We start from the raw sequence: 135,214 nt of genomic DNA, 5'->3' as shown, positions 1-135,214 counted from the left end.
GCTGCGCGCACAGCCGGGGCGGGGCTGGAACCAGCTTGGTCTCAAACCTCACAAGGTTGGCTGCCCTCCAGGAAGCTGCTGGGGATGAGAGTCGTGGAGCTGAGAGCCGAGGGCTGTCGTGTTGGGACTGAAGATGATCAGGGTGTAAGTCTGGTAGCCAAAACATAATGCAGCAGAAACTACTTTACTCCAATATCAAACGCCTTAAACACTTGCGTCTCAGCTGTTACTCTGTCATATATAACCTGTTTGTTATATCTTCTTTTTGTCTTTGCTTTAGCCACCACATGGAAGAACTAGTTGGAACTTGGGAAGAACAGACATCGTCACAAGGCCCAGGGTTATCATCCGTACCATCACTTGGTGACTGGGTGAGTTTGGACACATACTCCACCTCTCCGATCTTCACTGCTCAGCCTATAAAAGGCGGAGGGGTTGTTGGTCCCTGATCCTTCCCCACGCTAAAACTCTTTGACTCTTTCAATGAGATTTGTTAATAGAGAGAAATGCATAGGACCCTTTCCTAACCTGTGGCTTCTCTATAGTTTGGAATATTCATAACAACCCACTGTCAGGAATATTTCATTTAACTTGGCCGAGCTAAAGTGAAGGACAAGATGAACTGCCAGGGGGTGGAGGCTTGGCTGCACGTAATTGTAGACCTCAGTGGACTTGTTAAAGTATAAAGTGCCAAAATGAGTTTGCAAAGCGTAGACCTCCTCCGTAACATTTAGTTTCTCCATGTCAAATTCACCCAATTTACATTTCTTAAGCTAGGAAAGCTGTAGAAGAAGAAAGAAAGAGCATTTTAAAATCAAATTTCTGTCTCTACCCCATCCTTCCCTTTTCTGTCCCTCCTCCCTCACTCACCCTTTTCTTCCCTTGACCATGAATCCAAAATATACTTGGTCACCAGTATGAAGTCACTAACAGGACCAATGTTCAAGTATTTCTCCATTTTGCAGGCGTCTACCATAAATTTTCTGAGGCTATAAGTACAGCAAACACGGTTGGACCAACCACCGTTCTCCCCTCTTGCTTGCTAACAAACCCCAGTGTGTTAAGCTGTCCACGTCCTCCACTGATCGGTGCTCCCGGAAGCCTGGCCACTGCCCACCCGCATCCGGGTCTCAGCCACCGGTTCTCACAGTGGATCCCAGGCCAGCCACAGCAGCACCTGGGAATTGTTAGAAACACATTCTTAGCCTCCACCTCAAACTTTCTGATGGAAACCCTCATGTTGGGGGCTGAGCATCCTGTGTTTTAACACACTCCACAGGTGATTCTGACCCACACGGAAGAATCACTGGTATAAACCAATCTTGACAATTCTATTCTCTTTTCTTAGAAATAGGCAAGTGATCCTGTTCTGGTCAATTAAACCTGAGTGATAGTCTGCAAGGGAAGCCTTTTGAAAACAGCTTTTTAGCTCCTAAAAAAAATATGAGGACATTTTCCCGGGAAAGTTGTGGGACTGATTTCTTAAAAATACTAAGATGTCATTTGCATTTTCACTCGCATTCTCTCATGAATGTACATTAGTCTTATCCAGAGGTTACATGCTGTGCAATATCACAACAGATTGGGTGCAGAAGTAGATATGAGAACCCACTTGTTCTCTATTAAGAAAGACATTACAGGGCTTCCCTGGTGGTGCAGTGGTTAAGAATCCCCCTGCCAATGCAGGGGACACGGGTTCGAGCCCTGGTCTGGAAAGATTCCACATGCCATGGAACAGCTAAGCCTGTGCACCACAACTACTGAGCCTGCGCTCCAGAGCCCGCGAGCCACAACTACTGAAGCCCATGCCATGGAGCCCATGCTCCTCAACAAGAGAAGCCACCACAATGAGAAGCCCGCACACCACAATGAAGAGAGTAGCTGCCCACTCACCGCAACTAGAGAAAGCCTGCGCGCAGCAACGAAGACCCAACGCAGCCATAAATAAATAAATAAATAAAATTTTTAAAAAGCCATTACAGAGATTTGTAAAAAAAAGTAAAACAATGCCACTCTTCCCACTAGATTTCTTTGTTTTGGAAAACATAGTTGTTTTTTCATTTAAAAATGTGTAATTTATATTAACATAAAGATGTACTATTGTTATAAACTAATATTTTTTTAAGTTTCTCAGTTTTAATTTATAAAATGGTAAACATCGATAGATATAACCCATATAATTATATTTTAAAAGCTCTTTGGGGCCCTTAATTCTTAAGAACGTAAAGGATGAAGTCCTGAGAAAGTCCGAAGGCTGCTCCTCTGGGCGAAGATGCAGTGTCTGGGGCTGCTGCTGCCATCTTGTGGCCACCAGAGGCATCAGCTCACGCAGCCAGGACAGCATGGTAGCGAGAACCGGTCTGTGAGGCCACTCTGACCCTCTGAAGACCCAACCCTGTATGTATTCTACAGTCTTTCACTATCTTGAACTTCCTGTTCTCTGAGATGATAAATCCCCTTCTTGCTTAAGCAGTTTTAGGTCGGGTTTCCTCTTACTAGCTGAAAAATCTCCCCAACCGTTGTAATTTACATTTAGCTCTGAGGACCTCAGTGACGTTTACATCCATTTTGCTTATGTTTCCATAAACAAATCAGTGACATTACTTACAAAATGAAGACAGTGAAGCCCCGAGACAAAAATTGAATAGAGAATAAAATGTGATAAAGTTGTCATTCATGAAAGTTAACAGAAATGATCAGCACTAAATAGCCAAATCAGTGAAAATATACTAGAACCCACACACATTTAGGAAAATAAATCTCTGGTTAAGACTATGTACTTAAACCATTACAGTCTCTGTTTTGTAAAATCGATAACTTATATGTAAATGCTAGCCATTTTCAGTTTAGCTCCGTAAAAAGCTTAGATTCTGTAACTGATAATTCTGAGAATCAGAGACTCTGATGAAAGTGATGTTTACCAATAAGACCAATGAATACAAATATGAAGTCATACCTATATAATTAAGCATTGCTCCAAAGAGAATCACTTATTTAGATACTCAATAACTTTTGTTAGATAAAAAAAATTAGAAGGAGAGAAGCTCTGAAAGATTTAAGTATTTATGTACTGTTTAAGTACCAGGCTACAAAAGAGATGCATCCCAGCAACATTACATTGAAATAGTCAAGTGATCCCCATTGCTTACATTGAAGTAACCTTACTCACACCTGCAAAATAATGCAAGAATTTGGGATAGCATCGCAGAGGTGGCTAGTTGTCTGCCCTAAGATAAGGCTGTAACTAGGAAGTCTCTGCCTGGCCAGGGACAACATTTCCCAGCACCCCTCTCTACCTAATTGGGGCCATATGACTGCTGCTTGCCAATGCAATGTGAGAAGAAGTAACATGTGTCACTTCTGGCCACAGCAGTTAAGAAATGGGTGTGCTTCTCCACCCTAACTCTTCCCCTGGCTGCCAGCTCAACACAAAGAACTTGAGGCCCCAGGGAACAAAGCCACCAGATGGAAAGGGCCTGGATTTCTGAATCTCTCACGATGGAGAGCTGACTGCCAACAAGAAATACCTACGTGGGACTGCTAAAGGAGTACAGAATAAATTGCATTTTGTTAAGCTTCTGAAAACTGCAGCTAATATTAACATAGATGCTCGGCTATCTTGAACTGTTGAAGCTCTAAGTAGACATCAGGACATTTTTTTACTTTAGGAGGAAAAAGAGCAAGTCTCATAGTTTACTATTGTATCCCCATCTCCAGTGCCTAGAACGGTAGCAGGTAGTGATTAAATATGTGATAACTAAATGAATGAATGAATGAACAAATTGATGGGTGGATGATGCATGAATAAGTTGTGTTCATGTGGAAACTGTAATAGTTTGGAAAAAAATAACACTAAGTATTTGTGGGAAATGTTCACATTAACTAGTATTTATTTCTGGATATTTTGAGTAAAGGAATAACTGGAGGTATTAAAGAATAAATAGACTGGGCAACCACTTGGCAGGGGTGTGAGACGTGAAAGAGAAAGTTCAGCTTGGAAAGGTGATTGGACGATGAGGTTTATCTTGCTATTCTCTGATCTTTTAAATGAGTGATTAGATGTATTAGGTAAAGATTCTGTATTTATCTATTTTAATATGAGTACTATTTTAAGTCTTTTAATTATTATTTTAAGAAGTAAAAGTATACGAGATGAGAAATCATTATAAATTAAGTACATATAATTATAGGCAAGCTACCCTACAGGAAATCATCAGCTTCTGGAGTTCTGGCCTTGCAACCCTAAACACATACAGTGACAATTATGAATATCAACTGGTATGACAGTAAGAAAATATTTGGTTTTGATATTAGTTTTAAGAAAAACTTAAACCTTTTTTTGGTTTTTGGCTGTGTTGCACAGCTTGCAGGATCTCAGTTCCCGGACCAGGGGTTGAACCCTGGCCACGGACAGTGAAAGCCTGGAATCCTACTCACTAGGTCACCAGGGGACCCCCGAAAAATTTAAATCTTATATGAAAATTTTTAAAGGATGAGAGAAAAAAATATACATTAAAAAATATATTTATTTAGGCTGTGAAGGGTCTTAGTTGCAGCACACTGGATCTTCATTGCAGCATGTGGGATCTTTAGTTGCGGCATGTGGGCTTCTTAGTTGCGGCATGTGGACTCTTAGTTGCAGCATGCATGCAGGATCTAGTTCCCCGACCAGGGATCGAACCCAGGCCCCCTGCATTGGGAGCGTGGAGGCTTACCCACTGGACCACCAGGGAAGTCCTGAGAAAATATGCATTGATATTCATTTCTCTAAAGAAGAATTCTAAATATTAATTTTATTTGTCTTAATAAGGTTGAAAGATGGAATAGGTAGTTGGCTTGGAGAAATAAGAGAACACAAAGTCCACAGATTGGATAGTTTTCCTAGAAATTATTCTATTAAAATATATATATTTGTGATATATAAATACGATCAATATAATATATATTCAATATAATTATAATAATTTAATATTATATATAGACACACACATATATACATATATATATTTGTCTTAAATGGTACATACTTTCTGCTAACCTTCCAGAATCTCCTGAACAAAAGAAGAGATGCTGTGGAGTAGACTTGTTGCTTAGCAACCTGAGATTATGAGACATGTCCTCTTTCATTGACTTGATTTTATTTTATTTTATTTATTTATTTTTTTTTGCGGTACACGGGCCTCTCACTGTTGTGACCTCTCCCGTTGCAGAGCACAAGCTCCGGACGCACAGGCTCAGTGGCCATGGCTCACGGGCCCAGCCGCTCCGTGGCACGTGGGATCTGCCTGGACCGGGGCACGAACCCGTGTCCCCTGCAGCGGCAGGCAGACTCTCAACCACTGCGCCACCAGGGAAGCCCCATTGACTTGATTTTAAATCAGGCTCTTCAAGGGCAACTATGAGATAAATGACAAAAATGTAAGAACTCATAATGCTAGCATAATGCGATGATCGTTAGGAACAAACTACATATGTTGTCCCCATATTAGGATATTGAGGTTAGTTTGGAAAATACTAATTTTACTCTGGAATATTCTCTCTTTTCCCTGTAGTGATTATACTTATTTAAAACGGCTCTTGCTAAAGTGGAACTATCTGAAGAGTTAGTTGAATATGTTAATTAGCTCGAATGTGTTGATTATTTCAGTGTATAGCTATATCAAATCATCAAATTGTACACCATAAATACATACAACTTAATTATCAAATATACCTCAATAAAAACAAAAATATCACACTTCTAAAGACTACATAGGTTAAGAAGTCAAAATAAAATAGGAAAAATATTTTGAATTTAATAAAAATTAAAACACAACTACAAAAAATGGCTCTTGCTGATGAAGGCGTGTTTCTCCAGAATCTTTGTGTGGGGCTTTGTTTATTGTTTTTGTTTTTTTTTTAATAGTAAAAGGAGTGTGGAAACATAAGGATAAATTTGAGGTCTGAGGCCAAGAAAGCATCTGTAAAGTTTTCTATACAGTGGTCTTAAAGGAAGGAAATATATATAAGTATATATATATATATATATACATATATATATATATACTGTTTGAAATCCTCAAATATGGATGTTTATAAAGTAGGAAATTACGCTTTTTTGGCAAAACAAGATAATTTCATTATTTCTCTGGTAGAAATTAAATCTGAAATCCAAATCGAGTTCATTTATTCCAATGTACTGCCTCTAAGAAGAAAAAAATATGGTTTGCAGCAGTATTTTATTTCACTGACGTGACACAGGGAGCAAGGAAGGACAAACTCTAGGCCATGGAAGGTCTGGATCCTCAAAGCAGAGATAATACATGTCTGTGCTTTTAAAACTCTTGGTCAGGGCTCCTCCTACTGGAATAACTTATTCAGTACCATGATATCAGACTCCTGGTCAAGATTCAAATTTTTGTTTATTTATTTATGTATTATTTATTTTTGGCTGCACTGGGTCTTTGTTGCTGCGTGCGGGCTTTCTCAAGTTGCGTCAGGCAGGAGCTACTCTTCGTTGAGGTGCGCAGGCTTCTCATTGCGGTGGCTTCTCTTGTTGCAGAGCACGGGCTCTAGGCGCTCGGGCTTCAGTAGTTGTGGCACGTGGGCTCAGTAGTTGTGGTGCACAGGCTTAGTTGCTCCACAGCATGTGGGATCTTCCTGGACCAGGGCTCGAACCCATGACCACTGCATTGGCAGGCGGATTCTTAACCACTGTGCTACCAGGGAAGTCCTAAGATTCAAATTTTTAACAAACCTAACACAGTGTTGCATATTCAATAAGTCACAAATTCTTTTTTTTGTGGCAGGGAGAAAAATTTCATATTAAGTGCTGATTTAAAAGGTCCATATCACATCTTCCATTTACCCCATAGTTGATGTTTACATTGAGACTTTGGTTAACATTTACATGGGACTTATGACCTGTCTGGCAGTATTCTAAGTACTTAAATATAGCTATTCATTTAATTCTCACAACAACTATATGAGAGAGGACTGCTATCATCTTCATTTCATGGGTGAGGAAACTGAGATACATGGATGGCTCTATTTCCTAGGTAACTGATATTTTTCATGCTATTGGAAATGGCATTTCTAAAATTTCATTTTTCAATTTTTCATTGCTAGTACGTAGAAAAAATGTTTTCTGTTTATTGATCTAGCATCCTATGACTTTGCTAAATTGTCTTTTTTAAAGATTTCATAAGGTTTTCAACTTACATAATCATGTTGTCTGTTAATACAACAGTTGTACTTATTCCTTTACAACTTGCATGCCTGTTATTTCTTTTTCTTACTAATTGCACCAGCTAGGATTTCCAGTATAATGTTGAGTAGGAATGGTAAAAGTGGATATTCTTGCTTGTTCCCAATTTTAGAATGGAAGCATGCAGTCTTTGCTATTACATGTCAATTGTAGTTAAGTCAATAGATGCATTTATCAGATTGAGGATATTCCCATATTTTCCTGGTTTGTAGAGAGTTTTTATCATGAATAAGTGTTAACTTTTATCAAATACTTTTTGCATATATTTGATGATCATATGGTTTTTCCTCTGCATTCTGCTAATGTAGTGAGTTATGAGTTACACTGATTGTTTTTCTTAGGTCCCCGGCCAGGGATCAAACCTGGGCCCCAGCCATGAAAGCACTGAGTCCTAGCCACTGGACCACCAGAGAATTTCCAACACTGATAAATTTTCAAATGTTGTTCAATTGGTCATGATGTATTATTCTCATTATATATTACTGGTTATATATTTATTTATTTATTTTATACATATATCATATGTATAAATATGCTTGTTTTATATTGCTAGATTCCACTGAGTAATATTTTTAAAGGATTTTTGTGTCTATTCTCATGAAAGATTTTAATTGATCATTTTTATTGTAATATTTGTCCTGGTTTGGTGTCAGGGTTATGTTAGCCTCATAAAATGAGATGGGAAGTGTTCTCTACTATTTTCTCAAAGAGTGTGTGTAAGAAGGGTGTTATTTATTCCTTAAATGTTTAATAGAACTTCAACTGGGCCTAGAGTTTTATCTGTGGAATCATTTTGATTAAACATTCAATTTTCTCAATAGTATTGGGCTGTTTAGCTTTCATATTTTATCTGGTGTTGGTTTTGATACATCACATTTTTTTCAAGAAATTTGCATATTTCACCTACATTTTCAAATTGATTGGCATAATGTTCTTTGTAATTTTCTTTATTAAGCTTTCAATGTCTGTAGGATCTGTAATGATATTCCCTCTTTCACTCCTGATATTTCTCATTTGTTTCCTCTCTTTTTTTATCCATTGAAGTTTATTAAAACTTGTTTTATGAGCCAGCATATGCTCTATCATGGTGAATGTTGTGTACATACTTAAAAAGAATGTGTATTCTGCTTTTGTTGGGTGAAGTGTTCTGTAAATAACAAACAGATTGAGAGTATTATTCAAATCTTCTGTATCCTTTCTTCTTTTTAAATATTTATTTATTTTATTTATTTACTTTTGGCTGCATTGGGTCTTTGTTGCTGCGTGCAGGCTTTCTCTAGTTGTAGTGAGTGGGACCTACTCTTCATTGCGGTGTGCGGGCTTCTCGTGGTGGCTTCTGTTGTTGCAGAGCACAGGCTCTAGGCATGCAGCCTTCAGTAGTTGTGGTGCGTGGGCTCGGTAGTTGTGGTGCGTGGGCTTAGTTGCTCTGCAGCATGTGGGATCTTTCTGGACCAGGGCTCAAACCCGTGTCCCCTGCATTAGCAGGTGGATTCTTAACCACTGTGCCACCAGGGAAGCCCCCTTACTCATCTTATACTTTCTTTACTTCAACTCTAGAATCAGCCATTTCTCCAAGGAACTTTTTAGTATAGGATAGCATTTAGAAACCAAGATCTGGTGCTTTTGCTATAAGGATGTCATTGCTTCTAGGCTGTTTCCGGAGACAGAGATAGGAAATTCTCTACATACATCTGTAACTATTTCTAGAACTATGTGGATGTATATAATATATACATATCATGAGTTTATATCCTATTTCCAATTCCAATCCAACATTCCTGTCCTCTGGTTTCCATTGTTTCTGAAGATGTATATAATAAATATTTTTTTCCCCTCTGGCTACTTAAATTATTTTCCTTTATCTTTGGTTTCAGCATTTTGACTATATTGTGCATATGTATGACTTTTCTTTGCACCTATCCTGCTTGGAGTTCCTTGAAACTCTTAGATCTGTGAGTTGATGTCCTCCATCAATTTTTGAAAATTCTCAGCCCTTCTGTGCTCGAATATTTCTTCTGCACAATTTTCCCCTTCCTCTCCTTCTCATTCTCCTTTACACATCTGTTAAACCAGTTGATGTTGTTTTGCAGATCTTACGGGCTCTGTTCCTTTTTTCTTTAATTCTTTTTCTCTTAGTATCTCAGCCTAGAAACATCCTATTAACCTGTATTCATGTTAATGAATCCTTTCCTCTGTTGTATTCAGTTTTCTGTTAACCCATTGAATTTTAGTTTCTGATATTAAAAAAATTTTTTTAGCATTTCCACTTTTGTAGTTACCATCTCTTTGCTGTATATCCCCATTTGTCCATGCATGTTGTCCATTTTTTTACTTGATCTTTTAACATATTTATGATAATATATTTAAGTTCTCTATCTGATAATTCTAACATTCAGGCATTTCTATGTCTATTTCTATTAATCATTTCTTCTCTTGACAATGAGCCACATGTCCTTGCTTCTTTACATGTGTTGTAACATCTGTCACATTTTCATTTACATGTGTCATATTGTATGATTGATAGTATGAGCAAAAGAACAACAGAGACTGAAATAAAAAATATTCAGTCCCAGAAAGGGATATGCCCTTCTCCTGTCATGCCACTAATGAGGGAGGAGACTGAGTGAAAATAATCTGTAGCTGAGCTAGGTCTGGGCTTTGTTGCAGCTTTGGTTAGATTTTCCATTATCTTCAATGTTTTGAGATCAGAATTAGGACTTTCCTTTTGATAGGGTTTGTAATCCGAGCACGAGTGAGACTCTAGAGATCTGTTCATGCTTTGCAACTCAGCCAGTGGCTCCCTGAACTGCAGATCTGTGTGCTTTATAGTTAAATAATAGCCTGGCTGCTAGCTTTGCGGCTGCTAGAGGGTTCTCTTTTTTCTCAAGTCCTGTTCCTGGCTCTCTGTGTTTGGGAGGTCTCTTTTCATCCTGCTGCCCTAAGCCCAATTTTTCACAAGGCCACTATACTGTACCTGGTGAAGCCCAGAGAGGGATTGCTTTCTGCTCTCCTGCTTGCCCCCAGACTTTGGAGGATCACAGGAGTTCACTAGGCACAGGCCCAGATGCTTCAGCAGGATCTTTCTCAGGTCTCCTGCCCTGCCCCCAGCCTCCAACATACTACCCTTGTGCACTTTGGTGAAGGCCTGTGGAAGACAGCTGGCAAATGGGTGCAGACTTGCTGGATGACTGGAGCTCAATCCATCATGCCAGCCCCCACATGGCCATCAAGTTTATGAAAAGTTAGGCTGATTTCTCCATACCTCCATCCATAGCAGGTTCCTCCTGCTCATGTCACTACGCAGAGAGTGAAAGTGGTTGTAGATCTCTTCTGTCCTAGGAAGGGCTCATCACTTTCCGGAATTTAGTTCATTTAGGTTTCTTTGTTACCTCAGCTGCCTGATGAGTTTATGAAATAAATGATTCTTTTTACCTTAGCTATAGCTTCTCCTCATTGTTCGAGTGAGAGTGAGGTTGTCTTACAACTTTTACTAAGTGGAACTAGAAGTTAAAATATGTTTTTAATCTTGAAATTTTGTTTGATCTGAAAAGTTTATGATACAAATTTTTACTTTGAATTAATATATGTGTGTATATAATATATAATATTCAGATTAAAACTTTGCCCATAAAAGAATCTTTTGTTAAAATACAAGAAGTCCTTGTTCCTATGTCCTTATTGTCCAAACCTTTCACATGATTAGAGAAGCAAAGGGATGCACCCACTGGAGCAGGGGAATAAAAATGAGGCAAAGGTCCAAAGCTCCCGGCTGTGTGGAGCCAGTGATACCATAAGAGAAGGAGTGGGGTCAGGGGAGCAAGCTGTGGGTTGTTGTGTTGTCTAGGACTTTGCTCCATAAACCCCTGTCTTCATATGCTACCCCTTGATTAAGAACACAGGATCCAACTTGCTGACAGACAACACCTATCGTTCTGTGCCCTGAACTGGTATCATTCCACGTTGCTTTTTTCTCTTTTGTGGCTGAATGTCAAGATGTGTACTATAAATCTTCATCTCTCATGTTTTTGGCTAAAATATTTTAATAGCTATTTCCTATCTCTGTCTCTGTATTTGCAGCTCACACTACTTAATGTCCCCATAGACAACATTAATTTATCATATCTTTATTTTCGCTCAACATGAAAGGATTAAAATAGAAATGAAAGGTTTAAAGGGACATCTAGTTTTGGGCCAGTATGGGAGACAATATTATAAAATAAGTTCACCCAAATTTATAAGAAAAATATCAAGACCCCCCAAAAGATAAATAAGCAAAGAACATGCCAATTAATTCATAAGAGGGAGTAGTCAAAGCTATAGCTATGTCCCATACAAATGTCCAAATTTCTATTGCCACCCCATGTTTTCCCTCCTGAATAGTAAACCATGTAACCTAGTGCCCTTGGATTTCTCCACCTGCATGGACTCAACTTCTACATTCCAAAGTCAAACACATCTCCCTCCCTAACCCTCTTCTCTTGCTTCTCTTGGTGAATGGGTTAACAAATCCTCTTTCTCTCCTCCCAACCACAACCACTTACTAGCTCCTGTCAACTCAACCTGCTAGATGCCTTTTTCTCTTTTCCATCTCCATTGCAACCTCAATAGTTAAGACCCCCTCATTTTTCACTTGGTATGTTGAGACAACTTCTTACCCAGATCTTCTGCCTTTGGTCCACTCCCGCTCCAGTTCACACTCCTGCCAACTGTTCCTTTAGGCCTTCTAAACAGATCCCAGATATTCATTTATCAAAATAAATGAAGGTAAATCATGAAATTATTTTGAGTAAAACTTTTCTGGGGCTTCCCATTGCCTCCAGGATGAAATGCAGATACTCCATCAGAAAACTACAAAGTTCTACGTGATCTGTTCTCCTGCCATTCTCCCAAACACACCCTGTCTGTACTCTAGCCTTATTAAATAGCTTGTGGCTCTTCGAATGTGGCACACTGTTGCACACCTCCATTGCTTTGCCCGTGTTGTTGTTTCTGCCTGAAATCCCTCTCCTGTCCCATTTCCTGATGAACTACTCATCCTTAAGTTTCAGTATGAATGTCACCTCCTCTGTGAAGTTTCAGGCAGAATTAGATGTTCCCACCTCTTTCACATGGCATGCTATAATTACTTACGTTTTCTGTATTTATCACGTTGACCTCTCTTTCCTGCACTGGAATCTGAGCTCTGTGGCAGCAAGGATATTGTGTCTATCTCCCCACACCCTAACCAGCACCTAATGCATTACTTGGTTGAATAATGAAATGAAGACATTCTGGTCAGGGTACTGTGGAACTGGTACACTTAGACACTGCTGATGGCACTTTCAGTTGGTACCATCATTTTAGAAAGCAATTTTAGAAACATATATGAAGGACCATAAAAATATTGATATTCTTTAACCCAGTGAATCTACATCTAGAAATCTTTCTTAAGGAACTAATCCAAAACTTTTGGTACAAGTTATTCATCACTGTATTACTTAGATACTCAAAATACTGGAAACCACCTAAATTCCAGCAATAGGAAGATGGCTAAGTAAATTATGACATATTAAGACAAAGTGCGGTCATTAAAATTTGTGATTTTTAGGGAAATACTGGGCAGCATAGAAAACTGCTTATATTACACCACCACTGGACACTACAATTACAGTTGCCCCAGGACCTAGCTAAGCCTTAGGTCTGCTTCCAGGATTGTCTGCAACAGGCAGAACTAATCAACTTGAGTAACTTGAGTCCAAACCGAAATCCTTCAAAGGGAGCTGAAAGTCAGAATCCAGAGAAACTAGGCACAATTGCTAAGTTCAAAAAGAACAATGCAATCTTTTTTCTTTTTTAAAAAAGGCATTTAAAAAACTTAATTAATTTATTTATATTTTATTTTTGGCTGCGTTAGGCCTTCATTGACGTGCGCAGGCTTTCTCTAGTTGCGGTGAACGGAGGCTACTCTTCGTTGCGGTGCACGGGCCTCTCATTGTGGTGGCTTCTTTTGTTGCGGAGCATGGGCTCTAGGCGCACAGGCTTCAGTAGTTGTGGCACGTGGGCTCTAGAGTGCAGGCTCAGTAGTTGTGGCACACGGGCTTAGTTGCTCCGCGGCATGTGGGATCTTCCCGGACCAGGACTCCAACCTGTGACCCCTGCGTGGCAGGCGGATTCTTAACCACTGTGCCATCAGGGAAGTCCCAGAACAAAGCAATCTTGAAAAAGAGAACCAGTGGTTGCAATGAAGGCAGAGTGGGTAAAAACAGGAGAGTCTGGGTACTTGCTGTGAAAGCTGTTGGTCTTCTGAGGCCCTGAAGTTGAAATGAGTTAAAGCACAGGGTCAAGGCAAACAGCAATTATGTAAGACAATATATGCATAAGGGAAAAAGGACCCAAATTCCACCCTCTGGGTTCAAGGCACGGAGGGAATGGTTCTGGATTATACCATTTAAAGAAAGTAGAGTTCATGGTGAGCTGGGTTCTGGATTGAACCAAATGGTAATTCTCTGCAGGTCTCCAGGTCTGAAGAAGCACTGGGCTATGTGGGAGAAAGCAAGTTGGCAACCAGGAGGTGGAGGGTGTGTGTCACAAGCTGGGATGGGAGCCTAAGTTGTTGACTGCCTGGGCTGTCAACTGAGCCAGGGGACATCCACAGAGCTGTAGAGCACACCTGAGATTTGCCTGAGATACACCAAAAGGCTAATTTTGGGGTGGGGATGGTGAGGTGTTGGCTAATATTTTAAAATTTTTTCTGTAATACGATATACAGCTTTTAAAAGGACAAAATTAACATTTAAAAAGAAGAAGTGGACAGCTAATGATTCTAGATGCAGTAGCAGGCTAAATCCTGTCCCAGTGTAGTGTAAGATCAGCAAATGAAGCGGTTTACTTGACTGGCATAGCCTGCGGGAGCTCGAGTGATCTGGTAGGCAGGAGCCAGCTGCCCTGCCACCCTGTCACAGCGTCATTTCTTTTCTGTGCTGTGGGTTTCCAGGTCACTGCTTACTGTGACATCCTGCTGACAGGGTAAGCGAGGGCTGAAGTCCTGTGGAAGGAGAGGTGTCTTTTTCTTCACCCAAAGGCCCTGACCAGTAGCAAAGCCAGTACCTGCCACCTTTTTCTGAGTTGCACAAAGGCACTGGACAGGGCAGTTCTGTGCTTCCCATCTGCAAAGTGGGGCATCTCAGAATCCGTATTTCTTTTACTAATAGAAATTTGACCCTATTTCTTGTGAAGTAATGACAGTAACACAGTACAAGTAACACAGCTTGTATCATACTAAGATGATTAACAGCCACACAATGCGTGCTGGGAAGACCCTCATCTGATCCCTTATCTGCTGCCCCTCTGACTGCCCAAGTGGGTGTTCGAATCCTCTCTCCCTGGCCCCAGTCTGGCTCCTTCAGGGTAGTTCTTCTCCACCTTCAATGTGTGTAAGAATCATCTGGGAAACTCATTAGAGTGTGATTCTGATTCAGCAAGTTTGGAGTGCATTGCCAGGTGTGGCCGATGCTGCTCGTCTGTGCACCACCGTGGTTTATCGGGGCTCCAGACATCTGGGGCAGAGGCTGGAAAGGAACTGGGGGCTCCCCAAAGTCTGGTTGCTGGAGGAAGAGGGTACTTCCCCCGTGGGGGCCTCTGCTTCTCAGAGCAGACTACGGACTCGTATTTGGGGCATCACAGAACACTAGTGTAGCAGCCACCCAAACTTGGCTTTCCAGGGAGGAAGAGGCCCCTGCGGTGGTGAATCTGAGGCTCCTGGCTTTACAAGGAGGGAGGGAGGAAGGTGCACAGGGGGAGGGGGAGAGAAAGCGTTCTGCTCATCAGATTAAGGTTGCAGAGTTTGGGGGCTTTGGAAGTGCTGAGGATTCCTAGGAAGGGGTGCTCGCCTGGAGACCACAAGAGAGAAGAAGACCAGACACTTCCTGTCCCTGAGGAATAATTATTTAAAAATAACCCCACTGCCTAACTGCTTGTGCATTTGGAAGCCCTTCTCCAGGGCCTGTCAACCTGGCAATGTGTGGACCTCAAGGTCAGCTGTCAGAGCTAATATCGAGCTTGTTGTACGAGCTAACGTGCTGAGCTGCTGTTGTTCTTCCCAAACAGAAGTGTCATGGGAGAAATAACACGCTATATTTTGGGGGACGGCAGAATAATCACCAAACAGAATAAACTTCTATTTTTCTTACAAACTTTATTAAGTACCTAATTGGACCTAATCTGGGTTTTAAGGAAAAAAAACATTAAGATGTACAAAGGCGTTATATTTTCCCACATTATGCCTTCATTGTATTATTCCCTCTGCATTAATCCTTCCTAAGGATACTACTTAGAAAATGTGACCTGTTCACTTCATCAGAATTAGAATCCTAAGCCTGTGTTAATATTTTTGGCTGGACCTGCTTCATATTGAATACTCTTCCTTTCCGGCTTCTGCTAGCCTTCTATTTTCATTTTAGAATTTCCAATACTGATATATAAACCAAAATATCAACTTTAACAGGCATTCTGAATGGACAGATAGGATATGGGACACAACATTCCCTCTTGAAGTCAAGAGTAAGAAGCAGAGAAAGTTGGTCCTCGGCTAGAAGGAAGATGTGCTTGGAGAGGGGCTGGAAGGTCTCTGGTTCTAGCTTATTTGTGAAGCTCAGCTCCATCCCTGTCCTTGGGTTTTGTGAGTCACCTTGATAATAAATTCCGCTTTTTTTTTTTTTAAAGAAGATGTTGGGGGTAGGAGTTTATTAATTAATTTATTTATTTTTGCTGTGTTGGGTCTTCGTTTCTGTGCGAGGGCTTTCTCTAGTTGTGGCAAGCGGGGGCCACTCTTCATCGCGGTGCATGGGCCTCTCACTATCTTGGCCTCTCTTGTTGCGGAGCACAGGTTCCAGACGCACAGAGCTCAGTAGTTGTGGCTCACGGGCCTAGTTGCTCCGCAGCATGTGGGATCCTCCCAGACCAGGGCTCGAACTCGTGGCCCCTGCATTAGCAGGCAGATTCTCAACCACTGCGCCACCAGGAAAGCCCATAAATTCCGCTTTTTTTGCTTAATCTAACTGAATTGTATTTCTGTTAATTAGAACTAAAAGAGACTAAATTTATATGCTGGTGAGGAAACTTTCAAGTTGTTCAGTGCTCACTATGTGTCATGTGCTGTAGCAATGCATGCTTTATCTTATTTAATCCTTAAAAATAACCCCATTAGGGAGGTATTATCATGATTATTATTACCTGCATTTTATGGATAAAACCACCAAGATTTAGAAATACTTAGTAATTTGTCCCGAATCACCATCTATTAAATGGCAAAACTGAGATTCAAACAGAATTTTTGATACAAAAACCTATGCTATTAACCACTATGCTATACTTTATAGTTTATTGAAACAAATATAGGCATATTATGTACTAGAACAAAATATTCACATTGTAAAACTTCAAGGATGGAAATCTTCAAGGATATACAAAAGCAGACAAAACAGTGTAAGTCCCACTGATCCATGGCCCAGCTTCAACGTTTACCAACATTTTGCCAATCTTGGCTCATCCACCCCACCCCACTCTCACCTTCTAACTATGGTTAATGTCTTACAATCTCACACTAACAGGGTTTACTTGTCACAACTGAAAAATCAAGATTGGTACATTTTATTAACTAAACTGCAGGCTTTACACAGATTTTCTTAGGTTTTACCTAATGTCCCTTTCCTGTTTCCTGATCCCATCAGGGATACTGCTTCACATTTAGTCATGGTGTCTCCTTAGTCTCTCCTGGTCTCTAAGTTTCTCAGTCTCGCCTCGTTTTTCTTGGCCTTGATGGTTTTGAAGAGTGCTGATCAGGTATTTTGTAGCATTTCCTTAAATTTGTGTTTGTCTGATGCTCTTCTCATGGTAAGCCTGGGGTTATAGTTTTTAAGGAAGAAAACCACAGAGGTGATGTGCCCGTCTCATCACATATAGGGGGTACATGGTGTTAATATGACTTAATTTCTGATGTTAATCCTGACTACCTGGCTAAGGCAATATTTTCCAGGTTTCTCAATATTTTCCAGGTTACTTTTTCAGCCTGTCCAAATCTGTTCTTTGGAATCAAGTCACCAAGTACAACCCACACTCATGATAGGGAATCAGCTCCACCTGGACTGGGCAGTACCTATATAAATTTTGATTTCTTCTGTAAGAAAGGCCCCAAGTGATTTTAAAAGCTGAGAATCACCCATCTAAGCCAGTTATGATTATTCCGTTCTTCTTTGCCAGTAAGTGGTCTAGGGATGGACATGCGTGACAATTCTAGGAAAGATTTTTCTCCATGATAAAAAAAAAAATAATTATACCAGGAGGAAGCTCTTCCTTGTTTCTGCAGGCAAGTGGAGCCTTCCTTTCCTTGTGTGGGTTGCTGCTATGAGCATGCAATCCTTGGAGTGGCAGCCACCATCTTGTGGCCATGAGGCAATAAGCCAGGGACAGAAAGCCAGTTATTGGGATGGCAGAGTTAGAAGGCTGAAACCCTTGAAACTACCTCCAGCTTTCTTGTTATATGGACGATTACTTCTTTACTGTTTATGTCACTTAGTTGCTGTTCTGTTACTTGAAGTCAAATGCATTTCCAATTGATGCAGGTGCCTCATCCTTCTTTTACAACTGTAGCTATCCTCCACATCTAGGACTTGTATCCTCCACATCTTACTCATTTTAAATGAGTAAGCGAAGGACTAAATGAAGAAGCTATTATAATAACCATAAGGGGCTTCCCTGGTGGCGCAGTGGTTGGGGGTCCGCCTGCTGATGCAGGGGACACGGGTTCGTGCCCCGGTCCGGGAGGATCCCACGTGCCGCGGAGCGGCTGGGCCCATGAGCCATGGCCGCTGAGCCTGTGTGTCCGGAGCCTGTGCTCCGCAACGGGAGAGGCCACAACAGTGAGAGGCCCGCGTACCGCAAAAAAAAAAAAAAAAAATGTTTAATAACCATAAAATATCAATGTCTTTAATGCCAGTATACTTGGCAATTAGATTCTATACTTCTATTTCTTCTCTCAAACAAATACAATAGAGTTGTAAGCATTCTGCCACTGGGGGGAAAATTTATTAGTATGACTAGTTGACAGCGGTAAAATTTTTTGATATTTATCAAGTTCAAATTGAAGTTTAATACACATGTATTTATTAATTTTTAGGATTTATTAACCAAAATATTGCTAGTATGATTGAGGCAAATAATGGAATGCCTACCATATAGCAATGAGAATGAAAAAACTATTATATTATGCAATAGCATGGGCGAATCTCACAAGTATAATGTTGAGTAATAGATGCCAGACACACACATACATGTTTCATGATTATGTTGATATAAAATTTAAAAATAAGCAAAACTAATCACTGGTCAAAGTCAGGACAGTGTTTACCCTTGAGTGGGTAGTGACAGAAAGGCATTTCTATGAAAGGGCTTCTAGGATGGTGATAATTTCCTTCTTCCTGATCGTGGTGCTGGTTATAGAGGTATATTCAATTTGTGGCAGTTCAGAGATTTGTACATTTATGACATGCACTTTTCTGTATGTATGTTATACTTCAATAAAGTTTGCTTTAAAAATTCATCCTGGGCTTCCCTGGTGGCGCAGTGGTTGAGAATCTGCCTGCTAATGCAGAGCCCTGGTCTGGGAAGATCCCACATGCCATGGAGCAACTAGGCCCGTGAGCCACAACTACTGAGCCTGCGCGTCTGGAGCCTGTGCTCTGCAACAAGAGAGGCCACGATAGTGAATGGCTCGCGCACCACGATGAAGAGTGGCCCCTGCTTGCCGCAGCTAGAGAAAATCCTCACACAGAAACAAATACCCAACACAGCCAAAAATAAATAAATAAATAAATAAATAAAATAAAATAAAAATTCACCTTGAAAATGTCTATCTCTAGCATCTTATTGATAAACTTTGGGAGCAGATAAACCTCTTCAGCAACGCTTATTTACAAACAGCACAAAATGGTTCACTATTTGTAGTAAAATTTAGACTGGGGTGGAAGGGACTAGCTTATTGCAGGAAGTCCCCAATTTATGAATATCTTTGTGTGTATAATAGCTCACTTGTAATTCAGTTGTTACAAACAATATTTTCCCATAGGTTCAGTGTTAGAATAACGGTTAGGGTAAATGCCGACTGATCAGAATAATGAAGTGGAAATGCTATATATTTCCCATTAAATACAAGCATATAATTACCCCTGTTACACATACACAAGACTGAAACAACTTTCAAAAATAAATATAAAAAGATAAAAACATAATTGTGATTAAATTCCATTTTAAATCCATCAGATTAGTAAAAGTAAAGTGTTAGCAAGGATGTAGAGAAATAGGAATTTTCACATATTGTTGGTCAGTGCTAACTGATTCAACTATTTTGGAGAATAATCTGGCAAAATTTCCTGAAGTTGAAAATGTGCCTAACCTATGACTCGATAACTCCATTTCTGGGAAATAATGTAAAAGAACACTTGTACAGGTGCAGGAGGACAGATATATTATATATGTGTGTATGCATATATAAAAAAAGATGTTTACTGCAGCATTGTTCCTAACATTTGGAAACACCTAAATGTCCATCAAAAAAGGAAGAGACATGTAAATTGTATGTATTCATAACTGAACAGTAAATAATAGCTATAATGAATGAACTGAAACCACATGTATAATGTGGATCTCAAAATTAGTGTGAAAAGAATTATAGAATGATGGTTTTCATCATACCATTTATGTATCATGTGTGTATAAAAACGATAGTAGATATCTTTTATGGATACTTACTAAGTAACAAATTAAAGAAATGTAAATGATGATACATCAGCTTCCTGTTGTACTCGTATTGGGGGAGTAAAAAAGAGGACTGTGACTGAGGAAGAGCACACAAGGGGATTCAATTCTGTACTGTTTTATTTCTTTAAAAAAATCAGAATCAAATATGAATGTTAACACTTACTAGGACATATATTGTTATATGATTCAATATATTTGTGTGTGTTTGGATGCTTTCATACAAAGAATAAAAGAAATGAGGAATTTGGAATGAAGGAAAAGTCAGGATATGAAATTAAAAGCCTCAGCTAAAGTAACGCACTGAGATGCATATTATAAGACCTATATAGTTTCCAGGGACAGTTAGCTAATTAGTTCTTTAGCAGTATCTGCAAGATTAAAAAACAAAATAAAGCAATAAAATAGTTTAGGAGGAATGCACCTTTGCTCTTGCACAGTATTGAGAGGTTTCTCCTCTTCTGGGTCTTCAGTTATCGTGGGATAGAGCTTTGGCACTCAAAAGTGCAAACTGCCAAAGAGTAGCATTGACACCACCTGGGAGCTTGTTAGAAACGCAGAATGTCAGGCCCCAGCCCAGACCTGCTCAATGAGAATTTGCATTTTAACAAGACTGCCAGATGGCACACTGAGGTCTGAAAAGCCCTCATACAGAAGCAGCAGCTCTCAATAGCATATCTGTCTAGATCATGACCAAAATAATTTTATTCTGGAAAATTTTCAGAGTAGCTTTTGAACCAATCACCTAGGACAGCCATAGTTAAAGCTTTAAACACTCAAAGAACATTTACTTTTAGACAAAGGTAGCTTCTACTAAAATTTCCAAGATGTATTAATTGCAAATTGTAGCTGTAAATACCATATGATGTAATGGTTTTATAAGACTGAAACATCTCCTATGGGAAGTTCATCAAGATTTCTGTGATTTCTTCATGTCACTAAACCAATTTTGTTTACACATCTTTCATGGTCCTGCCTCTGCTCTCCCTGCTTTTCTGAATGAGAAACTCAACTCCTCTTCTTAATTTAACAAAATATATATTATATACATCCAGAGACCTTGTGGTAAGTGCAGATGTTATTGAGGGTTTTGGGGAGACAGAAGAGTGACTATTATAATTACATAAACAGGTTAAAGTTGAATATTGGAGTTCCCCCTCAGCAAGACGCTTCCTGAGAACTGATATACTGACATAGCTTAATAGTTTGTTTCACTAAAAAAATTCTGCCACATGTAAATGTAAATAATGACTAAAATATCTTGCAGTGAATTTATACTTAACCAATTAAGAATGCTGCCTTTACTTTCCTCAATCCAACCAAAGGATCTAAACCAAAGGAACTACCATCAATAAGTAAGATTCTGCAACTACTCTGGGAATCTAATTAGTGGATTTTAACAAAAGCTGGTTCCTTGTTGGATAGGCCCAGCCATTTCCTTGGCAGTAAAAGGAAACAGCTGTGCTGGGTGATTAGCCTACTGAAAACCAAATGAGACATAAAAACAAAACCTCCTACCCAAAGTCTCTTTCATACACACTGGCCAGGGGCTCTCAGCTCTGACTGCATTAGACACACCACGGAAGGGAGCCTTTAAAAAATGCTGAACTTGGGTCCCATGCCAGAACAATTACATCTGAATAAGGGAGGAGGGGGGCACAAAGGACGGGTATCGGTATTTTTTGAAAGCTCCCCATGTAGTTCTATTCTGCTCAAGAAAGCAGAAGAAAAACCTTCCTCTGAAATAGAAGTTCTGCTTCAAGTTTTTAACAAACAAAAGGTCGTGAAAGATTAAGTGAAAAAGCCATACAGACTGAAAGTGAGGGGATGGAAAAAGATGTTCCATGCAAATGGAAATCAAAAGAAAGCTGGAGTAGCAATTCTCATATCAGACAAAATAGACTTTAAAATAAAGACTATTACAAGAGACAAAGAAGGACACTACACTACATAATGTTCAAGGGATCAATCCAAAAAGAAGATATAACAATTGTAAATATTTATTCACCCAACATAGGAGCACCTCAATACATAAGGCAAATGCTAACAGCCATAAAAGGGGAAATCAACAGTAACACAACCATAGTAGGGGACTTTTAACACCCCACTTTCACCAATGGACAGATCATCCAAAATGAAAATAAATAAATAAACACAAGCTTTAAATGATACATTAAACAAGATGGACTTAATTGATATTTATAGGACATTCCATCCAAAAACAACAGAATACACTCTCTTCTCAAGCACTCATGGAACATTCTCCAAGATAGATCATATCCTGGGTCACAAATCAAGCCTTGGTAAATTGAAGAAAACTGAAAACATATCAAGTATCATTTCTGACCACAACCCTATGAGACTAGATCAATAAAGGAAAAAAAACTGTAAAAAACACAAACATATGGAGGCTAAACAATACACTACTAAATAACCAAGAGATCACTGAAGAAGTCAAAGAGGAAATCAAAAAATACCTAGAAACAAATGACAATGAAAACACAATGACCTGAAACCTACAGGATTCAGCAAAAGCAGTTCTAAGAGGGAAGCTTATAGCAATACAATCCTAGCTCAAGAAACAAGAAACATCTCAAATAAACAACCTAACCTTACACCTAAAGCAATTAGAGAAAGAAGAACAAAAAGCCCCCAAAGTTAGCAGAAGGAAAGAAATCATAAAGATCAGATCAGAAATAAATGAAAAAGAAAAGAAGGAAACAATAGCAAAGATCAATAAAACTAAAAGCTGGTTCTTTGAGAAGATAAACTAAATTGATAAACCATTAGCCAGACTCATCAAGAAAAAAAGGGAGAAGACTCAAATCAACAGAATTAGAAATGAAAAAGGAGCAGTAACAACTGACACTGCAGAAATACAAAGGATCATGAGAGATTACTACAAGCAACTCTATGCCAATAAAATGGACAATCTGGAAGAAATGGACAAATTCTTAGAAAAGCACAACCTTCTGAGACTAAACCAGGAAGAAACAAAAATATAAACAGACCAATCACAAGCACTGAAATTGAGACTGTGATTAAAAACCCTCCAACAAACAAAAGCCCAGGACCAGATGGCTTCACAGGCAAATTCTATCAAACATTTAGAGAAGAGCTAACACCTATCCTTCTCAAATTCTTCCAAAATATACCAGAGGGAGGAACACTCCCAAACTCATTCTATGAGGCCACCGTCACCCTGATACCAAAACCAGACAAAGATGTCACAAAGAAAGAAAACTACAGGCCAAAATCACTGATGAACATAGAAGCAAAAATCCTCAACAAAATACTAGCAAACAGAATCCAACAACACATTAAAAGGATCATACACCATGATCCAGTGGCGTTTATCCCAGGAATGCAAGGATTTTTCAATATATGCAAATCAATCAATGTGATAAACCATATTAACAAACTGAAGGAGAAAAACCATATGATCATCTCAATAGATACAGAAAAAGCTTTCAACAAAATTCAACACCCATTAATGATAAAAACTCTCCAGAAAGTAGGCACAGAGGGAACTTACCTCAACATATAATAAAGGTCATATATGACAAACCCACAGCAAACATCTTTCGCAAAGGTGAAAAACTGAAAGCATTTCCTCTAAGATCAGGAACAAGACAAGGTTGTCCACTCTCACCACTATTATTCAACATAGTTTTGACAGTTTTAGCCACAGCAGTCAGAGAAGAAAAAGAAATAAAAGGAATACATATTGGAAAAGAAGAAGTAAAGCTGTCACTGTTTGCAGATGACACAATACTATACATACAGAATCCTAAAGATGCTACCAGAAAACTACTAGAGCCAATCAATGAATTTGGTAAAGTAGCAAAATACAAAATTAATGCACAGAAATCTCTTGCATTCCTGTACACTAATGATGAAAAATCTGAAAGAGAAACTAAGGAAACACTCCCATTTACCACTGCAACAAAAAAAATAAAATACCTAGGAATAAACCTACCTAAGGAGACAAAAGACCTGTATGCAGAAAACTATAAGACACTGATGAAAGAAATTAAAGATGATACAAACAGATGGAGAGATATACCATGTTCTTGGACTGGAAGAATCAATATTGTGAAAAGGACTATACTACCCAAAGCAATCTACAGATTCAATGCAATCCCTATCAAACTACCACTGGCATTTTTCACAGAACTAGAACAAAAAATTTCACAATTTGTATGGAAACACAAAAGACCCCGAATAGCCAAGGCAATCTTGAGAATGAAAAACGGACATGGAGGAATAAGGCTCCCAGACTTCAGACTATACTACAAAGCTACAGTAATCAAGACAATATGGTATTGGCACAAAAACAGAAATGTAGATCAATGGAACAGGATGAAAGCCCAGAGATAAACCCATGCACATATGGTCACCTTATTTTTGATAAAGGAGGCAAGAATATACAATGGAGAAAAGACAGTCTGTCCAATAAGTGGTGCTGGGAAAACTGGACAGGGACATGTAAAAGTATGAGATTAGATCACTCCCTAACACCATACACAAAAATAAGCTCAAAATGGATTAACGACCTAAATATAAGGCCAGACAATATAAAACTCTTAGAGGAAAACATAGGCAGAACACTCTATGACATAAATCACAGCAAGATCCTTTTTGACCCACCTCCTAGAGAAAGGGAAATAAAAACAAAAATAAACAAATGGGACCTAATGAAACTTAAAAGCTTTTGCACAGCAAAGGAAACCATAAACAAGACCAAAAGACAACCCTCAGAATCGGAGAAAATATTTGCAAACGAAGCAACTGACAAAGGATTAATCTCCAAAATATAGAAGCAGCTCATGCAGCTCAATATCAAAAAAACAAACAACCCAATCCAAAAATGGGCAGAAGATTTAAATAGACATTTCTCCCAAGAAGATATACAGACTGCCAACAAACACATGAAAGAATGCTCAACATCATTAATTAGAGAAATGCAAATCAAAACTACAATGAGATATCATCCCACACCAGTCAGAATGGCCATCATCAAAAAGTCTAGAAACAATAAATGCTGGAGAGGGTGTGGAGAAAAGGGAACCCTCTTGCATTGTTGGTGGGAATGTAAATTGATATAGCCACTATGGAGAACAGTATGGAGGTTCCTTAAAAAACTCAAAATAGAACTAACATAGACCCAGCAATCCCACTACTGGGCATATACCCTGAGAAAACCATAATTCAAAGAGTCATGTACCACAGTGTTCATTGCAGCTGTATTTATAATAGCCAGGACATGGAAGCAACCTAAGTGTCCGTCGACAGATGAATGGATAAAGGAGATGTGGCACATATATACAATGGAATATTACTCAGCCATAAAAAGAAATGAAATTGAGTTATGTGTAGTGAGGTGGATGGAACTTGAGTGTGTCATACAGAGTGAAGTAAGTCAGAAAGAGAAAAACAAATACGTATGCTAACACATATATATGGAAATTAAAAAAAAATGGTTCTGAAGAAACTAGGGGAAGGACAGGAATGAAGATGCAGACGTAGAGAATAGACTTGAGGACACGGGGAGGGGGAAGGGTAAGCTGGGACAAAGTGAGAGAGTGGCATGGACATATATACACTACCAACTGTAAAACAGCTAGTGGGAAGCAGCCGCATAGCACAGGGAGATCAGCTCGGTGCTTTGTGACCACCTGGGGGTGGGATAGGGAGGGTGGGAGGGAGACTCAAGAGGGAGGAGATATGGGGATATGTGTATATGTATAGCTTATTCACTTTATTATAAAGCAGAAACTAACACACCATAGTAAAGCAATTATACTCCAATAAAGATGTTAAAAAAAAAAGATTAAGTGAAAAAGCAAGTGTAAAAGCAGTGTGATCTCACTGGGATGGGAGAGTGGAGACCATTTTTTATACTCTCAGAAAAAGGTTTGAAGATTGTCATCAAAATTTTAATTGTGGTTATTCCTGAATGGTGGGATTGTGGACGAGTTCTATTTTTCTTCTTTTGCTTCCCTTTTCCAGTCTACCTGCAATGAAAGTGTATTGCTCATAAAAAAGGTAACTTCAGTTAAAAATAAAGATACCAGTGGACCTTATCTTCATTAAACAGGCTATGACAAGGAATAGTTTAAAAAGTATAAGTAACCAAAAATGCAGCAGCCAAGATAAAGTATAAGTTGGAAGCTGTAGGAAATAGGTTTTCCATAAAGTAAAATCGAGTTTAGGTTTTCATTAAAGTAAAATCAAGTTTAGTGACAAATTTGAAAAGCATTCTTGGAACAGAGAATAAAAGCAATGAAAATGATGAGAAAACAACAAGTATTAATCATGGAGAATCAATTAATAAATAGGTGTTTCTAAAGAAAACAAACAATACAGGTATGAAAGTTGTAACAGAAAATCTGTTCATTTAAAAACTTAGAGAATCCTCCACAACGTAAATAAACAAACCACCTGAATTTTGAGAGCTCAGGAAGACACACATATTCGAGGCAAAATTAACAAGGGATATACACCTTAGTTAACTTTTAAAATTTCTAAGAAATAATAAAACACTATAGAGGAACAAAACAAAACCAAACAAACAAACAAAAAGGATGGAGGGAGGGATTGGTTAAGAATGAAAGCCAACTAGAAAAAGGACATTGGGTAAGAAAGAGAGGAGTTCAAAGAAACTCCTGCAAACCAAGTGGAAAAAGTTATTCAAAAGAATAAAATCCAAACTGGACTCAGTAAATGCCTGAGGATGATGAGAAAAATGGCTCAGTTTTAATAGAAATGGATTGTGACCCAGGAATTCTATTAAGACTAATCATCGTTTAAGAATGGAGAGAGGAATGGTCTCAGAAAAGCTAACTATTCAGGTATTTCCTGACAATGTTGCTCAGAGACAGTTTTGAGATCAGTGAAGGTAGGGGGTCCCTGTTAAAGTACCTAATATTCTTTTACAAGGTATTCCCCTCCTCCTCCAGCTGCTTGTTCTCACTGGACTGTGATCATGCAAAACAAAACAAAATATGTGTGTGTGTGCTGAAATGTCTTTTTTCTCCCTTTTTCATTGTGCTCTTCTAGATTCAAGGTAACTAAATTTCAGAACCATCTGCTTTACATATTTTAACTTACAATCCACACAATTTTTGAGGATAACTATTCCTGTTTTCACAGATCAAGGCTCAGAGGCACAGAAAAACTGAATGACGTGTACAAGATCCCAGAGCTAGCAAGCAGGGAGCTGACATTTGGACCCAGGCAGTCTGGACTCAGTCAGGCTCTTAATCACTTTTCTATAATGAGAACAGTGTTTTTCAAAAGCTTATCCAATAATCTTACCAACAGATCTTTTCGTGATCTCTGCTACAAATGAAGCAGAGTTATGCACACTTGAGCATATTTATTGACTAGATTTGCAAGCTGCACCATTTCTTCATCTTTAAAACATACCCTTTTCCTATCTGTTAAGATGGTTAAGAGATAGAATGATCCCAGGATACTAGTTAAATCAGAAGGCATTATATCAAAGGTTTCATTTAGTTTCTTTAGAGCTAAGTGAGGTTTAATGTGTAACTACAAAATAGAGTAAGCACATTATTTACCATCTTTCCAGCAAAGAAGTACAATTATGTCAAATCACCTCTATTATACATAATGTTAAGAGCAATATAATCGTTAATAATTTTGACTGCCACCTATAGTGTTTATCAGAAATAAAAGCGAGTAGCCTTTGTTGCTTATTATCAGTAATGTTTAGTTAGTGTTCATCAAAACTGATGTCTCAATAAACATTTTTACATTAACTCTTATTCATACTTAGGATGCCAGGAATTTTAAAATTATCACATTAAATTTCACAAGGAAATTGGGGTTCAAAGAATACAGAAGTCTTTGACCTTATATGGTATTAAAAATAAAAACCTTTCTCAAGAAGTTAGTATAATTCTAAATATCACAATTTTAGTACATGGATATTTGTGACTGGTCAACTATCTCTCATAAATTAAAATATGACTCTTTTATGCAATTAGGAAAATTTAAGTTAATACTACCTTTTCATAGTATTAAGGACTTTGTTAAAAATAAAAAGACAGTAGTAACTTTCTCCAGTACCCAGCAGCCAACATATCTTGTTCTAGACATCTGAAGTGTGCTAAATCGAATAATGTCAAGCAGATTCCAAGCAGCAGAGCCTGGAGAAAATGTCACTTGGATATTTCCTGTTCTCTCCTAGCTTCTCTCATAGTTGGATGAGCCAACTCAGTGGCTCCAAGTGCGGCTCCCAGCACCACACTGTCCCATCTTTCTAATGTACTTCCAGAGAAAGATATCGAACATTTGCCCTAACTCAACTTTTAAACAATAAGGGCTAATGAAATAAAGGTTTTCCTTCACTTAACACTCTTTGTACTCACTGTCCAGTGGTCTTTCCAGTACCTTTTAAACTCTGAGATTATAAGAAAAATTTTCTCTAAGTTTAATGTTAAAAGGTTATTAGGTGACAAACGCCTAAGGCATGTTAGAAATTGATTTAGACATACCTGAAATACAAGAGTTAGTAACATTTCAGTACAGCTGGAAATCCTAAAGAAGTGTACTGTATTCAGCAAGTTTTAGTACCAGATGTACCAATAACTCATCAAAATTGTTTGCATTGTTATGTGAAAATCAAAATTGGGTGGTTTGAGTTACATGGGTGGGAACCATGATAAATATACCTATGGACATTTCCAGCTTTAGGGAACGCATGTGTAAGTAAGTGACTATGGTACACAGATGCTCTGAATAAACACACCATAAGGAGGCAGGTAAAGTGGGTTTGATATGCTTCCACCTAACATCATGAAAGTTATCTTTTCTCTTGGAAAATTCCCACCATAAGAACCCATCCTGTACCACTATCTTCAGGAAGAGAAGCAAAGCCCCCATCAGTGTTATTGTTTCTGCCTCGATCAACCATAGAACCAGATGCGACACATCTTAACCTCCCCCACGATTGACTTTGCTTCTATCTGTTCCTACCTTTCTTTTTTAGACAAATTTAAACAGGGATTCTCATAGGGAATAAGGCCCAAGGAAAACTGACTTCTTAATAAAAGAGCACTTGCCTTGATGGGAAAATGTGAGCAACAAAGTCTAAACAAGGAAAGATGAAAGCTGCAAAGCAGCATGTACCTTTCCCATTTGGTTGTTTCTAACCCTCTGTGCTTTTAAAAAACTGTATTTTTAGGGAAATGTAAACTGCAGTTTACGTTAATGCTAAAGGGTTCTCTTCCACACCTTCTTCACCAACAGAGCTGGCTGGCATGCAGATACTATTTGTAAGGTATAAATATTACTAAAGTTCGCACCTTGGCCTATTTATCTAAACGGTCCGTCTGTGAAGTTTCTAGTTGAAACAAAACAAACCATACCTACACTACCAAACCCCCAATTACTAATACGAATAAGCAAAGATAAATATCTAGGTGGTATGTAGGTTAGACTGATGATTTAAAAGCATATTCCATTATATTCTTAATGTATTAAATTGGCATTAAGAGGTAGGAAAACCAATTACATTTATATTTTAATAAAGGTTAATAAAAGCCAAATTACAGCCAACTGTTAAAGCTTTTTTTCTTTTTTTTAATTCTAGGGTACACACACTGAAAAAAACAGAACAAGAAAGTCAGTTCAGGGGCTTTCTTATGAACAAATGATATCACAGTCTTCCCTGTCACATGCTTCCGAGCAATTCTGTAAATCTAATCAGTCACACAAGACATCGAATGGTGAGTCTCTCACATTTGTTACTTTTAATTCCTAAGTGGTTATTATCTAATATTTTCACTTCTGGGTAAGAGAAAAGGCATTTTGGTCCATTAATTCACCTACTCGCTCCTGGAGGACATTAACCAACTCTGCTATTACGAAGATGTGAGTGTCATCAATGTCTTGAATGATGAACTTCTTCCCTAGGGCATTTGACTCATCCAAGTACAGCAGAAATTGCTTCATGGCAGGGTCACTGTCGAGATAAACACATGATGATGAGACACCTTACTGTCAAGTTACCAGAGACCTGAACAATTAGAATTGAGCATGGAGAGTTTTAGGATAAGTTTAAAAGTTCTAAACTGTTAACCAATTCTTCACTCCTTCTCTGCCTCAAGTGTTGATGATTAACAGACAGTGTTGATGATTAACAGACACAGCTACATTTCAGAACTGTTAGTGCAAGTTTAGAAGAGGCCAATGATGAGATTTTAAAAGAATAATTTGTCACCGACAAGTGAAAAAGTAAAGCAGTGTTCACAGCTTTGTAATTAATAGGGACTCGAAGCACAGCCCTGTTAACTGATTTTAAAAATGCCAACGATAGTCTTTGGCTTGCAGTAAATATTCAACTTTTTCCCCCTTCCTTAAAATTCTGAACCTCCTAACATTCAGAATCTTTAAAGGAAATTCTAACCAAATCTCTTTGAGAACAGTGAGTTCAAAAAGAGATCTAGGGCTTCCCTGGTGGCGCAGTGGTTGAGAGTCTGCCTGCCGATGCAGGGGACGCGGGTTCGTGCCCCGGGCCGGGAGGATCCCACATGCCGCGGAGCGGCTGGGCCCGTGAGCCATGGCCACTGAGCCTGCGCGTCCGGAGCCTGTGCTCCACAATGGGAGAGGCCGCAGCGGTGAGAGGCCCGCGTACCGCAAAAAAAAAAAAAAAAAAAAAAAAAAAAAAAAAAAAAAGAGATCTAAATTCAATTCTATTTATTTGTGGGTTTTAGTTTGGAATGAATAGGACAGCCATAAGGGAAAGAGATAAAATTTCCTAGATTTATAGAAATGAGTCTTTTTTATAAAAACCTGAATTACAACAAAGGCACACTTTAGATCTAATATAATATACAATACAGTGTTCAGCAAAAGATGAATATAAAAATGTCAAGTTGCATACAGATATTTTTAATTCTTAGAGAAAACATAATCTTACACAATCTTTTGCTTTCTTGAGGGATGCCAACATCAATTACAAAGATAACAATTTAATTCAAAAGAGGTCAGTGTAATTTACTGAAAACCATATACATTTTATTTCTTTCAAGTACAAACATAGGTACAAGTGAAGCTAACAAAGTAAAGGATTTATTTCAATAGCTAAATGAGTATGGTTCATGGTATATATTAACTATGAATAAAGTCAAGCCTTCCTGAAAAAATTATTGTCTTAATTACTTTCAACAGCTTACCTTTAAAATAATTTTATTAACAATTTACGATGCTATAAAATAATGTGAATAAATAACTAGGTCTGCCCGTGTCAGAAATGACACATTTTTTTTTTTGCGGTACGCGGGCCTCTCACTGTTGTGGCCTCTCCCGTTGCGGAGCACAGGCTCCGGATGCGCAGGCTCAGCGGCCATGGCTCACGGGCCCAGCCGCTCCGTGGCATGTGGGATCTTCCCGAACCAGGGCACGAACCCGTGTCCCCTGCATCGGCAGGCGGACTCTCAACCACTGAGCCACCAGGGAAGCCCAGAAATGACACATTTTAAATTTAGTTTCTAGTATGTTTGTTATCTTAGGTTCAGAAAAGTTAGGTTCTATTGATCCACTTGTTTGGCAAAATTCAGTTAAATTCTATAGTTGCAGTATTAGAATGACCATACTAATGTGGGAAATTGATTTGTTCAGAAGTGGTAAACTTGCTCTTTTAAGTTTTATTCCCTTGTTCAATAAATTGAATATCCATCATGTGCCTGGTGCTACTCTGGTCTGGGGGATTCAGCAGTGAAGAAAATTTACATTCTAGTGGTAACACTATGACAAACACACAGAAAAACAAAGGAAGCGAATGAGAAATGGCAGTGACGACAGTGATATGATCTTGCAAGTTTAAGCAGGGGACTCAGGGGAGGCCTTACTGAGCAGGTGATATCTGAATACACATCAGAAGGAGGTAGTGAGCAAACCATGAAGTGACGTGGGGTAGAACATCCTACGCAGAGTGAACGGCAAGGCCACAGAGCTGGAGAGGGGAAAGTGGAGGGGAGAGCAGTGGGATATGGGTTAGAACTCCATCTTGATTTAACTTACAAAATGACTCTAATTTTAAATGTAAGGATCATACTGGCTGCTGGGTTGAGAAGAGGCTGGTGGGTGGTGGAGGCAATGGTGGAAACAGGGAGACCAGTTAGAAGGTGACTGCAGTAATCTTGACAAGACATAATGATTTGGACCTAGGTGGTACCAGGGAAGTTGAGCAGTGGCTGAACTCTAGACATACACCAAATGTAAAGCCCACATAACTTGCTGAGACTGGACTTGAGCTTTGAGAGGAATTAAGGAGACGCCAAGATTTCTGGTCTGAGCAAATGAAGGGATGGAGTTGTCTTTCACTGAGATGAGGAGGAACACAGAAGAACAGGTGTGTAGTTAAGATCGAGAGTCTGGTTTTAGGCAAGTTACATGTGAGATGCCACCCAAGTGCAGAAGTTGAGCAGGAAGCTGGATATACAATTCTGGATTTCAGCAGTGAAGTCCAGAATGAGGAGTGAGTCAGTCGTCAATGTATAGATGGCATTTAAAGCCATGACAAAGGAGTGAGCACAGCTACAGAGGAGAGTCCAAGGACCAAGCCCTGGATACCCCAATGTCAAAAGGTTAGGAAGAAAAGGATGAACCAGCAAAGCAGCCTAAAAAATGACCACTGAGGTCGGAAGAAAACTTGAAGAGTACTGGAAGCTAAGTAAATGAAGGATCTCCAGGAAGAGGAAGAGATCAGCTGGGCCAAATGTTGTTAAGAGGAATAGCAAGAGAAGGACTGAGAACTGACTACTGGGTTCAGAAAGTTACTGGATCTTCCCAAGAGCAGCTTCAGGACGATGACTACAGAGGACAGGGCCTGACTGGAGTGGTTTTCAGACTGAGAGGAGTGAAATTGGAGAAAGTGAATACGTACATATTTTCTGAGAAATCCTGCTACAAAGAGCAGGAAAAGCAAGTGGGAGCTGGAGAGGGATGTGGAAGCAAGAGTTTCTGCCCCACAGGGCCGCCCACCTGGGGAGGGGTAGTGTTACAGCATGGTTGTAGTTCTGCTGGGAATGATCTAGTAGAGAAAGAAAAGTGAATAAAGCGGGAGAAAAAGAGGAAAACTGCTTAAAAGGTGTCTTTAAATAGGCCAGGGAGGCTGGGATCCGGTTCCCAAGGAGGGAGGCTGGCTTGAGACAAAAGAATAGACAAGTCACTCACAGTAAGTGTGAGGAAGGGAAGAGTATATGGGCCCAGGTCCATGTGATAAAGACTTGTGGACGTTCTCTTCTGATTGCTTCCATTTTCCCAGTGAAACGACGAACAAAGAAATCAGCTGAAGTGAGGACAGGGACGTTTTCTGAGCTAAGAGAAGGTGAAGGTATGGAATACCATATTCCACCCATTCTAAGAAGCACATTCCCCCCACATCTTAACATCTCCAAAACTGGGATGGGTCTTACATTTAATGGCTTGTTACAGTACAACCAGCAGTGATTTTTCTTATAGGTACATAAAATATTGCTAAGTTTTAAAACTGATGAAATCTAACAGCTTTATTAGGAAAGTGGGACAATAAATGGACTAGGAAATTTAGCTGGTTTGCAGGCTAGCATTAAGGCTCACATGAATTTAATAGTCATGAATTTAAAGTGAGACCAATCAGTATGTTTGTATGTTTTTCTCCAGCCATTAGAGTTGTGGAGGTAAAGGTTCAGAATAGGTAGACAGCCGGATTGAACCCGACCTGGTTGGTGTGACTGAGAGGGGCAGGGAGTTGAGTGTCTTTAAGAGAACAAGTATACTGATGGACTGGGTACGGAGGAAAGCGAGGATGCTGGGGTGAGTCAGGATGGAAATGCTGGGAGAATCAACAGACTGCAGGTCTGGTAGAATCAAAGGAATTATAGAGCTAGGGTATTAGAGGGAGTGAACTGGAAAGAGGAGGTAGTGGTCAGAGTTAGATGCCTAAAACGGAGATTCTGAAGAGATGGCAGCGTTGGTAGGGATGCGGGTAGGTGTGACAATGTGAATGAATGACTGTGACAGGACAGAGAAAAGCTCATTGGAAGAAGAGGTCAGGGAACTGAGAGGCCAGAGTACTGAAAGGACTATACGTACGAAATCGTTAAGAATTTGTGGAGAACTCTTAAAGAGTGACAAGTAGCCTTCAAAGAATAACTTTCAAGGAAAGACTCAGATGTTTGTAGCTGGTTACAAAGAGGAGGATTAGTGGGTGGTCTTGTCAGATTCAGAACTGGGGGGTTTCTGTGGAAGACGGAGAGAGGATTTCTGGAAGTGGCAATGAGGAACAAGGTAGATACCCATCCCATTTCTTGGCCCAGTGGTACAAGGGGTATTAGAGAAAAGTCAGCATAGCAGGCTCAGGGGAAAACTAGGTTTTTATTATGACAACAACAAAAAAGGGGTATTGGGGGAAGATAGAGGGAAAGTTCTGAGAAGAGGCTGAGGATATAAGGGATTCTGCTGCTATCTTACTAGGTTCTAAGGGCAAAGCGGGACATGATGGGGTAGGGGTGAATTTAAAAATTGATGGAGGGACTTCCCTGGTGGCACAGCGGTTAAGAATCCACCTGCCAGGGACTGCCCTGGTAGTCCACCTTCCAAAGAAGGGAACATGGGTTCAATCCCTGGTCGGGGAACTAAGATCCCACATGCCTCGGGGCAACTAAGCCCAAGTGCTACAACTAGAGAGCCCATGTACTGTGGAGCCCGCGTGCCGCAACTAAGACTCGACGCAGCCAAAAATAAATAAATAAATACTTAAATACTTAAAAAAAAAAAAAAGAATCCACCTGCCAATGCAGGTGACACGGGTTCAAGCCCTGGTCTGGGAGGATCCCACATGCCATGGAGCAACTAAGCCCGTGTGCCACAACTACTGAGCCTGCACTCTAGAGCCTGCAACCTACAACTACTGAGCCCGTGTGTTGCAACTACTGAAGCCCACATGCCTAGAGCCTGGGTTCCACAACAAGAGAAGCCACTGCAAGGAGAAGCCCACACACCGCAATGAAGAGTAGCCCCCGCTCACAGCAACTAGAGAAAGTCCATGTGCAGTAACGAAGACCCAACGCAGCCAAGAATAAATAAAAATTAAAAAAAAAAGTTTAAAGTTGATGGATAGAGACATAAGGTAATACGTGTCAAAGGAATGAGGGATGACCTGGAAGTCTGTAGCTTTTTGGGTGACTGAAAACAAGAAAAGTAGGAATACAGGGCCTGGGAACGAGAGTCTAAAGGCTGATAATGACATGAAAGGCAACAACTGCCAGTGAAGAATGGGAGAGACAATAGGGGTCTTTTTTCAAAAAATACATTTATTTATTTATTTATTTTTGGCTGTGTTGGGTCTTTGTTGCTGCGTGTGGGCTTTCTCTAGTTGTGGCGAGCAGGGGCTACTCTTTGTTGCGGTGCATGGGCTTCTCATTGCAGTGGCTTCTCTTGTTGCGGAGCACAGGCTTCTAGGCACACAGGCTTCAGTAATTGTGACACATGGGCTCTATAGAGCGCAGGCTTAGTAGCTGTGGCATGTGGGCTCAGTAGTTGTGGCTCACGGGCTCTAGGCATGCAGGCTTCAGTAGTTGTGGCGCACGGGTCTAGATGTTCCACGGCATGTGGGATCTTCCCAGACCAGGGCTCGAACCCGTGTCCCCTGCATTAGCAGGCGGATTCTTCACCACTGCGCCACCAGGGAAGTCCCAGGGGTCTTTTACAGAGCAAGATAATATGGGACTTCCCTGGTGGTCCAGTGGGTAAGACTCTGTGCTCCCAATGCAGGGGGCCGGGGTTCGATCAGGGAACTAGATCCCACATGCATGCCACAACTAAGACCCGGTGCAGCCAAAATTAAAAAACAAACAAAACAAAAATACAACCAAGAAAGATAATGTAATGGTCACAGATTTAAGCAGATACTGAGGATGTTAAAATTTACATTTGCAGTAACTCCCTAATTTTGGCAAGTACACAATAAAAATTTATGTAAGAAATTTTTGTAAAGCAACAACACCCTGTACATTGAGAAATTTCACTGAGGTAAACAATTTTATCAGTCATTAATATGCAGGCTGTGAAACATAAAAAGAGTTTAAAGAGCAATTCTAGAAAGAATCTGGGGGTAATGAAGCAGGCTGAACGGGGTTCTTTCAGATATTACAGAACTGAAAATGGGGAGGCCCATAGGACAGGGAAACAAAGCTTCAGCTTCTTTAAAACTATCGTTTTCCTGCTCAAACAGGTTCTTTTGAACAGGTTCCTGCTCTCAAAGGTTTCTTTTTGAAACTTCAGTTGTTTCCCTATATTGCTCCGTGTCTATACAAATAAAAGGGGGTTGGGTGGGACAGGAGTGGAGAATAAAAGGAGAGCAATTTAAGGGTAGACAGGTGTGGCGGACAGAAAAATACCCTCTGCCTTAGTGCTTTACAACCACCCTGCTTGCTCCCTTCCCTGCAAGGAGGGACTTGCCTTTGTCTCTCGTGTGGTGCCCACTTTACCCTCACAACCTTTATTGTGCTGAACTGTCTTAGACCCCACAAGAATTTCAATACTTTCTACAAAAATCACACACTCAAAGAGGTTGCTTAGAAAGATATATTAACCCTTTAATATAAATTTTGGGTTTAAGTGGAACAATAATGACAAAAAACAAGGACATTATAAAATCTGCTGTCCAAATGTGCTACATTATCTTGTTACTGTTTGAGCGCAGTGTGTTCACAGATGACACCAATTTACTCTAGTAATTGGCTGCTACTAGGAGGTATTAGAGATAGCAAGGGTTAAGTGGTTATGAGAACTTTTATCTCCAGAAACTCTCTAAATAAAGTTACATACTTTCAATTAAGTAAAAGCTGAATAACTGAAACCAAGAAGTGCCAGGGGACTCACACCTGTGCTTTTAACCAACAGGTCAGTGATTTCAAAATTTTTACCATTTGCATACTACCCTTGCCATTTTAGCCATCTCTTGTAACATCTGCACTACATATTATTCAATTTTTTTCTTTAAATTGCCTTTAAATCAACTAACTTTTCACCTTAACTTCATCTGGTACAAAATTACCAGTCATCTTGATGTTAGTTTTATTTTTTTCTCAGATAAATTAAGATGGCCATAGAAAAAGTATTTCTGGGGCTTCCCTGGTGGCGCAGTGGTTCAGAGTCCGCCTGCCGATGCAGGGGACATGGGTTCGTGCCCCGGTCTGGGAAGATCCCACATGCTGCGGAGCCGCTGGGCCCGTGAGCCATGGCTGCTGAGCCTACGCGTCTGGAGCCTGTGCTCCGCAACGGGAGAGGCCACAACAGTGAGAGGCCCGCGTACCACAAAAAAAAAAAAAAAAAAAAAAAGCTACTCTGGTTGGGGGTGGGGAAGGATAAATTAGAAGGCTGGGATTAACATATACACACTACTATATACAAAATATTGACTAGATAATCAACAAGGACCTACTGTATAGCACAGGGAACTCTACTCAATACTCTGTAATAACCTATATGGGAAAAGAATCTGAAAAATAGATACATGTGTAACTACATGTATCTATCACTATGTATCTAATCACTTTACTGTACCCCTGAAACTAATACAACATTGTAAATCAATTATTTTATATACAATAAAATTTAAAAAGTAAAAAATAGGGCTTCCCTGGTGGCGCAGTGGTTGGGAGTCCGCCTGCCGATGCAGGGGACGTGGGTTCGTGCCCCGGTCTGGGAGGATCCCACATGCCGTGGAGCGGCTGGGCCCGTGAGCCATGGCCGCTGGGCCTGCGCGTCCGGAGCCTGTGCTCCGCGGCGGGAGAGGCCGCAACGGTGAGAGGCCCGCGTACCGCAAAAAAAAAAAAAAAAAAAAAAAAAAAAAAAAAGTAAAAAATAAAAGCTACTCTGATGTAACTTGCCAAAAAGGAGGCCTAGTGTATGAACCTTTTCTGTACTGAAACTTGAATTCAATTTATCAAGAACCTCTTCTTATCCACTGATTCTCACTGTGGTAGTAGAGCTCTAAAGGAACACTAATGAACTGGAATTTAGGGTGAGGTTACACTCCTTGGTTCAATTTTATTAACAGAATTCTTTCAGTAAACAAACATTTACTAAGCACCTCTATATGTATCTCAGGCACTGTTCTGGGTGCCCAAGAAACTTCAGTGAATGCAGCCCTGCAAAGAATAAGAAGCAAAGGCTCACAAAAGATATATAAATGCTGTGAAAGAACAGGACAGCAGTTAGACTGGTTTTGCCTTAGTTCTTACTTGCTTTTCATATATAATAGAGGTTTGGAAGCCAAACCCATAAGGACAAGACTGGTCTAATAATACCTATTTCTCCAGATTCTTTGCTGTTGTGCTATAAACTGGCTGGAATTTGCAGCTGTACAACAAATCTTCCTTGCTGAAGCACTTGCCAAACCAACTGTGATAAATGTCACACCAGAGGTCTGCTCTAGCACCTGGAATTGGACGCAGGCATTTGTTGAGCATATGCTGCTTGCTTCAGTGACTGCTACGGTTGGCTAGATTCGGTAAAACTCTTGGTGTGAGGCTGGCAGTCGATAGTGGTGGATCCCAACAAAGAGGAAGTTTTCACCAATCTCATTTTGACATAAAAATACAAAAAACTTTAGATTGTGGTATTTGATAAGCCTTGGGAGGAGAGAACCTTATTATATCCAAGTACTTTGATTTTTCAATTCACTGATAGTTGAGCCTAAATGGCCAACATTATACTCTGGTTTATTTGCTTTTTTAATGTAGATCTGTATTCCAATACACCTAAATGCTGCATATAATCTATGGATATTATGTGATAAGAAACTGACTTATACTGATACTGTATTATTAACAATCTTCTCTTTGGAATCAAATATAGACATGAGGGAAACTGAAGGACTTTAGTTACCAACATCCCAACATGTGCACCTACACATGAAGGAGGACCCACAGGCCCTGGCCATGCCCTTTATGAATCTATTACTGCTTAGGCCTGGAGTCTTCTTGGAAGATCTGTATCTTTGGGAAGACAGTTACCATTTTGAAAAATTGTGCAGGCTACACTTTAGACTTCACTTTGAAGGGAAAAATTAGTTTTGCAAGGATAGTATCCATCTGCAAAATAAAATTTAAGTACACTGTAGTCTTGCTGCAAAACCATTCTCCATAGGGGAACTGATTATCAAACTTAAGCTGATTAAGTGTTTCTCAAACTTAAAATGCACTGTGTCAAGATCCTTTTTTATGTACAATTCTGATTTAGTAGATATGGGGTGAGGTCTGAAAACTTTCATTTCTAACAAGCTCCAGATGCTGTTGCTGCTAGTCTGGAGAATACATGGAAAAGCAAGGTGTTTAGCACCCAGGCAGAATTCAGAGGCTGGTAACAAGCAAACTAGCAGAGAGCTTGCCGGATCAGGAAAGAAAACTAAACCTCAGTTCCACTTACGAATCTGTACTCTTTGTTCTTACGGCTAAACTGAAAGTCTACCACCAAAATTTTGAGTTTCCCAAAGTTTTGCTCCTTAAAATGCAGCCTAGTATTATTTTAAAAAAATAAAATATAGGTGTAATAAATCCCAACCATCATTCCAAAAGGATTATTTTGGAACTAGACTAAATTATTCCAAGGATATTCTCAAATAGGTAACAATGACAAAGAAAAAAATGGATGTGGGATGGGATTAGGGAGAGTAGCAAGGGGAGTGAAACTCTGTGATAAAGGAGTCATCACACATCATTAGGGAAGGAAATAAATGGTGTTGGACAATTATTCAGCTACTTGACCAAAAAAAAAGGCAGCTAATTTAGATCTTCACCTCATAATATGCCCCTCCTCTCAATAAATTCTAGATGAATGAAACTCAAAATATCAATGAAAATAAAAATATGAAAACCCTAGGACAGAGTTGAATATTGATCAAATCCAGAATGAAGATTAACTTTAGAAAAATCATAAGAAACAAAAGGGAAAAAATTGATAGCCGACACTGTGTGTGTGTATCCTCTGTGTTAAAAATAACGTTAAAAGACCAACCGGGGGATTCCCTGGTGGCGCAATGGTTAAGAATCCGCCTGCTAATGCAGGGGACACGTGTTTGAGCCCTGGTCCGGGAAGATCCCACATGCGGCAGAGCAGCTAAGTCCGTGCGCCACAACTACTGAGCCTGCGCTCTAGGGCCCGCGAGCCACACCTACTGAAGCCCACACGCCTAGAGCCCATGCTCCACAACAAGAGAAGCCACCGCAACGAAGAGTAGCCCTGGCTTGCTGCAACTAGAGAAAGCCCGCGTGCAGCAACAAAGACCCAACTCGGCAATCAATCAATCAATCAATAAAATTTAAAAAAAAAAGACCAACCAGGAAAATGTTTCTATTAATTATGACAAAGTAATAAGAAAAATAAAATACAAAAATTAGCTTAGAAGTGTTTTCCAAAAGACAACAGCATAGCATGCTTAGAATTTCTGGGATCTCAATCCGCCTCTTGGCTTTCCCAAGTGAACACCTCTCTCCTCTCTAGCGGTTTATTTTTATCAACACACATTCTAGTCTCTCACTTTAAAACAATGAAAATAACAAGAACCAGAGTTCCGTAACATATCCTTCTTCAGCTACCGACCCATTTCTTTATTCCTTTGCTCATTATCACAACAAAACTCCTCCACATGGTCTCTACTTCCTTGCCCCCCTTTCCCTTTCCAAAGTACTCTAATCTGGCATCTATCCCACCTCTCCATTAAAAAGCTCTCATAAAAAACCGATGACCTCCAGTGTGTCTTCATCTTACCCCACCTCTCATCAGCACTTGACACAGCCCACTCGCTTTCATCAACCATTCCCTTAGTTTCCCTCCTACTTCACTGGCTTCACTGACAATACAATTTATTGTTTTGTCTTTTTTCATACTAGAGCTTCAAAATCCAATGTGTATTTTAGTACCTGGCGAAATGCTTTGGGTATAGAGTTAAGAAATTAATTTCACCTGTTTCACTTTACTTTTTAGTGTGGCTACTAGAAAATTTAAGACTACATCTGTGGCTCACAGTATATTTCTACTGGACAGTGCTGCTCTAAATGCCAGATTCCTAGGGTTTGGTCTTGCTCCTCCCCCAGCCTTGCCATCACAGAAACAGTACGGTCATCCACATAATGGCTCACATTAGAAGCAGAGAAATGTAGACAGTAGTGATTTCAAACAATGGGAGTGTCTACTGGGCAGGATTCCCAGATGAGACAGAATTGTTTGGTGGGGCAAACAAACAAGTGGAGACTGAGTAAGACTGGTCCAACAGTTCAGATTTTCAGACTAGGGATAATTAAGCCCTACATTAGCTTTGAGGAGCTCAGCTCTGCCCATAGTTTCTAGTTTCTCCTTTGGAATGTGTGCCTAGTTTAAGAAACCTTCAACTCGCTCTCTTGTTTTTTTCTCTTTTTTGGACCAAACTTTGTGTGACTTAGGCAGACCCTAAAATTCTAGTCAATCCCTGACGATTTGAGAATACAAGCACTGTTCCCTTAAAGAGGGTTAATGTAACAAACACGCTGCCGCTGACCAAAACTTCTTGGAAATAATGCCAATTACATCTATTCAACAGAAACATTGAAATCTGGCACCCGGAAGAAATTTAGCAACAAAATCTGTCCCACTTGATGAACTGGGAAACTGGGAGATTAGGATTGACATATATACGCTAATATATATAAAATGGATAACTAATAAGAACCTGCTGTATAAAAAAATAAATAAAATTCTAAAAATCCAAAAAAACCCACCATCTGTCCCACTTGTTATTAAGTAAGAAAAATGCAGTTGAGAAAGCTAAAAAACTTGATTCATTCAAATCTTAAGAACAAAAGAAAAAAATGGACTTTGGAAGGGATACACATACAAATCAAGATTCAATGTGCAGATTTACAATTTGTTAAGTATCAAAACTACTAACCATTCTATAAGCACTCCTTTCAAGACGTTGACCATCTTTTCCCAGTCAGAAGGTGCAGGTGACCTTAAAAATGCTAATAAAAGGATAAGGTGACAAAATACAAAAGCATCAACTTCAATATCCTTTGGTGATTTACTTCTGAAAAGAGGCAAAAAATTAAATGCCAAGACTAAACATATAAGTCTATGAAAGACGTAAAGCTAACATTAGGAAAACATACAGATATTCTGATCTTTTAGCAAAATTAAAGTGAGTCTATTTGGAATATCATCAATGCATAAATCTTACTTGCCAACAAATTCTGCCCGCTGTCAATCCTAATGAAAGCATGGGCCCTAACTCCACAGCAGTGTGCCCAATCCAGGTTTAAAACATGTCCACTAATCAAAAGATTTCTTTTCCTACTCAGGAGTATGATAAAAGGTAATATCCTTGGAGACAGGAATCACAGGATGGTAGCTCTGAAAGGGGAGCTTAAAAACTACATGGTGAGTCCGACCACCTCGTTTTACAGATGAAATGGAGCGAAGAGATTAAGCCGCAGCTCCCGGCCAAAAAAAAAAAAAAAGTATAATCCGTGTCTCCAGATCTTGTGTTCCTCTGCCAAATAAAATATGTTCCCCAATGATGTGCGCCTGAAGGAAAAGAAACCACTCAGCGCATGCGAAGTTAACCCTTCTTAAATTTCTACACGTGGGTACCGGGCAATGCCTCCCCGAAGGAAATCCACCGTTCAATTCCCGCGGGGCAGCCGCCCGGCCTCGTCAGAAAGGGCCCAGAAAGGGGGCAGAACACCGCCCTATACCCCCGCACCTGAAAGACAGGCTTCTGAGACTTTCCCCCTCCTCCTCTTTTTCTTCGAGACCCCTCGACCTTCCAGGCACTCCACTCTCCCCTCCTGCGCCAAGAGCCAACGCCACGAACCTCGGCCCACAGATCCAGCAGCACTTGAGCGTCACCGACAGAGTGCGCTTGCGCCGGTTACGTCATCGCGACAGCGACGGTCTCGTGGGTGGAGCGCGCCGGCGGGAGGCGGGGCGCGGGCTGGGCTGAGGGGGCGGGGCGGCGTGCGGTGAGGGCGGGGTCACGTGCAGCCCGCGGCTGGTCGGGGACGCGCGCGGGCTGGGAGCGGCGGAGAGTGGTGGTCTCCCTGCTGACCTCGTCCCGGGTGAACAGCTCGGGGCTTGCTGAGTCTGCGTGCCGGCAGGTAGGAAGGGAAGGCTGGGCTCGTGGGGGCGGGCTGGGGCCCTGGCGAAGCCCGGCACGGCGGGGAGTGGGGAGGGCGGCGACGGGGCGCGGCCCCTGACTGACCCGCTGACCCGCCGCTGGGCGTGAGGTGAGGGCCTCTCTCGCAGCCTCGGCAGCCCTACTCTTCTTTCCCGGTTGCCGCTCTTCTCTATTTACAATCCAAGGCCTAAAGAGCACCTGCCGGTACCATTAGCCCGGCGCGGTGGTCACGGCAAGACGATGAAAATGAGGAGGAAACAGTCTCCTCGTTTAAATCCGAACCTTTCAGACGGCAGCGTCTAGCTGTGACCCGAGAGGTTGAATAGATTGAATGCTGATAGGTCCTCCAAACCCGGTAATTGTCATATTAAAGTGAAAGACCCAGAGTAAAGTAAAATTACTCTCTTCCCCAAATTCGGATCTGTGGTCTAATGGAGCTGTCTCTTTCTCCAATTGGTTTTACCAATGGAGAAATGAGGTTCTTGCTTTCTGTTCCTTAGATGAAATTGTACTTCTCTAATTGTGTGTTCATGTAATTTACAAACCTAGCTCTTCCATTTATTTCCCTCTTCCTGTGCTTCAAATCTTTCCCGTCCGGTTGGTTTCCATGTTGTTGTGCAAGCTCGCTCCCTCTCTCTTTAATCTGACCCAGGTGTAGTTCTTCCCAAGTATATTTTCTTGTTTTTCCTTCTTGAATGCATTCTCCTCCTTGACGGTCTCATCACTTCCATCACATCAAACCTCCATTCTTGTGCTCCAGGTGCTGGCCTGATGCCTGCACATAAATGACCTGTGAGAACTCTAAACACCACCTCTCAAACTGAACTAGTTTTCACTCCACCCTCACTTCAAAATCTGCTTTTCTTCCTGTATTTTTCCAAATCATCCAGATTTAAGACCTCATTTATTTATTCAGCAGACATTTTGCGCAATTATGTGTTGCACAGACCCTATTCTAGAGACTGGGGATACAATGGTGAACAAGCAACTAATTATAGTGGGGGAGAGGAGCACTAAAAATCAGTTAACAAGAAGGTTAACTGATGTGAAGTTATAAAGAATGACTGGGAGGGCTTCTTTGGTTAGGAGGTCATCAGAAATGGCCTTCAGTTCAAGCAGATTTCTGAGTAAAACAGTAACTTCTACACAACAGCAATAACTAACTAGGAATTTTAATAATAAAAAAGATGCTATTCATAACTATTAAAAACTGAAGGTATCTGGAAATAAATCAGACGAAAGCTGCATAGTCCTTTAAGGAGAAAATTATAATGCTCTCCTGAAACACATAAAAGAAGACCCAGGTAAATGGAGAGATATACCATATTCATGGATAGGAAGACTCAGTATCATAAAGATGTCAGTTTTCTCCAATTCTACAGATTCACTGCAATTCCAATTAAAATTGCTGTATAGTTTTTCATGGAACTTGACATGCTGAACCTAACATGTATATGAAAAGGCAAAGCACCCAGAATTCCTAACTCAATTTTGAAGAAAAATAAAGTCTCTTCCTCCCAGATATCAAAACAATATAAAGCCATGATAATTGAGACTACTGTCTTAATTACTGGTATTGGTTTAGGGACAGGAAAGTAGACTCATGGAACAGAATAGAGAGCTTAGAAACACGTCCGCATACATATGGAAGCTAAGTATAAGGTTAGCTTTGGTAAGCTTTGGTATTACAAAAGCACAAAGTATTCAATAAATGATGCTGAGATATGTGATCTCCACATAGATTGAAGACAAAATTAGATTCCTACTTCACACCATTCACAATAGTAATTTCCAAGTGGATTGAAGACCTAAGTGTGAAAGACACACATGAAAAATATTTAGAAAAAAAGTAGGAAATATAGGAGGCTATGTTGTCTCTAGGAAAGATTTCTTTTTTGTTTGTTTTATTTGGGTTAAATACATGTAACATAAAATTTACCATTTTAACCACTTTTAGGTGTACAGTTCAGTGATATTCATGTTATCATGCAACCATTACTACTACCTATCTGCAGAACTTTTTCATCTCTGGGAAGGATTTTTTAAGCTACAAAAGCACCATTGAGGATGCCATTGCAAATGAGAGATGATGGTGACTTGCACTAGAGTAGTAACAGTGAGGATGGACAATGTGGCAGGATTTGGGATATATTTTGATGGCAGAGAACAAGAATTGTGCGTGGTTTGGATACGAGGTGAGGGGAAAACAAGGAATCAGGGGCACCATATGTGTTTTTTGCTTGAGCTCTGAGGTAGATCATTCACCATTTATCATAAAAAAACATTTACTGTTGGTTTGGTGCTGATGAGGAGAATGAGAGGAGGAAGAGTTCAGGGAGAAAAAATAAAGAATTCTGTTTTGGACAGTTAAGTTTGAAAGGCCTGTTTTACCTCCAAGTGGAAATGTTCCAGTAGCTGTTGGATACATGAGTCTGGAAAGATTGTGGCTGGAGGTACCACTTTGGGATCACTAGCATATAGATATTTAAAACTGTGATGTGTTAGAATTGGATTTGGCTTCATTACATAGAAAATATAATAATGGCTTAAATATGCATATGATTCTATAGGTAGGCAGGCCGTGGATGGTCTGGCAGCAGCTCTGTGACCATCAGGGATTCAGACTCCTCTTTTTTGCTGTTCTGCCATCCTTAGCATGCTACCTCATGATTGAGATGACTGCTTTAATTCCAAATGCCACCTGCTCATAGCAAGAGGGAAGCTTGATGAAAGGCACATACTTTTCTCTTTAAGGACACTTCTCAGGTGTTGCCTATGACACATCCACTTACAACCCATTAACCAGTTCTTAATCAGTGACACACTAACAAGAAGGAAAGATAGGTGATGTAGTCTTTATTCAGCTGTGTGCCCAGTGTTTTATAGAGTTAAACATATATCTGCACTGTGACCCAGCAATTCCACTCCTAGATATTTACCCAAGAGAAATGAAAATATACGTCTACAAAATGACTTGTATCAGACCGCTTGTGGTAGGCAGAATACCGGCGCCCCAAAGACGTCCATGCCCAAATCCCTGGAACCTGTGAATATGTTACATTACAAGGAAAAGGGGACTTTGCAGATGGAATTAAGGTTACAGATTTTAGGGTAGGGAGATTATTTTAGATGTTCTGGGAGAGCCTAATGTAATCACACAGACCCTTTAAAGTGGAAGAGGAAAGCAGAAGAGTCAGAGATGTGGCAGTGTGAGAAGGATAAGCTGTTGCTTGTTCTCAGATGTAAGGGGCTACCTGCAAAGACTAGAGGGAGGGCTCTGAGAGTGAAGGGTGGCACTCAGACAACAACTAGCAAGGAAAGAAGGACCTCAGTCCTGCAGCTGCATAGAATTGAATTCTGCCAACAGCCTGAATGAGCGTGGCAGTGCAGTCTCCCTCAGAGCTTTCAATAAGTGATACAGCCCAGCTAACACCTTGGTTTCAGCCTATGAGACTTAGGTAAATTTAATCTAAAATGGTGTCTAGGAATCTGCATTTTAATAATCTGCAGATAATGTTAGGGTGACATTTAGAGAAACACTGGTTTATATGCTGATCTTCAATAACTTCATCCAAAATTATGGTTTCAGTTAATAATATGTGTTGATGACATAAATCTATATCTATAGTGTAGACCTCTCTGCCGAGCCCACGTAGCTTAATGGACATCTTTCATGAATATTCTACAAGAACCTTCATCTCAGCATGTTGAAATTGGGAATTCATCCTTTCCCTCAAATCCATTTCTCTTCTTGTATTTTTCTATTTTGGTAAATGTTATCCCTTATATACTCAGTAATCCAAACCAGAAACTGAGAATCATAATTGCCTCTTCCCTTTTACCCATTCCTCTCCATCTCTCACCCAGTTGTTTATCAGATTCTTTTCTCTTATTATCTCCTTAAGTCTGTTTTTTCTTGATTATTCTCAGAGCCACTGCCTTAATTCAAGTACATGTTTCTCCTTGATTATTGTTAAAAGCCTCCCTATTGGTTCTCCCCATCTCTACTTTAGCTCTCCTCCAACCTATTTTCAATCTTGTCAAGTCTTCTAAAAAAATTTTTTAATCTTATTATTCTATTTCTTAAAGTTAATCTCCTGTTAGCTTCCATAACTCAGGGTAAGCTTCATACTCCTTAATTTAGCTAAGAAGGACTTTCGTGATTGACTGGCCCCTGCCTTCAAACACTCCTCTGTTAGTAATCAACAAAATGACTTCACATAACATCAGTAAGGAAGAAAACACCTGAAAAGTACCATCAACTCGCTTGACCTAATAGTCATTTGTAGGTCCCTCTACCCAGCAACAACAGAATATACATTCTTTTCAAGTGAGTATGGAATATTCATCAAGAGAGACCATATTCTGTGTCATAAAGCAAGCCAAGATTTAAAAGAATTGAAAGTATACAAAGCCTGTTCTCCAACCACAATGGAATTAAACTAAAAATCAATAACAAAGATACCTGGAAATTCCCAAATATTTGGACATTAAATAAGATACTTCTAAATATCCCATGGGTCAAAGAGAAAGTCACAGTGCAATTAGAAAATAGTTTTAATTGAATGAAAGAAAAAAACCCAGCATATCAAAATGTGAAGGATGCAGTCAAATCAATACTTGGAAATTTTTAGCATTAAATATTTACATTAGCAAAAAGGAAATTTTAGATTAGTGATCTAAGCTTCAATTTTAAGAAACTTGAGAAAAAAGAGCTATTTGAAATCAAAATAAGCACAATGCAGAGACTATTAAAAGCACAAAGTAATGAAATTGATCATGGAAAAACAGGAGAGTAATTCAATGAAACTAAAACCTGTGTCTTTGAAAATATCAATGAAATTGAGAAACCTCTAGCTAGACTGGCTGAAAAAAGAAGAGAGAAGAGACACGGATATAGAGAACAAATATATGCATACCAAGGGGGTGAAAGCAGAGGGGTAGGGGAGGTGGTGGGATGAATTGGGAGATATTGGGATTGATATATATACAGTAATATGTATAAAATAGATGACTAATAAGAACCTGCTGTATAGCACAGGGAATTCTACTCCGCTGTACAGTAGAAACTAATACAACATTGTAAAACAACTATACCCCAATAAAAAACAAGAAAATGGTGAGAAAAAAAAGAAGACACAAATCGTCAAAACTCAGGAATGAAAGAGAGCATGTCACTTTATACCCTAAGACCTTAAAAAGATAATGTGGGAATCCTACTGAAAACTTTTTAAGGAAGAAAGAATACAGTTCTACATAAACTCTTCCAGAACATAAAAGAAGATGGGACACTTGCCTACTTATTTTCTGAGACCAGCAATACCTTGATATGAAAACCAAAGACATCACAAGAAAACTAGATATTAGTATCTCTTGTGAACATAGACACAAAAATATTAACAAAATACTAGCAGGGGCTTCCCTAGTGGCACAGTGGTTAAGAATCCACCTGCCAATGCAGGGGACATGGGTTTGAGCCCTGGTCCGGGAAGATTCCACATGCCGTGGAGCAACTAAGCCTGTGTGCCCCAACTACTGAGCCTGTGCTCTGGAGCCTGTGAACCACAACTACTGAAGCCTGCGTGCCACAGCTACTGAGCCCACGTGCCACAGCTACTGAGCCCACGTGCCACAACTACTAAAGCCCACGTGCTCTAGGGCCTGCGTGCCGCAACTGCTGAGCCTGCATGCCTAGAGCCTGTGCTCTGCAACAAGAGAAGCCACCACAATGAGAAACCTGCACACCGCAACAAAGAGTAACCCCTACTCGCTGCAACCAGAGAAAGCACATGCACAGCAGCAAAGACCCAATGCAGCCAAAAAATATATATATATTTTATCACTTTTTCCTCTGAAACTGAGAGGCAAACCTGTAGCACTCTTGATAGACAACTTAGGACCACTAATTTTCTAGAGATCAGTATATTAACAAACACTGATGTGGGCAATGGGGAATTATTGAAAGATTTGAAGCAGGGGAATAATGTGCTCAGATTTAAGAAGTTACTTTTACTTCCAGGCAGCATCCTCTGCTGCTTCCATACACATGAAACTTTTAGTTAGGATGCAGTGAAAGAACTTGGAATTGTGAGAAGGAAGAGGAGAGGAAACTCAGGAAAAGTTGTAGCACTGAGAGAAAGCTTGAAGCAAGTTATTGGATTATCAGAAACTGATAAGAGACCTTAATTACTTGGACCTTATGTGCAACAGAGTTAAAGTCAGCCTAGCTTAAAGGTGATTGTCTTGAAGGTGTACACATTCAAGGAAATAGGGACTAGCAGATTTCTTCCATTAGACTATAGAAACAGCATGAAAACTTTCTTTTACCATGAGCATTACAGAGTGGAAGTTGGAACTCTGATTAAAACCACTTATGGTTGTGGGGTTTGAATTCACACTGTCCTCATAGTGCTGGGAGCCCAGGTTGAGAAATCCAGAAATTTGTAATACCTGTCATACTTTGACCAAGAAAGTTTAAAACTGCTGTGTGGACAGTTGGCCCAGAGCACATAGGACTCCCACAGAAAATATTCCCACTGAAGATGAGCTCTCAATCAAAGATTACAAAGCATATAGAGAAACCACTGTGAAGGATAGCCAGCCCTCATTATTAGAAATAGTGGTCCAACAGAGAAACTTTAAAATAAGTATGTTTCAAGTGTAAAAGGAAGGTTTAGAAATCACATGTACCAGTTAGCTTTTTGCTGCACTGTAAACTATTCCAAAGCTCAGTTACTAAAACAACCATTTTATTATTGCTTATAAGTCTAAGGGTTGAATATGGGTTTTGTAGGGTCAGCTAGGGGCTAGTTAGCTAGAGATTACCTCATATGCCTGTCAGTTGGTGCTGGCTGTCAGTTTGTACTGGTGTTTGGGCAAATGGGGATATTCGGCAGCATTTCTCTTTTCATTCAGCAGAGTAAGCTGGACATCTTTTCATGGTGGTGGTCACACAGTTCCCAAGAGCAGCAAAGACAGAAGCCTCAGTGTGCAAGTGCTTCTCAAGTCTCTGACTGCATCATGTTTCTGTTGGCTTATGGCCAAAGTCAGTTGTAAGGCCAGTCCCTAGTCAGTATGGGAAGGCACTAGCAAGGAACATTCACACAGGAAAAGGAATAACTTATGGCCATTTTTACAATCTGTCATAATTTAAGACAGAAACAGAATAGTGTGTAAAAAGAGCAGGCAAGTGTGAAAGTAAGCCAAATAGAAGTTTTAGAAATAAAAGAAAGTAACTGAAATAATCAGTAGATAGATTGAATGGCAAGCTAAATACAACTAAATAAAGGATGAATTGGAAGATAGATTTGAGGAAACAATCCATAATGCATGTCAGGGACAGAAAAAGGTAGAAAATATGGAAGAAACTGATATTTGGAGTATAGAGTAAGAAAGTCTAACATACATCTAATAGGAGTACCAGAAGGAAAAAATAGAATGGAGCACACCAAATCCTGAGCAGTATATGTAAAAACAAACCCATACACAGACATAAAATAGGGACATTTAAGAAAATCAGAAACAAAAGATCTTAAAACTGGTGGATGAAATAAAATAATCATTATAATGATAAATAATATTTATTGAGCACTTAACTTGGAATAGGCACTATTTTGTGTGTTTTACATGTATCAACTCATATAATATTTATAATAACCCTTTAAAGTAGTCCTATTGCTACTGCCATTTTGTAGATGAGGAAAGTGAGGCACAGAGAGGTTAGTTAGCCATAATCATATGTCTAGTTGTGTTTTAAAATGTACTCAGGATTTCTTTTTAATCATGGATGGTAAGGTGACACAAAGACAGCTGCCTTGAAAGAAGAGTTTAGTGTTGTTTCCAAGAGGAGGGGATGTGCCATGCCATGCACAGCCACATAGGGAAACATTAGGGTTCCTCGGTGTAGAAGGAGTTAGAAGGAAACCATGGTCCAGAGCCTTTGTTGTGATTTTCATGGGAAGGAATGGATAAGACAGGATAGGCAAGCTGAACAAGTTTAGGGTTGGATAGATTGAATAATTTTGGCAGCCTCTGGGCTGTAGGGGAGGTCCCTAGTTGTCTGATACCTGGCCCTGGGTTGATTCAGGGTAAGGGGAATATTGGCATGGTGTATGATAAATAAAGGAGGCATTGCAGAGTAGAGACTAAGGATTGGTTGCATGTGAAAGGTGTGCTCAGAAGCAAACTTCTTCACAGTTGCTAAGAATTAGCTAACCCTGGAAGGGGAAGTCACCTCCTGGGTCCTCAAGGCCCCAAGATGTCAGAGCATCATAAAAGACACAACTAATATAGGTTGTTGGTGGAACTGGATTTGAAACTAGGCAGTGTGGTTCTACAGAGAATATTATAAAGCTCTTTATACTTTGCCTGCAAAGAAACAAAAAGTAGACATACAACAGATTTCTTATGAGCATCAATAAATATCAGATGAAATGTCACTAGAAGTAGCATGAATATGCTTAAGGAAACCTACTGTTAATTTAGAATTTTAAACCCAGCTAACTATATTTTAGGACAGAGTGAAATATAAAATATTAATTTATTTATTTTTATTGAGGTACAGTTGATTTACAATAAATATTATATTTGTTTCAGGTGTACAAGATAATGATTCAATTTTTTGAATTTTACTTTATTTTTTTATACAGCAGGTTCTTATTAGTTATCCATTTTATACGTATTAGTTTATATATGTCAATCCCAATCTCCCAATTCATCACACCACCACCGTAACCCCACCACTTTCCCCCCTTGGTGTCCATATGTTTGTTCTCTACATCTTTGTCTCTATTTCTGCCCTGCAAACTGGTTCATCTATACCATTTTTCTAGGTTCCACATATATGCATTAATATACAATATTTGTTTTTCTCTTTCTGACTTACTTCACTCTGTATGACAGTCTCTAGATTCATCCACATCTCTACAAATGACCCAATATCGTTCCTTTTTATGGCTGAGTACTATTCCATTGTATATATGTACCACATCTTCTTTACCCATTCGTCTGTCGATGGGCATTTAGGTTGCTTCCATGACCTGGCTATTGTAAATAGTGCTGCAGTGAACATGGAGTACATGTGTCATTTTGAACTATGGTTTTATCTGGGTACATGCCCAGTAGTGGGATTGCTGGGTCACATGGTAATTCTATTTTTAGTTTTTTAAGGAACCTCCATACTGTTCTCCATAGTGGCTGTATCAATTTATATTCCCACCAACAGTGCAAGAGGCTTCCCTTTTCTCCACACCCTCTCCAGCATTTATTGTGTGTAGATTTTCTGATGATGCCCATTCTAACTGGTATGAGGTGATACCTCATTGTAGTTTTGATTTGCATTTCTCTGATAATTAGTCATGTTGAGCAGCTTTTCATGTGCTTCTTGGCCATCTGTATGTCTTCTTTGGAGAAGTGTTACATTTAGGTCTCTAATACATTTTGAGTGTATTTTTGTGTGTGGTGTTAGGGAGTGTTCTAATTTCATTCTTTTACATGTAGCTGTCCAGTTTTCCCAGCACCACTTATTGAAGAGACTGTCTTTTCTCCATTGTATATCCTTGCCTACTTTGTCATAGATTACTTGACCATAAGTGTGTGGGTTTATCTCTGGGCTTTCTATCCTGTTCCGTTGATCTATATTTCTGTTTTTGGGCCAGTACTATATTGTCTTGATTGCTGTAGCTTTGTAGTATAGTCAGAAGTCAAGGAGTCTGATTCCTCCAGCTCTGTTTTTTTCCCTCAAGACCGCTTTGGCTATTCAGGGTCTTTTGTGTCTTCCCTCCCTGTTGGTTGTTTGGCCTGAGGCGACCCAGTATTGGAGCCTACCTGGCTCTTTGATGTGGCTAATGGCAGGCTTTGGGAGGGCTCACGCCAAGGAGTACTTCCCAGAACTTCTGCTGCCAGTTTCTTTGTCCCCATGGTGAGCCACAGCCACTCCCTACCTCTGCAGGAGACCCTCCAGCACTAGCAGGTAGGTCTGGTTCAGTCTTCTATGGGGTCACTGCTCCTTCCCCCTGGGTCCCGATGCACATACTACTTTGTGTGTGCCCTCCAAGAGTGGAGTCTGTTTCCCCCAGTCCTGTCGAAGTCCTGCAATGAAATCCCACTAGTCTTCAAAGTCTGATTCTCTAGGAATTCCTCCTCCTGTTACCTGACCCCCAGGTTGGGAAGCCTGACGTGGGGCTCAGAACCTTCACTTCAGTGGGTGGACTTCTGTGGTATAACTGTTCTCCAGTTTGTGAGTCACCCACCCAGCAGTTTTGGGATTTGATTTTATTGTGGTTGTGCCCCTCCTACAGTCTCATTGTGGCTTCTTCTTTGTCTGTGGATGTGGGGGTCTCTTTTTTGGTGCGTTCCAGTGTCTTCCTGTCGATGATTGTTCAGCGGTTAGTTGTGATTCTGTGCTCTCGCAAGAGGGAGTGAGCACACGTCCTTCTACTCCGCTAACTTGAACCAGTCTCAATGATTCAAAAAATTTTAGAGGATATTGCACTTATAGTTATAAAATATTGGCTATAATCATAATCCCTGTACTGCACTGTATATACTTGTAGCTTATTTATTTTATATGTGGTAGTTTGTACCTCTTAATCCCCTACCCCTACATTGCCTCTCCATATTCCCTCTCCCCACTGGTAACCACTAGTGTATTTTCTATATCTGTAAGTCTCTTTTTTTATTACATTCACTAGTTTGTTTTATTTTTTAGATTCTACATATAAGTGAGAACATGCAGTATTTGTCTTTCTGTGTCTGATTTATTTCACTAAGCATAATACCCTCCAGGTCCATCCATGTTGTTGCAAATGGCAAAATTTCATTCTTTTTTAAGGCTGAATGTTATTCCATTGTATATATATACCACATCTTCTTTATCCATTCATCTGTTGATGGACGCTTAGGTTGCTTCTGTATCTTGGCTATTGTAAACAGTGCTGCTATGAACATTGGGGTGCATGTATCTTTTTGAATTAGCATTTTAGTTTTATTTGGATATATACCCAGGAGTGTAATTGATGGATCATATGATAGTTCTGTTCTTAGGTTTTTTTTAAAAATTTTTATTTATTTATATATTTATTTGATTGCACCAGGTCTTAGTTGCAGCAGGCAGGCTCCTTAGTTGCTGCTCACCGGCTCCTTAGGTGCAGCCCGTGTGCTCCTTAGTTGAGGCAGGTGGGCTTCTTAATTGTGGCATGCATGTGGGATCTAGTTCCCTGACCAGGGATCGAACCCGACCCCCCTGTATTGGGAGCATGGAGTCTTAATCACTGCACCACCAGGGAAGCCCCTATTTTAGTTTTTGAGCAACCTCCTGACTGTTTCGACAGTAGCTGCACCAATCTACATTCTCACCAACAGTGTATGAGGGTTCCCTTTTCTCCACTTCCTTGCCAGCATTTATTATTTGTGTTCTTTTTGATGATAGCCATTCTGACAGGTGTGAGATGATATCTCATTGTGGTTTTTATTTACATTTCTCTCATAATTAATGATGTTGAGAATTTTTTTACATGCCTGTTGGCCATCTGTGTGTCTCCTATGGAAGAAATGTCTATTCATGTATTCTGCATTCTTTAATTGGGTGTTTTAAAATGTTGAGCTGTGTATATAGTTTGGATATTAACCCCTTATAGGTCATATGATTTGCAAATATTTTCTTCCATTCAGTAGGTTGTCTTTTCATTTTGTTGATGTTTTCCTTTGCCGTGCAAAAGCTTTTATGTTTAATCAGGTCCCAATTGTTTGTTTTTGCTTTTGTTTCCTTTGCCTTAGGGGACAGATTCAAAAAAAATATTGCTACAATTTATGTCAAAGAGTATTCCGTCAGTGTTTTCTTGTACGGGTTTTATGGTTTCAAGTCTTACATTTAGGTCTTTAATCCATTTTGGGTTTATTTTTGTATATGATGTTAGAAAATGTTCAAATTTAATTCATTTAGAGGTAGTTGTCCAGTTTTCTCAGTGCCAATTATTGAAGAGACTGTCTTTTTCCCATTGTATATTCTTGCCTCTTTTGCCATAGATTAATTGACCATAAGTGTGTGGGTTTATTTCTGGGCCCTGTATTCTCTTCCGTTGATCTATATGTCTCTTTTGTGCCAGTACCATACTGCTTTGATTACTGTAGCTTTGTAGTATAGTCTGAAGTCAGGGATATGATTCCTCCAGGTCTGTTTTTCTTTCTCCAGATTGTTTTGGCTATTTGGGTTCTTTTTTGTTTCCATACAATTTTTAAATTATTTGATCTAGTTCTGTGAATAATGCCATTTGTATTTTGATAGGGATTTGATTGAATTTGTAGATTGCCTTGGGTAGTATGATCATTTTAACAATATTAATTCTTCCAGTCCATGAATATGGTATATCTTTCCATCTGTTTGTGTAATCTTATGTTTCTTTCATTAGTGTCTTATAGTTTTCTAAGTACAGGTCTTTTACCTCCTAGGTTTATTCCTAGGTTTTGAATTCTTTTTGATGCTGTTGTAAATGGGATTGTCTCCGTAATATCTCTTTCTGACAGTTCCTTGTTAGTGGATAGAAATGCAACAGATTTCTGTATATTAATTTTGTATCCTGCAGCTTTATTGAATTCATTAATGAGCTCTAGTAGGCATCTTAGGAATTTCTATGTCTGAAGTGTCATTTTATCTGTAAACAGTGACAGTTTTGCTTCTTCCCTTTTAATTTCGATTCCCTTTATTTCTTTTTCTTATCTCTTTCTGTGGCTAGGACTTCCAAAACTATGTTGAATAAAAGTGGAGAAAGCAGGCATCCTTGTCTTGTTCCTGATCTTAGAGGAGATATTGAGATATGTTCCCTCTATACCCAGTTTCTGGAGAGTTTTTTTTTTTTAAATCATAAATAGATGTTGAATTTTGTCAGAAGCTTTTTCTGCATCTATTGAGATGATCATATCGTTTTTATTCTTCAGTTTGTTAATGTGATGTATCACATTGATTGATTTGTGGGTATTGAAAAATCCTTGCCTCCCTGGGATAAATGCCACTTGATCATGGTGTATGACCTTTTTAATGTACTGTTGGATTTGGTTTCCTAATATTTTGTTGAGAATTTTTGCATCTGTGTTCATTGGTGTTATTGGTCTGTAACATTATTGTTTTGTGATATCTTTGTTTGGTTTTGGTATCAGGGTGATGCTGGCCTTGTAGCATGAGTTGGGAAACATTCCTTCCTCTGCAGTTTTTTGCAATAGTTTGAAAGGGTAGGTGTTAACTCTTCTCTAAATTTTTGGTAGAATTCACCTGTGAAGCTACCTGGTCCTGGACTTTCGTTCATTGAGAGTTTTTTTGAAAAAATTACTGATTATGTTTCATTACTGGTAATTGGTCTGTCCATATTTTCTATTTCTTCCTGGTTCAATCTTGGGAGATTGTACATTACTAGGAATTTGTCTGTTTCTTCTAGGTTGTCCATTTTATTGACATACAGTTGTTCATAGTAGTCTCTTATGATCCTTTGTATTTCTGCGGTGTCAGTTGTAGCGTCTAACTTCTGATTTTATTGATTTGGACCCTCTTTTTTTCTGGATGAGTCTAGCTAAAAGTTTATTGATTTTGTTTAGCTTTTCTAAGAACCAGCTCTTAGTTTCATTGATCTTTTCTATTGTTTTCTTAGTCTGTATTTCACTTAAATCTGCTCTGATCTTTATGATTTCTTTCCTTCTACTAAGTTTGGGTTTTGTTTGTTCTTCTTTTTCTAGTTCCTTTAGGTGTAAGGTTAGGTTGTTCATTTGTTTTCTTTCTTGTTTCCTGTGGTAATCTTGTATTGCTATAAACTGCCCTCTTAGAATTGCTTTTGCTGCATTTCATGGATTTTGGATCATTGTGTTTTTGTTTTCATTAGTCTCCAGGTTTTTTCTGGTTTCCTCTTTGATTCCTTCAGTGATCCATTGGTTGTTTAGTAGCATATTGTTTAGCCTCCACACATTTGTGGAGGTTTTATGCAGTTTTTTTCTTGTAGTTGACTTTTTTTCTTTTAATAAATTTATTTAGTTATTTATTTTTGGCTGTGTTGGGTCTTTGTTGCTGCACGTGGGATTTTTCTAGTTGTGGCGAGTGGGGGCTACTTTTCATTGAGGTGCGTGGGCTTTTTCTAATTGTGGCGAGCAGGGGCTGCTCTTCATTGAGGTGCACGGGCTTCTGATTCCAGTGGCTTTTCTTGTTGTGGAGCATGGGCTCTAGGCACACGGGCTTCAGTAGTTGTAGCTTGTGTGGGCTCTAGAGTGCAGGCTCAGTAGTTGTGGCGCACGGGCTTAGTTGCTCTGTGGCATGTGGGATCTTCCCGGACCAGGGCTTGAACCCGTGTTCTCTGCATTGGCGGGCGTATTCTTAACCACTGCACCACCAGGGAAGTCCCTTGTAGTTGATTTCTAGTCTCATAGAGTTGTGGTCAGAAAAGATGCTTGATCTTTTTAAAAATTCACTGAAGCTTGTTTTCTGGCCTGGCATGTGATCTATCCTGGTGAATGTTCCATGTATACTTGGAAAGAATGTGCATTCTTCTGCTTTTGGATGGAATGTTTTATATATGTATACATAGTCCGTCTGGTGTAATGTGTCATTTAAGGCCAGTATTTCCTTATTGATCTTCTGTCTGGATGATCTCTCTATTGATGGAAGTGGGGTGTTGAAGTCCCTCACTATTATTACTGTTGATTTCTCCCTTTATGTCTGTTAATATTTGCTTTGTGTATGTAAATGCTCCTATGTTGGGTGCATATATATTTATAATTGTTAAATGTTCTTGATTGATTCCCTTATTCACTATGTAATGTCCTTCTTTGTCTCCTGTAACAATCTTTGTTTTAAAGTCTATTTTGTCTCATATAAATATTGTTACCCTGGCTTTCTTTCTTTTCTTTCCATTTTCATGGAATACCTTTTTCTATCCCCTCAGTCTTTGCATGTCTTTAGATATGCCATGAGTCTCTTGTAGGCAACATATATACAGGTCTTGTTTTTGAATCCACTCATCCGCTCTGTGTCTTTTGATGGGACCACATAGTTCATTTACAGTTCAAGTAATTATTGATATGTATGTCTTTATTGCCATTTTGGTAATTGTTTTTAGCTTGTTTTTTGTAGTTGTTTTTTGTTCCTTTCTTATTCTCTTCTTGTTATTTGATGACTGTCTTTAGTGTTTTGCTTGGATTCCTTTCTCTTTTTTTGTGTGTGTATTATAGATTTTTGGTTTGTTATCATGTGGTTTATGTATAACAATCTATATATAAGGTGTGATTGTTTCAAGTTGCTGATCTCTTCAAGAGATGTGCCTCTGATTAAGCACAGGGCTCGAACCTATGTCCCCTGCATTGGCAGGCAGATTCTTAACCACTGCGCCACCAGGGAAGTCCAGGGAAGGGGTTTTAAAGGCAAGGTGAGGGAGGGGGCCCTGGGGAATGTGATCAGCTTGTGCACAATTTTCTGTTTGGTAGGTGGTGAGATAACCAGGTGACGCCCCAGGGCTTAATCATAGGCTCTTGTGCCTATGATTACTGTTTTTTTGTTTGTTTGTTTTTTTGCGGTACGGGGGCCTCTCACTGCCGCGGCCTGTCCTGCTGTGGAGCACAGGCTCCGGACGCGCAGGCTCAGTGGCCGTGGCTCATGGGCCCAGCTGCTCCGCGGCATGCGGGATCCTCCTGGACCAGGGCACAAACCCGTGTCCCCTGCATCGGCAGGTGGACTCCCAACCACTGCGCCACCAGGGAAGCCCTGATTACTGTTTTTGACATCATATTTTACATCCAATTGTTTTGTGTATCCCTTAACTGCTTATTGTGGATACAGAGGATTTTACTACTTTTGTTTTTTAACCTTCCTATAGCTTTGTGTGTGGATGATCTGCTGCCTTTACTGTATATTTGTCTATACCAATGAGCTTTTTCCTTTCGTAATTTTAATGTTTCTAGTTGTGGAGTTTTCTTTTTCGCTTAGAGAAGTCACTTTAACATTTTTTGTAAAGCTGGTTTATATTTTCTGGTTATTATATTATATTATATTTCTCCTGCCTCTGTGGGAGATTCTCCAAGATCAGCAGGTAGGTCTGACCCAGGCTCCCTTCAAATTACTGCTTCTGCCCTGGGTCCCAGAGGGCATGAGATTTTGTGTGTGCTGTTTAAGTGTGTGTTACTGAACCAAACTTGGGTCCACTCGCCTCACATACAGTGAACCTAGTCTGCTGGCCCAGGTTGTGGTGAAGGAAAGTACAGCATTTATTGCGAGATACCAAGAAAGTAGTACAGGCGCCCCTAATGGTCAGAAGACCCTAACTCTGTGATGGCTTTCAGGGAAGGTTTTTGGGGTTTGTTTGTTTTTTAAATTAATTAATTAACTGATTAATTAATTAATTAATTTCTGGCTGTGTTGAGTCTTTGTTGCTGTGCACAGGCTTTCTCTAGTTGCGGCGAGCGGGGGCTACTCTTCATTGTAATGCGTGGGCTTCTCATTGCAGTGCTTTCTCTTACTGTGGAGCGCAGGCTCTAGGCATGTGGGCTTCAGTAGTTGTGGCACGTGGGCTCAGTAGTTGTGGTGCACAGGCTTAGTTGCTCCATGGCATGTGGGATCTTCCTGTACCAGGGCTTGAACCTGTGTCGCCTGCATTGGCAGGCAGATTTTTAACCACTGCGCCACAAGTGAAGTCCAGGGAAGGGGTTTTAAAGGCAAGGTGAGGGAGATGGCCCTGGGGAATGTGATCAGCTTGTGCACAATTTTCTGTTTGGTAGGTGGTGAGGTGAGCAGGTGATGCCCCAGGGCTTAACATTAAAATTTCTTTTTCTTAGCTTGCTATATCCTTCTCTTACAGTAACACTTCTGTAAGAAAAATGAGAGAATGACTGTCAGAAAGAGAGCAGCCTTCTCTTTAATGTAATAAAAATTTCCCACAGACTGGAAAAGAAGAAAACCAACCGATGATTCCTGAACAGTGTTTGCATAGTCTCTTGTTCGTTGCACTATTCTCTTTTCTCCCTTGTCTACCATTATCTGTACTCAGTGGAATTCTTTAGCACTCTCTTGCAAGACCTGATGGACTAGTTCAGATTTTCCCTCCAATCTGTCCTCAGGCCAGCTGTCCTCAACTTACACAGTAGAGTCGGGGGTGGGGGGGTTAGTTCCAGTTCCTGTACATATAGTCACCTACATCAGTGTTACCATACATTTATTTTTTTACATTACAGTTTCCAGACTGTACCATAATTGCACCAAATTCCTGTGTCATTCATACTAAAGGTATTATTGTTACAATACCCATCAGATAGAACGCCTGTCTCGTTACTGACTCTTTCTCAGCGGAACATTCCTTTTCCAATATACCATATGTTATCTTTTTTTTTTTTTTTTCGGTACGCGGGCCTCTCACTGTTGTGGCCTCTCCCGTCGCGGAGCATAGGCTCTGGACACGCAGGCTCAGCAGCCATGGCTCACGGGCCCAGCCGCTCCGCGGCATGTGGGATCTTCCCGGACAGGGGCACGAACCTGTGCCCCCTGCATTGGCAGGCGGACTCTCAACCACTGCACCACCAGGGAAGCCCACCATATGTTGTATGGGGGGCCTTTTTTGTAGGCCAAGTCAGAGTGGTCTCTGAGTCCCACTGGTTTTGAGGGCAGAACCAAATGTTGCTTTTCAAAGTGCAGCTCAACGTGGAGACTGGCGTCCAAATGTGGGGCACAGCTTCTTTATTCACCAGGGCCCAGTGGCTTCCCATAGGCAGTATGTGCTGTCTCTGGAAAATGTTCCTGTCCCCTTTGCCTACCAGTTGTACTACCTGATATAGCCCCTTTTTATTAATCCAGGGAGCTGAGGCCGTCAAGGCGCAGTGGTGTAACTTACAGTTACTGCTCAAAATATCCCATCGCCCAGGGTGGGGCCATAGGTTTTCCAAAGCTTGGCTTTCTGGCTTTCTGCACCCCAGTATAGTGGACCATTGCTTACCTGCCACTTTGGCTTCCAATTGGATCAGCATGCTCAACAAGCTTTGCTGGGTGTTTACATAGGCCTGTTCCCAGAGGTGGTACTTGGCCTTTTTGCCATTATTTTCTAGGTCTAAATGAGAGTGTGAAAGAAATGGGTACTTCAGTTCCAGAGTAGTGTAATTATAGTGAAGGAGTAAAGTAACTTTATCTTGAGAAGGAGTCAGAACTAGCCTCCAGATCAAACAAAGGCAGGGTTTTGGTACACAGATAATATGACTTTCCTCCAGCAACAGAAAAATTACAGTCCATACCTTAATGTAAGGAGCCATCCACTTTGTTTCTTACTGTTTCTTCTAAAGAGGACTTCCAGATCTGTTAATGGCTTTCAGCAGCAGTTTTCTCCTTTATTGTGGTGATGGGCAAGAGAGATTGCCCCTTCACTTGGGAGTGTATCCAAAGCTTAATTAACATCTTCAAGTTTAACAGAAGAGTTAGTTACTAGCAAAACCTGATAAGGCCCCATCCACTGGGGTTGTGGTTGGTTTTCTGGGAGTACTTCTTTCCAGGTTTTTCAAAGCTCCCTGTTCCCCAGGTTTTATCTGATGATGGGGGAAATCTGTAGGGTACTTCATCCTGTTATTGGCAAATCTATGAATAGCATTCAAAACTAATTCCAGTGTTTGTACATACCTCATAGTATCTAATTCTTTTACTTCTGATCAGAAATTTGTCTGCCTAGCAACTCAGAATAGAGGAATGGTCTCTCGTACAGTATCTCATAAGGACTCAATTGGAGTCTGCTTCTGGGGGCCACCCTCATTCTAAACAGTGCAAATGACAATATTTTGTCCCACGTTAAATCAGTTTTTTGACAGATTTTGTCTGTAGTCCTTTCAAAGTATAATTCCTGTTCTCCATTTTCCCAGTTGACTAGGATCTCCAGGATGCATGTCAATTCCATTTTATTCCAGGCTGCTCTGAAACCCCTTGTGTACTACTGTGAACAAAAGCTCATCTGTTGTCACTCTGAATTGAGCTGGAGAGTCCAAACCTGGGAATTATTTCTTTAAGTAAGGACTTCATTCCCTCAGAAGCCCTTTCTGTCTGACACAGGAGTGCTTTCACTCGGCCTGTAAAAGTGTCTACCATTACCAGTAGATAATGAAAGTTTCCTTTAGTCTTGGGCATAACCGTGAAATCCACCTGCCAGTCTTTCCCTGGGCTTCCCCCCTCACCACCACCCACCTCCTGAATTCCATATGAGGGAGAGGGGGCCTATTTCTGGTGTTATTTTTAACACAAGTCAAGTACTTCTGTGTAACCCTTTGAACAGTCCTGGACATAATAGGTCCTTGAATAAAATCTTGTATCCATTATAGGGTGGCATCCCTCCCATAGTGGGTGTTCTGATGGAAAGAGCTAAGCACTTCTTCCGTTAAGCTTTCAGGAATCAAAACCTTTACTTGGTTATTAACCAGCCGCATTCTGGCTTCCAAATGGGTAGGGTTGAATCCCTTTTTATACAACATAGTTAACAAGCTTGATATAATGGATTTACTAAATTTTGCCCATAACGAAGAGTAAGTTTATATGATACATTTTTTTTTTTTTTTTTTTTTTTTTGCGGTACGTGGGCCTCTCACTGCTGTGGCCTCTCCCGCTGCAGAGCACAGGCTCCGGATGTGCAGGCTCAGCGGCCATGGCTCACGGGCCCAGCCGCTCCGCGGCACGTGGGATCCTCCCGGGCCGGGGCACGAACCCGCGTCCCCTGCATCGGCAGGCGGACTCTCAACCACTGCGCCACCAGGGAAGCCCTATGATACATTTATAAATATTGATTGCAACTAGGTAACAAAACAAGTCTCCGTAATTCCAAAGAATACAACATAGTTAACAAGCTTGATATAATGGATTTACTAAATTTTGCCCATAACGAAGAGTAAGTTTATATGATACATTTATAAATATTGATTGCAACTAGGTAACAAAGCAAGTCTCCATAATTCCAAAAAATCTATGTCATATAGCACAATAAAAAGATAATCTTTAGAAATTTTGTATGTTTAGAGACTAAAAACAAACTAATCCGTGGATTAGAGAAAATCACAGTGGAAGTATCAGGACTTGTGAAATTGAAGTAAAGCAAAACTTAGAGGGGAATTTATGGTCTTAAATGCATTTATGAAACGGCAGGAAATGTTCATAATTTGTTAAATATTACTGAAGAAGTTGCAAAAAGAACAGAGTGAATCCAAAGAAAAAAAGAAGAAAATAGTGAAGAGCAGAAATAGAAAACAAAACAAAATAAGATAGAGATGCTGAGCAAAAGCACTAGATGATAAAAATTAATAAATGATTTTTTTCTATTAATAAGCTTTAAGAAGACTGCTCAAAAGTAAAAAAGAAGAGGCACAAATAATGCTAGGAACAAAAAACGTAGGCAATTTTGGGATAAAGAGATCATAGGAATAGCATGAACAGCTTTATGCTAATGATTTTGAAAACTTAAATGCCCATTTTCTTGAAAAATAGATATTATCAAGACTAATTAAAGAAAAAAGAAAATCTAAACTAGTAATTTTAAAAACAAGTGACTCTGGGACTTCCCTGGTAGTGCAGTGGTTAAGAAACTGCCTGCTAATGCAAGGGAGACGGGTTCGAACCCTGGTCCAGCAAGATCCCACATGCTGCAGAGCAACTAAACCCGTGCACCACAGCTACCGAGCCTGTGTTCTAGAGCCACAAGCCACAACTACTGAGCCCACGCACCTAGAGCCCGTACTCCACAACAAGAGAAGCCACCACAATGAGAAGCCTGCACACCACAAGGAAGAGTAGCACCAGCTCGCCACAACTAGAGAAAGGCTGCACACAGCAACGAAGACCCAATGCAGCCATAAACAAACAAACAAATAAATAAATAAAAGTAAAAATAAGTGACTCTAAAAAAGAGGCACATTAGCAACCAAATGCAATATGTGGACCTTGTTTAGATCCTAATTCTAACAGACCATTAGTGCAAAACAAAAGTTTATGAAATAATTGAAACATTTGTTGGATATTTGATGATACTAAGGAATTTTTTTTCAAGGGGGACATAATGATGGTTACTTTTTTTTTAACCATCAATAACATTCTACAGTGTTTACAGGTTATATATTACATGACATTATGGATTTGCTTCAAAATAATTGAGTGTTATGGTGGTGGAAAAGTGAATGTGGCTTACAGTATAGATTTCACTATTCAGCCACTAACCATGTGGGTATTTAAATTAAAAATAATTGAAATTTCAGTTCCTCAGTCACGTTAGCATATTTTCACACTAGTGGTGCAGATATAGGAAATGTCTATCATGCAGAAGTTCTATTGGATAGAGCAGGTATAGATGAAACAAGATTGACCATGTGTTGACAATTTTTGAAGCTGAGTGATGGGGTTGAGTTTATTATTCTGTCTCTATTTGTATACATTTGAAATTTTCCATGAAAGGAAGAAACAAAGAAAAACCATGCATGACCTTTGTGGAGAAAATTACAAAAGATCTAAAAGAAGAATTGAAGATACACTTTTCATGAATGAAGGCACTCCACATGATACCAGTTCTCCCCAAATTAATCTGTAAATTCAATTCAGTTCCAATAAAAAACCCAATAGTGAGGGCAAACAGCAGAAGCAAGAAGAACTACAATCCTGCAGCCTGTGGGACAAACACCACATTCACAAAAAGATAGATAAGATGAAAAGGCAGAGAGCTGTGTACCAGATGAAGGAACAAGATGAAACCCCAGAAAAACAACTAAATGAAGTGGAGATAGGCAACCTTTCAGAAAAAGAATTCAGAAAAATGATCGTGATCATGATCCAGGACCTCGGGAAAAGATGGAGGCAAAGATCGAGAAGATGCAAGAAATGTTTGACAGAGACCTAGAAGAATTAAAAAACAAACAGAGATGAACAATACAAAAACTGAAATGAAAAATACACTAGATGGAATCAATAGCAGAATAACTGAGGCAGAAGAACGGGAAAGTGACCTGGAAGACAGAACAGTGGAATTCACTGCCACGGAACAAAATAAAGAAAAAAGAATGAAAAGAAATGAAGACAACCTAAGAGACCTCTGGGACAACATTAAACGCAACAACATTTGCATTATAGGGGTCCCAGAATGAGAAGAGAGAGAGAAAGGAACCAAGAAAATATTTGAAAAGATTATAGTTGAAAAATTCCCTAACATGGCAAAGGAAATAGCCACCCAAGTCCAGGAAGCGCAGAGAGTCCCATACAGGATAAACCCAAAGAGAAACACGCCGAGACACATAGTAATCAAATTGGCAAAAATTAAAGACAAAGAAAAATTATTGAAAGCAGCAAGGGAAAACCAACAAATAACATAAAAGGGAACTCCCATAAGGTTAACAGCTGATTTCTCAGCAGAAACTCTACAAGCCAGAAGGGAGTGGCATGACATATTTAAAGTGATGGAAGGGAAGAACCTACAACCAAGATTACTCTACCCAGCAAGGATATCATTCAGATTCGATGGAGAAATCAAAAGCTTTCCAGACAATCAAAAGCTAAGAGAATTTAGCACCACCAAACCAGCTCTACAACAAGTGCTAAAGGAACTTCTCAAAGTGGTAAACACAAGAGAAGAAAACGACCTACAAAAGCAAACCCATAACAATTAAGAAAATGGTAATAGGAACATACATATCGATAATTACTTTAAAAGTGAATGGATTAAATGCTCCAACCAAAAGACAGCCTCGCTGAATGGATACACAAACAAGACCCTCTATATGCTGTTTACAAGAGACCCACTTCAGATCTAGGGACACATACAGACTGAAAGTGAGGGGATGGAAAAAGATATTCCATGCAGAAGGAGATCAAAAGAAAGCTGGAGTAGCAATACTCATATCAGGTAAAATAGACTTTAAAATAAAGAATGTTACAAGAGGCAAGGAAGGACGCTACATAATGATCAAGGGATCAATCCAAGAAGAAGACATAACAATTATATATGCACCCAACATAGGAGCACCTCAGTACATAAGGCAACTGCCAAGAGCTATAAAAGAGAAAATTGACAGTAACACAGTAATAGTGGGGGACTTTAACACCTCACTTACACCAACGGGCAGATCATCCAAACAGAAAATTAATAAGGAAACACAAGCTTTAAATGACACAATAGATGAGATAGATTTAATTGATATTTATAGGACATTCCATCCAAAAACAGCAGATTACACTTTCTTCTCAAATGCACATGGAACATTCTCCAGGATAGATTACATCTTGGGTCACAAATCAAGCCTCAGTGAATTTCAGAAAATTGAAATCGTATCAAGCATCTTTTCTGAACACAATGCTATGAGATTAGAAATCAATTACAGGGAAAACAACGTAAAAAACACAAACACATGGAGGCTAAACAGTACATTACTAAATAACCAAGAGATCACTGAAGAAATCAAAGAGGAAATCAAAAAATACCTAGAGACAAATGACAATGAAAATATGATGATCCAAAACCTATAGGATGCAGCAAAAGCAGTTCTAAGAGGGAAGTTTATAGCAATACAAGCCTACCTCAAGAAACAAGTAAAATCTCAAATAAACAATCTAATCTTACACCTAAAGGAATTAGAGAAAAAAGAACAAACAAAACCCAAAGTTAGCAGAAGGAAAGAAATCATAAAGATCAGAGCAGAAATAAATAGAAGCAAAGTAAAAAATAACAAAGATCAATAAAACTAAAGGCTGGTTCTCTGAGAAGATAAACAAAGTTGATAAACCATTAGCCAAACTCATCAAGAAAAATAGGGAGAAGATTCAAATCAATAAAATTAGAAATGAAAAAGGAGAAGTCACAACAGGCACCACAGAAATACAAAGCATCCTAAGAGACAATCACAAGCAACTCTATGCCAATAAAGTGGACAAACTGGAAGAAATGAACAAATTCTTAGAAAGGTATAACCTTCCAAGACTGAAGCAGGAAGAAATAGAAAATATGACCAGACCAATCACAGGTAATGAAATTGAAACTGTGATTAAATATCTTCCAACAAACAGAAGTCCAGGACCAGATGGCTTCAGAGGTGAATTTTGTCAAACATTTAGAGAAGAGCTAACACCCATCCTTCTCAAACTCTTCCAAACAATTGCAGAGGAAGGAACACTCCCAAACTCATTCTATGAGGCTACCATCACCCTGATACCAAAACCAGACAAAGATACTACAAAAAGAGAAAATTGCAGACCAATATCACTGATGAATATGGATGCAAAAATTCTCAACAAAATACCAGCAAACAAAATCCAACAACACATTAAAAGGATCACACACCCTGATCAAGTGGGATTTATCCCAGGGATGCAAGGATTCTTCGATATACGCAAATCAATCAATGTGATACACCATATTAACAAATTCAAGGATAAAAACCATATGATCATCTCAATAGATGCAGAAAAGGCTTTTGACAAAATTCAAAACCCATGGGCCTCCCTGGTGGCGCAGTGGTTGAGAGTCCGCCTGCCAATGCAGGGGATACGGGTTCGTGCCCCGGTCTGGGAGGATCCCATATGCCGCGGAGCGGCTGGGCCCGTGAGCCATGGCCGCTGGGCCTGCGCATCCGGAGCCTGTGCTCCGCAACGGGAGAGGCCACAAGAGTGAGAGGCCCGCATACCGCAAAAAGAAAAAAAAAAAAAAAAAAAAAAAAAATTCAAAACCCATTTATCATAAAAACTCTCCAGAATGTGGGCATAGAGATAACCTACCTCAACATAATAAAGGCCATATATGACAAACCGACAGCAAACATCATTCTCAATGGTGAAAAACTGAAAGCATTTCCTCTCAGATCAGGAACAAGACAAGGATGTCCACTCTCACCACTGTTATTCAACGTAGTTTTGGAAGTCCTAGCCATGGCAATCATAGAAGAAAAAGAAATAAAAAGAATACAAATTGGAAAAGAAGAAGTAAAACTGTTACTGTTTGCACATGACATGATACTATACATAGAGAATCCTAAAGATGCCACCGGAAAACTACTAGAGCTAATCAGTGAATTTGGTAAAGTTGCCGGATACAAAATAAATGCACAGAAATCTCTTGCACTCCTATACACTAATGATGGAATATCTGAAAGGGAAATTAAGGAAACACTCCCATTTACCACTGCAACAAAAAGAATAAAATACCTAGGAATAAACCTACGTAGAGAGACAAAAGACCTGTATGCAGAAAACTATAAGACACTGATGAAAGAAATTAAAGATGATACAAACAGATGGAGAGATATTCCATGTTCTTGGATTGGAACAATCAATACTGTGAAAATGACTATACTACCCAAAGCAATCTACAGATTGAATGCAATCCCTATCAAATTACCAATGGCATTTTTTACAGAACTAGAACAAAAAATCTTAAAATTTGTATGGCAACACAAAAGACCCTGAATAGCCAAAGCGATCTTGAGGGGGGAAAAAAACAGAGCTGGAGGAATCAGACTCCCTGACTTCAGACTATACTACAAAGCTACAGCAATCAAGACAATATGGTACTGGCACAAAAACAAATATAGATCAATGGAACAGGATAGAAAGCCCAGAGATAAACCCACGCACCTGTGCTCAACTAATCTACGACAAAGGATGCAAGGATATAGGATGGAGAAAAGACAGTCTCTTCAATAAGTGGTGCTGGGAAAACTGGACAGCTACATGTAAAAGAATGAAGTTAGAACTCTCCCTAACACCATACACAAAAATACACTCAAAATGGATTAGAGACCTAAATGTAAGACCGGACACTATAAAATTCTTAGAGGAAAACATAGGAAGAACACTCTCTGACATAAATCACAGCAAGATCTTTTTTGATCCACCTCCTAGAGTAATGGAAATAAAAACAAAAATAAACAAATGGGACCTAATGAAACTTAAAAGCTTTTGCAAAGCAAAGGAAACTACAAACAAGACGAAAAGACAACCCTCAGAATGGGAGAAAATGTTTGCAAACCAGTCAACGGACAAAGGATTAATCTCCAAAATATATAAACAGCTCATGCAGCTCAATATTAAAAAAAGCAAACAACCCAATCAAAAAATGGGCAGGGGCTTCCCTGGTGGTGCAGTGGTTGAGAGTCCGCCTGCTGATGCAGGGGACACGGGTTCGTGCCCCGGTCCAGGAAGATCCCACATGCCGCGGAGTGTCTGGGCCCGTGAGCCATGGCCGCTGAGCCTGCGCATCTGGAGCCTGTGCTCTGCAATGGGAGAGGCCACAACAGTGAGAGGCCCGCGTACCGCAAAAAAAAAAAAAAAAAAAAAATGGGCAGAAGACTTAGACATTTCTCCAAAGAAGACATACAGATGGCCAAGAAGCACATGAAAAGGTGCTTAACATCACTAATCATTAGAGAAATGCAAATCAAAACTACAATGAGGTATCACCTCACACCAGTTAGAATGTCCCTCATCAGAAAATCTACACACAACTGCTGGAGAGGGTGTGGAGAAAGGGGAACCCTCTTGCACTGTTGGAGGGAATGTAAATGGATACAGCCACTATGGAGAACAGTATGGAGGTTCCTTAAAAAACTAAAAAAAAAATTACTATATGACCCAGCAATCCCACTACTGGGCATATACCCAGAGAAAACCACAATTCAAAAAGACACATGCACCCTGATGTTCATTGCAGCGCTGTTTACAATAACCAGGTCATTGAAGCAACCTAAATGCCTATCGACAGACGAATGGATAAAGAAGATGTGGTACATATATACAATGGAATAGTACTCAACCATCAAAAGGAACAAAATTGGGTCATTTATAAAGTCGTGGATGAATCTAGAGACTGTCATACAGAGTGAAGTAAGTCAGAAAGAGAAAAACAACTATCGTATATTAATGCATATATGTGGAACCTAGAAAAATGGTACAGATGAACCAGTTTGCAGGGCAGAAATTGATACACAGACATAGAGAACAAACGTTTGGACACCAAGGGGCAAAGCGGCGGGGGGGTGTTGGTGTTGGTGTGATGAATTGGGAGATTGCGATTGACATATAAACACTAATATGTATAAAATGGATAACTAATGAGAACCTGCTGTATAAAAAAATAAGTAAAATAAAATTTAAAAATTTAAAAAAATTAAAAATGTAAAAGATTGCCAAAAAAAAATTTCCCAATAGCCAAGATAATCAGGCCAAGAATGGGGGCAGGGGTACTCACTCTAAAACCTATCAAGGCTTATTTTAAAGGTATAATAGTTAAGAAAGGTGTTACATTATTGATGCAGGGTTAGACAAATGTGTTAGCGGAACAAAATTCTCCAGAAATGGACCCTAGGTAGATTAGACCTTGGTGTAGGGGAAAGTCATTTCTAATCAATGGGGAAACTATGGTTTAGTAATAAATGGTCTTGGGATATTTGATTTCTAGAGTATGATGATTTGACTTTAGACATCCTGGGTTTTAGGTGTTTGTGGTGCTTCAAGGTGCAAATATGCATTAGGCAGTTGAATATATGTGCTTAGCAGAGAGACTTGAATTAGTTATAGAGACTTGGGAATCAAAAGCTTACAGGTAAAGCTTTGTGATGAAAACACTGAAATTACTTAGCACGAGAATATAACATGAGGAAAAAAGAAGAGCACAGATGGAACCCACTGAAACACTAATATTTAAGGGCTGGGTAGAGGCAGCAGAGACAACTGTAAGCTCAGTAAGAGCAGGGAGCTGTGCTGCTTTATTCACATCTCAGGTTTCCATCCCTGACAGGTGGTAGGTGCTCAATAACTGAATAACTGTTTGTTGAATGAGTAATGGGATGGAGCAGCCAGTAAATAGGGGGATCAAACTAGAAAACCAGGTGTCATAGTAGCTAGAGGAGACAAGGAGGGAGTAGTCAAATGCTTTAGACAAAGACAGTAAGATGGTGACTGAAAAGTGGATTTAGCAGCAAAGATGTCACTGACTGGTGACCTTGGGGAGGGCTGTTTCAGGGCTGGAGGAAGACACACTGGCAAAAGAATCTTGGGAAAGGGAGGTGAGAGAAGTGGCAATACTGGAGGGCACTTGGGTAGACTGAGGGTTTCCTTTTTTTTTTTTCCAATTGTTCATTTTTGTTTTGTTTTTGTGTTTTGATGGGAGAACATTGGACATCCAGTATTTAGGCGAGAAGAGTAGAAAGAGCTGATAGAGAGGGAGTGTGTGAGGATTAAGAAGAGAAAGACAGATAATGAATCAGGGTCCACATGGAAGGGAAAAAAATGATATCTAGAACATAGGTGGTACATTTCCCTTTGAAAAAGGGATGAGACCTTTTCCTCAGAAACAGGAAAGAACAGTGCAGATAAAAATATATTTGGAATCTGGAAAAGGCGATGCAGATAAAGATATGAAAGCCGGCCAGTGTGGATTTCCTGTTATATTAGGAAGCTTAGGCTTGAGGGTGCCTTACTTGCATGGGCCCCTGCGAGTGCTAGGAGTTACTAGGAGTTGTAATGTCTTAGGGAGGGAGGAACACCAGAGTGTAATCCTGAAGTATTTCTATGTAAGCATTTCTGACAAATTAGCTAATGAAATCCCAGAAGAAAGGTATCAAAATTTCTAAGGCTCCAGTAATTTATTGTGATATCTTTTCTCATTCTAAATCACTTTCATTTTAGTATGTAATTTGATATTTGTGGATTTGTGGTGTTTTTTTTTTTAAAGGAACCTCCCCTCTCCCCACTATTTGAATAAATGTTGATTCCTTCAATACCTGGATCAATCCCTGCTTGTAGGTATGGGGGCAGAAGTTAAGGGACTTAAGAGTTGTAATTTTCTGAGTGAAATAAGAGACAAGATCATTTGAAAAGGATGCAGGTAGGGTAGGACGCTTGGCAGAGTATGTGGATGTTTAGAGCAGTCATCATGGGGGTGAGAAGAGAACTGATTAAGGACAGCCCAGGTCATTCTGAGAACACACTCCCAGTGTGCCTTTTGTCCCCCTGCCCCCGGTTTTGGCTGTCCAAGTGTGAGAACAGAGAAAATACATGTTTCAGGTTGGGGCTGCAGAATAGTAGAAGGAGGAGGGGTCTGGTATGTTGAGGAAGCAGGTAGAGAGGTTGAAGTGATGCACCCTGGAGTCGAGGCTGGGTGGGGAAGGAAGTACAACCATGGGACGGATGCTCCCCGCCGGAAAGCAAGGATGGATGGTGTGTTGAGGCTGGAGAGCAGTGAGCTGGAAATAGTCAAGACGCTGAGAGAGTTGAAAGAGAGTTAGAGTTAGTTTATTCTGGAAAAAGCTGGAAGAGCCAGTGATGTCATTTGAGGAAATCTAGAGGGAAATAAGATGAGGAAGTATATTTCCACTATACTCATTCATATCCAGGACTTGGTGGGAGGGGAACCTGCTGGCGGGTGGTTTGTTTAAGTTAATACCGTGAAGGTTTTTAGGCCAGAGAAGTAATAGTAAACAATATTCATATAATGTTTTATAGTTGACCACTTTCATAGTAGATGTTGGGATGAAGGAAGCAGTAGATTTTTGCTCTGCATTTTTGTTTTAGTCAAAAGTTTTCATGTAGTCACTAAAATGAAAATCTATACGTAAACTCTTAGTTTACATTGCATTCTGCCTTGGTTTTATAAGCACCTACTTCGTTGCTGTCTTTGTATCATTTTTACCATTATCCTGTGTCTCATAGAGAAGTAGCAGCAACCCTTTAAACAGTGAGAAAATAAGATACAATGACCTTTAAAACAGTGACCTTTACAAGCTTCTGTTGCCTAAACTAGTTTGCTTAGTCATCAACTGAGGTACTAGACTTACAAGAAAAAATGTTTAAGCGTTTTATTGTGTGTTATTGCTAACAGATTTTCTTACACATGTACACCAAGCAATTTTCCCCTTAATCCCTGTAAAGCTACCAGAAGTTTTTAATGTATTAGACCAAAGACCATTTCTCACATGAGTTCCTCAAGGCATCTTCTTTCTTTTCTCTTATTGCAAAAGCAAGAAGAAAGAAACGTCTCATCCAAAGACAATCTACGATTCTAGAATCCTGAGTTGTTCTAGAAAGCATCACATCATATTTAGATCGTCTTTACTCAGTTGATGAAACAGTTGAGCAAAAGGATAGTGATTAAATAGTTGGGCAGCATCTCCTTCTTTGACAGGATGCCAACAGGTAACGATTAAATTTCAAGGATTTTAAACAATGTTGGGTACCCTCTGGAAGGCCTTGGAGAAAAGCTAAACACTTCTATGGGTCCTAAGTATATCTTCCATTCAGAGCTACTTTTCATTTCTGTAGGGACTTCAGTCACTAAAGACAAATGTATCTATCTATATGCATATATATATTTTTAGAAGGCATGAAAAATTTTTTGATTCCTATATTGATATTCTGATTAATAATCTCTTTTCCTGTTTCCTACTAATCATTGTTCACAGTTGGACACATTGAAGAATAATCATTGAGGTACTAGCAAAATACTATTCTAATAGTATTTTAAATTTTTAAGGGAGAAATTTTTTTCTTTAATTGAAAACTTTTTTTCCAGGTCTTGGAAAAATCTAACTGTGGGCAGTCTACTGTGATTGTGACATGTTCTTATAGTTAAGAGAAATGTTTTTAATTACATGCTAAATTAAACGTGTTATCATTGTTTTAAGTACACAGAATGTCCCTGGCTGCTTATTGCGTCATCTGTTGCAGAAGAATGGGAACCTCAACTCCTCCACCAAAAAGCAACACATACTGGAGAGATGTCAGTGAGTACAGTTTAAACAACAATATCTTATTGTAGAAACAGTGATAGAATTGTGGTTAAGTTTCCAGGGTTGTCCACAAAAACTTATTTAATCCATGATAAATCTCAAAGTTGTTTATGTCTTTTCTGTACTAAAGGTTCACCCCAAATTTGTATGCCCAGAGCCATGCATACTCCTTTTTCTTGGGAATGTTTTCCCCTCCCCTATGTTTCCTGTCAGATTCATACTCATCCTTTTACACTCAAGTGTCACTGCATTCTTATTCAGCAGCCATTTATTCAGCTTCTGTAAAACATGGTGCCAGGCACATGTATTAGGTTCTGGGAATTCAGTGGTGAACCAGGAAGATGTTTTGCTTGCCCTACAGGAACTTAGGATCTAGCACTAATCTACTGTCTTTATTTGTAAATCTTTATTTACATTACTTTTACTAATCTTTATTTGTAAAATGAGAATATTGGCCTAGGCCATCTTTCACTCATTCTACTGTGTGCCAAGTACTATTACTAGGCCCTGAGGATACAGCATTGAATAAGATGAAGTCTCTGTCCTCATGGAGCTTCCTTTTGATCAGTAAGAAAGATCAGTTTTTAGGATAGATCCTTATCATCTAGAAGATTCTGTGATTTTGTATTTTAAAAATAAAAAGAGGAGTGGGACAGAGAAGGGAGCTTCTCTTCTCTCATCATTTCTAGCAAAACACACTCAAGAGTAGTCAATAGACTTTGGGGTAGGAGAAAAGGCTGTGAGTCTGTATTCTGTTTCCAGGGCTTAGTGAAAAAGAAACATCCTATAAACAAATGGGACCTAATGAAACTTCAAAGCTTTTGCACAGCAAAGGAAACCATAAAGAAGACCAAAAGACAACCCTCAGAATGGGAGAAAATATTTGCAAATGAAGCAACTGACAAAGGATTAATCTCCAAAATTTATAAACAGCTCATGCAGCTCAATAGCAAAAAAACAGACAACCCAATCCAAAAATGGGCAGAAGACTTAAATAGGCATTTCTCCAAAGAAGATATACAGACTGCCAACAAACACATGAAAGAATGCTCAACATCATTAATCATTAGAGAAATGCAAATCAAAACTACAATGAGATATCATCTCACACCAGTCAGAATGGCCATCATCAAGAAATCTAGAAACAATAAATGCTGGAGAGGGTGTGGAGAAAAGGGAACACTCTTGCACTGCTGGTGGGAATGTGAATTGGTACAGCCACTATGGAGAACGGTATGGAGGTTCCTTAAAAAACTACAAATAGAACTACCATATGACCCAGCAATCCCACTACTGGGCATATACCCTGAGAAAACCATAATTCAGAAAGAGACATGTACCAAAATGTTCATTGCAGCTCTATTCACAATAGCCCGGAGCTGGAAACAACCTAAGTGTCCATCATCGGATGAATGGATAAAGAAGATGTGGCACATATATACAATGGAATATTACTCAGCCATAAAAAGAAACGAAACTGAGCTATTTGTAATGAGGTGGATAGACCTAGAGTCTGTCATACAGAGTGAAGTTAGTCAGAAAGAGAAAGACAAATACCGTATGCTAACACATATATACGGAATTTAAAAAAAAAAATGTCATGAAGAACCTAGGGGCAAAACGGGAATAAAGACACAGACCTACTTGAGAATGGACTTGAGGATATGGGGAGGGGGAAGGGTAAGCTGTGACAAAGCGAAAGAGAGGCATGGACATATATACACTACCAAACGTAAGGTAGATAGATAGTGGGAAGCAGCCGCAGAGCACAGGGAGATCAGCTCGGTGCTTTGTGACCGCCTGGAGGGGTGGGATGGGGAGGGTGGGAGGGAGGGAGATGCATGAGGGAAGGGATGTGGGAACAGATGTATATGTATGACTGATTCACTTTGTTATAAAGCAGAAACTAATTAAAAAAATAAATAAATAAACTTTACTTTAAAAAAAATAAAAATAAAAATAAAAAAAAAAAAAAAAAAAAGAAACATCCTAGTAAGAAGAAACAGATGGCAGCACTGTAGGAGGAAATAAACTGGCTGTTCCCGGGGAAGTCCAGGAAGCCATCTTGGAATGAAGAAGGTCCCAGAGGGGTTGCACAGTCAAGAAGCTCTGTGTGTCACAACTCTCGATCTCATCCCTGCAGATTTTCTGGAACTGTCCTCTTTCCTGTTCTGGAACCACTGGGTCCTAGAGTTTGGGAGGCATTTCCATCTCCCTTGGCTGATGCATACGGAAGTTGATGGAGGAAAGTTCCTTATCCCTCAGTAGGGAGGAGAAATGTGTTCTTGGCAGCATAAGCTGAAGGTCTGAACAAAGGGCTACCTACCTCTATACATCCAACAAATTATAGGTTGCATAGATATTCATGAGCTGCCTGCAATCCCTAACCATCATGGGTAATATATTAGTTAACATGGTGTTCAGTACATACAACAGAAACTAGACTATAATGGCTTAAATTAATAAGCTTTTCATGTTTCTTACATAACAGGAAGTCAAGATGGAGACAATTTAGGGCAGGAACCACAGTTTAGCAATTCTCTCATCTTCCTGCTCTATTATCTTATTGTCCTCATGGTAACAAGTTGTTGCTGAATCCCAGGACATCAAGAAGGCAGAAAGACCAAAAGCCATGTTATGAGGCTTTGTCTTTTTATTTGGGGAGGGATCTCTCCCTATAGACTTCCATCTATATGTTTATATAGATGTATTATATCTCTCTCTATATATGTGTATATATATATTGGCTACAGCTGTGTTGCACAGCCTGCAGAGGAGTCTTTAGGTAGTAATCAGGTATCTTTGAATATCTTTAGCTAGTAAAGAAATTTGAATATCTTTAGGTAGTAATCAGGTTGTGTTAGTAAGAATTAAGGGGCTTATGTGTATTGGATAGACAGCTAGCTGTGTCTACCACTAGGACTTTTTTTTTAATATTAAAAAAAATGTTTGCCAAGTTCCAAACAAAAAATTTTAAATAAACCTGTAGAAAGTAACCTATATATATATACATATATATATATATATATATATATATATATATATATATTTTTTTTTTTTTTTTTTTTGCGGTACACGGTCCTCTCACTGCTGTGGCCTCTCCCGTTGCGGAGCACAGGCTCCGGACACGCAGGCTCAGCGGCCATGGCTCACGGGCCCAGCCACTCCGCGGCACGTGGGATCTTCCCGGACCGGGGCACGAACCCGTGTCCCCTGCATCGGCAGGCGGACTCTCAACCACTGCGCCACCAGGGAAGTCCTAACCTATATTTTTTTTAAAGATTTTTTTGATGTGGACCATTTTTAAAGTCTTTATTGAATTTGTTACAATATTGCTTCTGTTTTATGTTTTGGTTTTTTGGCTGTGAGGCATGTGGGATCTTAGCTCCCTGAACAGGTATCAAACCCGCACCCCCTGCATTGGAAGGAGAAGCCTTAACCACTGGACCACCAGGGAAGTCCCTAACCTATATTTTAAACAGGACTACCTATATATGGCACTTAACCACCAATTATAACATAATTTCTTTGGGAAGAATCATTTTGTGTCCCACTTCACAAACATAATCCCTTAATATAGTCTTAGGTAGTGATATGGAGAATTCTTCCCATTCCTTTATTTAAGTGGTTGTGAACTAAAAAAAAGTCAGGACAGTTAGCTCCTTGGACATTGCATTCAGTGAAAGCACTTTAGGCCTGGCAGTATCAGTAGTGCAGCAAAACTAGGGTTTCTTACTGATTTAGTGTGGAGGATGGCAGAATAAGAAGAGGTGGAGGAAGGGGAGAATTAGTATGAAATACAGATTATATTTTGGACTCAGTGCCTATTGGTTCATTTTTTGTATCTGGGAATAGGAAGCCATGTGTTGATAGTAAATGATTATATAATGGAAAGATAGCAATTTTTCCAATTGATATTCATCACATTGACTTTTTTTTTCCCTTTCTTTTTGAAGGAAATATAATAAAGTTTACTGGATCACTTATTTTAGGGTAAGTGTCAACTGTGAAATATTAACTGGCTTTATGATACTACTGTTTGAAATCTCAGTGGAAGTGATTTACAGGTAGCATGGGGCAGTGAAAGGGTATAGATTTTGGAATCTATAAACATGTGGATTCATCACTGGTTAATCACAGGTTCTACCACTTCAGTGTTGTCTTGATCCAGTTACTCTAACTCCTGAGGAGTGTTTTGTCTTGGATCGAGGTATACGATGGGGTTTCTACCCACGTGGCACTGTTTCTCTGAGGAAAGCACTTGGCATGTACAGAGCAGGCACTCACTAATTAGCTTTCGCACACCTAAAATCACATCTTGTGTTAGGTTATAAAGAGGGTGAAGAAGGTAAAAATAAACTATAGTCAGAATTACTTTTGAACATCCTTTAAGTCACCATAGAGCTCTTATGAAAAGAAATTGAGGTTGACTGAGAAAACCAATAGATTGACACTCTCATCTCATGCTGTTTCAGAGACACATGCTTAATGAATGGAGTGACTCTCTTTCCCAAAATTATTGTTTTTCATTCTCTTTTCTTTCCTTTTTTTGGGGGTGGGGCGGAGGATATATATGTTAAGTTTATGTCTAATACTGTTCTAGTGCTTTTGTTAATAATATTCTTTTTCATTAGTATAAATATAAAATCAACTCTTAGATGCTAAAATGATAAAGGAGATATATTTGGCATTTTATCCAAATACGTACATTTCTCCATGACATTGTAAGACAAAACATATTTAGATGATTTTTTCTTTTGATTCATTCCAGGCAAAAGATAAATGTATATTCTTTTCTATAATGCAATTTCTTTGTTTATATCACAGTTATATTCAGGAATATAGTGAAAATCAAAATTTCTGGTACAGAATTTTGTCTTTCATGGAAAGCATGATAAAAATACTGAATCGATTTGTTCTTTTTGGCTGCTTGGATAGATTCCCCAGGAGAGGTGATGATTCTTGAGAGCTTTCTCTCTATTCTTCTGGTACTGGCCAGTGTCTGGCCTTTCTGTCTTACTTGCTTTTGCTTTAGGGTTGGAAGCTCAGAAAAAGACTTCATAAAAGTGTTGTTTCTAAGTTGTGAATCTAGACAGAGTGCAGCCTTTGTGTCTGGATTTACTGTAGGTCAATCCGATTAGGGGAGAAGTCCTTCATTTTAGGATACACAACATTGTATTCCACTTTTTTTTTTCTTTCCAGTTTTCTTTTTATTTTTTTGGCTGCACCGTGCAGCTAACAGGATTTTAATTCCCCAAACAGGGTTGAACCCAGGCCCTTGGCAGTGAAAGTGCGGAGTCCTAACCACTGCACAGAATTACAGTGCAGTAATACAGGAATTCCCTGTATTCCACTTAAAAAAAAAAAAACATTTATTTATTTATTTTTGGTTGCATTGGGTCTTCTTTGCTGCGCGTGGGCTTTCTCTAGTTGCGGCGAGCGGGGGCTACTCTTCCTTGCAGTGCGCGGGGCTTCGTATTGCAGTGGCTTCTCCTGTTGTGGAGCACGGGCTCTAGGCACTCGGCCTTCAGTAGCTGTGGCTCGCAGGCTCTAGAGCACAGGCTCAGTAGTTGTGGCGCACGGGCTTACTTGCCCTGCAGTATGTGGGATTTTCCCAGACCAGCGTTCGAACCCATGTCCCCTGCATTGGCAGATGGATTCTTAACCACTGCGACACCACTGCGTCCCCTGTATTTCAGTTTTAACATTTGATTTTAGGTATAACTCTCAGGAGAAATTTTCATATGCTGGTGATAAGGAGTACAAATTGGCTAATCTTTAAAAAAAACAGTTTGGCATTATTTAGTAAAGTTGAACAATATATATATTTTCAGAAAGTCTGTAATTTTACTTCTAGATATGAATGCTACAGGAACAGATACACTTGCATACAGTGTAGATGTATATATACAATGTGTAACAGTATTATTTGTAATAGACTCAAGCTATCGATAGAAATTCCCTAAATTGCCTGTCTGTGGTAGAACGGATAAATAAGTTGTAGTATAGCTATACAATGGATGAATCACATACCATGTGAAAATATAAATGCATGAACTCCAGATACATGTAACAACATGGATGAATCTCACAAACAGAAGGTGAACTAAAGAATACCTACAGTGTGGTTTCATTCCTGTGAAGTTCACAGACAGACAAAACTAAGCCCCATTGTTTAAAGGTTCATGTTTAGGTGGTGAACTATAAAGAATAGCAAGGATATTACTATAATAAGACCCAGAATAATAGCTATAGAGATGAGAGAGTGGGTCAGGATCAGAAAGGGATGCACTGTGGGCTTCTGGGTACTGTTAATGTTTTGGTTTTTTTGCCTGGGTATGGTATTGCAGCTATTTATTATTATTTGTAAGCTGAAATGTGTGTATACATTTATACATATATATGTATAATGTATGTTATATGCACATTACTGTATATACGTTATGTTTCCCAATAAAAAAGAAAAAGTTCTACAAGAAGCTTAATTTTAAAAAGTGGCTCCTGTGTTATATTTAGATCATATATTTATGATGAATTTTTTGTTTCTTTTTAAGAGGTTCTTTATTTATTACATATGAAGTTCTGGCCTTGAAGAAGTCTTTGACATTAGATACTCAAGTGGTAGAAAGAGAAAAAATGAAGTCATATATATATGTGCACACAGTTTCTTTAGATAAAAGAGAAAATCACGGTAAGTTTATGGTAAAGTAATCCCATCTTCATGAAAAATGGAAGCTACTTATTGAATTTAAAAATGAGTATTTAGGAATGTAAATTGGTACAAACACTACGGAAAACAGTATTGAGATTCCTTAAAAATTTAAAAATAGAACTACAATAGAACCAACAATGCCACTCCTGGGTATTTATCCAAAAAAAATTCTAAAAGATTATGCACCCCTCTATTCACAGCAGCATTATTTACAATAGTCAAGGTATGAAAGCAACCTAAGTGCCCATCAGTAGATGAATGGATAAAGAGGATGTGGTACATATATACAATGGAATATTACTCAGCCATAAAAAGGAATGAAACCTTGCCATTTGTAACAACATGGATAAACCCAGAGGATATTATGCTAAGTGAAATAAGTCAGAGAAGGACAAATGCTGTATTATTTCACATATATGTGGAATCTAAAAATAAAACATGAATAAACATAACAAAACAGAAACAGAATCGTTTCTACAGAGAACAAACAGGTGGTTGCCAGAGGGGTGGGATGAGGGGAGGAGAGAAATAGGTGAGGACGATTAAGAGGTACAGAGTTCTGGTTACAAAATAAATGAGTTATGGGTATGAAGTGTGGGGAATGTGGTCCATAATTATGCAGTACCTTTGTATGGTAACAGATAGTAACTGGACTGAGCGTGGTGATCATTTTGAAATGTATAGAAATATGGAATCACTGTGTTGTATACCAGGAACTAACACAGTGTTGTAGGTCATTATACTTCAAAAACGAACTCACAGAAACAGATCGGGTTTGTGGTTACCAGAGGTGGGGCATGTGGAGGAAGGGGAGTTGGATGAAGGTGGTCAAAATGTACAAACTTGCAGTTATAAGGTAAATAAGTACTAGGGATGTCATGTATAACATTAATAAATATAAATGTAAACGTAATTAACACTGCTGTGTGTTATATATGAAAGTTGTTAAGAGAGTGAACCCTAAGAAGTTCTCATTACAAAGAAAAAGAAACATTTTTTTTCTTTTTCTTTGATTTTGTATCCATATGAGATGATAGATGTTCACTAAACTTGTTGTGGTAATCATTTCATGATGTTTGTAAGTCAAATCATTATGCTGTTTACCTTAAAGTTATACAGAGCTGTATGTCAACTGTATTTCAGGAAAACTGGAAGAAAAAAACTATAAAAAATAAAAAAATGAGTATTTAAAGCACAATATTAATAAAATAGGTTCAGCTATCTCTACAAATCACCAAACCCTATGAGAACCAAGTTCCTAAAGAATTAATTGAAGATAAAATTTTGGACTTTCAGATTTAACCCACATTTGCAGCTCTCCTATAACTAAGTCAGATGAAGACTAGCCAGCTTTTTTAGTCTAAACTTGGAGTTCCTCACAGGCTGGTCCTCAGTTTAGCAAGCATAAAAACATGATTTTGTCACTTAGCGCAGAGGTATTTTTGTTCTAAGGCATTTATTCATGCACACTAAACTCATGAGATGGATTCACAAGTATGAATACCAACTTATTTACAGAGGGAAAAAATCTGTCGTTAGGCTGGAAAACCTGTCTTTACTAGTCAGAACACTCCCCTTCTCCATATTTTGGTCACATGGAAACCCAATTAGTAATCAGACGATTGCTTGTTGAACATGAGATTTTAGGGCAGAGGAGTATCTTTTCATCAGGATATGGGTAGCTTGGTGAGTCATCACACTAGATTTACAGCTGCCTGTTCTACACTGTCAGCCAGAATAACCATGCCTGTGAGCACTTTACATTCCCTGAGTGGGCAGGTTCTGCTGCTCCCCTGTCTACAGCTATATGTATCACCACTCTCTCCTGTTTGTGTTTATTGTTATTTCACCTTCCTGTTTCAACGTGCTTTTATGGTGTGTTACAATTTCAATTACACAGATAATTTTTATAGCATATAATTTACCTATATAGTAAAGCTTAATCTCATTAGTAAGGTATGTCTAAATTTCACTTTGAGAGTGGTATTTTTAAGTGACATTTTCCTGAATGTAGTTAATCCTATGTTGTATATGAGGCTTTTTGTTAGTTTTAGTTAGTGTTTTTGCTTTTGTTTTGTTTTTACTTTCTCCCTGACTAGGAAAGCAGCGGTTTTTTGGGGATCTAGAGTTCTGTGTTCCCATAATGGTTTTAGTTGCTTTAAATAGTGACAGTAAAAAGAGAAAGTTGCTGTTTTACGAGACCAGTGCTCTAACCCCTGAGCTATGGAGCCGATGCTGTTGTATATTTTCTTTTTGAAAAAATTGGGGTTTGGTTTATACATTTTTTTTCTTTGAAGTATTGGAGCATAGCATTAAGAGTACCTACTTGGTTTTATTTAAATTTGTAATCATTTTAGGAATCACCTACCAGGCAAGAAAAGAGCTTCACAAAGCAGTAAGAAAAGTATTGGCAACATCAGCCAGGATATTACAGGGTCCATTTGCTGGTAAGTATCACATATTTAACTGAGGCTCCTTATCAGTAGTCTGAAAGTCATTCGATGATCAACCTGAGATTTTTTTTCCCATTTCTTATACTAACATTTATTATAGCTATGGAAAATTGAGGAACATTATTCTCTTGGGCTATATTTAAGGGCTTGATGCCTTGGACTATTTTCTTCCTTCTATCTTTATGGATGCATTGTTGTTAGATAGTTGTAAATAAATATTGAGACTCTTGATGAATATTTCAAAATTTAAAATTTGTTAGAAAATCACTCCCATGCTTTCTCATAATGAGAATATTGCATCAAAAATGTAGATTTCACAATCAGGCAAATCTGCATTGTGAAGCTAGCTATAAAAGAGCTGACCTGATCTCTTTAAAAAGTTGGCATCATGAAAAAAAAAGGTGGGAAAACTTTCTAGAATTAAGATACTAAAGAGACTTAATCAAATCCTGTTTTTTAAAAAGCAGCTCTGAAGATATTTTGAGGGCAATTGGAAAAATTTGAATATGGAATTGGACTGAATTTTAGATGATTTGGAAGATTTTTGTTAGTATTCTTGGGTGTTAAAATGGCATTGTGATTATATAGGAGAATGCAGGCTTATTCTTAGGAGATGCATGTTGAACTATGAAAGGGTGGAATGTCATTATTTCTGCACCTTTCTTTCACATAGTTCAGAAATAAATACACACACATCCTGGGGAATTCCTGGCAGTACAGTGGTTAGGACTTCATGCTTTCACTGCTGAGGGCCCAGGTTCAATCTCTGGTTGGGAAACTAAGATCCCACAAGCTGTGCGGCGTGGCAAAAAAAAAAAAAAACACACACACACACACATCCATATAGATTAAGCAAATATGGCAAAATAATAACATTTATTAAATCTAGTTGCGGTAAGCATGTGGATGTCAATGTATTATTCTTTTAATCTATCCCATATGTTTGATATTTCTCATAATAGAAAGTTTTTTAGGGAAAAGGAGCCAAAAAAAAAAGATCTCATTGTGAAAGCAACATAATATATAAAACAAAAGCACATACAAAATATACGTAACAAAACAAAATAATATGACAGAACTGAGAACAAATCTATCAGTCATTATCAACACCTGGAGACGGATATAACTTTCCTATTGTAGATTTCAATATTTGTAAATTACTGTCTTCAATGTGAGGATGAAAATGTTGTTTTAACTGTTCACATTGTCTTTTTTTTTTTTTTTTTTTTTAACAAAGACACCTTTAGTACAATTGACATAGAAGATCACGAATGTGCTGTGTGGCTACTCCTGAGGAAGAGTCAGTCCGATGACAGAGCAGCACGACTGCAGGCTGTGCAGGAAATGTCAGAGACCCATCACTGGCATGGTAATGAAACCATCTGAACACATGGCACACCATCAGCTAGCTCTTGATTTCTGATGTAAAAGAGAAGGGAAGGAGATAGGAAGGAAGGAAAATAATTCAGGAAATATTAATATATGTAAAAAATATTTTCAAAAAAATTTAAAAGAAACTCTAGTGATAAAGTGTAAAACCTGAGAGAAAGTGTAAAACCTGCTGGCCTGGTAGTCACATTGTGTTTGGTAAGAACACCCTCAAAACTGAGGTAGGTATATTTGTATAACTTTCTACCAGAATGAACTTTTACTTGATTGGAGAAACTCTTGATTCTGATAGTTATGGCCTAATGTGTCTGTGGGTTTTTTGGGTTCCTATTTAATAAAATATATTTTAATTGCTGGCTGCATCAAAGTTATATTTGCATTCACTTTGACAGTCTATTTGTCTTTAATACTAATACTTGGTTAAATGTGCCTAGTTTGCATGTGTATATTTGTTTTTTAAGGAAGATTTTAAATATTCAGTTGTATTTAAAATCACAAGTTCTGCAGTAAAAGTACATGAGCAAGAGATCAGATCTTCTCTGAGTACAGGGACTAAAGTACACTTTGTTAGTAGAGTCATCTTGTAAAAATGGGTAAACAAAAAAGAATAATGTTTTCAAAGAAAAATTTAGTCTCAGAATAAGATCTCTGTCTTCATACAAGTTAATTAGTTTGATTGAGTGGTGGCTATAATAATTTATAATAATTTGTAATGTAAAAATAAGCTTCTTTAATACGAGTGGAGACTTAGAATAAAAATCTGTTTCAAAATCTGCCTTCCAGGACTCCATTTCAGACTTCTGCTGTATCAGAAAAATCACAGTTGGAGCCCTGGCATGTAGATTTTTTTAAAGTTCCCCACTTAATTCTGAAGAACTCACCCAAGTTATATAATGCTATTATTAAAAAATGTCTCTTTCAGTGGCTGCAGTTTATTTTTGATACATGTCCTTAATCCATTTGGGATGCTATAACAAAATACCTTAGACCGTGTAGCTTATAAACAACAGAAATTTATTTCTCACAGTTTTCTGGAAGCTGGGAAATATAAGATCAGGGTGCCAGCAGATTCTGTGTCTGGTGAGGATTGAGGGAGCTCTCTGGGGTCTCTTTTATAAGAGCACTAATCTCAGTCATGAGGGTGCCACCATCCTGACCTAATCACCTCACAGAGGTGCTACCTCCAAATACTGTGACATTGGGGATTAGGTTTCAACACATGAATTTGGAAGGGACACAAACAGTGTATAGCAATACATAAAGAATGGAATGGTGAAATCATGAAGGCTAAAACAAAGTACTACTGTCTGGAACCTCAGATTATTCATGGGCTTCATGGAATGTCAAAGCACCATATAGGTACCAGGGGACGACAGATTTAAACGGAACTCAGGTTTTTTGAGTAGTGATCAAAATAGCTTTTGGATGATGGAATTTTTTTTTTTTTAAGGAGAAGTTAAATTGGTTCTGACCTATCAGTTTTCACATTTGAGGTTTATTTTTTTCAAAAAGGTTAGTTTGATTGTGATATACCTAGATATATGTTGAGAATTATGAGATCAGTCATGGAAATGTTGGATATTTAGCTTACTGGTATTGTAAATGCAGTTGCAGTTAAAAAAAAACTTGGGAAATTTTGAATTACAAACTTGTAGTTTAAAAGTTAAGTTGTTAATTTAACCTTTGAAATAACCATAAGCTAATTTGGGTGCTCGCAATATACTTTTACAATAGATTACCAGTATAGGATAATTGCTCAAGCCTGTGATCTGAGAACTCTTATTGGTCTGGCACGAAGCAAAGATAGTGATCTTCGCTTTTTTCTCCACCCACCTCCTTTGCCATCTTTAAAAGAAGTAAGTAAATAAAATAATCCAGTGAGTAAAAAATGTTTAATATATCATCTTCACTTTGGGTGCAAAATAACCATTCAAAAAGCAGTTTGTTGATTACTTGTCACAAGCAGGTAAACTAGGGTGTAAACCTGCAATTGTAGCTTCCATTCCAAGATTTCTTGATTCCACAGGAGGTGCTGTTTCTCCTAAATTATTTTCCCCTATGTGGAGTTGGGAGTCTCTATACACCAGAGGGTGGCTTCTTAGCATATCAGCATCCATAAATTGTTCCTTTGTTCTAAAGTTGCTATAGAACAGTTTTTCTCAACCTCAACACTACTGACATTTTGGGCCAAATAATTCTTTGTTGTTGGAAGCTGTTCTGTACACTGTAGCAGCATCCCTGGCATCTACTCATTGGATGATGGCACCCCCAAGTTGTAACAGCCAAAAATGTCTCAGATATCGTGGAATAGTTCCTGGGGCGCAAAGCAGTCTCTGGAGAACTACTACACACAGATATTAATGTACTAATATACATGGATATTAATTGTTAACTACTAATATAGATATGAGAGCATGTTCCTTGAGTGCTTTTCTCAGACTTTTCTAGAAAATGAAAATCTGAAAACTTGCAATCCGTTTTTGAAAAATAGAAAAACAAATTATTCTAGATATTAGTTATTAGAAAAAATCAGGTAGGAGTAAGTTCTGCATATTAAAAAGCCAGCTTTAGTTAGAAAGAATGTAATAATTCATTTTGAGTCAAGATGTGAAGTAGACTATGAGGTGAAAATCTTGAGCTATGCTTTGCAATAGGTCTTTCAGATTGAGTTAGCAGACATGAAAGTATAGAATTCAAAATTAAATGATCCTCTACTAACCAGGGTGGTGACTGTTTTCAAGACTAAAAGCACTGATTTACCTCTCCTGTTTTGTTTTGGCTTTGATTCTTTGGGTACTTTTGTTATACTCAATTGTTCAGTTTAATTATGAAGAATTTATTTTCCTTTATTTCAGGATTCTTCCATTGAAGAAGAGCTCAGACAGTTGCTGGCTTCTTTACCTCAAACAGACCTAGATGAGTGCATCCAGTATTTTACATCTTTGGCTCTGAGTGAAAGCAGTCAAAGTCTAGCTGCTCAGAAGGTTAGCTCATTTATTCATTCAGTAAATATTTTTGAGGGCCCACTTTTCCAAGATATTGTGCCAGGGGCTCGCACTAAGAACTTCAGAATAGTCTTTCATCCATGAACTGAATAAACATCCTGATTCCTGGTTGTGTGCCACACAGTGGGCTAGGTGTTCAGGATAATGGGAGACAGGTAAATAAACAAAGTTACAGAGTGTGTAAGAGAGACACAGGTTACTCCAAGAGCCCATCAATCACTCTGTTTAAAAGACCATTTTAAAAAGGCTTCATAGGAAGTACTCTGAAGTCGCATCTTGAAGAACAAATAGTAATTGACAAGGCTTTAAAATATTACCTCTATGTTGGTGATGCCTAAACTCAATCTCTCTAGCCCTGTGTTCTCATCTAAGCTCTAGATTTGGATATTCAACCTCCTTCTTGACGTCTCTACTTGGATGTGTAATAGGCATCCCAACTTTACATGCCAAACCCACCCACCCTCTGCAAAGCTCTTCCTCCTCTAGTCTTTTTCATTTCAGTAGAGGGCAGAGTACCCACCTAGTTGCTTAAGCTAAAGCCTAGGAATTCTTGCTTCCTTTCTTCCAGTTTCACCTAATCAGCAGTTACTGTGAGCTGTTCCTTCAAGTATACCCTGAATCCCTTTGTCTCACCACCTTCACTGTAGCCACTGACTCCTGGCCACCATCATCTCTTCTTCGTAGTGTCCTGTTCTTTCATCTTGCTTTCTCTTCTTCCTTTCATTTAGAAATAATTTTAGAGTCTCTTTCACAGTTTTTTATTATTTCAGTTTATTGGGGGTTAATTCCTGTTCGTGGTGGCACAGACTCCCCCTTATGTTATATTGTAGATTAACATGTGTTAATCATTTTTACTGTGAGCTTATCTTTAGCCAGATTGTTTTCTATGGGAGTCCCAAGCACCTCAGATTCTAAATTTATCTCTACAGAGCAGTTTTTGTGTTTGCTTCTTTTGGATACCCTAGGAGTTCACTGTTAGGGACTAGTTTTTTATATTGATTCCTTAGTATGGAACTTCTGTAGCACATAGGTAGTATAAATTCAGATATATCTATGGATGGCAGAGTCTTAGGATTATGATTTCTCACTCAAAGCCCCAAGCAGAAACAGGCTTCTTGTTGCTTTCATGGGCTGCTGGGCAGAGTTTTTCTAGACTCTCTTATAGACAAGGAGGCAATCTTTCCAAGGTTCTGCCTTTATATAGGGATCTCAAATCTAGCTCCCATAGCATGTGAGACTCAAAACCACATCTTCTGCACTGAACAAGTGTTAAAAGCCCATCCTGAGGTGCCTGCAGGAATTTTACATCATCAGCTATGTGCTTATCGCTTCTGCTGAATGTTCTGTTTTCAATTCTAGCACCCAAGTGTTTCCCTTTATTTATTTTTATTTTCTTTAGAGCTTGACTTTGTTTAATTTTTTTTAAGATTTATTTATTGTTTATTTTATTTATTTTTGGCTGCATCGGGTCTTAGTTGCGGCACGCGGGATCTTTGTTGAGGCATGCAGGATCTCTCATTGAGGTGCGTGGGCTTCTTCTCTAGTTGTGGCGTGCGGGTTTTCTCTTCTCTCGTTGTGGCACTCAGGCTCCAGGGCGCATGGGCTCTGTAGTTTGTGGCATGTGGGCTCTAGCTGAGGCGCACGAGCTCAGTAGTTGTGGCACGCGGGCTTAGTTGCACCGCAGCATGTGGGATCTTAGTTTCCTGACCAGGGATCGAACCCGTGTCCCCTGCATTGTAAGGCGGATTCTTTACCACTGGACCACCAGGGAAGTCCCTGAGCTTGACTTTGTTTTAAAATAGCTTTTGTTATATTTTATTAAACATGTTTGTCATGGGAGGTGTTCACCATGTCAACTAAAGAAAAACACACAACCTAAAGTTGTGAGTTAAGTTTTATTCGGGGGACCTTACTTAGGACTGTAGCCCAGGAAACAGCGTCTCATATAACTCTGCGGAACTGCTCCAAAGAGGTCAGGGAGGAGCCAGAAATATTGAGTTTTTGTTGGGAAAAAAAGCCACATAGTTGAACATCATAGATTACTGCTAATCACAAAGAACAGACATCTCAAGTTAATGGTTTTATGTAGGGGAAGATGCAGGAATCTGGGCTCACTGAAATTATTCCTTAGGTATGTACCTTAACTATCTAGGGCCAGTATCGAGCACAGAATGTTTCACGTTTCCCTCCACCCTGAATTCCCCTCAGGCACACAGCGGGTGGGGGTGCTGCCGTGGCTGAAGGCTTGATGGCGGGCGCCATTGTTTGTTTTCTGTAATGGCAGGCTACGTTCTTTGTCCACAGCTGGAAGCCAAGTTCACCATCTTGCTGGATCCAGAAAGCTTCCTTATCGCGTCTCCATCACCTCTGTGAGCTACAGACACCACATCAACCTCTATCCTCCAATTTACCTCTCCAGTTCTGTGTCCTCACAGCAGCCAGAGTGATGTTTTTAAAAACACAAGTTAGATCCAGTCATACTCCTGCTTGAAGCCGTCCAAATGGCTTCCCATTACATGTTAAGTCTGAGCCCTTTACTTTTTGTGATCCAGACATGGACTGGCCCTTGTTTACTGGTGTGCCTGCCCCTGGGGGTGGTGAGAGGATTGACAGGAAGGTGCCACTAGGCACAGTTACAGAGTGTAAAGTTTGTTTGGTGGCAAGGAGTCTGAAAACTGAAGGAAACCATGCATTAAGTGAGGAAGGCACGGCGTCTGCAGTGTCATCAGAGCTCTCAGAGTGCTCCACGGGGAAGCTCCACTCCTTTGGAATAAGGCTGCCTTCAGACGGGAAAAGGCGCCCCTTCTGATGGAGGTGTTGGTGTTCTCTCCCCACATCTCTTACTCCCATTGACTAGATGTAAATACCTGGCAGACAACTACCCACACATAGCAGAGGGCTTCTGAGTGAATCAAAGCAGCGTCCTAGGCGTAGCATCCTAAACAGACTCCAACTCCGGCCCGCCCGAGGGTGATTACTGAATGCCATTATTCTTGTGGTACTATTTCAGCAAGACTTTTGTCTTCGTAAAATATCTCTTATATCTCTAAGAGAAATCAAAACAAATTATAATCACTATTACTATAATAACTAATCAACTCAGTGAGGAGAAAGTATTTTATCAGTAAAACAAATCATAGTATTTTATATTCTTTTACCAGTTGAATTGCCAACTAAAAATTGGCACTCTCCATCTGCCTCTACAAGGATTAAGTCACTGGCCACTGCAGCCACTGACCATCAACACACCCTGAAGGGAGTTCAGGGCAGAGATCGGGAATGAGGTGCTCGGTGCTCTGGGAAAAACTGGCAGAACAGGCCTTCAGATAGTTAGACATTTTCAGGAGAAGGTTTTATGAGCCCAAGTTCTTGCATCTCCTCGTATCTAGAAAAGCACTGAGATCGTTAGTGGTGACAGCTGCTCCTCGTGACGAGCAGCAAGCCTCTGGCAACGTGTGCTTGACAGCACGTCCCCCCTTCTCTAAACTCATACATAATACTGACCTTGCCCCCTGACCTCTGTGGAGCAGTTCCTCCGAGCTGTCTGAGACGCTGTCTCCTTGGGCTGTAGTCCTCATTTTGCCCCAAATAAAAAGTAACTCACAACTCTCACGTTGTTCATTTCTTTCAGTCAACAGAATGATTTGTCTTTTCCTCACCTCTGTTTTTATGAGAAATTAGGGACACATCAGTAGATATGACTTCTCTAGTATACTTTTTATAATTTCTCCTTTCGACCATGTCTTGGAGTCGTTCCAGTGAAGTGTAGTCATTTTCCTTTTGATGCTCAGAGCGCCACTGCCTGGCCACCAGAACCTGTTCCTTAGGCTGACCTCATTATCCTTTTAAATTCCATCCCCAGGGTGGCTGTGAGAGCACCCTTGTTTTCTGAGAGTAAGATGTCCCTGGCTCTTCTTGATTCTCCTGCCCTACAACGAGCGCCAGCTGCTCCTGCACGGCCTCCCACCCCCTGCCCTCTCCCAGAGCCGTCACGCCCTTCTCTCCTCGCTCCCGTGCCAGAGCTCCTGGAACCTGGCCTGATGTTCCTCACTGTCAGCACAGACCATGTTCTGCTCATTACTATTCAGTTACCATCCCTCTGACTTCTAGAGTGTTCTGTCGCCTTCTACAGTGCTTCCTTACCTTTTGCTAAGTGAAGAGGAGAGTGGTTGAATACACTCTGCCACTTCTTTTCTGCCCAGAAGTCATGGCCTCAGCCTGCAGTTTAAAGAAGGAGCACATCTTTAGTTAGTTTAATATTGAAATAAATGCTTAGTTTCAATCCTGAGGTCCCATCTCATCAGATCAGTAAGCAGCTCCATCGTAGTTACTCTTATTTCCCCACCCCCTCCCCAGTTTAGTCAGGCTCTGGATTTTTTTTATATGCCAGTAAGTTGGGGATGAAGGAGTGGGAGGGGCATCCATCTGGCTTTTAGTGATCTGATCAGTTTATGACACACCTGTCCCGTGATAATCCCCAGGCTCCCTTCAAATGGAGTGAGCTGCTTCTGTACAAAACTGCTCACGTGAAGAGCTTCCTCTGGGCTTTAGCAGATAGCCTACAGTTATGATTGGGTTTAGAGCAGGGCTTCTTAATCTCTGTACACCCAAAGGTGCATCCCTTTGGTGATTTGGTAAAGTCTATGAACTCATTTCTAGATGCATAAAATACAATTGATAGCATTACATGGGAAACCAATTATACTGAAAGACTGTTATCAAAATTAAAAATTTGTAACATAATTAATATATGTACTTCAATTTCAAACTTAAAGAATTGCAACAATAATACATTTCACTAGATTTGCCAGTTATTCATGTTTTATCCCATTTGTTTTATCATTCCCCATTTACTCTCCCTCTTTCTATAGATATATTTTTATATGTCTATTTACACACATCTGCTGTTTCCACCCTGAACCTTTTGAGAGTTAGGTGCAGTGTCGATTTTAGGTCACCAGTGTGAGAATGTGCAGTTGGCATGCAAAGGAACGAGGAGCATAATGTTCTTTCCAGGTAGCTGCAGCAAGTGGTGGGGAAGTAGCTGCGCTTTCTGTTGTTGAGAGTCACACAGACTGCTGCTGTTTCTGTGGTTTATTGTCTGTGTTTATAATTGAATACAATGAAAAAATTTAGTTCAGTGTTAGGAAAATAGAGATGTGATTTTTTCCCAGCCAAGCTTACATCCTCTCTCCCCTGAATTCTATCTACCCAGACCCTTAAGGATGACCTGGGTTACAAACTCATGCTTTAGAATGAACGTCATTTACGCTGTTAGTTTGCACAAGTTGCAGAGCTCTAAGGTTGTAACTTTTTACGAAGAAACACAGAGATTAGCTCTCACACATATTAAAACAAAGGGGCCCACAACCACAACTAGAAGCAGTATCCAAACTCCCCACCCTCCCTGCTCCCCACCCACCCTGGCAATGATTTGCCTTCCCTCCTTTTATTCTTTCTGTTCATTGGGGGAGAGCTGGGTCAGTGAGAGTGAAAGTACTCCTCCCACATCTGTCACCTTCTTCCACATCTAAAGCCTTGCTAGCTATCCAAGATCTGCCTGGGAATTTGTTGACTGCAGTTCTGGTGGGAGGTCAGGGGATGGGCCAGGGTGGTCCTTGGTCTTCTACTATCCCAGATATTACTATCAAGATTGCTCCTTCTTTGATGTCAGGATCCGGGTTTCAGTCTTGTTTTGGTTTTTGTTACCATCTGGACACTCCCCATCAGTCAGCCTGTCTCCAGTTTCAACATCGGTTAGAGGACCTCAGGTGAATGTGACCTAGAGCCTAAGGATGCAGAAGTTTGGACATTTTAGATTATGATTTCTTTTTGATCTAATGTAGCAAACTGCCTGGAGTCAAGAGAACAGTGGGTATGGTGCGTTGAAATCATTTCCCATCGTAAAGCTTTTATGGTCTTGGCTAAGGACAATCCAGCTAAAATCTTGCATTTCTAGTATTATCATCTTCCCTTGTAATTTCCCAGAGTCTCTCTGAAATCAGCTAAGCCATTAAGGTCTGAAGTCCTTGCATCAAGACACTTCTAACATCCATCTGCATAAGTATAGCAATGGGTTGTGATTGAGAGGAAGATGCCAATAGATGGGGTTTAAGGATGGGAGATTTCTTTAATGCCAGAGGATGTGGAAACCTACAGAGATGCTTACACAAAACAGGAGACTATGCAGCTTGCTTTCAGAGGGATGGACAGGCTTCCAAGGTTCTGCAAGTTCCTCATGATGTACAGCCGCGCAGATCAGGGATTCCTTCTGTTGGGATGAACCCATCATGGTCATCTGCGAACTCCCTGTACCTTCCCTCCTTCCGACTTTGGTTATGGGTAAATCTGCTCATCAAGTGTAAGTAACAGAGACAAAGCAAACCCAGCTCATTTCTAAGTGTTTGTAGGAGAATAGATAATTATTTTCAGACATTGCATCTCTTAGCAGGCCTCAGCATCAGCTTGCCTGACTCTGTTTCTTTACCACCTTTCTGACCCGACCCTCCCCTCCCTCCCTCATGCACACTGTGCTCCAGCCACACTGGCCTTTTCTTTCCATTCCTTAAACTTGCTCATTGTGTATCTACTTGTGTTCCCTCTGCCTGGACTGCTTTGCCACCGGCCTGTCCCATGGCTGCCTCCTTGTCCCTCAGATCTCTGCTTGTCAGCTCCTCAGAGAGACCTTCCTCTTTATCTCAAATGTTTATTGCATTTATTGCCCTTCATAGCATTTTTCCCATTCTGTAACTATTTTATATATTTATTTGCTTGCTTATTTCTGTTTTTCTCTTCTGTTTTTCTCTTTCTTCTTCTGATTTCTCTTATAATCTCCCCAGTACCAAGTACAGTACCTCGGACACAATATGCTCTCAATAAATATTTATTGAATAATGAATGGATGAATCATGACATTGCTAAAAGAGCCAGCTGTACACAAACTTATATATACTTAAATAACTGGCATATTTCTGTTGTGAATCAAAGCATTTTTGTATGACAAAGAAAAAACAGAGAGAGCTCTAAGGGTTATGTTTAATTGGAAGGTAGATTATATGGTAAGAAAATACCTATTATGTATTAAATTATTTGGCTGGTATAAACCTGTTGAAATGCATTTGAAAAATACCACGTTAACTCATAGTAGTGTTGTGTCTCTGAGTATCATAAGAAAATGATACATAAAAAGCTTTGTTATATACCTGTAATTAATATACAATATGGATATAAGTTCTTTACTAACTTGATTAGTTGACATTTCCTTTTATGCTTTTATTATTATTGTCTCCTTTTCATTTTTATGCTTACCCATTATTATTATTTTTAACATTGTCACTTTCTCCACCTCTTCCTATGGATTTCTTTGATCCTTAAGAAATTGTTTTTCAGTATATCTTAATCCAGTGATAAAGAAGCAGTACCCATGTGTATTGACTTTTGTGTTAGGAGTTAGAAAATACTTTGTATGACCACACTATGGATTTATACATTTTATTTATTCCTTTTTCCTTATGCTTCTTACTGCCACACAATTTGCCAGTTCACAAATAACTTAAAGCTTTGCCAACAAGGATAAAATGGGAACTGCACTCTTATATCCCACTTTAAAAATGATCAGGAAAAATGAAAATCCTGGATCGTTTTTCTCTTCCTTCTCCCTGTTCTTTCCTTGGAACATTTAGGTTGGAAAGAGGTCAGGTGATTTGAAGGTGTGATGTAAGGAGAGGGGTTTGGGGGAGGCAGGTTGTGGTGGTAGGTTTTTAAGAAAAATTTCCCACCCTCCAAAGCCCACCAGTCCACCCTCTACCCTTATCTCTGCTGGAGGAGGCAAGGACTGTCAATGAGTTAGCCCTTCCCAATCCTCCATTTATTTTATTTTATTATTTTAAAATTTTATTTAATTTATTTATTTTTGGCTGCATTGGGTCTTTGTTGCTGCATGTGGGCTTTCTCTAGTTGCGGTGAGCGGGGGCTACTCTTCATTGCGGTGCGGTGGCTTCTCTTACTGCGGAGCACAGGATCTAGGCGCGCGGGCTTCAGTAGTTGTGGCTCATGGGCTCTAGAGTGCAGGCTCAGCAGTTGTGGCGCACACGGGCTTAGTTGCTCCGCGGCATGTGGTTTCGTCCCGGACCAGGGCTCGAACCTGTGTCCCCTGCATTGGCAGATGGATTCTTAACCACTGCGCCACCATGGAAGCCCCCAATCCTCCATTTAAGTAGCGTGAATCTTTGAGATCCAAGCATGTTTAAAATCAGAAAAAAAGAAGATTATTGTATCAGAGAAGACAGCATGAATAAGAATTAGAGTGGCCAAACATTTTGAACATTTACTAGGTTTACTGAACCATGAACCCTATAAATTAACTCAGAATGCAGAAACTTATGGACTGTATTTCCTACAGGAAACACTGGGCTTTATATATACATTTTTGAAAGACACTACCTTGTAGTTGTCCTCTTTTGCCAGCAGGTGGTCTGTGTGCACACAATTATGACCTCTAGTTCAAATACAAAGCGCTTCAAAAGAAGATACAGTAATAAATCGTCCTTGTATCTCCCCACCCCAATATACACATGTAGTTAACACACTTTTTTACACAAATGGTAGCATATGGTACGCACTCTCTGCTCCTTCTTTTTCTCACCTAAGGGTTTAACTTAGAGACTGATGTATATCAATATATGAAGAGACTCACATAGCATTCCATTGTATAATTGTACCATCCTTTATTTAACCAACCCCCTATTGAAGGACATTAGGGAGCTTCAATCTTTTGTTCTTACAAACAGAGCTGCAATGAACAAACTTGTACCTATATCACTTTGCCAGTGTGTGAGTGTCCTGTAGGATAAATTGTTGAAGGGCATGGGCACTTGTAATTTTGACAGCTGTCGCTAAATTGTCCTCCATAGAAGTAGCCCGTTGATATTACCAGCAGCAGGGTAATGAGAACGTCTTATTTCCCCACCTGTCTGATAGATGTAAAATATCCTTTCTTATCTATTTTAGAGGCATTATATTTCTTTTCCTAAGAACTGTTTATGATTGTTGCTCATTTTTCTATAGCCTTGTTGGTATTTTCTCACTGATTTTAGGAGATTATTGCATGTTACTGATCTGTGGTAATAGTTGAAATTTTCTTTTCCCCATTTATTCTTACGTTTTAATATCTATTAAGACTAGTCCCCGCTACTCTTCTGTTTCATAATTTTCCTAACTCTTCTGTTTATTCTTCCATGTGAACTTGAATTTCAACTTAAGGAAAATTAAAAGCTCTCTCTCTTGTTTTTCTGGCCGTGCCGCACGGCCAGGGACTGAACCCGACCAGGGCCTGAACCCAAGCCATGGCAGCAAAAGCTCTGAGTCCTAACCACTGGACCGCCAGGGAATTCCCTTTTTTTTTTTTTTTAATTAAAAGCTCTCTGATAATTGTTATCATTGTCTTTATTTTAAATTTTTCCAGTAATGCCTTTTCTGTTATTTTGATTGATAGATTTTTAAATAGACTCAACTGGCATAATCTGACACTAGAACATTTGTTCAGCTCTGGGCTTTTCTTACTGGGTAAAGATTTATGTGTTAGTCTCTGTACTTTCAGATAAGAGGACACAGAGGAAAGAATTGAGAAAGTCTCAAAGACTGCTCTCTTCTAAGAATAATTCCATATGTTTTCTAGTCTAGCAACAGTTTGCATAATGAAAGTTCCCTGTAAGTTTCCAGAATATTTTGAGTCTTACATATTAGTTCGTTCTAATACTGTATATAGTACAGAGATTTTTTTTTGTCAAACAAAAAATATTAGACACTTTTTTCACTAAGAATTTTAATTATCTCACTTTCAGGGTGGTTTATGGTGTTTTGGAGGAAATGGACTTCCTTATGCTGAAAGTTTTGGAGAAGTTCCTTCAGCTACAGTGGAAATGTTCTGTTTGGAAGCTTTAGTAAAACATTCTGAGGTAATTTACATTTTCAAAATATGGTTTACTTTTTATGATCACATTGAAAAAATTATATATGTTGGTTCATTCAAGGGAAATAATTCTCATTTTTTATAAAAGAAAAAAAGCTTTTCACTTGTTTTTAAATCTCTGCTTTTTTCTCAATTGTCAGAATTGATAATCATGATTTAGCAACAATACATGAATTTCACTTTTGCTAAGTATTTCTAAAAATGGATTTAATCTTAATTGCACATAAAGCAACCTGTTGTCTAAATATGGCATTTACCTTTGTGTTATGCTGTCTTGCATTACCTTTCTCAGATAATTTTTACAAGTAATATTACCAGGGAGTTAATTTCCAGTAAAATATCTGCAAAAGATGTGTTAAGATAGAAAAAAGGTAAATACTTGGAAAAAGTATTTACTTGACCGTAGTCTTGATTTTTAACCATAGCATACATATGTCAATGATGTAAAAATTTTTTTGGCATTATGACAACTTTTCTATCATCATAGTTTGATTTTAAAAAGAAAAAAGCAACAAACTTTGTGGTGCTCAAACATCAGTGCATAAAAATCATCCAGGAAGCATGTTAAAAATGCACATTCCTGCTCACCTCTAGCAATTGTAATTTAGTAGATGTGAGGTGGAGTCCAGGAGTTAGCATTTGTAACAGGCATCCCTTGTGAGGCCGATGTAGTTGGTTCACCCCACATCATGAGAAACACCATCCTAGAGGTTCTAAACGCTCCAGTTTAATTGGGAACCATTAGACATGGCACAAAAGCATGGTGCTCTCTGGTCATCTCAGTTCCCACGGGTGGAGTTAGGAATCGAGCACAAAGCAGAGTCATTAGTGTGGTAACACACTAAAAAGGGAATGTGGGAAAGTAAGCTTGATTTTTTGTGACTTATGACTGATTTCTGAATCAATAGGTACATCTGCAGTAGAATGTCCAGTGCATGGAATGTAATAGTTACCTTTCCAGAAACTTCTCAACATATTACCTATCTCACTTGATACATGTCTAAAAGGCATACTTTTTAAATGCATATAAAATGTGGTAAAATTTTATAAAAATTTAGAGTGAAAATCATTGCATATACATGACATGATATCACATAAGTGATAAAACTAAGTGCTGGGGAGAGGTAAGGCTGTGCTGGTGACACTGGCAGACTGTAATGGCTTGTTGGTCAGTTATGTCACCTTACCTTAATGTATATATTTCCTTTGGCTTTCTTTTCTTTCTTTCCTCCATTAAAAATTCACATCCCTCTTTCTTTCTTTTTAATTTTTACTTGATCTTCCTCTTTAAAAAAAAATTCCAGCTCTTGAATTTGAGGAGAGTCCCATAGCTGTGGGCTTGTGTGGGGTAGTATGTAGGGCCAGAGATGTTGCTTATCTCTATATGGGAGTTCTTATAGGCAGAAGCAAAATCTGCCACTTACACAGGGGGATTATTTCCTGTTATCAGGTGCAGATTTCTCAAGGGTAGAGAACCTTTTAAGGTAGTTTCAAGCCAATCAAAGTATCAGTATAAATTGAAACAATTCTGTAATAACGACATTGTGGTTACATCCGAGAACTAAGCAGAATAACTTTAAGAATAAAAATGTCACAAGTCCTAGTGGCCTTAATTTTTCAGTGATTTTAAAGCACTTCCCACACAGATATGGGTTTGCTTATTTATTTGAGCTGAGAGTTTTGGGGGAGGTCTCTCTGGGTCTCTTCCTTGAGCAGGAGCCACCTGGCTGCCCACCAGCATGCTGTGTCACCTGGTTAGTGAATTTGTGCAACATAAAGTGAGCTTTCATTAATTTATTGTGCTAGATACCCACACATTGTGATAAAATTGAAGCAAATGGAGGCTTACAACTACTGCAGAGGCTGTACCAACTTCACAAGGACTGTCCTAAAGTACAGAGAAATATAATGCGTATCCTTGGAAATATGGCTTTGAATGAACATCTTCATTCTACTATAGTTCGCTCAGGTAACAACTTTACATACCAAGTATTTTGGATCCAGTCCTTTGTTCTTCTCCCACCTCCACCCCTCATTCATGCTACGCTAATTTTTCAATAGGCTTAAGACTTTGCTTAGGGTTAGTTTTGGGTCCTTAGAGCATGTCATTTTAGAAGGGCAAGGAATTGCTTGAGACATGGATAGTCCACACCTAAGCTCATCAGTGTGTGGACAGTCATAGGAGAGCAGTTTTTGCCATGATGACCATCTAATTGTTTATATTATCTTTTATATGATCTGGTTAACCAAGAGGCACAGTAAGACTAAAAAGAAGTCTACTGTGTAATTGATTTTCCCCCTTGCAACTAATAAACCGCCGGTGGGGAGGTACTTTAGATGAAAATTCCTTTCTGATCCAGTCTTTATCATGATGGTTGCACAACGATGATTTTCCAACTGCAGCATCCCTTCCTCGTTTACTTTTCAGCATCTGGCATTCTACTGTAAGCAAGAGTTCTTCCCTCTCCTTCCTTCTCACTTTCCTTCCTTTCTTCCCTCTCCTCCCTCCTTTCCTTCTCTCTCCCTCCCTCCCTATCAGTATGCGCACATGGTTTCCTATTTTTTTAATAGTTTACAACTTATTACTGTCCTTAATAATTTGATGCCAGATTGTCTCAGCTTTGGTTAGTAGGAGCCCGGCAAATTGGCTCCTGTGTCCTTTGATACGCCCACATCATTTTGGGAGGAATTCCTTACTTTCCAGTATAACAAGATGTTCTAGGCTCATTTGTTCAAAGAATCCTATTTCCTTCTAGTAGAGAATGATTTTTAGAGACCAAGATCTGGGTACTGTCTAGATGTGCTTATTGCTCCTGGGGTGTCTTTGCTTCTGGGCTCTTTCAGTGGAAAAAGCAGGGTGATATATACAAATATATGTATGCATATACACAAATAAATATACATACCTGTGTGCACATATACATGCATATGTTCAACAATATTTATTAGAAACGATGAATTTACATTTTTTTCTTGTATCGCTCTTTTTTTTTTTTGAATTTACATTTAAGAGTGTCTTGATCAGCAGAAGTTTTTAACTTGCTGAAATCTGATTCGGGGATCAGCAGACTTTTCTATAAAGGACCACTTACTGTATTGGTTTAATTTGTTCCTCTTTTTTTATGGATTATTAAGGTAGAAACTTAGATCACTGATTTTAACCTTTTTTCTTGTTTCAGTTAATCTATTACTGTGTAACAGACCACCCTAAAACTCACTGGTTAAAACAGCAGCCAGGGGCTTCCCTGGTGGCGCAGTGGTTGAGAGTCCGCCTGCCGATGCAGGGGACACGGGTTCGTGCCCCTATCCCGGAAGATCCCACATGCCGCGCAGCGGCTGGGCCCGCGAGCCATGGCCGTGGAGCCTGTGTGTCCGGAGCCTGTGCTCCGCAACGGGAGAGGCCACAGCAGTGAGAGGCCCGCGTACAGCAAAAAAAAAAAAAAAAAAAAAAACAGCAGCCATATATTTTGTTCATGAATCTGAAATTTGGGCAAGATTCAGTAGGGAGGGCCTTTATGTGCTATATGCAGCATCAGCTGGGCAGCTCAGCTGTGAGATGGAGGATACATTTTGAAGATTGCTCGTGCACATGGCTTGCAAATTGGTACTGGTTCTCGGCTGGGAGCTCAGCCGGGGCTGGGGGCATTGGCTTCTTTCAACACTCGCCTTGGGCTTCCTTAAAGCCTGATGGCTGGGTTCCAAGGGCAAATGTTCCAAGAGAGAGACAGGTATAAGCTCTTTTGCCTTTTTTTTTTTTTTTTTTTTTCGGTACGCGGGCCTCTCACTGCTGTGGCCTCTCCCGTTGCGGAGCACAGGCTCTGGACGTGCAGGCCCAGCGGCCATGGCTCACGGGCCCAGCCGCTCCGCGGCACATGGGATCCCCCCAGACCGGGGCACGAACCCACGTCCCCTGCATCGGCAGGCGGACTCTCAACCACTGCGCCACCAGGGAAGCCCTCTTTTGCCTTTTATAATCAAGCACTGGAAGTAAGTTTTGCATGATCTGTTGATTAAAAGTTAGTCACTAAGGCTAGCTCATATTTGAGGAGAAGGGATTTAGAAGGGGTTTACACCCATCACCTCTTGATGAGAATGAATGGTGTCAAAAGGATTTGAAGACATGTTTTAAAGTCATTACAGTTATTTTCTAATATAGGTATTTAGAGCTGTAAATTTCCTCTAACCTGCTTTAGATGCATCCCTCAAATTTTGGATATATTGTATTTTCATCATTATTCAGTTTGAAATATTTTCTAATTTCCCTTATGGTTTCTTCTTTGGCTCATGGGTTACTTAAAAGTGTGCTGCATAACTTACAAATATTAATGGCTTTCTAGATATCGTATGTCTTTGATTTCTAGTTTAATATTCCATGCATTCAAAGAACACACTCTGTAAGATTTTAGTTTTTGGAAATGTGACACTTATTTGATGGCCCATTTTATGGTCTATCTTGGTGAATGTTGTGTGTGTACTTGAAACGAAGGAATATTCTGTAGTTGTTGGATGATGTGTTTTATACATAACAGTTCAACCAAGTTGGCTGATCATATTATTCAAATTTTCTCCAGATCTTTACCGAGTTTTGTCTAGTTTAATGAATTACTGAGACATGTTAAATTCTTCAACTGTGATTGTGAATTTGTTTCTCCTTTAATTCTATCAGATTTTTCTTCCTGGTGAAATGTTCATTTTTTTATTATTAAGTATTGTCTCTATCACTGGTAATACTCCTTTTCTTCAAGTCTGCTTTGTCAGGTATTAAAATAGCCATACTGGCTATTTTTTTTTATGCTTGCTGTTTGCATTGCATATCTTTTGTCTTTTTCCCTTCTTTTGCTTTCATTTTTCTGTGACTAAAAATAAGTACATCTCTAAGACAGCACATACTTGCATCTTTTTTAAGAAGTTCAGCTTGATAATCCCTTTTAATTGAAGTGTTTTGTCTCTTTAGCTCTAATGTAATTATTGATATTGTTTGGTTGTGTCTGTTGTCTTGCTCTTGCAATTTGTCCCCTCTCTGGTTTTTGTTTCTTTTTTTCTCCTGTACAGTCTATCTTAAATTCGTATTATACCATTTTGTATATAACGTGAGAGTCTCACAACAGTATAATTCAGTTTATACCCTCTGCCATCCTCTGTGGTATTGTCATAATTATAGACCATAATATGTTATAGACCACATATGTTATAGACCTCACAATATATTGTTGTTATTTTTAACAGTCAAGTGATATTTAAAGAACATAAGAAAACTTTTTATTTACATGTTTATAATATACAGCGCTCTTTTTTTTTTTGGTGTGTTAGTTTCTGCTTTATAACAAAGTGAATCAGTTATACATATACATACGTTCCCGTATCTCTTCCCTCTTGCGACTCCCTCCCTCCCACCCTCCCTATCCCACACCTCTAGGTGGTCACAAAGCACCGAGCTGATCTCCCTGTGCTATGTGGCTGCTTCCCACTAGCTAGCTATTTTATGTTTGGTAGTGTATATATGTCCATGCCACTCTCACTTTGTCACAGCTTACCCTTCCCCCTCCCCATATCCTCAAGTCCATTCTCTAGTAGGTCTGTGTCTTTATTCCTGTCTTACCCCTAGGTTCTTCATGACATTTTTTTTTCTTAAATTCCATATATATGTGTTAGCATATGGTATTTGTCTTTCTCTTTCTGACTTACTTCACTCTGTATTACAGACTCTAGGTCCGTCCACCTCATTACAAATAGCTCAATTTTGTTTCTTTTTATGGCTGAGTAATATTCCATTGTATATATTTGCCACATCTTCTTTATCCATTCATCCAATGATGGACACTTAGGTTGTTTCCATCTCCTGGCTATTGTAAATAGAGCTGCAATAAACATTTTGGTACATGACTCTTTTTGAATTATGGTTTTCTCTGGGTAATATGCCCAGTAGTGGGATTGCTGGGTCATATGGTAGTTCTATTTGTAGTTTTTTAGGGAACCTCCATACTGTTCTCCATAGTGGCTGTACCAATTCACATTCCCACCAGTAGTGCAAGAGTGTTCCCTTTTCTCCACACCCTCTCTAGCATTTACTGTTCCTAGATTTTTTGATGATGGCCATTCTGACTGGTGTGAGATGATATCTCATTGTAGTTTTGATTTGCATTTCTCTAATGATTAATGATGTTGAGCATTCTTTCATGTGTTTGTTGGCAGTCTGTATATCTTCTTTGGAGAAATGTCTATTTAGGTCTTCTGCCCATTTTTGGATTGGGTTGTTTTTTTGTTATTGAGCTGCATGAGCTGCTTGTAAATTTTGGAGATTAATCCTTTGTCAGTTGCTTCATTTGCAAATATTTTCTCCCATTCTGAGGGTTGTCTTTTGGTCTTGTTTATGGTTTCCTTTGCTGTGCAAAAGCTTGGAAGTTTCATTAGGTCCCATTTGTTTATTTTTGGTTTTATTTCCATTTCTCTAGGAGGTGGGTCAAAAAGGATCTTGCTGTGATTTATGTCATAGAGTGTTCTGCCTATGTTTTCCTCTCATCTTCCTTCTTTTCTATCTAAATTTGTGTCTGATATTATTTCACTTCAACTTAAAGACCTGGATCTGCTGGCAACAAATTCTGTCGCCTTTCATTTTCTGAAAATGTCTTGACTTTGCCTTTATTTTATTATCCAGGGAAAGGGTATTTTCCATGGATAAAGAGTACTTTGTTGACAGTGTGTTACTTTTTTCTGTCAGCACTTAAAAAATATCATTCCATTCTCTCTATTTTTTTTTTGACCCAAGCCGAACATCAACCTTTTATTGATAACAAAGCAGCAGTTTGGGGGCATGTTTCCAAGACACCAAGAGCAGGCTTCTGTCCCCATGTTCTGTGTGTGTGTGTGTGTTGTCTGATGAGAAGTCTCTTCTTATGCCCGCTTTTCTTCTCTTATATGAAATGTGTCTTTTTTCCTGTCTTCTTTTTAGATTGTGTCTTTTTTCCTGTCTTCTTTTTAGATTGTCAGCAGTTTGACTATGAAGCCTAGTCTATTTTTATATTTATCTTGCTTGGCGTCTACTGAGCTGACTGAATCTGTGAGTTGATGTTTTTCATCAAATTTGGAAACTTTCCAGCTTGTCTATCTTTAGCTATTCTTTTTTTGTCCCTTTTTCTCTCTTCTTTCCTCTTGGGACTTCAATTATGTATATTAAATCTCTTGATTCTGTTCCACAGGTCATTGAGACTCTGTCCATGTCTTTCCAAAAAGTTTTTTTCTCTGTGCTTTACCTTTTTTTAATGTATTTTTAAATTGAGGTATAGCTGAAGTTTCAGATATACAACATACTAATTCACAATTTTTAAGGATAATACTTCATTTATAGTTATTGTAAAATATCAGCTATATTCCCTATGCTGTACAATATATCCTTGTAGCTTATTTTATACATAGTAATTTGTACCTCTTAATTTCATATCCCTATCTTGCCCCTCCCCCCTTCCCTCTCTCCACTGGTAACTGCTAGTTTGTTCTCTGTATCCATAAGTCTCTTTTTTGTTACGTTCGCTAGTTTATTTTTTAGGTGCTACATATAAGTGTTATCATACAGTGTTTGTCTTTCTGTTGTATCATACAGTGTTTGTCTGTTGTCTGACTAATTTCACTAAGCATAGTACCCTCCAAGTCCATCCATGTTGTTGCAAATGGCAGAATTTCATTCTTTTTATGGCTGAGTAGTACTCCATTGTGTGTGTGTGTGTGTGTGTATATAATACACACACACACACACACACACACACTATATCTTCTTTACCCAGTCATCTACTGCTGGACATTTAGGTTGCTTCCATATCTTGGCTGTTGTAAACAGTGCTTCTATGAACATTGGGGTGCATGTATCTTTTCAAATTAGCGTTTTAGTTTTATTTGGATATATACCCAGGAATGGAATTGTGGGGTCATAATCTAATTCTGTTTATAGTTTCTGAGGAACCTCCATACTGTTTTTCACAGTGGCTGCACCAATTTACATTCCCACCAACAATTTAGAAGCGTTCCCTTTTCTCCACATCCCTGCCAGTATTTGTTAGCCGTGTTCTTTTTGATGGTAGCCATTCTGACAGGTGTGAAGTGATAATCTCATTGTGGTTTTGATTTGCATTTCCCAATGTTGAGCATTGTTTCACGTACCTGTTGGCCACCTGTACGTCTTCTTTGGAAAAATGTCTATTCATGTCTTCTGCCCATTTTAAAATCAGGTTATTTTGGGGTTTTTTGATGTTGAGTTTTATGAGCTGTTTATATATTTTGGATATTAACCCCTTATGGGTCATATCATTTGCAAATATTTTCTTCCATTCAGTAGGTTGTCTTTTCATTTTGTTGATGGTTTCCTTTGCTGTGCAAAAGCTTTTAAGTTTAATTAGGTCCTATTTGTTTATTTTTGCTTTTGTTTCCTTTGCCTTAGGGGACAGGTCCAAAAAAATATTGCTATGATTTATGTCAAAGAGTATTCCACCTATGTTTTCTTCTAGGGATTTTATGGTTTCAAGTCTTACATTTAGGTCTTTAATCCATTTTGAGTTTATTTTTGTATATGGTGTAAGAAAATGTTCTAATTTCATCCTTTTACATGTAGCTGTCCAGTTTCCCAGCACCACTTATTGAAGAGACTGTCTTTTCTCCATTGAGTATTCTTGCCCCCTCTGTTGTAGATTAATTGACCGTAAGTGTGTGGGTTTATTTCTGGGCTCTCTATTCTGTTCCATTGATCTGTATGTCTCTTTTTGTGCCAGTACCATACTGTTTTGATTAATGTAGCTTTGTAGTAAAGTCTGAAGTCAGGGAGCATGGCTTCTCCAGCTCTGTTTATTTTTCTCAAGATTGTTTTGGCTATTCAGGGTCTTTTGTGTTTCAATACAAATTTTTAAATTATTTGATCTAGTTCTGTGAAAAATGCCATTGGTATTTTGATAGGGATTGGATTGAATGTGTAGATTGCCTTGGGCAGTATGGTCATTTAAACAATATGAATTCCTCCAATCCATGAACACAGTATATCTTTCCGTCTGTATGTGTCATCTACAGTTTCTTTCATCAGTGTCTTATATATAGTTTACCGAGTACATGTATTTTACCTCCTTAGGTAGGTTTATTTCTAGGTATTTTATACTTTTTGATGCAGTGGTAAATGGTAAGTGGTAAGTGGTAAATCCTTAATTTCTCTGACAGTTCATTGTTAGTGTATAGAATGCAACAGATTTTTGTATATTAATTTTGTATCCTGCAGCTTTATTGAATTCATTGTTGAACTCTAGTAGTTTTTTTGGTGGCACCTTAGGATTTTTTTATGTATAAAGTATCAAGTCATCTGCAAACAATGACAGTTTTACTTCTTCCTTTCCAATATGAATTCCTTTTAATTCTTTTTCTTATCTGATTGGTGTGACTAGGACTTCCTAAACTATGTTGAATAAAAGTGGAGAGAGTGGGAATCCTTGTCTTGTTCCTAATCTTAGAGGAAATGCTTTCAGCTTTTCACCATTGAGTATGATGTTAGATGTGGACTTGTCATATATGGCCTTTATTATGTTGAGGTATGTTCCCTCTATACCCATTTTTTGGAGTTTTTATCATAAATGGATGTTGAATTATTTTTATTATTTTATTTTTTTAAATAAATGTATTTATTTATTTTTGGCTGCGTTGGGTCTTGTTGCACATGGGCTTCTCATTGCGGTGCTTCTCTTGTTGCGGAGCACGGGCTCTAGGCTTGTAGGCTCTAGAGCACAGGCTCAGTAGTTGTGGCACACGGGCTTAGTTGCTCTGTGGCATGTGGGATCTTCCTGGACCAGGGATTCTCGAACCCATGTCCCCTGCATTGGCAGGTGGATACTTAACCACTGCACCACCAGGGAAGTCCCCTGGCTGTTGAATTCTGTCAGTAGCTTTTTCTTCATCTTTTGAGATGATCATATGGTTTTTATTCTTTAGTTTGTTAATGTGGTGTATCACACTGATAGATTTGAAGATATTGAACCATCTTTGCATCTCTGGGATAAATTACATTTGATACATGGTGTATGATCCTTTTAAGGTGTCATCAAATTCAGCTTACTAATATTTTGTTGAGAATTTTTGCTTCTATGTTCATCAGTGATATTGGTCTGTAATTTTATTTTTTTGTGATATCTTTGTCTGGTTTTGGTATCAGGGTGATGCTGGCCTTTTTGCATGAGTTCAGAAGCGTTCCTTCCTCTGCAATTTTTTGGAACAGAATGAGCAGGATAGGTGTTAATGCTTCTCTAAATGTTTGGTAGAATTCACTTGTGAAGCCATCTGGTCCCGGACTTTCGTTTGTTGGAAGTTTTTTTTTTAATTACTGATTCAATTTCATTATTGGTAACTGGTCTGTGTACATGGCTCAAGTATAAAATCAAGTCACAGGCCAATAGGAATAGTATAATTCCATTTAGGCAAAAAAAGAGAAAAAAGCATATGGAGGTATAGTGTATATGTATAAATTATAGGTATGTAACTGAATTTTTTAAAAAGTTTGGAAGGGTGTCCACCAGACTTTTAACTTTGATTACTTCTGAGGATATAAGTGGGAATTGGGAAATGATGGGAGTGCTAAAGTGGGATGTTCATTATTAAGTGCTATTTTTGTTTATTTTTACAATTAAAATGTATTCAGAAGTTATGTAATTAAAAAACAGTAAATATTTAAGAAAGACACAAGTTTTCCAAGGAGCATTAGGTGAAGCATCTCAGGCATTGTAAAAATACTTTGGCAACTAAAAAATGCCGTAGAAATGGCTTGTGCCATGCTTTCTCTTGTGTCTCCTTTCTTGTGACTCCATTAAAAATAAAGCCATATTTTTGGGCTTCCCTGGTGGCGCAGTGGTTGGGAGTCCGCCTGCTGATGCGGGGGACACGGGTTCGTGCCCCGGTCCGGGAGGATCCCACATGCCACGGAGTGGCTGGTCCCGTGAGCCATGGCCACTGGGCCTGCGCGTCCGGAGCCTTGCTCCGCAGCGGGAGAGGCCGCAGCGGGAGAGGCCACAGCGGTGAGAGGCCCGCGTACTGCAACAAAAAATAATAAATAAATAAAGCCATATTTTTGTACATACCAATAACATACTTGTATATTTCTATAGGTAGAATTTTAAAACAATTATTATAAAGCATTCTATAACAGATTTTGAAGAGGGATTTTCTAATATTACAAATTAGAGTATTGTTAAAGAATTATTGGGTCTGAAATTTCTTTTGGATTATTAAATAATGGCCTCCTATCATCACAGTGATTCTCAACACTTTTGCCACAGAAAGTGGGAGGATGACATGAGGACAAGCTGCTCTCTATTGAGCACCTGCTGCGCTTGGAAATGGCAGTTTTTATATAGATTAATTTATTAGAACCTTCCTTCAGGTCAAATGAGCCACGCAACTTGACTGAGTTTCCATAGCAAGTAAGCAAGGGACAGAAATTTGAGCTCAAGTCTCTCCGACCTCAAAGCCCATATTTTGTTTTATTTTAAATTAAATAATACATGAATAGACTCTCATTGTAAATACTTCGGAGAACACAGATACAGCAAAAAATTAAACCCAGCTTTATACAGAGCCCTCCACAACCCCAACTCCCTCCTAAGAGGCAGTGACTTTAATAGTTTGGTGCCTCTTTCTAGATCTTTGTGTGTTTGTGTGTGTGTGTGTGTATGCACGTGCAAGCATAAACTTTGCCCTCATATTTATGTTCATAAAGCAATACACTGTTTTAAATAACAAAAACATAAAAAATAAATGAAATTGTACCGCACAAAGTATTTCTTTGTCTCCCTTTAAGAAATAGTTTTTCCAAACTGTTACATATAGAATGGATAAACAAGTTACTACTGTATAGCACAGGGAATTATACCCAATATCCTGAGATAAACCATAATGGAAAAGAATATGAAAAAGAATGTATATGTAGGTGTAACTGAGTCACTTTGCTGCACCGCAGAAATTAACACAACATTGTAAATCAACTAGACTTCAATTAAAAAAATGAGTTTTTCCTTCCTGAACCTCAGGTTTTATAAGATTTTTGTCTGTCAAACACGTTCATTATTAAGAAACTACTCACTCGTGTATTATTAAGGGCTGCTAATATGACTGCCAATCAGAATGAGATAACTAGTGTTAACTCACTGAGTTTAATAATTTTTGCTAAAGCAAAATATGACATTTTCTTACCATTTATGGCCTCATCTCTAGTAATTACAACTTCTGTTAGATTTTCTAAATAAAGAAAATGGCTCTTAACCTTCGTTGAGATCCCTAAGGAGCACCTGGCTGGGGACATCATGGCATTGTGTTGTGGGACCCAGGGGGCCTTAGGGAAGAATGTAATTGGGTAGTAGGGCTTTTTCTCGCAGACAGATGCTGAGATTTGCCTTCCTCCCATCATTTTCAGCCTGAAACCTCTCAACAGTCTGAGACGGATTAGTGCTGGTGTTTAGGGAATATGTTCTTTTCACCAGGCTGGGTTTCCATACTGGTAGAAGCAATAAAGTCCCACCACATTATGGAGGCCTCACACGCCGCCAGAACCCTGGCTAATCTAGACCGAGAGACTGTGCAAGATAAGTACCAGGACGGCGTGTACGTGCTGCACCCCCAGTACCGCACAAGGTGAGGCCGGGTAGAGCCGCTTTGTCCCTGTGGGGACGTAATGCTTCAAGGGCTTAATATTCTAACTTCTTTCTGCATAATTTAGATAAGTGAGAAATACCTTACAAATAAGTCAAATACCTTATTTACTGAAACAGTTTGCCCCTAATAACCTCAGAAGAATTGCAAGCTGTCGTGAAAGTATGGAACTAGCTAAATTACCAGGGTTATTTTATACCAGCGGCTTACCTTCAGGAAGGCTGCATTCACCTTTTATAATGTGTCTCACGTAAACTCTGTAATGCGTATTTCTTCTTTGTTTCATTACATTTTTCATGTAAATCTAAGTTATTAACTGATTAGGGTTGTAGAGGTTGATCTGGATGAGAAGGAGCTAGGACCTTATTATATGCAGGCAACCAAATCAGCCTGGGCCAAGAACTCAAGGGACTAGAGAAAGCTTAGGCGACGTTATAAAAGCATGTATCGGAAGGAGTAAGTTGTCATAAATTTGACTCATACTCCTTCTTAAGGTTATTTCTTTTGTTTGTTTTCTTAAGGTTATTTCTGGTTACTATTTCCAGTTGTATCATTGCTAAGACAATAAATATAGAAAGGACCACAATGAAAAAATTACACATTTCTTAGATTTTTGTCAGGTACTTTAATACCTCAGAAAATAGCAAGAACTTTTTTTTAACTTGAAAAATAGATTTCCTGGTTAATTCTAATTTGTAAATAAAATAATATGGTTATGTATTTTATATGTGTTACATAATTGGGTGTGTATTATAAATAGCTTGCAAGTAATATACTATTGCAATTTTTTTAAATGTCATATACAAAGAAAGACTATGTTACTTTAAAATCTCATTTGCTCTGTTTCTGATAAACATCATTTTACTTGATAAAAACAACCTCTTTCATACATACTGAGTTTGAAACTACACTAGCATATGATTTAATTTCTTAAATACTTTTATTGATTTGTGTAATATTCTCATGGAACTCTTTGGAGGGTAATCTATGATATGTCACTTCATTGACCACTAAGCGCATTACAGTTGATTTTGGTTGGTCTGCCTGCCTGTGTTTCCATCCTTACAGAGAGAGCAGTGAGCACACTGCATATGTCTTTGCCAGAACTCCTTTAAGGCTCCTCAGCAAACCTGTGCTTATAAAGCTTGCCTTAATTAAGTTTATTTTATGTCATATAAACCTGCTAAAATAAGCACCATCCAAAGAGAGTGCTGTCTAGATTCTTCTCAAAGTAATAATGCATTTTTTCTGCTTCTTTTAAAAACTCTCTCCCCTGTTAGTCAGCCCATTAAAGCAGATGTACTGTTTATTCATGGCCTTATGGGAGCAGCATTCAAAACGTGGCGCCAGCAGGACAATGATCGGGATTTAACTGAAAAGGTTTCAGAGGATGAAACCAAGTATACAACATGTTGGCCCAAGGTAAGGAAGCAGCTACCTCTGGTAGGCCACCCTTATCCTGACACACTGCTGTGTCACCGGCCTTTAGAGTCCTCATTGTGACGTGCTTTTCTCTTTTTACTGGGATTTTTTTTCCATGCAGTTTTCTTTTCCTTAGGGACACTTAGAATATGTTACATGAACAACTGGGCTTATCACTCTGTGTTGTATAATTTAGGGTACATTCTATGACTCTAAAAGAGTATTCTGTTAAGTAAAAAACGGGCAAAGGGCAAGGGCCAGTAATAGTTCACTTCCGATAAAAATATAATTCAAAAAATATATATATATATAATTCAATCAATAATATATTAATAACAGCTGGCTAGTTCTGTGATTTTAATAATTATAAAAATAGACTTTGAAGAAGTAATTCTGCTTTGGATTTCTCTGACATTATTTCTTCTAAAGAGCCTAAACGTTGGCATTAATTTACTGAATGAAATTTATCTAAAGCTCAGTGAAAACTGATGCTGTAAATATGTGTAAATAGTTCCTGGGGCTTTGTCCCACTGCTCCTTATCCACCTTCACAAGGGCTTACCAGCAGAAAGAGTGGTTGGCACTCTTTCTCTGGTGACACTGAAATATGGAGATGATGATAAACCTCGGATCCACAGAGACAGAACTGTAACTGTAATTAGTATCTGAGTTCTCAGGTCAAATGTAATTAGTATCTGAGTTCTCAGGTCAAATGTAATTAGTATCTGAGTTCTCACGTCAAATCTCTTAACCTCCGTCACACTCTTCTGTCTGTCCTGAGATCATAGCTTTCTATTAAATGCTTTCAAAAAGCCAATTTGATCTAGACTCCAACAACAGGCCCTGCTTTTGGCTATAGCAGATTAAAATTGAGACTATTCTCTTGAAACCTGCATAGACCTTATGCAGTATCACCTTATGAGCAGAGATACAAAAAGATAAAATGCTGGAGTTATTTTTCTAGTCACCTTTACACTTTACTCCAATGCAGTCTTTTACTAGTTGTCAGTATTACCAGGGTCCTTTAGTTACGAATTTCAATTGCTAGGAAATAAGTGGAACAGTGGAAATTCATATCTTCCCTTTTGTACCTTTTATTTTACGTAGTCGTGGTTAGCAAGAGACTGTCCCGCTCTCCGAATTATATCTGTGGAGTATGACACCAGCCTTAGCGACTGGAGAGCAAGGTGCCCTATGGAAAGGTAACGCGGGAAGGGTCCAGGCCACAAGTGGGCCCTCTGGGAAGGAGGGGGGTTTTATCTTGGAGGCCACAGACAGGATTTTCTTATGGAAAACTAACCTAACCTTTCTTCTCTTCCTTATAGAGGAAGTTAGCTATAAATAATGAAACTGTATAAGGCTTAGATATAGTGTCAATGTTGGGCTCCTAACATGGTTCACTTAAAACTATTCTCATAGTAAGGACCATGGATTCGAGAGCAAAGTTTCCTTAATTCCTGGAAGTAAACATGGGGCTTTTGGCTTTTGTGTTCACAAGCATACCACCTAAAGGAAGCCAAGAGCGATGCTGAGCAATGTAGGCTCCTCATGTCACTTGTACATCGTATGTGCCAATTGTATGTACAGGAGAGAGCACTCAATTTCTGGGCTTCAGGGCCTAGACTATAGCCAGTTCTGTCTTTGACTCACTAACCATCTTAGGTCATTAAACTGGTCTGGGAGGTCTGGACTACAAATGGAGGGAGTTGGTCTGATCTGTGTCATCAAACTGTTATATATGAATGACCCCCACCTAGGTGCCAGAGGAATGGTGCTGAGGGTCAGCAGGCAAGACCCCAGGGCTCCTTCCCCAGGTCACCCAGAGGAGCTTACATAAACCTTTATTTCGAAGAAAGGATTCTCCACATACACAGTAAAACTACCAGACCAGACAGCTTTAGAGTTCCCTTTTAGTTTGAAAATTACTTATTTGAAGTCTGATTCTAATAGCTTTGTGCTGTTTCTAAGTAACAAACCAAAATGATGAAAGCTTAGTGTTTGTAACATAAATACAAGTAGAACTAAACAGCAATGACAGCTGACTCCACAGGTGAACTCACAAAGGACAGCATGGTCTCCGCTGATCCTTGTCTTGTCAGGCCACCTAATGAGGAGGGACGCACACCCTAAGTGGTGGGGGCAATGGGGTGAGACCCAAGTTTGACCCGTGAAAATTGCCCGGTACGTTTTAGATGCCTAAACAATGCTTGTTTCATAAATATTCCCACCTATGCCAGCGTGACTAAGTTAGAAATGGGGAATGAGCAATTGCAGGAATCAACCGGAGAGAATAGAGGTATTCCTGACTCCAAATTGTAGCATGTAGAATTGGTCCAATAAACAAAAGATCTTGCCTTAAAAAGTGGATAGCAAAATTGGGGCAGGGGGAATCAATAGCCTCCTGTCATACCCGCTGTTTTCATTTTGTTCAGAAAGTCCATTGCGTTCAGGAGCAACGAACTTCTGAGGAAGCTCAGAGCTGCTGGTGTGGGGGATCGGCCAATGATTTGGGTATCACACAGCATGGGAGGTAAGTATGTTTCATTGTTGCCAAGTGAGCATTGTGAGGTTGTCAGCCATGCGAGCTCTCTGTTTTGTTTATCGGTAGCCCTTTTCCCCCTAAATTAATGTTTTTGGCTATGGCTCCTTCCATGCTATTTGTTTTTCTAACAGGGGACAACTAGTAAAAACCCATACAAAAAGAAAATGAGTTTGACAACTTAATGCTTTCATTAAGCACGAAGCTTGATAATGAGTAAATATCAGAAGCTGTCCATGGCGTACGTAAGCCCAACTTGTAAATATCTCTCAGCGTTCCTGGCTGGTCCCAGGGCCCGCCCCCTTTCTTCCCTGTTTCTCCAGCCACCGCAGAGTCCATCACTGCCCCTGTGCCCACAGCCCCAGCCCCCTGCATGCCTGCTTACCCCTCGCCCAAGCCTGCAGAAGTGGTGGTGTGATCACAGGTGTCCCCTCTTTGGTCCCAGTGCTTGCTTCCTAAGCCACATCCCCTGCTTCTCCCAACCCACTCCCAGTCCAGTGCTAAATGTTCACCATCCACCTTGCAGAGGGCCTTTCAGCAGCCCTTGGCCTAGTTTATCTGATGAAATGCCCAGGACTGCTGACTCTTGAGTCTGGGCTTTTTGCTGAGAGAAAGGTGGATGTAGCTCTTTGTATCCTCAGAGACCGACTGTTACCATCCATGTTACCTTTGTGTTTCCCTATCAGCTCCAAGCCCAGGTTGGGGGACAGAAAAGAAGGTGCCTTCCTAGGTGCATTTTCCCACAGCAGCTTTGTTTTCTCCCCAGTGGATATGTGAAGACTGTGTGTTTCTTAAATATTAGTGCTGTCCTAACGGAGTGGTCGTTAGTGGGCTGCTGTGGGTCGGTGGGGAGGCTGGCTGCTGCATGTGCACTTCATTGATGGACACCCAACATGCAGTGCCTCTCTTCTCTGGGAGAGCGCATCCTGTGATGTAACATTCGCTTTACAAATGAGTTTCTAGAATCTTACCTGTTCGTAGTCTTGTGCTATATATTTTAGAGGATTGGGAGCATTACTAAGTGTTAATATTTTAAGGCCCTGTTTGTTGGGCTACAGAGAATTATTGTTTAAACTTTTTTAAAGAAAGCATCTCTTTTTCTGTATTTCTTGTTTGCCTTTTTTTTTTTTAATAAGGAAAGGGAAATAGCTTATGCATTGTTTTTCTTCTCTATGGCTAGGTCTTCTTGTCAAAAAGATGCTGTTGGAAGCCTCTAAGAAGCCAGAAATGAGTACTATTATAAACAATACCAGAGGAATAATTTTTTATAGCGTCCCTCATCATGGATCCCACCTGGCTGAATACTCTGTTAATATTCGCTATCTTCTCTTTCCCTCTTTGGAAGTCAAAGAACTCAGCAAGGGTAATACTTTTTTTCTAAAGGGAATTGGCATTGTACTAACACCAGTTATACAGGAGAAGGAGGAAAACAGTTTTGACTAACAGTTTTAACTTGGCTGTATTACCTCATTTTACTATTTGTACATCAATTGTGTTTAGACTATCATGGAAACTTTTTAGTTTGGGGTTAATTTTTCTTTGATACGTTCCCTTTTTGTTCTTAAGCCATTATCTGCTTAAGAAATATAACAATAATTTTAACACTAACTTAAATAGTTAAAATTTTTAAAGTTACATAATGTTTTGCATTAAGTATTATTCCAAATAACCAAAGAACTGCTCTTTTCCACAAGTTTGGAAAATCATCAACTGTTAAAATATACACGAGCTTTACAGATACTCATATTAATTATAAGGCACTATATTTGTTTGGGGTTAATAAGCATCTTCTCTTTCTCTGGAACACCTGTTAATCAGCATTTTGGGACCCCTGGCTTGAGCTTTAGTATACCATTGTCTTTTTGCTCATATGTTCTTTGTTCTGCTTTATGGAGAGTAATTGGACTTTATCTTCAAACCTTTTGTTGAATTTGATTTTTTTGCAGTCAAATTTTATCTTCCACAAGCTCTTTCTTGTTCTGTGATCCATTTTCTTTTGAAATCATTCTAAAGATACTAATTAGAGGTGTTTTTTTTAAAAAAAAGTGTCTTCTGTGCCCAGGTTTTCTGTTTGCTCACCTGGTCTGTCTCTCTTAGGTGGTAGGCTTTCCTCTAAGACCTGGTGCTTCTTGGTCGCCCTTTGATACTTGAGGATGGGGGACAGGAAGGGGATGGGTGCTCTGTGATTATAGACAGGCTCTGTTGATGGGAGGCTGTGCTTCAGAGTGGATGTGGAAGTGCCAGCCAGCACACCGGGGGAATCCCTCAGTCCCACACACCAAACTGCCCTGGGTACTGCTTCTGGTCAGCCAGCAATGTGAGAAAACTCTCCTGCTGACACTGGCCTCTAAGTTCTAGATTGGTTTTAGCCCTTTTCCCTCATCTTAATGGCTTCTTAGGAAGAAGAGAAAATAAGCCACTGTCTTGAATCAGAACCCTAATTTCCTCTCTAAATTTGGAAGGTTGATGCATTTTATTATGAACTAGATAAATAGATCTTGTTACAATCTCGCTCTCTATAATTTTACAGATTCTCCTGCACTTAAAACACTACAGGATGACTTTCTGGAGTTTGCAAAAGATAAAAACTTCCAGGTGCTGAGTTTTGTAGAAACACTACCAACCTACATTGGTAGCATGATTAAACTCCACGTGGTGCCCCTGGAATCAGCAGGTATTCACTCTTTTAAAACTTGTTTGTCCTTAGTTTCCTGGTTGGTGGTAATCATAAAGGTCAACTTCTATATCCAGTTTCTCAGTTTTAGGAGACAGTTTTAGGAAGATTTAGATTCTGTTATTCTTTTAAGCCACAGATTAAAACTTCTCTGCAAACATTTAACCTTGGCATTCCCCTTCTCTCCTTTTATTTATCTGATTAGACAGCAAAGGTTAATTGGCTAACTCTGCATTAGCTCTCAACAGTGAAATCTGCTGCATTAAAGTAAGAATACAGAGCTTTTCTATCAGCTAGATTAAAAGGAGCATTTCATTTAACAGATTGATAGCCGCCTGCAGGAACCTTAAAGAAATCAGCTAAAGGTGTGGAAGCTTAGTAAATAACTGGAAGATACATGGGGAATATTCAAGCAACAGAGATTTTGAAGGAAAAAACTAGTGTTAAAGTTCAGTGTCTTCCTCATCCTGGGACTGAGGGAAATGACCAGTACCTGCTACTGCAGAGCGCTGTAGTCTACTGCAGGCTCTGTGAGGGCAGAGCCCGAATCTCAGTTCTCCTTATAGCCTCCTGTGTTACTCTAAGCATAGTAAATAGCCCATTCATTTCACCCCCTGAAATCCTTTCCCCTCAACCTGGCGAACTCTTTAGTTTGCTTGTCAGACCCTTTTCTGATCACTTCAGGGGCTGGGTCACGTGCTGTCCTGGTAGCACTTCGCCATTACTGAGAGCTCCTGGCAGCCAGGCATGGTGCGTGTCTGGAACACCTGCCAGATGGTTCTTCTGTCTGCATAACAAGTTTTGTCCTACTTCATTATTATCTATATAAAATGAAAAAGGCTTGATATCCTATAGTGGAATCTGAAGAGACTACCTTAAAGCAATATGCCATAGGGTGAGGAACTGCTGTTTGGTAGTTGAAGAGTTCAAAGAACCTGAAGAGTTGAAAGAACATTGGCCAGTTTTTTGGTTTTTTTTTTTAAGATGACTTTGAGAGCCTTTGGGAGCTTAAAGCAAAATTAGTATTGTGGACCAGCTGCTGGTAGTGACATAGCCTTTTCATAATTCTGTCCACCCTTTCTTCTGTGTCACCAGGTGGCCTGTCTTCCTTCATAACCACCAGCTGCACTTCCTCACCTGCTGGCCTCACTAGTACCTCCTGTCACTTCCATCTCGGTGGACTTGGCTAGGCTGAAACATCAAAAACTCAACCAGACCTCTCAAGCACCACATCATCTCCTTCCCTAGTAGAGTGAGCATGGAGGGTCGGGTATAGAAGGGATTCATGTGAGACGTTCCCATTCGTTTCATCAGGGCAAGGGAGCTCATTATCAAGTTTCTAGTATTAGCTCTAGAAACAGAAATGGTTCAGAGAAGTGTGGAATAACTTAGTAATAACCTGCAGTGTGTAAACGTTTTGAAGGTGACAGTGCTCAGGCTCTGTTCACTATTGAATCAGGAAATAGGCAGCACACACACAGAATTTATGAGAAAAGCATAAAATTATAATTACACCTACTGAGACTCCATTCTCACGTGGTTAGTCAAATGCAGTTTAGTTACAGTCAAACTAAGTTCCTTCCTCTCTCAAAAAGAGGTTCCCTATCACATCCAAATCAACATTCACAACTACCCATTTGGCCTCTTTCACTGTTGGCAGCGGGCAGCTTATATTTTTACTTAAATTTTATTGACATTTTTGTTTTCTTAAGATCTAGGCATTGGAGATCTAATTCCTGTGGATGTTAACCATTTGAACATTTGTAAGCCAAAGAAAAAGGATGCTTTTTTGTACCAACGTACCTTACAATTCATCCGTGACACTTTAGCCAAAGACCTGGGAAACTGACAATTGTCTTCTTCTGTTTTCACACATGAACACAGTGCAAGAAACGTGGTGTTCTCTCTTTTTAAGCTCTACGCAATCATGCAAATTAGTCATTATGGCATTAATGTGGCCTGGAGTATGTTGCAGGCAACAGAATATTGTTCTGTAAAACAAACCCAGAAGTGGCAATCAAAGAAAGAAGGGCTAGACTGGATTCTTCTGATTTAAAACACTTGCATATGTGCCAGTTTATGTTTTGCAACGTTGCCCCTGGTGAGAGGGAGCAAGCTGCTATGGCTAAAGGATGCGATCTGTGACTCTTGTCATCTGTGACTGTCCCTGGCTCATGCTGGGAGCAGCACTGATGGCTTCTGAAGGGAGAGCCGTCACCAGTTTACCACAGAAATGCCTGCTGGAGGGTGCCTAAAATGGAGAGAGAATGAACTGGAACATAAAGACTCTGTTTTGGGTCAGGGTTTCCATGTGCTGTAAGTTTTTAAAACTTGTCAGTGTAAACTTTTGTGTAACATGTTAGCTTTGTTACATGCCTTGTCATCCATGGGTCATTTCCTTGTAAGTTTTTATTTTCATATTGCTGAGAACAAATATTTCTCTTTTTAAAAAATTTCTAGGGCTTCCCTGGTGGCGCAGTGGTTGAGAGTCCGCCTGCCGATGCAGGGGACACGGGTTCGTGCCCCGGTCTGGGAAGATCCCACATGCTGCGGAGCAGCTGGGCCCGTGAGCCATGGCCGCTGAGCCTGCATGTCCGGAGCCTGTGCTCCGCAACGGGAGAGGCCACAACAGTAAGAGGCCCGCGTACCGCAAAAAAAAAAAAAAAAAAAAAAAAAAAAAAAAAAAAAAAAAAAAATTTCTAGCCTATAATAATTCTTTCCAGACTGTAGCTACCTATACTTTTAATTTTTCCCAGATAATAATAAATCCATTATTGATCAGAGTGTGAAATAAAACTATTCTAAGCTATTATATATATATTAGCAATATTTAATATCAAGATTCTCAGATTCTTTTTAGCTAAATAAAGTATACCATTATTTCTTGCTCATTAGGAAATGGTATTAATTGGTCTCCAGCATGTGAGAAATAGGAAATCATACTGATGACTTTTTTAAAAATAACAGCATTATTGAGATATAATTCACATACCATAAAATTCACCCTTTTAAATGCACAGCTCATTGATTTTTAGTGTGTTTACAGAGCTGTGCAACCATCACCACTATCTGATTTCAGAACATTTCATCATCCCTCCAGATAACCCCACACCCATTAGCAGTCACTCCTCCTCTCCTCTCCCCCAGCCCCTGGTAAACGCTAATCTTCTTTCTGTCTCTATGGATTTGCCTATTATGGACATTTCATATAAATGACAAGTTTTTAAAAATTTACAATACGTGGCCTTCTGTGTCTGGCTTCTTTCTCTTAGCATAACGTTTTGAAGGTTCATCCATGGTGTAGCATGTATACATGTAGTAGGACTTCGTTCCTTTTTATGGCCAAATAATATTCCATTGTATGGATGTACCACATTTGTTTATCCATTCATCAGTTGAGGGACATTTAAGTTCTTTCAGTGTTGGGGCTGTTATGAATAATGCTGCTGTTAACATTCATGTACAAATTTTTGTGTGGACACGTTTTCCATTCTCTTGGGTATATACTAGGAGTGGAACTGCTGGGTCATGTTAAGCTTATGTCTACCATTTTGAAAATGATGGACATTTGTAAATGGGGTAGTCAAAGCTAAAAGGAGTACAGCATCTGAAGGGTAAACTGGGGGCATCAGTGAACCTTAACAACATCTAATTGTTTAATTATGCAAAAACCTAACAAGTGACTTAACTACTTGTTTTGTTATGTAGCTATAGAGTGTGCTAGTTAGCTATCAACAATAAACTCTAGCTAATGGGATCACGTGGGGAGAGGGGTGTAGATAGGCTTGGTTCGTTTTCTTTTTCTGTTTTCCATGAACTATGGCAGATGTACCATGGCTGGAATATCTGTTCATTAACTTAGAGTAATGAGATGAAACCCCACTTCGTAAAATCTCAATATAGCCATTATAGCTGTGCTTTAAAAATAAGGTCTGGGAGAGAGATCCAGTGTACTTCTGAATGACTATAGCTTTTCAGGAAAGTCACTTACCATTTATGTTCATTCTGTTTATGAAATGGATATGATGTATACAGATTCACTTCATCAGTCCTGTAAGATTTAAGTCAATAATGTTTTTAAAATAATCATCACCTGAAAAACTCTAAGAACACAAAGTATGAAAACATATACATTTGAAATAATTTTAAACTCAGACCATCAGTAAAATGGTTCTCCTAGTTCAATCAGCCTTGTTTAAATATCCTTTCTGGAAAAAATTTCAAATGAAGCTTCCTATTACCTTTCCCCTCCTGGGAAAAGTCTCTTTAAATGATCTATCCAGGAAGGAAATAAACAGAATACAGGTGTTAGCAGACTACTGAAAGCAAGCTGTAAATAAAATTCAGATGAAAAATGAATTATCCTTATCTATAAGCCCCTTACTTCTTTCTGATTACGTTGTCAATCCTAAAAGTTAAGGGCACCGAGTCCCCCCTTTACTCCAGTGTTAAAATGTCACCATAGAGAGAGAGTCAGACTACAAACGGAGAATCATGATGCCTTTCTTGACTCCATCTCAACCATTCACCCAAGGTCACAGCAAGAGGCATAATATGGTGGAGGACGTGGCCCTCTGCTCAGGTCGGGGCGCCCATGGTAGTGGATGCCAGCACTGGTTTCCTGTTGTTGAGAAAGACAGCACAGTCACAGAGAGACGTGCATATCTCTTTTGAGCTTGGCTCATAATTTACAGTGCCCCTCAAAGTATTTCTAATTCCTAAAATTTGACTTTTAGGCATACCCTCCTGAATTTTCATCTCTTTGTAATATTAAATATGTTAATGTATGGTTTGGCTTTTATTGACATTTGGTATAAAAATTATGTCCATGAAAAAAATTTAAACATGTTCAATAAATGCAATTTTAATGTACTCAGTAAAACTGATTGTGCCCTTATATTAGATGTTGAACACTCCCCAAAGCTAATCACTTAAAATCTATTAGAAATTTATTGTATAATTATAAATTGCCTTAATAAAGCAGAAGACATAAAAAGGCAGTTTAATAACCAGGAAGTTTCCAAATTTAGAAAAAGCCATTCTTGTAAAAATTCCAGTTCTTAATCCGCTTTTAGCTTGGCCTTGGAGTTTAGAAACAGTGTCATGGAATTCAATACCTGGTTCCAAAGTTTGGAAACACTAAGCTTACTAGAACCTTTGATTTTTAATTTAATCCAAACTATTTCAGGATTGTTAAAGCTAATTTATAATGAAAGCTGGATACGCACTGATTCCTAGGATCATTAGAGAGTGCTGGATATGACTGTAATCTCTGAGCATAAAAAGCTTTGGGTATGTATACATCTAGATAGGTTTTAGAATATTTTGACATCTGGGATTACCAGATTAAAACATTTTTGAGAGTTCTGGACCAGGACGGTGACATAGGAGGCTCCTGAACTCCACAGACACCAAATTTACAGCTACACACGGAACAGTTCCCTCAGAGAGAAGTTCAGAAACTAGCTGAGCAACTCTTACGTGTTGGGTGAACGAGAAAATGCCCATGTTGAAATGGATAAGAAAGACTGAGACATACTGTCACCATAAATCTCACCCTTGGCACAGTGAGACACCATCAGGAGGGAACACACAACCCCCAGCTTCTGCCTGAGTGAAGGGTTTGGGCCCAACGTCCAGTGCCCCAACTTTCAAGTCTTCCACCTGAAGGATGGACCGCCCCCCAAAAAACACCTAGCTTTGAAAGCCAACAGGGCTTGCGTCCACAAGACCCACAAGACTATAGCAAAGAAAGAAACAGTTCTAAATGGGCTTGCAAGGACTCACAGTGGCTCTCCCCACAGGGCTCAGCACAAGGGCAGCAAACAGAAATGCCCATCTCCCAGCCTTTTCCTGAAAGATGCCCATTTGCTTATCTTAAAAGCTGCGGCCTGAGAGTCAGGCTTCTAATTTAGCACACATCTAGAGGATGACTGTGATCTTCCCTGGGGACCAGGGAGGCTGGTGGTTCTGTCTCTGCGTTCTCCCTCTTGCCCACTCGAAGTTGTTGGTGTCTTCCTGGAAGGAGCTTCAACACATCCCTGGTGCCCTGACTTTTGTGGCTGTTACCCAGGGTGTGCACCTCTTGATTACTTGCCTCTGATGGCCAGCAAGCCTTGTGTTTGTGGATCCCACAGGACTGTACAAAGGAACAGTTCCATCCCCCTATTGCTCAGCACAGAGGGAGCAGACAGAAACACCCATCTTCTAGTCTTTCCCTGGAAGGGTCTATTTGTATACTTGAAAAGCTGTTGCCTGAGGGTCCAGTTTCCAATCAGCCTGCATCTAGGTACCGACTGAGAATGTTCCCTTTGGAACACAGAGAGGTCTTAGCAGAACCTCAACTCCCAGGAGCCACTAAGAACAAAGAAGACAGTTCAGACAGTCACAGAGTTTGAGAGATAACCAAGAGCTTGATGGGCTGATTCCTAGGTTCATCTCCTACACGAGACCACTCTGTCAAGACTGGGGACTTCCCTGGTGGCACAGTGGTTAAGAATCCGCCTGCCAGTGCAGGGGACACGGGTTCAATCCCTGGTCTGGGAAGATCCCACATGCTGCAGAGCAAGTAAGCCCGTGCGCCACAACTACTGAGCCTGCGCTCTAGAGCCTGCGAGCCACAACTACTGAGCCCGTGTGCTGCAACTACTGAGCCTGCGCACCCTAGAGCCCACGTGCTCTAGGGCCCACGTGCCACAACTACTGAGCCTGTGTGTCGCAACTACTGAGCCCATGCCCTAGAGCCTGCGTGCCACAACTACTGAGCCCATGCGCTGCAACTACTGAAGCCCACACGCTCTAGGGCCCATGTGCCACAACTACTGAAGCAAGCCCATGTGCCCTAGAGCCCACACGCCACAACTACTGAAGCCCACATGCTGCAACTACTGAAGCCTGTGCGCCTAGAGCCCATGCTCCACAACAAGAGAAGCCACTGCAGTGAGAAGCCCGTGCACTGCAATGAAGAGTAGCCCCTGCTCACCACAACTAGAGAAAGCCTGCATGTAATGAAGACCCCCCCCAAAAAAAAAGACTGGGAGAGGTGGCTATTTTATCTAATGCACAGAAGCCAACACAGAGAGTCAAGGAAAATGAAGAAACAGAGGAATATGTTGCAAACAAAAGAATAAGATGAAACTCCAAAAACAGACCTTAATGAAATGGAGATAAATAAGTTCCAAATAATGGTCATAAAGATGCTCATCATGGTCAGGAGAGTAATGCATGAATAACGTGAGAATTTCAGCCAAAACATAGAAAATATAAGAAAGAATCAATCGGAAATCACAGAGCTGAAGAATACTGAACTGAAAAATGTAATAGAGGGGTTCAGTGGCAGACCAGATCATGGGGAAGAAAGGATCAGCAAACTCAAAAAGACAGCAGTGGAATGCATCCAGAGGACAAAAAAAAAAAAGGAATGAAAAAGAATGAAGACAGCTTAAGGGACCTATGGGATATCATCAAGCAGACTTGATACTTGCATTATAGAGGTTCCAGAAGGAGAAGAGAGAAAAAAGGGTCAGAAAGCTTATTCAAAGAAATAAAGGGTAAAATCTTTCCTAAGCAGGAATCCCAAAGGGTTCCAAATAAAATGAATTCAAAGAGACCCACAAACTTTGCTGTACACTGGAAACTAACACAACATTGTAAATCAACTATACTCCAATAAAAATTTTTAGAAAAACAAAAAAAGCCCCAGGAAATTCCCTGGCAGTCCAGTGGTTAAGATTCTGTGCTTCCACTGCATGGGGCACAGGTTCAATCCCTGGTCAGGGAACTAAGAACCCACAAGACGCACGGCAGGGCCAAAAAAAAAAAAGAGCCCCACGCTGAGACACATTATAATTAAACTGTCAAAACAAGGAGAGAATCTTAAAAGCAGCAAGAGAAAAACAACTTGTTACGTACAAGAGAACCCCATAAGACTACCAGCAGATATTCTGCAGGACTTTTGCAGGCCAGAGAGGAGTGACACAATATATTACAAGTGCTGAAAGAAACCAAGAATACTCTACCTGGCAAAGTTGTTCTTCAGAGTGGAAGAAGGATGGAGTTTTTCAGACAAGCAAAAGCTGAAGGAGTTCATCACTACCAGACCAGACTTACGAGGAATGTTAAAGGGACTTCTTCATGCTGAAATGAAAGGACATTATTTAGTAACAGGAAAACATATGAAAGCATAAATCTCACTAGTAAATGTAAATACAGATGGTCCCTGACTCACAATGGTTCAACCTAATGATTTTTCGATTTTATGATGGTGCAAAAGTGGTGTGCATTCAGTAGAAACCGTACTTCAAATTTTGATCTTTTCCTGGGCTACCAATATATGGTACGATACTCTCTTATCAGCCACATGATCACAAGGGTAAACAACTGATACACTTAAAACCGTTCTGTACCCATACAATCATTCTGTTTTTTACTTTCAGTATTCCATAAATTACATGAGATATTCAACACTTTATTATAACATAGGCTTTGTGTTAGATGATTTTGCCCAACTGTAGGCTAATGTAAGTGTTGTGAGCCTACATTTAAGGTAGGCTAGGCTAAGTTATGATTTTTAGCAGGTTAGGTGTTTTAAATGCATTTTCAAATTACAATATTTTCAATTTACGATGGATTTATCAGGATGTAACCCCATCATACATTGACCCATGGCCATGTCGGCCTGCTACCAAGTAAGAGGCATTCCTATTACAGATCAAGGAGGACTGGAGAAAGAAAGCACAGATCTGTACAGGGTTGCACTGCAGTTGTCAATCTGAGTGTTCTCAATTTGGTCATCATAAAAAAATGGGGAGAAAGATATTCCTGGACTCATTAATACTACTGTATCTTGTCACCTGGGGCCCAAAAGAGTTGGTGGAATCCAGAAACTTTTCAGTCTCTCTAAAGAGGAGAGCGTTTGCCCATATGTTGAGAGAAAGCCCTTAAACAAAGAAGGTGAGAAACCTGGGACCAAAGCACCCAAGATTCAGTGTCTTGTTACTCCACATGTTGTGCAACACACACACTGGTGTACTGCTCTGAAGAAACAGTGTACTAAGGAAAATAAGGAAGAGGCTGCAGAATATGCTATGCCTTTGGCCAAGAGAATGAAGGAAGCCAAAGCAAAACGCCAGGAACAGATTGCCAAGAGATGGAGGCTGATGTCTCTGAGAGTTTTGACCTCTAAGTCTTGAGTCCAGTCAAAAATGCAGTGTTCTAAGAGTAATTAATAAATAAGATCAGACATCAGAAGAAAATTGTATGGAACCACAAAAGACCCTGAATAGCCATAGCAATTTTGAAAAAAAAAAGCTGTAGGCATCACTCTTCCTTATTTCAAACTACGTTTCAAAGCTATAGTAATCAAAACACTGTGGTTTGGCATAAAAACAGACAATAGATCAATGGAACAGAATATAGAGCACAGAAACAAACTCATGCACATATGGTCAATTAATTTATGACAAAGGAACCAAGAATACACAGTGGGAAAAGGATGGTTGGGAAAACTGGACAGCCACATGCAAAAGAATAAAACTGGACCACTGTCTTACACCACACATAAAAATCAACTAAAAATTGATTAAAGACTTGAACTTAAGACCTGAAACCATAAACCTCCTAGAAGGGAACAAAGGTAAGCCCCTTGACACCAGTCTTGGCAATGATTTTTTAGATTTGACTGTAAAAACAAAGGCAACAAAAACAAAAATAAGCAAGTAGGACTACATCAAACTAAAAAGCTTCTGCACAGCAAAAGAAACCATCAACAAAATGAAAAGGCAACCTACAGAAAGGGAGAAAATATTTGCAAATCTTATATTTGATAAGGGGTTAATATTTTAAAACTATAAAGAATTCAACTCAATAGCAAAAATCAAACAATATGATTTAAAAATGGGCAGAGGAACTGAATATCTTTCCAAACAAGATATACAATGGCCAACAGGTACATGAAAAAGTGCTTAACATCACTAATCATCAGGGAAATACAAATCAAAACCACAATGAGATACCCCAATACTGTTAGAATGGTAATCATCAAAAAGACAAAGGATATCAAGTGTTGGTAAGGATGTAGAGAAAAGGGAGCCCTGCACACTGTTGGTGGGAATGTAAATTGTTGCAGCCACTATGGAAACCAGTATGGAGGTTCCTCAAAAAATTATAAAAAGAACTACCATATGATTCAGCAATCCCACTTCTAGGTATATATCCAAAGGAAAGGCAAACAGGATATTGAACAGATATCTGCACTCCCATGTTCACTGCTGCATTATTCACAATAGCCAAGGTATGGAACCTAAGTGTCCATCAATGGATGAAGGGATAAAGAAGGTGTAGTATATACATACAGTGGAATATTTTTCAGCCATGAGAAAGAAGGAAACCCTGCCATTTGCAACATGGTTGGACCTTGAGAGTATTGTGCTAAGTGAAATAAGCCAGACAGAGAAAGACAAATACTGCAAAGTATCACTTATATGTGGAATCTGGAAAAAAAAAAAAAAAAAGTCAAACACATAGAAACAGAAAGAGTGGTTGACAGGGCCTGGGGGAGGGGCGGGATGGGAAGTGGGGAGAGGTTCATAAAGGGGTACAAAAACTTTAAAGTTGAATAAGGTCTGAGGATCTAATGTAAAACATGGTGAAATGGTGGCTATTGTTGATAACACTATATTCTATTGTATAATTGAAATTAGCAGAGCACAAAACTTAAATGTTCTTATTCACAGAACGAAAATAAAAAATATGTGAGGTGATTGATGTGTTAGTTAACTAGATGGGAAGTATTCTTCCACAATATATACATATATCAAATCATCGCAATGCACACTTTAAATATCTTAGTTTTATATACCTCAATGAAGCTAAATTTTTAAAATTTTAATTAAAAAAATTTAACACATTGAAAGCTTCTAAGAATTTTATTCTGTTCCTTCTCCCTCAAGTCCATTTCTCCTGTTTCTGTTTCAGGTAATTCATTACATTTCATTCAAGCAGGACCTTTTTCAGTAGTTTTGACTTCTCCTCCCCACATATGATTAATTGCCAAATGCTGTCCACTCTGCTCCAAAGGTCCCAGAATCCTTTTCCATTTCTCCGGCCCAGACTCCAGTTCAGATTTTCACATTTGGCCTGGACTGTAATACCCTCCTAATTGGTTCCTCATCCTAATGATAAAACAGAACTGTAATTCAGTGAACACCTTTTGAGTACTTACGCACCAAGTGTTGCTTTATATAAGAATACAAGGTAGCTTTATTAGCCATATTTCAGAGATAGGAAAACCAAGCATTAAAAAAAAAAATTCAGGGCTTCCCTGGTGGCGCAGTGGTTGAGAGTCCGCCTGCCGATGCAGGGGATGCGGGTTCGTGCCCCGGTCTGGGAAGATCCCACATGCCGCGGAGCGGCTAGGCCCGTGAGCCATGGCCTCTGAGCCTGCGCGTCCGGAGCCTGTGCTTCTCAATGGGAAAGGCCACAACAGTGAGAGGCCCGCATACCGCAAAAAAAAAAAAAAAAAAAAATTCATAAAACTGGCCCAAAGTCTCAAAGCTAGTGAGAGTTAAGGTTAAACCCAGGTTTTATTTTAAAATCTATGCATATGCATTGCAATATAGTCACAGAAAGTTTCAAACATTAACTTTAAAAACTGACAAAAAGGGACTTCCCTGGTGGCACAGTGGTTGAGAATCCACCTTCCAATGCAGGGGACATGGGTTCGAGCCCTGGTCTGGGAAGATCCCACATGCTGCGGAGCAATTAAGCCCATGCGCCACAACTACTGAGCCTGTGCTCTAGAGTCTGCGAGCCACAGATACTGAAGCCTGTGTGCCTAGAGCCTGTGCTCTGCAACAAGAGAAGCCACCGCAATGAGAAGGCTGTGCACCACAACGAAGAATAGGCCCCGCTCGCTGCAACTAGAGAAAGCCCGCACAGAGCAATGAAGACCCAACACAGCCAAAAATAAATAAATAAATAAATTTATAAAAAGAAAAAAAAAATACAAGGTTGAAATATCTTCAGAAATACGAAAATATTCAGTGACTTAGATTTTAGAAAGTGCCAAAAATAGCTTCTCAAAGGAAGGCTGAAATTAGATTAGCTACAACCAAAGATAATTAGTGAACTGGAAGAGAGGTCAGAAAAATTTATCCAGAATTCAGCACAGAGAGACAAAAAAGATGGAAAATACAGAAGACTAAGGATATTGTCAAGTAAGATGATAACAAATTCTATGTTTCATTTGAGTACCAAAAGGAGAAGAGAAAAAGCATGTCCCAGAGGCAATATCTGAAGAGATAATGGTTAAAAAGTTTCCCGAACTGATGAAAGGCACCAATCCACAGATTCAAAAAGTTCAACTAATTCAAAGCAGAGCAAATAAAAATAAATTCACATCTATACACAGCATAGTGAAACTGCAGAAAAGCCAACACAAGAGGAAAACCTTAAAAGTAGAGTAAAAAAAGTGTAAAGGAGTAACAGTTAAGATTGCTACTGTTGAGAAGTCATCAGTCAATGGAAGCTAGAAGAACACCTGCAGTATTGCCAAAAACCACTCCCACCCTAGAATAATACATTCAGTAAAGATAATGTCATTTAAAATATTAAGATAAAATAGATATTTTATATAAATTAAAACTGTACCACCAGCAGACCTTCATTAATGGAAATGTTAAGGGATGTACTTCAGGTAGAAGGTAAATGAATGATCTAGCCAGAGGTGCTGAGATTCAAGAAATGTAGAGTGAAAAAAGAGGCAACTATTTGGATAAAATAAATGAACACTGATTGTATAAAACAATAATAGTGTCTTGAGTAGGTGTTAAAATATATAAAATTAAAATACACAGTAACTACAGTTGGGATGGTATAAATGGAGTTAAAGTTTTCCAAAGTCATCACATTATTCAGGAGGAAGGTAAAAATAATGATTAAATTCTGAAAGTATAATGTTAATACATGTTATAATTTCTAAAATAACCAATAAAAATGTAACCAACAAAAATAGGGTATAATGACTTCCAAATTAGGAGAGGACAAAAAGAAGAATGATAAAAATTCAAAAGAAGGCATGAAAAGATGGGAAAAGACACAAGAAACAGTAAAAAGAGAAAGCATAAGATTGGATGTTAAATTTAAGCCCAAATATAGCAATTATTACATTAAATGTAATGGACTAAATACCCTAGTTAGAAGATAAATATGCCAGGCTAGATAAGAAAACAACACTCAATTATATGCTGTTTATAAGAGACCATCTAAAGCATGAGGGCACCAAGAGCTTCAAAACAGAATAAAAACTATAGACACAGTTTACTTTCCTGGTGAACTCTACCAAAAATTTAAGGAGAAAATTATGTCAATGTTATCATATTCTTTCAGTTAATAGAGAAGAGTGTACTCCCCAACTCTTGAGGTTAGTGTAACTTGGATACCTAAACCATACAAAGTCAGCACAAAAAAGAGAAAGTTACAGGCCAATCTCACTTAATAGTATAGTTGCAAAAATCTTAAACAAAAATATTGACAAACTAAGTGCAGCAATATTTTAAAAGGTAATCTGTCCAAGTTGGATTTATACCAAGAATGCAAGGTTGTTTAGCATTGGAGAATTGATCAGTGTAATTTGCCATATTAACAAACAAAAGGAGAAAAAAAATCATTTCAGTACACGTAGAAAATGTCTTTGATAAAATTTAACCACCATTCATGAAAAAGATAAATTTAGTAATCCAGAAAGAGAATTTTCTTAATATAGTAAAGGGTGTCTAAAGAACAAAAAACAATAAACATCATACTTAATGGCAAAAATATTAACATTTTCCCTTAGAGAAGAAGAGTAACACAAGAACGCCTATTACCAATGTTTTTATTTAACGTTGTAATAAATGTCCTAGCCAGCTCTGTAAGGCAAGAAAAAGACATAAAACTTACAAGGATGGGAAAGGAAGAAACAAAACTCATTATTTGCAGGTAACTGTCTACAAAGAAAATCCAAAGAATCCACATACACCATATTTTATCAATTTAAAGACATTAAATACATTTAACATCTCTGTGGGTGGGCTACATCTCACAATAGATGAGTCATGATTAAGTTGGAAGCCTTCTGGCTTAGGCTGTTCAGGCTGCTATAACAAACCACCACAGACTGGGTGGCATATAAACAACAAACATTTATTTCTCACAGTTCTGGAGGCTGGAGGTCCAACAACAAGACAACAGCATTGTCACGTTCTGGTGAGGGCCCTCTTGTTTCACAGCTGGGACCTTCTCACTGTGTCCTCACATGGTGAAAGGGGTGAGGGAACTCAAGGGGTCTTTTTTATAAGAACAGTAATCCCACTCGTTAGGGCTCTATCCTCATGACTTAGAACGTTCCAAAGGCTCCACCTCCTAATACTGTCATCTTTAGGGGTTAAATTTTCAGCATATGAGTTTTGGGAGGAAACAAACATTCAGACCATAGCACTTTCTTAAGACCTATGTGGGAAAAGAATCAAGAAAAGAGTGGATATATGTATAACTCATTCACTTTGCTATACAGCAGAAACTAACACAACACTGTAAAAAAAACTATACTCCAATAAAAATTAATTTAAAAAAAGAATAGCATGTAAATTATCTCATAATTGATGGTATATTGAAATACAGTAAATTGTTAGATTTTTATGACAGTTTATATAAAAGCAAGGTTGTTTGATGCAGTCAATACACAAAAAACTTATATTTAAGTATACTAGCAAAAAATAGCAAATGAATTTTAAAGTAAGAATTATTGTTAACTGTTAGATAAAACCATGGTATTAAGGTTATAAAAGAAAATATTATTTAGAGATAAGAAAGTAGGAGTCAAATATCATGATAGCAGAATTTTAAAAAATATTTCAGCAGGGCTTCCCTGGTGGGGCAGTGGTTGAGAGTCTGCCTGCCGATGCAGGGGATACGGGTTCGTGCCCCGGTCTGGGAAGATCCCACATGCCACGGAGCGGCTGGGCCTGTGAGCCATGGCCGCTAAGACTGCGCGTCCGGAGCCTGTGCTCCGCAACGGGTCAGGCCACAGCAGTGAGAGGCCCGCGTACCACAAAAAAAAAAAAAAAAAAAAAAAAAAATTTCAGTAAAGGAAAAAAATAAACCAAATATAGCAAAATGTTAAATTACTATTAAATCCTGGTGATGGATATATGAGAGTTCAAATTATTCACTCTGATGTCATGTATGTTTGAAAATTTTTAAAAGTTAAAAACTTTGAGAAACATTAATGGAATACTTAAGTGGAGAAATATACCATGTTCTTAGACTAAAGGGTCAATACTGTAAAGATGTCCATTCTATTTCATGAAGTCCCAGTAAAAAATTCCAATAGGTTTTAGTTTTTAAACAGGACTTGATGAATTGATTCCAAAATTTTTATATGAAAATGCTAAGGATCAAGAATAGAAGGGCTTGTTTTACCAGATATCAAAGAAATAATACAACATGATATTGACACAGATTGACAGGTAGACCAGTGGCACAAGAACAGAGAGCCCAGGAAGCAGAGACTCTGTAATGGCAGTGTGAGCAGCTAAGGAAACCTCTCCCCCAGAAAAAGAGATCTATTAAACTAGTCAAAGGTAGCAAAGACAATCATTCAAATGTCTAGAGATTGATCAAAAGACAACAAATTGAGAAGCCTTTTATTCAACAAAATCTAAGGATTCTCAGTAAGAACAATGGGAGGCCACTATATTAGAGTTAGAACTAGAGCCTGCACCCATCCCCTGACAGAAGTGCCTTCCAGAAAGACCTGTTCCATTGGGGGACAGTGGAACGAACACATTGTATGTCACACACCACACACTTTTTTACCCTACAACTAAAAAACATTTTTATTTTGTATTGATGAAATCACTAGAAAACTCAATCCTGCACTTGACCATGGAGCAAACCTCAATAAATTTTAAAAAGTAGATGTTTATCTAGGCCATATTCTCAGGTCATAATCCAATAAAATTAGGAGGAAACAATTTTAAAATGCCAAACAAACTCTTAACTATTGGAAAATTGCACAGTCTTCCTTGAATCAAAGAGAAACTAAAAGCAAATTACAGTCCAGAGATGAATGAAATAGACTATTTCATGCTAATATGTGTAGAGTGCAGTTAAAGTTACAATCAGGGGAAAATATATAACTTTAAATGTCTTTATTGTTAAGCAAGACTAAAAATAATGAAACCCAGTGCTAGCTTTAATTAAGAAATTAGGAAAATGACAAAACTAAACAAAAAGTAGAAAAGGATGCAAATTAAAGATAAATTGAAGTTAATGAAAAATGTTTTAAAAACCAACAAAATAAAAATTAACAGTAGAAAGGATATACAAATACCAATGTTGTTATTTGAAAATGTCAAAAAAAAACTGGGTAACACCTTGAGAAACCCAATTAAGAAAGAGAGAGCAATGGTTTGTTATTTAATAAATGGTACAGTATAACTATCACTGAGGAGGATGTTGGACCCCCTACCTCACACCATTTATAAATGATGTTCCAGATGCTCTGAAATACTGCTATTAGCCCAGGCAAAGTCTGTAATCTTAAGCACGCTACACTCAGATTTATTTAGGTATTTTTGCCACTTACTACTTCTATTATCTACAAAAACAGATAAAAATCCTAACAATAAAATCCTAAACTGTCATTTAAGGTGCTCTGAAATTCTTTCCCATCGGCTCATTTTTTCCATGTACATACATCCACTTTGCTACATGTCATATTCTTAATCCTCTTCTCTCAAATCTCCCCTGGCCCTCTGTTCACAATTAATCACTCTCTCACTTGTAGTCTCCTACCTCATGGAGATAGAGCTGATTATATAACTGCCAACAGTTTGCCTTGTATGAGGATGAGTTTCAATCCATGACCTTGGGAAAGGAAGGTACTGTAACCAGCCGTTTCCTTCTTCCGCATCCAACTCCCAGGCACTCAGATTAAATGAATTCAATATAGTCCTTACTGGTCAGGAAGGACTGGGCATCTTTGTGGAGATTGTCAGTATATTCTTATTGCTGAAAGAAATCAGAGAACATTTATGACCTAAATTTTGTCTATTAATTAGCTAAGAACAAACCTAGACAGAACTGGAAGATTGTTTACTCCTTTCTCCAGTCTTCTATGAAGTAATGTACTCAAGCCACCCCAGCAATCTAAGTTTGCTATAAGATCCTATAGAAAATGAATCCCAGCATCTCTCAGCATTATAGCATAAAGTTATTATATATGTTATGGCTGTGGTCCCTGCTAGCAGCCTTCAACTCATAAATTCTGAACCAAATTATTACTTTTATGTTGCTTCAACTTAATTTGATGGTTGAAAAAAGAAACAAAACCAAAACCTCAGAGGAATAACTAGTAATTGCATTTCATCCAGAATAAAAGGCTAGCTATGGAAGATATCCCAAGGTTCTCTTCATATCTGAAAAGAAATAAGCCACATTTAAAAAAAAGATAAAACATTTAATGTTTTTTTTTTTACAATTTCAGTACAAATTATCACTTCAAATAAACATTAGGGTTTTTATTCATTGCTAGTCATCCAGTAAGATCCAATAAGTAATTTCTGCAGTCCTTTCTAATAGAATTACTTCATTATAAAGCAAATGTTTTAATACATTACCTTGCTTATACACAGGTCAGGAGAATTTTAAGTGTCGTGAACTTCAACAACTTTAAACTTTCACAGGACTTTCTTGGGCAGGTGTCCTTGTTTCAATAATTTACTGGAACAAATTTTTTTTAAATTGGCAAGAAGTCCAGGAAGATTATACTGTAAAAAGAGAATCTAATTGGGGTCAGGGAGACAATGCCGAATTGTAAAGTCTGTGCCTAAAATACTGTGGTGGACTGTAACACCTTACACAACAGTAATGAAGTAAACTGCAAGGTCACAATAAAAAGGCTGGTGTGGGAACATCAAAGAAAGATTAAAAATAAAAACCACGGAATGAAATCCCCAGGATGGCAGCTGCTCATTGTCGAGATTATTCAACCAACTCTACTGCTAACCTAGGAAAGATACCCACTGTTAAGCACTGATTTAAAAAATAAGGCAATTCCAATTGTCTTTAAAAAAAAAAAAATGAACGTAAGTACAAGAACCTTACATTTTATCAACTCAAAATCCAGTCTCTGTTATTCATTAAACCTCAACAGCCATGAGCAAATAATATTCATTTCTTAATGTTAAACTACTTGTAATTTTTCCTGTGACCTGCCTCAATACAGTTCTGTGTGTTAATACTTACTGTCAGATTCTTAAGAACTATTTGTGTGATGAACACCTATCTTAAATGAAATTCTGTTCTGTGTACCATTTATTGGCTATTTGCTATCTAGAACAAAGAAGAAACCTGAAAATTAAGCATTGGAAGCAACTTTTGTGGTGCTTACTTTCCCCCTGCTTTTCTGACT

The 135,214-nt window shown here is 39.1% G+C and overlaps 2 protein-coding genes and 1 pseudogene across 4 annotated transcripts; 2 read left to right on the top strand and 1 right to left on the bottom strand.

The window, feature by feature from the left end:
* Positions 1–29,623: 29,623 nt before the first annotated feature.
* Positions 29,624–42,933, bottom strand: GTF2H5 (general transcription factor IIH subunit 5). The gene is made up of 3 exons (XM_081251058.1): positions 42,792–42,933; positions 41,979–42,051; positions 29,624–30,026 (listed from the first exon to the last, which is right to left on the bottom strand). The coding sequence occupies exons 2-3, from the start codon at positions 42,011–42,013 to the stop codon at positions 29,846–29,848; spliced, it is 216 nt and encodes a 71-aa protein (XP_081107184.1). The 5' UTR covers positions 42,014–42,051; positions 42,792–42,933; the 3' UTR covers positions 29,624–29,845.
* A 138-nt stretch (positions 42,934–43,071) lies between these two features.
* SERAC1 (serine active site containing 1) lies at positions 43,072–118,621 on the top strand. Of its 2 annotated transcripts, XM_081250706.1 has the most exons (17): positions 43,072–43,185; positions 73,833–73,931; positions 77,894–77,930; positions 80,492–80,628; positions 83,007–83,096; positions 84,340–84,471; positions 86,226–86,347; positions 87,347–87,475; positions 97,339–97,452; positions 99,273–99,435; positions 109,958–110,108; positions 111,407–111,548; positions 112,655–112,749; positions 113,980–114,077; positions 115,267–115,449; positions 116,617–116,760; positions 118,473–118,621. In XM_081250706.1, the coding sequence occupies exons 2-17, from the start codon at positions 73,841–73,843 to the stop codon at positions 118,607–118,609; spliced, it is 1,965 nt and encodes a 654-aa protein (XP_081106832.1). In that variant the 5' UTR covers positions 43,072–43,185; positions 73,833–73,840; the 3' UTR covers positions 118,610–118,621. The 2 variants fall into 2 exon arrangements, with proteins under 2 accessions (XP_081106832.1, XP_081106833.1); XM_081250707.1 differs by lacking the exons at positions 77,894–77,930; positions 80,492–80,628.
* A 6,789-nt stretch (positions 118,622–125,410) lies between these two features.
* LOC308625906 (small ribosomal subunit protein eS6-like) lies at positions 125,411–125,994 on the top strand (annotated as a pseudogene). Its single transcript has one exon. The product of its transcript is annotated as a small ribosomal subunit protein eS6-like (transcript).
* Positions 125,995–135,214: the final 9,220 nt, after the last annotated feature.

Source organism: Mesoplodon bidens, assembly GCF_964165515.1.
Source record: "Mesoplodon bidens genome assembly, chromosome: 12".
Classification (NCBI taxonomy): domain Eukaryota; kingdom Metazoa; phylum Chordata; class Mammalia; order Artiodactyla; family Ziphiidae; genus Mesoplodon; species Mesoplodon bidens.
The sequence above is the reverse complement of the archived record's forward strand: the minus strand, read 5'-3'. Positions and strand labels throughout refer to the sequence as shown.

Bases quoted from the DNA above. Each gene is read 5' to 3' on its own strand.
- GTF2H5 (XM_081251058.1), bottom strand. From the start codon at position 42,013: ATGGTCAACGTCTTGAAAGGAGTGCTTATAGAATG. The intron at 30,027-41,978 runs GTTAGTAGTTTT...TTATCTCGACAG, and splicing joins AAAGGAGTGCTTATAGAATG to TGACCCTGCCATGAAGCAAT.
- SERAC1 (XM_081250706.1), top strand. From the start codon at position 73,841: ATGTCCCTGGCTGCTTATTGCGTCATCTGTTGCAGAAGAATGGGAACC. The intron at 77,931-80,491 runs GTAAGTGTCAAC...TTTCTTTTTAAG, and splicing joins ACTGGATCACTTATTTTAGG to AGGTTCTTTATTTATTACAT. The intron at 114,078-115,266 runs GTAAGTATGTTT...CTCTATGGCTAG, and splicing joins GGTATCACACAGCATGGGAG to GTCTTCTTGTCAAAAAGATG.